The 144,179-nt window shown below is 36.4% G+C and overlaps 1 protein-coding gene across 2 annotated transcripts; it reads right to left on the bottom strand.

Annotated features, from left to right (window-relative positions):
- Nucleotides 1-25,619: 25,619 nt before the first annotated feature.
- Nucleotides 25,620-116,951, bottom strand: RAB28 (RAB28, member RAS oncogene family). 2 transcript variants are annotated; one of them, XM_036853807.1, is made up of 8 exons: nt 116,633-116,951; nt 111,706-111,802; nt 106,493-106,581; nt 95,204-95,333; nt 42,472-42,575; nt 37,656-37,733; nt 27,830-27,924; nt 26,483-26,568 (listed from the first exon to the last, which is right to left on the bottom strand). In XM_036853807.1, the coding sequence occupies exons 1-7, from the start codon at nt 116,705-116,707 to the stop codon at nt 27,835-27,837; spliced, it is 663 nt and encodes a 220-aa protein (XP_036709702.1). In that variant the 5' UTR covers nt 116,708-116,951; the 3' UTR covers nt 26,483-26,568; nt 27,830-27,834. The 2 variants fall into 2 exon arrangements, with proteins under 2 accessions (XP_036709701.1, XP_036709702.1); XM_036853806.1 differs by lacking the exon at nt 27,830-27,924 and having other exon boundaries at nt 25,620-26,568.
- Nucleotides 116,952-144,179: the final 27,228 nt, after the last annotated feature.

Genomic DNA, 144,179 nt, shown 5'->3' with positions numbered 1-144,179 from the left:
TGGGTTGTTTGGGGTTTTTTTTAAGCACTCCAAATATAAAATTAGGTTCTAATATTAAATATGTTCTTTTAAATGAAACAGCCATTGCCCAGAAATTCTGATGGACGCTCTGTCCCCAGATAACTGCCTTATGGAAAGCAATACTTACAGCAGGTGGCGTTCTTCCAAAACCCACTTTGGGCTTTCGTCTTTCTGAAAAATCTGATTTTTCACATTTTCTCTTACTCGGAGACATTTGTGCATATTATACCTTATTAGTAGCAGTTAAGAATTAGTCAGAAAAATACACTGTAGGTATTTCAAACAGGAAGGGAAATAGGTTCTAACAAAATCATTGGAAGAGCTGAAGAATAAAGAGTTAGGGAAAGCTTCCACCAGATCTCAGATTCACCACTAGTTTTTAGAGGATTAGCAAGTTGCAGTCACAGAACAACCACTGATGACAACCACAGGCAGCAAAGAGACAGGTAATCCGAGGATAACATCTGGAGGCCATTGCAAAGCCTCCCATTTGCCAAAACTCATGCATCTGCCCACCACTGCCGGAGAAGGAATAATATTGATTTGGCCTCTGTTCACCTGGTGAATCACATCTTAGTGCCTGTGGTCATTGATGAAATCTAATCTGGAAACTTGCTGCAAGGAATTCTGGGAAATGTTATTCCCAGGCTCCAGCCTCTGTGATTTAGGGGACAGCATGATATCTTCACCCTAGATGGGTGAGAATGGTGCCTACGTTGACAGCGATTTTCAACTGATAAATGTAACTTGTGCAACAGTGGTATCCCTCCCCCACTATCCCAGCTAAGCACTCCGAGAGGCTCACTTTAGCATCTCAAGTAGAGTGACAGAGCTTTTATCTCCTAGGTCTCCTGAGTCTTTCAGTTGTCCTGAGGGAAGACAACAGATAGAATTCTCCCAGTGGCAGAACTTAGCTCCCTGCGGGAGTGGTCAGCTGGTGGGCTATTGACCCAACACTGTTCCCACTCAGACAGGAGAGTTGACCAGCACCAGAAACAGGACACCCTACATTCAGGTTCTCTCCCTCTTTTTCCCCTCCTCCTTGTAGTTCTATCACCCCATCCCATCCCACTTGACATCCCACACAGAAAGCCCTGGAGTTTAAGATCCCTCTCCATGGACCCTGATGGGCCATCAAAAAGAGGTTCAATGGAGCATTAAAACAGATCCTCTAATTAGTAGAAATTAAAGCTCATTCCCTTCTCCTCAAGGGCCCCATCTACACAAAACATGGTCTATTTCCATTCTCCTGGGGAGGTGTTTTCTATCAATCCCGGGAGAGATTACCCACCTCTGTAGAATGACCTAAAATATCACTTCTTTCAGTTCCAAAAAGGAAGACAAAACAAGTTGAGTGTCCATGTAATTTTGTAAAGGTGTTGAGCCCCTGGTATGTGCACTACAATAGGGTTCCCAGGCACTGAGAGTGAGGGATGCAACAATTGTGCATTTGAGAACTCCCCAGGTTAGGACTCTCCTGGGTTCTGACTGTTGGAAATTATGGCGAATTTTCAGAGATGCACAGTCAAAGACAGTCAGACCGTGATAAAATCATATGGTGTGAAATTTACATTTTACAGAGCACAGAATTGTTTTTATTTGTTCCAAGTAACTTGGAATGATTCTATCAGTAGACTGTGCAGATAAAGTAAATCCAAACGCAATATGTCTCCTAAAAAGAAACTGAAATCGCAAACACACTTAGTTTGCAGAACAAGTACTCAAAGTACACTTGTGTGGCTGAAGCAAAAATGTATTCCTGTATAAAAACCAAATGTTCCATCTTCTTAAGTTAGGCCAGGAGAGTGTTTAATGTGACCTAGTACGAAGTCCATGATACGGCCTTTGGCCCTAAGAATACCTAAGTTTCTTAATCTTTTCGATCACAGACCCTTTTAAAGTCTGGCGAATGGTGGCCTATGTTTGCTATAGTTTTACCTGCTCCGTGTGCTTTCTCATCTCCCTTCTTCTGGGGCCTGTGCAGGACTCCTCCCCCACTCCACGTGGTTCTGTAAGACTGTCAGTGTCACTGTGAGGCCACAGGGCACAGATGTGACCTAGGTGGATCAACAAGAGTGGCTCAGTGCTCTAAACTCAGTGAATGGTGAAGGCATGTCTGAGTGGCCCAGGCAGGGGACTGAGAGTCATTCTCTTTCTACTCGATAGTACTAATCTGGGAGGTGTGAGTGCAGGGTTGCTGGCAGCCTTTTTGTTCACCAAGTGCAAAGAACCTTGAATCAGAATGAAGTGAGAGGCAAGCTGAGTTGAGGGGTGGAGTAAGTGAGAAACAGAACAACCATATTCAGCCATTCTGGAAGCTATTATTGCCCTGGGTATGAGCCCATGGAAAATAAGCCAATAAATTACCTTGACGCTCAAAATTTCTCTCTTATCCAGCTAAGAGTTCAGGATAAACAGATCCTCTGCCTAAAGAAAACACACATACCTACAACCTGTGTGCATAAAATAATTCATATAATATCAGAGGCTGAAGTCCTTCCAAGGATCCTAGGTAAAGAGGCCTTGCCCATCCAGTTTTCTGGATGGTCTTAGAGTAGAGCTGATTTTACAGTCAAAACCATCTTCTTCCTACGCATCAATGTTCTGTTACACATTAAAATGTTAGCCCCTGGAAAGGTAAATACCACGAGCCATTACCAGTTGTAACAACCATTAGCAAACAGTCCAAGGGTCATAACTATAATTCAGAACTACCTGCATAGACTTATTTGGCCACAGATGACAGACAAGTGACATTTTACTCTTAGGATTTGAGTTCAAGCAACTCATTTTCCCCATTTGTACAGTTTTCCTATTTGTTTAATGAAAAATTTGGACATGTTTCCAAAGGTCCTTTCACTACCGGATCTGTTAAATTAACCACAAGTGCTTCTTCCATTTTCGATTATAATGTCATCTAAAGCCAAGTCAAAAAAGGAAATATTTCTTCAGTGAGCACAGCACTTTGCTTTCCCCCATCTGTGAGTCCTGATGTTATACAGACTAGCTTTGGTTTCCTCTCTACCAGAGTTGTTTATCAGAATAATATGCAGAGGAGGCTACAGATTAATAAAGACATCCCATTACCCTTTTATGTCTGTTCTTTTAGTTATTCCAGAAAGACTCCAAACTCAATTAAATTCTCTATGTTCACAATCCCCTTGGGAAGGCTGGGAAATGAATGTGTTAATAGTTATATTTATTCATAATATTTTAAAACAGATATATATGTATAATTAATATATATTGTAATTATATACATATTATATATAAATATATATTTAAAAATAAGTTCATATATATATATATATATATATACATACATATATGAACAGAGCAAAACATTTTAAGATACAATGCCCAAATACATGGGACTATTCTCATTGGAGGAATAAAATTTAGATCTTGCAAGTTGAAACATGGAAACACCTTTGTGCTAGAATCATCTCCAGAGGAGAATGTGTGAACGAATAACTATAGCCGAAATATAGTGTTTTTCTCTTTGAAATAATGTAATGGGGGTCCCAGTCTGAGCCTCATCTGTTCCCACCCTGAGGTTTATTCACAGCCTGCAATAATGGATGCACAGTGAGGCCCCAATGAGATTTATTTCAATAAGGGAGAGAGAGAAGAGTACCCTGGTAAGGAAAAGCTTATGAGTGCCTTTATACAGGTTTGACCAGAGAGCAATGTGTCTGCACCTGTGGGGTGAGTCTGGGTACAGCTCACACTGTCAGTTAGAGATCCCTGAGGTCCTCTACACAGGATCCGAGCCTGATTTGTGATAAGGGGACTGCCATACAAAAGCAAATACAGGTTAGAAGAATGGGACAAGTTACGTGTAAGGTACCCGCAACCTTGAAGCCAGCAGCTGAGGCACCAGTTGGACAAGGTGTGTTTGAGGCCAGTTTCAGTGGCCTTGAGCAGGCACTGGTAGACACCAGCAATCCTGCTGAAAGCTTTGACAATCATTGTCCAGAAAACATATTGCGCTAGAAATCAAGACTGGGAGAGGAACGAAGCTAAAGCCACACAACTCGAAAAGGACAGGTTCCTAGAGGAGAGAAGATGGACCCACTTCTTGGGATTCTCAGAACCATATGGAAGGCTTTGGAGGATACTTGGAGGCTGGAGTTTCTCCTCATTCCACTCCCACCCTCCCCCCTGACCCCTGCAGTAAGGCAGAGTTGCTTTATTTTTTATGTTCTGCATTCTGTGCAGAAAACCACCCTATCTCCCCTCAAGATGATATGGCCTGGGCAGCAGAAGTACCAATGAGGTAGGCCAAATGGAGCTTTGCCCTACAGTGGTCAGAAGATAATTAGAACATGGAAATTCTGGGCTGGGTTCTACCATTTCAGGCCCTCTGCCCAAGTCGACATTATAGATTCAAACTGAGACCAGCTGCCAGATTTCCAGTTCTCCTTTCTCTGGATTCCCTATTTGTAAAACAATGCTACACCATTTGGATACCTTTGAACGGAAATATCCAGTGATTGTCAAGGTGATGAAATGAGATTGGAATATTCCAGAAACAAATCTGTATAAATGACACTTGGAAATCTAGGGCCTGAAATGAGGAAAGAGTGGGCAGGCCTGTTTAATGGTGACTGACTCTAAAAGTCACAGTTCACTGTTCCCTGGTCTTTATCCAAGAATCTATACTGTATACAACTCAACAACAAAATCCAAACAACATGGTTTAAAAAGGGGCAAAGATATGAATTGATATTTCTCCAAAGAAGACACACAAATGGCCAAAAAGCACATGAAAAGATGTTTAACATCATTAATCATTATGGAAATGCAAATCAAAACTGCAATGAGATACCACTTTATAACAGATGGATGGATAAACAAAATAGGGTATATCAAGGGAATATCATTTGGCCAGAAAAAGGAATGAAATTCTGACACGTAACAGGATGAACCTTGAAGACATTATGCTTAGTGAAATAAATCAGATACAGAAGGACAAATATTGCATGATTCCACTTCTATGAGGTCCCTAGAGTAGTCAAATTCATAAAGAGCAAAGTAGAGAGGTGGTTGCCAGAGGCTAGGAGGGCAGGAAAATGGAGAACTATTGTTTAATGGGAACAGAGTTTGCATTTGGGAAGCTGGGAAAGCTCTGAAGATGGATGGTGGTGATGGCTGAACAACAATATGAATATACTCAATGCCAATGAACTGTACACTTAAAAAATGATTAAAATGGCCAATTTTATGTTATGTATGTTTTACCACAATTTTTAAAAAAGAATCTGTACTTGCCACCCTTTCCACGTGCCTTTGAGCAATGATCACGTGTTCAGGTTGAGTGTCTCTGGCTCTCGCTGGCACCACACCATTTGCTAAGTTGGATGCCCTGTCACCAAGAGGCGGCTTCAAGTACTCTGATGAACAAAGTTACACTCCGAACACTCCCATTTGCTGATGGGACTAAGTGATTTCACAAGATCCTGTGCAACCCAGGCTACCACCGTGTGGCAGAGAACAGGAAGGGACAAAGAAAAATTGGACATCAGTGTCAGAATGTCAAGCTCCTGCTGTCTCAAGTGTCTGGAGGAGCCCTTAGAGGCACCAAGCCCACTGCAGGGGGGCCGTGTGTCCTCAGTCCGCTCAGCCCCATCTCAGAGAGGCTGGCTTCATTTATGCAGCGCATGTGGTTTACAGAAAAGAGAAGCAGCAGCACCAAAACCACACCACTCCATATGCATATGAAGCCCTTGTTTAGAGAGGCTCAAAAGGGAAGTTCTTAGTCTATAATATCTCTTCCCTGAAAATTCCTTCCGGGCCTCCTCCGACCTCAGCACTATATAGAGATGTCAAGTGTTTATCCAAGTTGCCTCCTGCTTTCTGTGGCTCAGCCTATTCAGAAAGAATGTGGCTTCTCTGTTCCCTGCCCCTCTGAATATTCTGGCTCCCCTTGGATTCCCGTAGCTGATTTTCTAGCTTTCCTCTTGCTCACCCATTCTTCTGGTTTTCAAATTGATTTTTACTTCACTTGCTTGTGCAAAGGACTGGTGAAGCACATATATACATAAAGATTAGCAAAATGACACAATCAGGATTGAAGAAGAAAAGGAGAAAGAAAATACTTAAGCTGTAAAATTTAGCGTAGCTACTGTAGCTTCAGAGAGATGCATTGTTACACCAGCTCTCCATGCCAAAACGAAGACGCCTAGAAGTTTCTAAGGGAAACAGTGCTTTTGAGGATAGTAAATTCTGAAACTTCTTACTTTATAAAAGGGACATTGACAGGGAGACATTGTCAACACTTTCATGGGATATGAAAAATTTCATATGGCTTTGTCGTGTTCCCATTTTTACTGCTTCCGGATTGGTTAGACCGTTTTCTCTTGGGTTCTATTCTCTTTTCAGTGGCCAACTTGGAGATCAAGAGTTCTTCAAGTTACAAACTTTTCTATGCCATATTTCCTATTATGTGGGAAAACTCAGGTCCTATGGCAAAGCCAATGAGGAGTTATGGTGTCAGCCTGCACCAGGAAGTCCTTTCTCCCCTATAGATTACTCTCTAAGTCAGCATATCTGACCATCAGATGCCTTTGACTACCTAACCCCTTACCCACTGCCCCGTCCCATTACTGTGTCTAAACAGTTGAAAAGTGGACAGAAAAGCTTTGTGGTGTAAATTTTCCAACATGATTAATGGTGGATCAGTGACAGCAACTGGTCACAATGCTGCATCTTATCCCCTCCTCCTTGATGTGAAGGGAATAGAGGTCAACCCCTCATCCACCCTGTGTAAGACAAAAAAGCAAGCATCCAAACTCATCTCCTTTACTTACTACAGGCCAGAAAACAGGCCAGGACACCTGAGATTAGCCCACAGAGGAAAAGAGAGAGGATAGGAGAGGGCAAGCAAGAAGCATGGTTGAACAATGACCTTTAATATGATAAACGCACCAATTACTAATTTAGGACAGTAGTCTATTTTAAAAAAAGTAATTCCATTGAGTCAAGTGAGACTGTAAGGTGTATTACCCACTGGATAGACCTGCTTGGCTATTTGTTAATTATTTCCCAGTGTGGCAGACACTGTTGGTTAGCTGTCATGTCTCAGTGGCCATTTCCAGACCCTACTACATTATCCATATTTTTTATATTGTTCTAAAAGCTAAAACTTGATCTCCTGGCCTGCCCTGAACTAGGGATGGCCTTGTGAGAGTCCACTGGTGGCCAGTGAGAGACAGGAAATAGCCCCTTGGGGAAGGTGTCTGTGGTAGGCAAAATAATGGTCCCCAAAGTTGTTCGTGTCCTAAACACTGGAATGTTTCCTTCTCTGGCAAAAAAAAAAAAAAGACTTTGCAGATGGGATTAAGACAAGGATCTTGAGATGGGGAGATTATTCTGGATTATTCAGGTGGGCCTAATGTTACCCCAAGCGTCCTTATAAGTGAAAGAGGGAGACAGGAGAGTCAAAGGAGATGTGACACAGAGCAGAGTGAGAGTGATATGATGAGAGAGTCAACTGGCCACCGCTGGCTTTGAAGTTAGGAGGGGTTCACAAGCCAAGGAATGCGGGTAGCCTCTAGAAGCTGGAAAAATCCAGGAAACGGATTCTCTCCTGAGAGTTTCCAGAAACAAACAAACAAGCAAACAACAACAACAAAAAACCGCAGCCCTGCCCACACTTTAACCTCAGCCCACTTCGAATCCTTTTGGACTTTTGACCTCTAAACTTGTGTTGTTTTTAGCCACTGCTGCTTTGGTGTGAAGTTGGTGGCAGTTTGTTACAGCAGTAATTAGGAACTATACAGTGTCCCTTCCCAAATAAACGTGCTTCACTCTTTTTCTCCTTCCCACTTCTTGCTGAGTGGGATGTAGATACAGGGTCTGGAGGGATAGCTGTTTTCTTGCAATCTTGCAGCAATACCCATGAGGATGAAGGACTCATGCTCAGGATAGCAGAGCAGAGTCTGGGTCTCCAAAGCCTTCACCAAGCCACCAGCCCTGGGCTGCCCATCCCTGAACTTCATGTCACATGAGACAAATAAAATGTGATATGTTTAAGTCACTATTGTAGGACTTTGTACAGTGGTGTGCTGGAGCTGACTCAACAAGCCTCTGAGAGGGAATTATTAAATTTTCAGGAATTTTGTGAGCCAGTTATTAAGTACAAACATTATTAAAACTTGTTATATAGTCTTACAATCAAATAAATTATGATGTCAAAAATAAAGGTAATAGATACTCATACTCTTTGATTTCTAAAATATTTTACAGATTTTACTATTACCTATTCTCTTGAGACTATGTACCTCTATTGTATCTGAATGATGTTTTTTATTTCCCAATTCTATATTATGTACATAGTATATACTATACTAGATACTATATATCTTCACAATTCCATATCCAGTTCCATCACACTCATAGCTTAAAACCAGCCATGGTGGGAGTATTTCCACTATGGAAATCAGCAAACACTACAAGTCAGGGTTTTATTTTTTCCCAGCGTCAACTGTTAATCATTTACTTATCCGACATTGGTTTTGTATTTATTTCTGCAGCCAAATACATTTCTAATTGATGCATCCCTAATGGTTTTTAATGCTACTTATAGTAAGAGAAGAGCCACAACTTGTCAGTTCAAATTATATTTGTAGGGAACTGGATTCTCCTTGTTTCTCTTAAATAAAGATTTAGGTACCAGGCACTGTGCTAGGCAGGCTCTTTCATATTCTACCTTATATAATCCTTCCCTTATCCCCAAAAGGTAGATATTATAACCCCATTTCACACACGAGGAGACCAAACCTCAAGGGAAGAAGGGATTTGCCAATGATCTGTGGCCCGTTAGAGGCCAAGAGAGGATTTGAACACCCTTTCGACTGAATCTGTGCTCATTCTTCCACAGCACAATGGGCTTTGAACATAGCAGGCACTGAAGAGATATTTGTTGAGTTATTGAAACAAATATTAACTCTTCCTTCCAGATAGTTGGGGACCCAAGATGCTGGACTCATGTGCAAGGCGGCTTTCACACCATATGTGCAAAAGACATTGGCACCAAGCAACTTTTCCTGAACATCAAAGAGAGCCCTGAAACACTTATGGTTAGAAGATTGAGTTTCATGAAAGTATTAAATTTATGTTTTTTTGAAAAGCATCACTGGGGGAGGCACCGTGGTTACAACTCTCTCATCTTGAAATAGACACAGAGTAATTTCCTCCTTTGCTGGTTGTCAGCCTGGCTCCCAATCATTCCCCCCAGAGCTGGCAGAATTTCAATGACTCTAAAATTAATCTGTGGGGCAGAGAGTTTGTCCAGTGCCTTGAAACTCTGGGAGCTTTGCTGTGGTCTCAAAGTCAGTGCCTGGGATGGAAAGTCAGGAGGTCAAAGGTGAAATCCCAATTCTTGGCCCAACTGGGGACTTTGGACAGTCCTGTGGACACACTTCTCCCCTGGTTTTATGACAGAAAACCCCACAAATTATTCTGAACTAGAGTGATCTAGCAACTAATAGAATTGCTAGACACATACATGGAATTTTTAACTTAATTTTTTCAACATTTGTTTGCATTCCTAAGGAAGACAGGCGTGTGAACAGTTAACGTGATGTGTGTAGTGAAAAAGACATGGACAGGCTGCTATGATTGCACAGAACTTCAGGGTGACTAAGTCCAGTGAGGTGGGGAGGGAGAGATCAGTAAAGGCTTTTTGAGATGATGATGCCTGAGGTTAGGTTTAAGGAAAAAATGGAACTAGATAAGTGAGAAATTGGGGTGGGGATTACAAGCAAAGGGAGTCATGAACCTACGAAGCAATTAAGACGGCTAAAGTACAAGCAGCTCAGTGTTATAAAGTAACACACAGAATGGCAGAGAAATAGTTACAGGAGTAAGCAAAGGTACGGACACATAGGGAACATGGATGTCACAGTAGAGTACCTGTGGTTTATCTGTTATGCAATGAGAAGCCATCAGAAGTTTTAACCAGGGGTTGACACAGCCCTGTTTCTGTTTAGAAACTATCCTGAAGGCCCCGAGATCCATGAAAAAGTTCTTGCAAAAGAATAGGTAGGAGATGAGCATCAAGGATGGAACTGTGGTTAGAGGGTAGAAGGTCAACATACACATTCAGAAATATTCATTGGAAGAATCATAAGACGTACAGATTGAGGTTAGAGCTAACCTAGGGTAATGCTGAGTTTCTGACTGGAGCAACTAGCCGGATGGTAATACCATGAACTAAGCATGGGCACTGGAACAGGTCTGGGTGAGAGAGAGCTATAGAATGAGTTCAGTATGAGTGGTGCATGTGTCATCCAAGTGGGGATGTCCAACAGCAAATGGACATATGAGTCTTCAGAGAACAGCGTGCTTTATTCATGTCTGAATCCAATCTAGAGCAAATCCTGGCACACACAAAGCTCTTGACATGTATTTGTAAATTGGAAGGATGGAAGCCTGAATAAAACTTAGGAGAAGGGTTCAAGGTAGGAACAGAGGTTTGATGGAGTGAGGTTAGCAACTTACTGAGTGTAGTTTAAACTGAGAAAGAATGAAACTCCAGAGAAAGAGAGAGTCTCTAAAGTGAGAAGAGGGCCAAGAATGAGATCCTTGGGAGCACCAATAAGCAAGGGATGGGCAAGACAGACCATGCAAGGAGATGGAGACTGGGGGCACAGAGAGATTGGAGGGGGACAGAGACAGATATCCCAGAAGCCAAAGGAGTCATGTGGAGAAGCAAGATACACCCTGAGAAAGATCCATGGGAGTTCTGTGGGAGCCTTTGCAAGAGCAATTCCAGTGGAATGGAGGAGGTGGAAGCCAGAATACCCTGAGGTGTAACACAGGGGTGAGGAAAGGAATATTAGATAGGGTAATAGCAGGACTCAAGTTGAAGGGGGTGATGTTTTAGGACAGGAGAGCCTTACACATGCTGGAAGTGTTAAAGGGTTGAAAATATAAAAAAGAGATGGGATTTTCTACACTATAAGATCCTATAGGAAGTGCCCAGGTAGGAGACTGGCAATAAAAGTGGAGAGAAAGGGAGATGTGGATTTGTCTGAGACTGAGAAGATACAGGCTAGGCATGGAGATTCCTTTGAAAGTGCATCATTTACTTACATCATTTACAGAGGATGCAAAGTGCATCATTTACTGTAGCTAAAACGTTGGGGAAACCCTCTGTGTCCAAAAAAAGGGAAACGATTGTATAATTATGATATACCTACCCAATGAAATATTTTACATTTATAAAAAGCAATAGTTATGAAACCATGTGGTCATATGAAAAAAGGAGTCATAAATGATGCTAAATGAAAAGGATGGAAGATTGCCAATTCAAGAGTTACAATTATTTTTAAAAGAAACTTCAGAAAAACTTCTGGAATATTAACACCAACTATGATCATGTTATAAAGATTTTGAGGGTGCTTCTTAGTACTTTGTGTTTGATTTTCTACAAATTTATTTAATTTATTTTGAAAATTTAAAAAATAGAGTTAAAGTAGGACTTACTTGATAATAGCCAAGTTTTTCCATTAGCAATAAGTCTCATTCTTCTGCATTAATCCAAGAATCAGAGCTCCAGATAGCATTTCCCTCTGCTAGAAACCTTTCCTCCATCTCAGCTGCCTCATAATTTATTCTTCATCTTTTCCTTCACAGCCCTTCCCCTGGAGAATCTGAAGAATACCACTGTCATGGACATAGGTTTTCAGTTGGAATGTCCAAAGAACTATGTCCAATCCCCAGGACAGCATCTGTCCTCACCGTAGGGCAGGTGGCCAGGGTGCCAGCCAGCCCTGAAGTTAGCATATGTTTCATTTGACACTTTGCTTAAGGTCTCACCTAATTCTGAAAATGTAATTGAGACAGGGAATTTAGGGGGAGAACTCAGGGGTTGGAATGAGACAGAACTGGGTTAGAATCTCCATGCCTTCTTCCTATTAGGGCAAAACAATTATGGAAATGGAGTTTCAGTCTCTGCATTTGTAAAATGGGGGTAATGAAACCTACTTCACAGACTTTTGAGAATCATAAAAAAGGCATCACATATGTGTGTGTATGTATATTTCTTATTATATCTATGTAAGACAATATCTATATCTATGTATCTATATTTAAATCTATATTAACTTTAGAATTTCTTAGCCTGGGTTTGTATTTCAGTGTGGTCACTTACAAACTATGTGAGCAGGTTACTTAACTACCAGTGATTGAGAATAAGACAGGATAATGGAGGAGGAGGATGGTAGTAAAGGTCAAATGGATCAGCCACTAAAAAGCTTACAGAATTTGCTCATGACCCTGGGGAACGATGGGACAGACCACTCAAGAGTAAATGGGACTTGAGACAAAAATTAAGTTCATTGTAGAAAAACAAAGGTATATTTCTTGCAGCCCTAAGTTTGTGCAGTGAACATTACCTGGTAATTTGGGTGAAAAGGTAATAGTGGAGATAGCTGGCAAATGTGGAAGGAGATAACAAGACAAACCTTCTGTTCCATTCCTGGTCTAATAATCTCATTTTACAAACCAGTCAACGGAGGCCCAGAGAGATGAAACAAATTGTTCATAGCAAACTAGAACTCAGGTCTTCTGGCTCTCAGACACATGCTGCCTCCCAAAATAGTTTTCTTATGGTTTTACCAAAAAAAAAAAAAAAAACCAACACAGAATAGGAAGGCCATGCGACCATGCTCTGGGTTAGAATGAACCAAAGCATTGAAGCTGAGCCATTTTCCCAAAGTGCAATTGCTCGAGGGAAGAGTCTTCATGGGAAAGGCAAAACCAAGTCTCTACATTTCATCTGATTCCTGAGTTATGTCTGATGACATATAACCAGTGCATCCTAACTGGTTGGCTTGAGAGATTTTCATCTATAGAGTACACTTATATTAGGTTTGGCTCAAGCCGTGATGGCCCAGGCTGATGACTATCAACTAATTGCTTCAGCTCTGTGGCCACTCCAAAATCTTTCAACAGGATACATTCTTAAGTTCAGATTGCCTGTGAGAATCTCTGTCAATGAGCCTATCTTGAACTGATCCAAGTGACATGGGGTCATTTTCTGATCTAAATTATTGTGTTGCATAAGACTCCTTTGGCTGCAGGTGACTGAAACCTGCTTTGAACTAACTTAGATAAGTGTGTAAGTTTCTTATAAGGATGCTGGGTCTCACTCAAGGACAGTATTTGGACTCCAGGACATATTGGAACCAGGGGTTTGAATGCCATCAAAAAATCTGTCTCCATCTTTCATTCCTGAGCCACTGTGTCCTTCCTAAATTGAGGAATCCTAAAGAAGGAACTCACTGGCCTGTTTGGGTCAGGAACTCACCGCTGATCAGATCAACTTGGCTAGAGAAGGTGAGTCACAATAGTGTCTCTGTCTCAGCTTCCATGTAAGAATGAGGTAGGAATAGATAGGCACCAAGTGTTAATTTTAGTATTTACTAAGTGTAGGGCTCTATACTAGGTTCTAGGAAACAGGAAGCAAGGGCGACCAAAAGTTGGAGAAGAATCAGATTCCCCCTCAAGGACCCTCCCACCCTGGAAGAGAAAATGATGTAATACAGCCTAGGCACTGCCCCCACCATGTTGGGTAGACAGAATGGAATTCCATCTTATACAGGGCTTGGATTCTGAAATTAACAAGCAAAACAAAAGAGGTCTATAGTCAAACGCATTTGCCCTAAATACTTGAATCACACCCCACACAAGATGTTCGTGGTACGAGAGACAAGCAGAACCAACACTGACTTAGACAACTCAGGTCCACATCTCCCACCTCTCACTCCAGGGTACGTGCTCACTGAATAGATGGGCAGGCAAAATCACCCACACTGTCAATAATCATCTCTCTTCTTATCGTGCTCTTTTACCAAGCTTGCGGAGTTAAATCTATGGAAGTTAAACACACATAGGATGTGACTCATTAACTTACCAAAGCCACACAGCACCAAGTTTGAGAACAGGATCCAAGTCCAGGGTTGCCTGACTTTTCAGTCCATGATCACACCCTTACACTGGGAAGGCTGCTAGAATTACTTCATGCCCCATTCTCCGAGCCTTTTAAAGATGGAGGTCCCCACCTTCTCCTCCTTGGAAATCCCTGGCCCCGAGGATGGGGCAGCACAGAGCTCTGCTTAGGTGGGTCCACATGTGCAGGATTGAGTTGGGCTAGGCTGGGCTGGGCTGGGCCAAGCTGAATTGGGAGGTCATCTGGACAAGCACAGGGGCACAGTGATTCTAGGGAGGCTGGTGGGAAGCCATTCATTTTCCTACATTGTATATGCTATAAAGAGCTTATCAAGGAGATGTTTACAAATGGGGAGCCTCACTGTTTTTAACAGATTAACTGTAACATATTGATTCAGTGACCTGACAACCCATTTCCATGAACTGCTGGTTTACATTTGACTTTTTTCCTGGGCGGTAGGCGGATAAAGAGGCCACCAGGTTGACAGGGAAGAGGTTGGCCATGCCCAGAGCTTCCATTAAGCAATTAAGCATGGGCTCTGCAGGCTCTGATACACCCTAGGATCCAGCCAGAACTCACACCTCACTCTTTCCTACATGGTCACTGATACCTTCCACCCAGCCCTGCCTAGGGCAACGTTCTGACCAACTCTGTGCCAAGCCTCTGCTCCGAACAACACAGAGGAATGTTGCTGTTGTTGGTTTAGTCAATTAATCAGGTTGCAACCACGTTGGACAGGACAAAAGGCCTCCAGGACAGGTCCAATTATATTTTCTGGTCTGGAACAGAAAAATCTGACCTCTAGGGACATTAACTTGCATGTACTGAGCCCTAATCCGTGTCAGCTGTTGTCACTGCCTTGATCTCATTTAACCTCAAAACTACTCCAAGAGGTAGGTAGTATTCTCTTCATTGTTGGGGTAAGAAAACTAAGACTCAGAGAGATTAGGTTAACCAAACTGATGCAATTTACAGGTGGTAGAACTGGAGTTCCCACTCAGGTCTGTCAGATTTTAACGTATTTTTTTTCATAATACCATGTGGCCTAATCCAGATAACCTTCCTGTACCTGTATTGGCAGATGCATTTGGATAACTACTACACTGCCCTTTCTAGAAGTTCAATTGACTCAGATGTCCTATGGCCATGTTTCTCACTGAAGACTAGGTTGCTCCCCACCCCAAGGAGGGAAACTTGGAGAGTCTAAGCCAATGATTCTCAACCCTAGAGGCTCATCAGAGCTCTTTGGAGTGTACACACACACACACACACACACACGTGTGTGTGTGTGCGCACAACAGGGCCCCAACTGAGCCCAGTTAAGTCAATCTCTAAGGGTAGAACCTAGACATCTGTATGTATTTTAAAGACTCCCCAGTTCAATCTCAGCCAGAGTTGAGAATCACTGGGCCTAATCATTTCCCTTACCACTGGTCTGGGATGAGCATCTGATAAAAATTCGGGCCAACAAAAGGAGTGAGAAGTCTTCTGGAACTCTGGGCTTTGAGGAAATTATTCTTCTTTATTTAAAAGAGGCATGAGGATGGAATGGGCCCCCTTTTCTCTTTCTGACCTTTGGATTTCGTGCTGTAAAGATGTGACGCCTGGTGTTATTGCAGCCATCTTGAAACCACGAGAGAGCCAACCTAACAGCCAATAGGCTGAGGATGGCAAAGAAGAAAGGTAAGAATCTGGGAACTTGGTGGCATTTTTGAGCAGCTTAACCCCAGAATCACCTTACCCTGAGAATACCTGTTGTGAGAGGTGACCAATATTAATTTTTAAGACATTTTAAGTTGGATAGTCTGTTGCTTGCAGCCAAAGAGATCTCAACAGATAACACCCACTAATGAGCTTCACCTGCCTACTGCCTGGGCTATTTCTAACAGGGGCAGAAGTACACCAGCAGCTAGGGCCCACCAGACAGTAAGTCCTAAACTCAGTCTTGCTGCCCAAAGGACTAATAACTAAAGTGAGCCCTGGGCGTGTCATTAAACAACTAGTTACCATGAGAACCATTCCAATAATAACCATGACATTTATTATGAACTTACTTCATGCCAGGAACTGTGTGAAGCAAAGTGCTATAAGTATGTCATCTCATTCCATCCTTATAATTACCCAGTGAGATAAGTATTGTTATCTATGTTTTACACATTAGGAAACAAGAGACCCAGAGAAGCTAAGGAATTTGACCAAGTTTGCATAGCTAGAGAGTGGCAGAGACAGGATACTAACCCCAATCTGTCAAACTCTCAAGATTTTTCTTAGTTCCAGGAGACCATGTTGTTTCACTTCCCTGTGACTTATGATGTTCTGTGTGCTCACACATTCACTGAAGTGCTTAACGATGCGAATAAAAGGCATTCATCATTGTAATCCCTAATGGAGATAACAGAAATATTAGCAAAGGCTGAAGTGAAAACAGTTCAAGTGAGGCCTAATTTTTCCAAGGCCAAGTAATAATTTACTTTATCACAGCAAAGAATTTTATTTGACAAATGTACACTTTATCATCTCTGGTCTGCTGAAAACGTAAGTTTACATTTTTCCTAGCCATAAAATTAAAATAATTTTGGCTCCAAAAACGTAGAAGAAATCCCATTCTAGGTTCAAGCATTTGCCTGGAAATTTAAATGCTAAATATGGAGCGTGAATAAACACCATTCCCGTCAGGCAGGGCAGACTCCTGAGTCAATCAGAGGAGGGTTCAAATCCCAGTCCTGCCTCCTGCTGACCAGGTGACATTGCACAAGACGTTTCACTTCTCCGTCTCAGCGTCCTGATCTGGAAGATGAGAATCACAACTGCCACTGCAGGCAGGCCTGGGATGAGGGTTAAACTAGGTGCCCTACGTAAACTGCGTGGCAAAGGAGATGTGCTATAAAGCTTGGCTATTATGAAAAATATGTACAAAGTGCCTAGATTGGGACCTGGTGCAGAGTAGCTCCTCAAGAAATCTTTGATGCCTTCCGTCTCTCTTCCCTCTCTTGTTCCTCATCATCAACAGTCTTCAGGGGTGGGCCTTCAAAGAGAGCACCGAAAACAAACTAGACCAGGTCCCCTCTGTTCCTGGTTGTGGGAGGAGTCATGAGACAGCACCCACATCTTGGTTCACTCAGCTTCTTGTCAGCTTTTCCAGCATCATCCCTACACCTCACCCAAACACAGGGCAGCCAGCCAGTCTGTGCGTGGGCCACCTGCCAACTTGGAAGACAAATTTGAGAAAGTGTCAGAGGATTGGGATAAGGGACAGAACAGGGGGTAGAGGTGGGGTGAGAGGGAATGGTTAAGTTGGCTCAAGAGCCAAGGGTTTTGGGGAAGCTGGAAAGAGACAGTCCCCCACTCTCAAGTTAGAAACAAATGAGGGGATTTCAAGAGAATCTGGACTGCTAGTGGGACAAGCAAAACATGCGGCCTCAGCAGGGCATTACCTAACATGGGGGGCTCTATTGCTGCTCTATAAGAGTTGGTTAGCCAAAACTGGACTCCAAATCACACTGAGAAAAGCAGACAGAAAAGGCCAATAGTTCATGTACGTGCTTAGAATTGTTATAAGTTTTTAAGGTCCTCCCCAACCATAATTAGAGTCTCAGTTCAGCCCCATGGAGTTCTCAGGGCAGTCACCATAGTTATCACCCCATTTTACAGATTTGTAAACTGAAGCTTCAAAGTTGGCAATATGTTCTTTGTCATATAAGGGAGAAGTAGCAACACAGAGAAATGAGCTTGTCCGGCGGTTCCCAAACAGAATCCAGGACCCTACCTCTGGGGTGGAGCCCCAGAATCAGTATTTTTTTAAGCTTCCCAGGTGATTCTGATCATAACCAGGTTTGGGAACCACTGATAGCATCTAACAAACTCACTGCAGATAAAGAAATGGAGCCTGACAGAAGTGGAGGGATTTGCCCACATTCACATAGCTGATTAGTGGCTAAGACAGGGTCAGTCTCTAAGCTGAGAGTCTCCAGGTCAGAGCTCCTCCCAGCTCACCCATTGGGCTGTTTAGTTGCTCATGACAACCTACAATACAGATAGGTTTCATTCATTCAATAAACCTTTACTGAGTGCTTCTTCAGTTCCAGGCGCCAGGGAGATACAAACAATAGGGTTGTTGGCCTTAGAACCCTGGGTGGCCTGGTGGTGCCATAAGCTCAGGGCTAGTGCTTCTAGCTCAGGGCCTCTGGTGAGGCTGTGGTGAGACGAAAAGCTGGAGGATTCACTTCCTTGTACAAGCAAAGGGCACAAGAAAGCTTGGTAACTTCTGTTTGGGGGGGTGGAGGGTGGGCATGGGGACTTATAGGGAGGACTGAGGCTTCAGAGGAAGGAAGAGAAAAATAAGGAAAACAAAGGCTCCTTATATGGAAGGTGGGTAACTTTTGTCTTAATAAGCCACTTGTGTGCTGTGACTTTCTACAATTCAAGTTAGAATAAACAATTTTGAACTAAAGCTTTCTAAGGATATTTACTGGGTGTAAGAAACAATTTGACATTACTGAAATATGTTAAGACCAAAATAGAGGCACCAGGAAAACATCCCTGTAGGCACGAGTCTTCACTACCACAGAGAGATCGTATCTGCCTTTGCTCACGGTTGCTGGTGAAAGTCAGTCCACACCAGTGCCATGTAGAGGACTATACAGGTCAGGGAACCCACTATATTTGCATGAGGAATTTATCGTCTCTAATGCTGCCAAGGTCATGGGGAGGTGGACACTTTCATTTGCCATGAGCAGGATAAGCTGTACAACATTTCTGAAGTGCAGTTTGGCAAATTTTATAAAAATATAAAACATTTTCAAAATACCCTTTGAACCCAGCAATTCTACTTTTAGGAATTTATCTCAAGGATAAATATATAAAGGAAAACATAGAAAGAGATACATAGGATGTTCAACAAAGCATACTTTATAATAATAGTGAAAACTTGAGGGGAAAACAAATGTCCATAGATTGCAGAATGACTAAATTATCCTGTTACACACTTGAAAACCATGAAACCATTAAAAATGATGATGTGTATTTATGTTTATGGATTTGGAAAATGTCTATAACATCACTTTTATTGACAAAAGCAAATTTCAAAATGAGTTATTTAATATAATGCAATTTATTATAAGTATAGTTTCTGGAAATATGCATTTATGCATATTTGGAAGATGGTTTTTCACCAAAATGTCAACAATAATGAGCAGGGGAGGGGTGATTTTAATGTCTTTATTTTTCTCTGTATTAAGTATTTTACAGTACTTCTACAGTTAGAACAAATGATAGAGTTATTTTCATTTGGAGATTAAAATGTTTAAAGAAACTAGGCTAATTCCAACCTGATTTAATAGAGATTGCAAATATTCATTCATTCTTTATTTTTACAGGCTCCCCTTGTAAATATATATTCAAGTAATTCATTTATATATTCAGTCATGAAAACAGTTGTTCATTCATTTGAAATTGTTTAATAAGCACCTACTGTGAATGAGTCACAGGAATGGTAATAAGTAAGTATAACATGATAGCTAAGAGGTAAGGCTTCTGAGCCAGGCAGACCTGGGTTTGGATCCCTGTTCCATCACTCTCCAATTATACAACCTCAGACAGGTTATCAAACTGCCCTGAGCCTCAGTTTCCCTATCAGAGATAATACAAGTACCCACTGTATTAGTCACCTATTGCTATGAAGCTAATTACCCCAAGATTTAGTGGCTTAAAACAATAATAATGATTTATTATCTCTCATCGTTTCTATGGATCAGGAATTTGGGGGCACCTCGCCTGGGTTCTTCTACCTGGAGGTCTCTGGTGAAGTTGCAGTCAGATGAAAAGCCAAAGGGTTCGCTTCCAAGCTGGCTGCATCAGAGGGCTGGCAAATTGATGGCAAGGATCATAGGGGCCATCTTAAAGGCTAACACATATATCAAATGAGAAGAGGTTTATAAAGGGCTCAGTATATCTGCACTGCATCCATTGTAAGCCATGGTGATGATAAAGAGCACGTATAACCTTACTCACAAATGAGCCTCAGGAAACAGCCCAGAGATGTTAAGTAGTTTGACCAGTCATACAGTCAATTGACTTTTGAGCCAGGAGAAGAAGCACATTTTCTAACTTGTCTCTACAGGGTCCCTCTTTCCCTACGGGAAATCCCAGTGGAGACACAGAGGTGAGGGACCACTTGCTAGAACAAAGTAGTCACCAGAGTTGAAGATAAACAGATGTTTCAGAAGGAAGGATGGGGAAGCTGTCAGAGGATTCTGAATGTCAGGCTGAGGAAGTCATTTTCCTTTGAAGGAAAAGGGCATGAGGAGCCATGGGGGGTTTGGAACAAGAGTGACTTAATTCAAACCTGTGCGTCAAATTCAGCAGGCTGTTGGAGCAACCCAGGCATCAGGGGATGAGGGCAGCAGCAGTGGAAAAGGAGGAGGGGCCCGTGAGACACGGTGGCTAGGAGTCCTATCCGTGTGCCACCTGCGGATCTAGGTTAACTAAGGATTAAGGAGGCCGGGTCACAAGGCTTACATGAGAATGGCTAGCTGAGCTGGTACGTGTACAGCGCTGACGATACTTGCCTCCCTCAGCCCAAACACCAGCTCTGAGTCTCTTTCAGTCTACAGTGTAAGAGACCTAAGAACATTCAATACGACTTGGAAGCAGGGCTTTAAAACAAATAGCCTGCCTTTCCTCTCACTTCCAGCTCTCCAGTGTGGAAAACTGATGAAATGAAGGGCGAGACAGAATGGAATGTATGTGGTCTGAGCTCAGCCCAAAGGCCCTGCTCTACTGAAAGGCTCACTTCCTGGGGATGAAGGTGCTGGGAGGGTTGTCTCACTCAAGGCTGTCAGGCCAAGCCTCACTTCCCCTGTCAAATCGGTTCTGACCACTCCTTCACCCCTGTCTGGAGGCACTGAGCTGCTCTCAGCACCCTGCCCGCCATTTTACCAGGATGGATTCTCTCCTGATACCTAGGATGCCAGGATGTCCTGCTAACTTGAGGGCAGAGACTGTGTCCCTAGGCACATCATGTCCCGAGGGCTTAGCCTGAACACTATGATTCCGCTCTCCAGAAGAGTCTGACAAATAATTTTCTCTCCTAATTTCATCAGCTTTACATCCAGACACTGAGGTTGTGATCCAAAGGGCTGAATTCATCCCATCAATAGGGTTGCCATTCATATCACAGGCCTTGTAGATTTAATCACCCATTTTCCAGATAATTAAGTGACCGGCTCTAACAAAACAGTGTGACAATTTTCTAGAAGAGGGAAATAAAGCAATGTGAGAAAGGAACTTTTTTCTTCTAATTGGCACTATGATTCTAATATATGGCTTAGCAGTAGCCTTATCCATACGGATTTTATTTGGCCAATATAACTTTAAAGATTGGATTGGAATGACTTTAGACAGGCACATGCTCTCCAAACCACTGCCCACTCCCTACTGTCTTATGCTCTTTAACTGCTTTGTATTCATTCATTTACCTACCTAGCCCCTGATGCCACAGGAGTTTGCAACCCTGCAACATGACCCAACACTTCATAAAGCATAAAGCAGGGGTTTGCAAGGTTCTTTCTTGGGCTGGATCAAAATCTTCTTTCTATAGCTTCTATCCACTCCTCCTATTTCTGGAGTCCTAGAGGTTCTATATTGGAAGTTTAACCTTTTTCTAAAGCGTGGTCTTTCACCTACTTGGAGATGACCATCAGAGTATCTCTCAGGCCTTCCCTTTTCCATATTAAGCATACTGTCTTCCTTCAACTATTTCTTATGACGCTGGATCCCCTCACCATAATCAGAACGTGCCCTCTTAAAGAGGGGCACCCGTAAGAGGAAAAATAATGCAGGCATGGTCTAATCTCTTCTAATTCAAAGTGTAATCCAAAAGCCAGCAGCATTAGTATCACTTGGTAGCTTGTTATAAATGCAGAGCCTCAAACCCCATCCTAGATCTACTAAATCAAGATTCTGCAGGTGATTCGTATACACAAACCAACTCAGAGAACAGAGACTCTTTTGGTATTAACATAGCCTAAGATTACATGAGTCAGTCTTTTAAGAGGCAATTATATTGTTGACCCTGATTCCTGTTATCTGAAATCCCTGTTTTTTCACTCACTGCTAAGCCACATCTTCCTATACGATATTAGGGTTTTATTGAAGCATTTAACAGTCTGATTACAGAGTCTGGTAACTCTGTTTGATGAGTTATACATGTACCTAGACTAAGATTTTAAGGATAAAACACAGATCATGTTCATCTCTTTGATGCCAAGCAAAGGCCCTGATACATGACAGTTGCTTATGTAAGAAGTAACAAAAAAATAAACTAACAAACACTTGCCAAAATGATAAAGGAAACTGAGTCACGCAGTTAAACGATTCGTGGCATGGCGTGATCTGGGGCTCAGTGTCGGAGACTGGGATTCTCCCCACTTCTCACCTCTGCTCCCTCGGGGTCAGCTCTGTACTTGGGCAGGGCCGCCCGTTGTGTCCTCAAGACGGCTGCCGGTGCTGCTCAGAGCTACAGCCTTCTCATCCTAGTTCAGCGGGCAAAGAATCATTTGGAAACTTGAGGGGGTGGGAGCTTTCTTCTTTCCTTTCTTTTTCAGAAACCTCAGCAAATGTACCCTCCAGCTTCATTAGCTCGGATGGAATTAACCACTCATTTCTGAGCCAATCACTGAGGCCAAGAGGAATTAATATCCTAATAGGTTTAAGCCAATGAGAATCTACCCCTAGAGCCGTGAGTGGCTGAAAATGGAGGAGGGCTCCATCAGGAAATCAGGAAACTGTTGTTGGGAGAAGTGGTGACATGATGTTGGAGAGGAGGCCGACAGATGTCTGCCACAATGCTCAATAGGTCTGCATTTCCATTTCCTCTGAATCTTGCGACTGTTTTTCAGGATGTCCAACATTATAGCAATCACCAGAATGGGTTATGGCCAGAAAACTTTTCTATTTTTAAACGGCACACAAATTATTATGCCCCATCTCATTGTTTCAGTGATCGACTTTAAAGCGCCCTGGCTTACCTCCTCCTGGAATAATAAAGCAGTCACAGGAGGAGTTCTTTGGGCCACTCCAAAAACCACTCCAGAGTGGTTTGCCACACATAATAGAGGGTGCATTTGAAAGGCAGCATCCAATGACCAGTTCTGGCTGAAAACTTTTGTGTTTTCAAAAGTTCAATAAGCAGAAGTGACCACAATGTGTTTGAAACTTTATAGCATGCGTCTTCAGGAGACAAAGTGCCTAAAACTAGATGGAAAGACTTGTAATTTTTTAAATTAAAAACTGTAGACAGGAGAGGTAACAGTCAAAGTAAAATAAGCATGAATCCTACGTTTTTGTTTCAAAAATAAAACCCGAGGTATGGGGAAAATTGTAATATGGAATTCAGAAATCTGCTTTGGCCATATGCTCTATTGCATGTTCACTGTGCTTGCTTTCCTTGAGCCAAAAGGCTCTCCATGACTGGTCAAGCTTAGAGGGGAGAGACATAAAACCAATGAGACCAAAGGCAGGGGAGGCATTTTTCTGTCCTTACCTCAGTGATCAGAGGGCAAATTTACAACCACTAGCCTCTCTGGACACACAGCTTGCTGGTCTAGGTGGTCGGTGTGAGAAAGTGGTGATGCCCAGCGCTGGCCATCACCACTTCGCAAAAGAACAACGTAACACCCAGGCCTGGTCAACCCCCAGGAAGGTCAATGGTGATCTTCACAAATGGAAGGCAACCTACTTCGGTACCCAGCCTAGTCCATCCCATCTCAGAAATGGTTTGTGTGGATCCTGGCTTTACCACTTACTTGAAGAGGGACTTGGTGTCATCACTCACTTCCCACTTCAATGTCCTCATGTGCATGACAGGAACAGTGATAACCGTCTCATAGATCGGTGTGAAAATATAATAGCTCATGTGATAAGTGCCTGGAAATGTCCCGGACAGAGCAAGCCCACAAAGGCCATTCTCTTGCCTGCCCCGTTCAGGCCCATTCGGTGCTCTGACTTTATAAACACGTAACTAAAGTATTTTGGCCTGATCATAGATCTTATATAATTTCTCTCAGCCTTCTCCAGATGCCTGTGCAATCATATATATGTGTTAAGTTATACCTTTTAGTACTGCAATAATTGGGACTGAAAAAAAAGAACTTTTGAAAACTCTTCAAATTTTCACATACATATATAAATGACATGAAATGATCAAAAGGGCATGGCCTCACCCCTTACTGAATGTAAAGCCTTGGGTAAGTTTAGTTCAGTAGTAGACCTCAATCAGTCACAGCTTTAAAACAGCAGCAACAATAACAAACATCTCTCCCACTAGACTGTAGGGCCCTTGAGGGTTGAAATCTTTTACTCAACTTTATATTCTGCTAAAGGCCCTAGCAGACTGACCAGCATATATTAGAAAGATGTTGAAAGGAAGGATAAACTGAACTATCTTGAAGGGCATGCCACCTTGAAAGGCTTAAAAAGGCTGCTTAGTTGCTATAAAATGAAAAATACAGAAATCAAAGTAATGAAAGACTGGACTCAATGTCTAACAAGTACAGCAGTCACAATTTTTAAATTTCTTAAATTTCAAACCACTCTTGAAAAAGTGTCACCCTGGCCGAGAGACAGAAGATCTCCTATGGGGTCTACCTCTGTGATTCCATGACCTCTTGCAAGTTCCTTTTTTTTCTTTTCTTTTTTAATATGATTATACCAGAGCAGCTCACGGCCCCGCCTGCCCCTGCCCAGGTCCTGGGACAGCAGGGAGCGCCAGAACCACCAGGGGCTTCCCCACCTCTGGCAAGTTCCTTTTTCTCTCCAGACTTCGGTTTCCTTAGCCGCACAAGATATGAAATAACAAGTTTTCTAAAATCCCTTACAGCTGTAAAATTAAATGTCCAAAATTTCTACACACACCTCTGGCAAGTCTCCTATGAGGAACGCACCCTGACAGGCACTCCTGAAGGACGTGAGAAAAAAGAGACCCAGGACTGTCCTTCAATAAGCTCATGGTCTATGAACAATATAACACAAGGACACAAATAACCGTGATCCAAGGCTGGAAGGTGTAATGGCCATCCAAGAGGTGCTCACGTGGCATCTGCAGCTGTGGAGACAGGAGGGGTTTTGCAGAGGAGCAGCATTCATCCCGTCTCGATGTGGCCAATACACAACACCCATATGCCAGCCAGGCACTGTGCCTGCGCACAAACAACGCAACACAACTGTTACCGAGACAGAGAGAGCCCTGCCCTCATGGTGTCTAAAGGCTGACTGACAGAAGGCAGACATTTGGAGAGGGGGAAGGAATTCCAGGCAGAGGGACCTGTGCAGCAAAGACAGGAAGGCAGAGCATCAGAAAGCATCAGTCACACAGGAGTGAGCCGTGGCTCCACTGGCACAGAGGCAGGCAGTACACAGAAGAGCAGCATGAGAAAAGGTAGGGGGGTAGGATGCAGCTGATATGGAGCTCCTGAAATGCCAGGCTATGGGGTCTGGATTTTAACCAGTCCAACAAATACCCTAACAACTCTAAGTGACTGAATGTTTATTAAACTTCACACGATCGCTGATTTGTATCCAAAAACACCTTGTGTTTCTGTAACTAAAGGGAAGATGGCTGAAAGAAAATTCTCCCCCCAAAGTAATTTAAATAAATTTATTTGCAGGAGAAAAACATCTGAACATCAGGTACAGTCTGATCCACAATGATCCAACAATCGTCATAATTCATTCTGGAAGTACTCTTACACAGCTGGCAGGAGAAAGTCCACATGGAGCATCAGCTGAACGTTCATCAGAATTCACAAAGCCATCTAACCTGAGTATTACACAACACGTAATGATCATGATACAATAATAAAAATACAATATCCAATACTCACTACTTTGTGAGCTACAGCTAAAATATAAAGAATTTAGGCTCTTTTTTAAAAAATGAAAAAAATATTTCTATTATAGCTTTATTTAAAGCATTTTCAGTTAGATACAGCTTTATATATTTTCACTCACAATAGACAGCAGAAGAATGCCTTCTTAAGTATCTGTAGATAAAATATATTACTCGTTTAAATGTTTGCACTCTGAAGCATACTTTGCCAGGTATGAGTTCAGATAAGAGTATGAAACTGTGCTGTGGCAAAATCCTGGCTGATGATCAAGACTTAGATGGTTTTCATATTTGTTTAAAACAACTTACATCAGGGAAAAAAGAAGTGAGGACATAAAGAGAACCAACATTATTCTTTTTCAATGAGGCAGTCTCATTCCAGAGAACGGGCTTTCCATTTTGAATTCAAAGTGTGTGGTCCCAAAGTTGAATTCTTTCCAGTCCAAGGAGCTGCCTGCGGCTGAGGCAACACGCAATGATGAAGCGAGTTGAGAGGAAAGCGTTAACTGAACTACAGAGATGGTCACTGATAAAACAAGTTCCTAGAGGTCCTCGAGCCCACACAGAGGCGAAGGGCAGCCAGAACTATCAATACAGAAGAAAAATGCGCTCACTGAACTGCACACATAGAGCTTCTAGGAGGGTTAACAGTTCTTGACATAGGTTCCTGGTTGTAGTTTACAATATCTGCCTTCACCACCCTCTGTCATAAAAGAAAACAAAGTTATTATCAGGACATCAGAACATTTAGAAAGAGCTCCTTAAAGTATATTTTTATTTTCTGAACTTTGGTGAACTCCTGATGATAGACATCATAAATGAAGCAGGAGCTGATATTAAAAGAACCAGCCAGGACCAACTAAGGTCAAGATGGGATATACTTTGCTGGAGGGTGAGGGAGTAGCAGGGCAGGGGTAATTCTGTTAAGGATGTAATAGCATTTCTTTTACTGAGTCTTCTCTGGTTTTATGACAATAATAACTTGAGGTTACCACAGGTCTAATAAAAAATTGGCAAATCAATATGAAAAATTAAGCCCTGGTTATAATTTAAAGCAAAGGAATTAAAATTAATCATTTATATATCTTAATTCATAGATAAGACCTCACCATTTCAAAGAATATCATTATTTATTAATATTTCCATAAATCATTATATCCAGTCATAACTTTTTAAAGAATGTTTATCAATTTGTGAGTTAGTAAAAAGAGATATAAATGTCAAAGAGAAGTTACATATAAAGAAGAAATGTTTTAAGCAACCCAATTTTTAAAACTGTTCTCCCAAATCCCTAACTTACTTCCAAATAGCTCACTATTGGTTATGAATAATGACTCTAACAAAATATAGAATAATGAGAAAGTTAGAAAATTACCTCATATTCATGTTTTTAAAATAATTTAAACCAAAAGACACTTTTAACTCTTCCTTCCTTCCCTCTAACACACACTTCAAGGAACATCTTAAACAATGAATTTAGCAATATGCCCTAACATTCATCTCTAAGTAATTATTTAAAGTAAAACAAATCCTTTACTGTTTTCAACTCTTTTACTAACTGCACACACAAGCAGACAAAGAAGGGTAACTCAAGGCAAATTTTAAAAATACTCTTTCAATTACCAGGCTAGTTCAGGAAAAAATGGTAAGGAATGAATAATAAAATAACTGCCTCAATTCTCCACTTCACTGCACATGTAATAAACACAACCATAAAGACAAATACGTTTGAAAGTAACTGAAATATTACTTTAATTTTTTCCCAATTCCTTGTGTAAGTCATAAGTCTCCCAGCAAAGGATCAATTTTTCAAAGTTCTAAACCAGGACTTATGCAATATTAATTCCCAATAATGTACAATAATCATTTGAACTTCTCTATTCATAAAGAATAAAGAACAAGACAGCATTCACTAGTTCTCCCCACCCTCCTCCCCCAAATTGCAACAGTTTATCAATTAATACCTGCACTACTGTACTGAACAGATTCTACTCTGAGCAGAGTTGGTATGTTGATTATCTTCTTCCGGGTACTTCACTATTTCTGCCCTGACAATATGCTGTCAATTCCGTACAACATAAACAAGATGCAGAAGAAAGAGGAAAAAAAAGAAAGAAAAAATAGAAAGTTTGTTCAATGACTGAAAATAGAAGGGAACAAACACCAAAGCAGAAAAAGAAATACACACATAAATTTAAACATGTCACAAAAGAAATAGCAAAATATATACATATAAAAGTAAAGAAAATGAACAAAGATCCAAGAAACATTATTCTCTACAATTCTATTTAATTACTGAAACAGACATGTCTACTGAACCTCTCAGAGAAGCTGTGGGTTCTATTTTTGATATCACAATTACACATAATATATATAATGCCCAATATTTCAGAGGGCAACAAAGCATTTGGGGGCTTTTCTATGCTAAAGTGCAGCCAAGGTCCCAATTCAATTCCTTTTTACAAACATTACTGAGGATCTACTATGTGCCAGTTGCTCTATACTAGGAACAAATGATGAATTACACAGGATTTGTTCATAAGTTGCTATGGACCTAATGGAAAGAGAACATGTACACAGCTAATTGTCATACCAGGTAAGTGCTTTACTAGTGGACTTAAAAATATGTTGTGGGAACAAAGAAGAAGGAGTGATTCATTTTCTTTGAAGGTGGGGAGAGGATGCATAAATCAGAGGAAGCTATATGTTATTTACAATTTTTACATTTAATAATATTTATTACTTTTCAAAGACTTTCTTTTGAAGCTCATTCCCCCACCCCTCACACAACCCTAACCTACATGTTTCCAAATTCCATACAGAAATAAATAAGTTCAAAACACACTTTTCTATCATTAAAAAAAAAATTCTGACATACAATATTTAAGCACAACAGCTGTTGTTTTCAAATATCTAAGAGTTTTGCTAAATAAAGAATCAAAACTAGTTAGGTTTTTTGATTGCTATAACCCTTAAGATGAAAAGACCACATATGACAAATATGATAGAGATAACACCCTCCCCCAATTTTTTGGACTTGAAACTATCCTCACTTTTAATGAGTTCAAATATTTTATTTCAGAAATATCTTCCTTCATAATAGCACCTATTAATTAGCACATACAGAAAAAAACATGTTAATCAGGTTGCTGCTTGTGATAATGTTTATAAAGATAGGATAAACAACTGAGAGTGAATGAACAGGACACTACGGTATATTAGCCTTGGATGGGCTCTGCTTCAGTTCTCTAGCAGGCAGTATTAACTTCTGGATAAGACTCATGATTTACTAGGCACTCAGCCTGATGCTATCAACAGAAGCATTACCAACTGCCACATGACGTATGAGGGGGGTACATCAGTGAAACGTTGAACACCATCATCTGGCCTCCCCAAAACTAATTGTTTCACACCAAACTATGGGTTACAATAAAGAGAAGGGATTTTCATAATCAGTAAGCAACTCATTAATCCTCCAAAATGATGGTTTAAACCCTATCCTATAAACACAACCAAGTTACTGACCTGTGGTCAAGACATTCTGGTCAAAGTTATTGACTAACATAAATGACTTGGATTTTCACCATTAATTCTCATCAAATTAATACAGAACTAACAAGGCAACATCTTTCTTGGGGGCCTTGGCTGTTTGACATAAAGCTTTGCACAAAGTTCCTGAACTGGAAGCCAGAACCAAAGCTCTGCATATTCAGAGCTTTGCTTTCTATGAGTAAAAAAAGCATAATTTCCATGTCATAAACTTCATGATAGGTGATTTCACAGTAGTCGGCTTGTTTACAAGTCATTCATTCATTGACATTTTCAAAGAAAATGTTTCCTACAAAACACCCACCTTTATTTTTGGAGCCACAAAGTACACTCAATTACTCTCTGCTATTAGTCAGTTGAGTGAAAATAATGCAGTGGCCCTAAGAGGAAGGGAGCTGTGTGGTTGAACACCAGCTTAACCCTTGTTTTGTCAAAGAGTTGTGAGCAGATACTGGAAATGGTAGCTCTCCATAAGGGTAAGAAAGAAAGCAACGTAGGAGTCGAGGTAAGGTATAAGCAGTAGAGACTGACTCTTTGGAAGACACTAAAGATAAATTTGGTCAATTCTACAACTGTGTTTTAGTCCAGATAGTAGTAACAAATTTACCTTTGCAAAAGTCATAGTTTATCATGCTCAGGATATGGAGTAAACATACTTTGACAGCTGAAACACCTGTCACTATCACTCATTCAAAGCAAACCACTATTCTAGGTATTGGAAACATTCATATAAATAATACACGATCTCTGTTTTTTGAGACGCATAAGAGTCTAGCATGGACTATACTACAAAGCTACAGTAATCAAGACAGTATGGTACTGGCACAAAAACAGATATATAGATCAATGGAACAGGATAGAAAGCCCGGAGATAAACCAACGCACACATGGTCACCTTATCTTTGATAAAGGAGGCAAAAATATACAATGGAGAAAAGACAGCCTCTTCAATAAGTGGTGCTGGGAAAATTGGACAGGTACATGTAAAAGTATGAAATTAGAACACTCCCTAACACCATACACAAAAATAAACTCAAAATGGATTAAAGACCTAAATGTAAGGCCAGACACTATCAAACTCTTAGAGGAAAACATAGGCAGAACACTCTATGACATAAATCACAGTAAGATCCTTTTTGACCCAGCTCCTAGAGAAATGGAAATAAAAACAAAAATAAACAAATGGGACCTAATGAAACTTAAAAGCTTTTGCACAGCAAAGGAAACCATAAACAAGACCAAAAGACAACCCTCAGAATGGGAGAAAATATTTGCAAATGAAGCAACTGACAAAGGATTAATCTCCAAAATTTACAAGCGGCTCATGCAGCTCAATAACAAAAAAACAAACAACCTAATCCAAAAATGGGCAGAAGACCTAAATAGACATTTCTCCAAAGGAGATATACAAATTGCCAACAGACACATGAAAGAATGCTCAACATCATTAATCATTAGAGAAATGCAAATCAAAACTACACTGAGATATCATTTCATACCAGTCAGAATGGCCATCATCAAAAAATCTAGAAACAATAAATGCTGGAGAGGGTGTGGAGAAAAGGGAACACTCTTGCACTGTTGGTGGGAATGTAAATTGATACAGCCACTATGGAGAACAGTATGGAGGTTCCTTAAAAAACTACAAATAGAACTACCATACGACCCAGCAATCCCACTACTGGGCATATACCCTGAGAAAACCATAATTCAAAAAGAGTCATGTACCAAAATGTCCATTGCAGCTCTATTTACAATAGCCAGGACATGGAAGCAACCTAAGTGTCCATCATCGGATGAATGCAAAAAGAAGATGTGGCACATATATACAATGGAATATTACTCAGCCATAAAAAGAAACGAAATTGGGTTATTTGTAGTGAAGTGGATGGAGTTAGAGTCTGTCATACAGAGTGAAGTAAGGCAGAAAGAGAAAAACAAATACAGTATGCTAACACATATATATGGAATCTAAGGGAAAAAAAAATGTCATGAAGAACCTAGTGGCAAGACGGGAATAAAGACACAGACCTACTAGAGAATGGACTTGAGGATATGGGGAGGGGGAAGGGTAAGCTGGGACAAAGTGAGAGAGTGGCATGGACATATATACACTACCAAACGTAAAATAGATAGCTAGTGGGAAGCAGCTGCATAGCACAGGGAGATCAGCTCGGTGCTTTGTGACCACCTAGAGGGGTGGTATAGGGAGGGTGGGAGGGAGGAAGATGCAAGAGGGAAGAGATATGGGAACATATGTATATGTATAACTGATTCACTTTGTTATAAAGCAGAAACTAACACACCATTGTAAAGCAATTATACTCCAATAAAGATGTTAAAAAAAAGAAAAAAAAAGAGTCTAGCATGGAAAACAGATGTGTAAACTATTAAAGAATATTAAATAAATTAAAGAATACTACGCCTGATACAAATTCAAAGTGCAAAGATTATAGGTTACCATTTAAAGCACGGATATAACATTTTGAAAAGCATGACACTTTACACACAGTGGGAGCCTTTTCTTCTGTATAATGTGCCATTATAGGCTGCCAGTAACATTCACAACTTTGGGCAAGTTACTTCACCTCTTTGGTCTTCACCATCTCCTAATCTATAAAACGCAAGGTTTATCTACATGGTTTTATCCCATCTGGTTTTGAAACTATATGAAAGAAATAAATTTTAAAAGTGAATAGAAAAAGAAAAAAATGGAATATGATCTGTAGGTCTTAGCAATATTTTTTTGGAACTGTCTCCTCAGGCAAGGGAAGTAAAAGCAAAATAAATAAATGGAACCTAATCAAACTTAAAAGCTTATGCAGAGAAGCACAGGGAGATCAGCTCGGTGCTTTGTGACCACCTAGACGGGTGGGATAGGGAGGGTGGGAGGGAGACGCAAGAGGGAGGGGATATGCGGATATATGTATACGTATAGCTGATTCACTTTGTTGTACAGCAGAAACTAACACTACATTGTAAAGCAATTATACTCCAATAAAGATGTTAAAAAAAGAAAAAAAAAGCTTATGCAGAGAGAAGGAAAGCATCAACAAAAGGCCACATTAAATAAGCATTAAATAATGAAAAGGCCGCCTAATGAATGGGAGAAAATATTTGCAAATGATATATCTGATAAAGAGTTGATATCCAAAATACAGAAAAAAACTCATACAACTCAATATAAAAAAACAAAAAAACAAAAACAAAACAAAACAAAAAACAGATTTAAAAATGTTAAGAGGACCTGATAGGCATTCTTCTACACAAAACATACAGGTGGCCAAGACACATGAAAATATGCTCAACAATGCTAATCATCAAGAAAATGCAAATCAGAACCTCAATGAGATTATCATCTCACACCTGTCAGAATGACTACTGTCAAAAGGACAAGAAATAACAAGTTGGCAAGAATGTGTAAAAAAGAGAACCCTAGTATACTGTTGGTGGGAATGTAAATTGGTGCAGCCACGATGGAAAACACTACGGAGGTTCTCCAAAAAACTAAAAATAGAAATACCATATGATCCAGTAATTCCATTCTTGGGTATATATCTGTAGAAAATAAAGACACTATTTGAAAAGATATATGCACCCCAATGTTCATAGCAGCATTATTTACAATAAGCAAGATATGGAAGTCATGTAAGTGTCCATCAACACGTGAATGGATAAAGAAGATGTGCCATACACAAACACACACACATACAGACACACAATGGAATATTACTCAGCCATAAAAAGAATGAAATTTTGCCATCTGCAACAACATGGATGGACTTGGAGGTTATTATGTTTGGTGAAATAAGTCAGATAGAGAAAAACAAATATTATGTGCTTTCACTTATTTGTGGAATCTAAAAAATAAAACAAACAAACTAATATAACAAAATGGAAATAGACTCACAGATATGGAGAACAAACTAGTGGTTACCAGTGGGGAGAGAGAAGAGGGAAGGGGCAGGAAAGGAGAAGGGGACTAAGAGGTACAAACTCCTAGGTATAAAATAAATAAAATACAAGGATGTAATGTACAGCACAGGGAATATAGCCAATATTTTTAAATAACTTTATATGGAGTGTAATCTGTAAAAATATCAAATCACTATGTTGTACACCTGAAATCAATATAATACTTTAAGTCAACTATAATTCAATAAAAAAGAAAAGAAACTAATGCATACCTAGTTCAAACCAAACAAAGTCATAGTTTATTAACTGGCCAGTGAAAATGTCACTAATTGGGAATCGTAAAAAATGTATCTAGAGCATACTTAACATATTTGTCTGCCTTCATGTATTCTGGGAGTCCTTGAGGACAAGGACTTTAACTTATTCATCTTTGTATCCCAGATTCTAGTGTTCTGGCACAAAGTAGACTCTCAAAAAATGTTTGCTGTATTAATAAGCTGCATTCCCTTTCTTTTCTCCCTCTTCCCTTCCTTGAAAAGCTTGTAAAGTGTGTTGATAAATCATTTTATATGACTCCCGAACAGGAATAATCTCGGTTAGAATTAAAATAGCAGAATCTCTTTAAATAATCAGTGAATGGAACTAAGACTAAAACCTTATTATAAATATTTGTCACAAATGAAATTACTATAGCGTCAACTTGCGTGTAACTGGTGAGTCTATAGCTCCTTCTGTATAAAATAATACAAAACACTTTATCACTTTGTGACACCGAATTCCCTCAGGAATCTTTCAAATGACATAAAAACTACAGAAAACAGGTGCATAAGCTCTCTCTCTCTCCCCCTCCCTTTCCTCCCTACTCCCCCACTCTCTATAGATATAAAATCTGAACTTCTTTGGTTTTAAATGAACTTTCAGAAGACATCAAATGGCCAACAGGTACATGAAAAGATGCTCAATATCACTAATCATCAAATTAAAACTACAATGAGATAGCACCTCACACCTGTTAGAATGGCTGTCATCAAGAATATAAGAGAGAAGTGCTAGTGAGGATGTGAAGAAAAGGAAACCCTTATGCACTGTGGGTGGGAATGTAAATTGGTGCAGCCACTGGAAAACAATATGGAGCTTCCTCAAAAAGTTAAGAATAGAACTACCATACCATCCAGCAGTTCCACCTCTGGGTATTTATCTGAAGAAAATGAAACAATAACTCAAAAAGCACCCCCATGTTCATTATAGTGTTATTTATAATAAGCAAAATATGGAAACAACCTAAGTGTCCATTGATAGGTGAATAAAGAAAATGTGGTATATATATATATATATATATATATATACAATGTAATATTATTCAGCCAGGAGAAAGGAGGACATCCTCTCATTTGTGAAAACATGAAGAGACTCTGAGCACACTGTGCAAAATGAGGTAAGTCAGACAGAGAAAGACAAGTACTGTATGATATTACTCATATGTGGAATTTTAAAAAGCCAAACTTGTAAAAACAAAGAATAAAATGGTGGTTTCCAGGAGACGGGGGGGACAAGAAAGATGTTGTCCTGTCAAATGTTGTGTCAAATACATTTCAATAAAAAAAAAACACTGTGCTTAACACAGCTTGCAAGTATGCTCTTAGAAATATCTTTTAAAAATAATGAACTTTCAAAAATGTTTCCACTGTGAAATAAATAATTTAACTGGCAAAGGCACCAAATTCATTGATCTCAGGAATGGAGAATGAGGTTTCCCTATACAAAGGATTCTGACAAACACAATAATGGAGGGCTCTAGCAGCTTGAATGCATCTTCAAATGAATGAATTCAAAGTCAACACCAACAAACTGAAGATAGAATTAAACTTCATAGCATAATAAAGATGGGGTACACTAACAAACAAGGTGGGGTGTATAGGGAGGCTGGGGAACTATGTAGTTAACACATCTGATGCTGCTTTAGTTAAAATATGCCTAGATGTTAAGTCCATCTTTAAAGTCCAAACAGTAACTCTTTGGCTCTTGTGACTAAGAGTGAGCTACAAATATTAATAAAGCTTCCCTAGAACTCTGTCTTTCAAAAGTATCCCAGTTACTCCATCTCTCTGGAGTTGTCACTGAACCTGAGCACTGCTCTGGGGCTCAAGCGATGTACACTCCCTTCTCAGTGCAGCCTCCTGTGCCACACCAGTACACCTTCTCCTCTTGGGGGGGGGCTCATCACTGGGTCTCCCCTCTTCTCCATTCCTCAGGTGAGAAACCTCAACGTGATCTTGGACTTCTTCTCCCTTTTATCCAGTCATTCCACAAGTCCTATTGATTCTTCTGTAAAATGTCTCTTACATCCATTCTTTCCCTTCCACCCCGATTCTGGTCCTTATCACATGAGGATAGTAACCCAGTCTCCTTGCTTTCAATCTCTTTCACATCCATACACACACACACAAATCCCATTAGATTAATCCTATCTAAAAACTGCTTTCATTTATTTCCCTGCTTAAAATTATTTTCCACTGTCAATACATGAGATAAAATTTATCAACTTGGCATTCATAAATCTCCATAATCTTTTTCTCAAATTCCCTTCACACTCCAACACAAATGGTCATTTATTTTAACCAAACTAATCTTCTGTTTCCAAAATACAACCTAAGCTTTTCAACTTGTTCATGCCAGCTTCTTTTTTCAACTCCCTACTCCAAACTACCCAGTAAATCTTCCCCCAATATGGCAGAATGGAAACATTAGGGGCACTGCTATCAGACAGGCCTGAGTTCAAATCCTGGCTCCACCACTGCCTAGCTGTAGATTAGTAGATCAAGTTACTTAACCTCTCCACAGTCTCAGTTTTCTACCCATAAAATGATGAAGTGCCACCTGCCCCACAGAGTTATTATAAGGGTAAAATGAGATAACACAGTGCCTAGCACATAATATATTAATTTTCTTCACTGAAAGCAAGGACTGCATCTTAAACTCCTTTAAATCTCCTCTGAATCCACCACTAAACCACACTTATAATATATGACCAATAAATCATTTATGATTGGTTGATAATCATTCATAGACTATCTAACCAGGGAGAAACATCATTTAGGAAGTGAAGCTAAAAAACAGAGGAATCACTTGACCTCTGGGGTCTGCCAAGGTCAGTACTATCAAGCAAATCATGGTAATTTCTCTTTCTTGTATCCATCCTCCTAGGCCAAAACGAAGTAGCTATTTTTGTGTCTGGGAGCAATTTATATGGCACAAATATCGGAACACTGTGCCTGGCCACAGTAAGTGCTGAAATGTCTTTTGAATAATGAGAAATAAAAGTAGCAGATTTCCAGAGTTCCAAATATTTTAATGAAATTCTAGAAACAGCCATATCAGCATAACAATTTTCAACTGATATCTGCTCAAATTGTTTAAACACACACACACATGCACACACAAAGAGTGACCATGACAGAACTAACTCTAAAAGAATTAAAGAAAAATTTAACGATGGGGAAAGACTGTTATACCTTTTTAGCTTCACAGAGCAGGGACAGAGTGGAGCAGATTGAGGGAAAGTGCAATTTATATGTTGCTTCTAAGCAAATCACTTCCGAAGCCTGACTTTAAACTACAGACTCTTGCTCTGATTTTTCATTCAATCAAACATGTGAATTGGTATGCTATAGTAGTGGTATTTTTAAATGCTTGACTATTGGTATTCATGTTTATTTCTTAGTCTAAGAGAACAGTCTACGAACAGTGAAAGAATTCAGAAATCCTCAATAATTAATACCATTATTAAATTAACAATAAAATAACATGAAGAATTAATATCATTACAAGGCAGGACCTTTTAGAGAAGAACAGAGAGCAAGACTTTAGAAAAAATAATGTTTTACCAGAGCAAACATAGAAGATGCCAAATGGGGTAAACTCTTACTAGTTAAGACTAAACTTTGATAAATATTATAGTTGGGATTTTGTATAAAATATAAAAAGGATATTGTACAGTAATCATGGAAGAAGGACTTGAATAAAGAAGTACAAAATAATACAGTCAGTTCCTTAACCCATTATTTAACCACTGATGAAATTTTTATTGTATTAATCTCATTTTTCCAACAAAAAGGACAAAATGAGGTTTCAATGAGGTTCCATCATTTGGCAAAAAGTTAACATCCTCCACCTTCTGCAATAAACACTGATTCATACACACAATCTATTTTTAAGGCTTTTAGGGATATGTACATAGAATGCATGAATGTAAAAGGATTCAGGGTGAAAATTAATGTCTTTTAAGAAATAAATTATTTTTTAAAATATACAGTTCAATATAATCACCTGTGACTGTTCTATTTCTGCTTTGTTTAACTTGATTCCAAGGATTTCAGCAGCAACTTTCTGAAAACACAGGAAGACCTACATAACAAAAACAGGTTTAAATGATTTAAAACAGGCGTGCTTAAGTTACCTTCAAATAAATTGAACTTTCTAAAAAGTGATAAACAGCAAAAACTGCAAAAACTATGATGAACCAGGTTATCCCAAAAATAGCTTTATTTGTCAAATACACAACATTTTAAGTATAATAATTTTTTAAATGATTAAACCATAATTTGAAAAGCCATACACTTCACTGAACTGGTCTAAATATGCGTTTATCCTTAAAAACTTATGCTTTTAAAGATTTAACATAAGACAATTAATTACAGCTACCAAATTAAAAAAAAAAAAAACTACTAGCATAATAACAAACTCCTGTAAGTCCTGAAGAAAATGAAAATAAATTAGTCTACACTTTACTACCTGGGTAAAGTTTCTCGCTGCCAGTTCTACAATGGTCTTTTGATCTGGCGTTAGCCTATCTTCAAAGGTCTTACTTTACAACTCTTTAATAATCTTTGTGGTTCTCATCAATTTTAATAAATTCTCCATATCTCTTGAGCAAAAAACTTATAATCTTTACTGTATTTTATCAAACAGAAAATGAGCTGTATACTCCATTATCATTAAACAAAAATCTACAGACACGAATCCAGTCACCGACTTTAATGCATAACTTGTCTTTGTTCTGAAAGTGTCCTATCATATTCTTATCCCTACTTATCTCATGATTACTTACTGAATATTTATCACAACTTTACTAATTTAACTTCGATCCCTAATCAAAAAGAGATACATATCCCCAAAAGGTTTATGTCATTTGTACCCCAAAGATCATTATATATTATAGTTCACTGATGGTCAATGTTCAAGGAGAAATAAGAAAGCTAGTGTGGTGGAATGGAGAGAAAAAGGGGATTGTAAAAGAAAACTAGCAGAGAGATTAAGAGTGTACAAATCATGTAAAATCTGGTAAACTATGGGAAGAACTTTGGCTTTCACTCTGAGTGAAATGGAGGTGGACTGATGTGACTTCTATTTAACAAGGTCAACCTGGTTGTTGTATTGAGTATTCATTATAGAAGAAGATCAAGGGTAAAAAAGAGAAATCATCAAGGACACTAACGTAAGAGATGATGGAGGCTTGAAACTAAGTGGTAGCAGTGGAGATGGTAAGAAGCAGCCACAAGATTATGGATATATTTTGAAAGTAGAACCAACAGGACTTGGTGATAGATGTGGTATGTCAAAGAAAGACAGGAGTCAAAGATGACTCCAAAATTTTCTTGGTCTTAGCAACTGGTAGAAGATCTGCCATTTATTTAAGTGGGGTAGACTGTGAGAGATCTGAAGAGTGAATATCAAGAGCTCAGTTCTGGACCTGAATTAAATTGGGACTGGCTGTTAGACACCTAAGCAGGAGTGCTGGGGTATATGAGTCTGGAGTTCAGGGAAGAGGTCTGGCCAAAGCCATGAGACTAGATGAGGTCACTAAGAGAATAAGTTTAAAAAAGAGAGATATCCAAGGATTGAGCCTAGGGCACTTCAATATTTAGAAGTTGGAGAGATAAGAAATTAGCAAAGGCGACTAAGAGAGTAGTTAGCAAGGTAGGAGGGAAACCAGGAGGTGTAGTACTCTAGAAGCTAAGTGAAGAAGGTATTTCAAAGAGCAGAGAGTGATCAACTATTTTATATGCTGCAACTAAATCAAGTAAGATAAGGACTAAGAACTGACCACTGAATTTAGCAAAAAGGAGGTCACTGGTAGACCTTAATAAGAGCATTTTGGGGTGAAATATTGGGGGCAAAAGTCTGACTGGAACTGCTCAAGACAAACTGGGAGGAGAGAACTGGAGAAAACTCTTTCAAAACATTCCACTGGTAACTGGGGGGAAGTAAGCAATAGCTAAAGATGTGGGATCAAGAGTTTTCTTGTATTTAACATAAGTCATAATATTTTGTGTGCTGATAGAATAATCCAGTAGATAGAAAAAAAAAAATGATGCAGGAGTGAGAATTGCTAAGCAATGTTTGTTACTAGGCAAAGAGAAATGGGAATAATGCACAGTGGAGGAGTTGACCCTAGCTAGGAGCATAGATCATTCATCCATAGTAACCTTGGAGGAGACAGAAGATATGGGAAGGGATACGGGGTGGGAAGGAGAGTTGGGGTAGATGTGGTGGCAGGAGTTATGTGAAAGTTGTCTTCTGTTTGTTTCAAATATTTTATAAAATAAGGAACAAGGGCATCAGCTGAGAGAATGGACAAGGAAGTTTTGAAGATTTGAGGAGAGAAGAGAAGCTATGAAACAGTGGTATAGGTGAGGGGGAGAGATAATGGCCTAAGGACATGCATAATTACTGAGCAGCATTAAGGGCCCACTTGAGGTTAGCTATTGTGAAATGTAAGTGAAACCTCCAGCATGCCTCTGGGTTTTTTTCTCTGACCACGTTCAAATACAAGAGTGTAACCAAATAAAGACAGGGGCTTGGTTAAGGTTTATCCAAATGAGTCAGATAAAGTGAATGAGCAGGAAGGGACTTGACAGTATTTGCATGGTAATGATTTGATTGGCCATGAGATTAAGTTACAAAGAAAGGAAAATGAGGACATGAAAGGAGGACATTGAAAAAGTGTTAGGATCAATGTCTTGTAGGTCCTGCTGGGGTTGCAGACTGATTGGGTTAGGGCATTCAAGGGTATGAGCCAGAAAGACAAGATGGTCAGTGATTAGGATGCCTGATATTGCAATAGGAGATAACAGAAGGGCTGCAGTAATTTGTAATGACAATGCATGGGACTTTGTGGCTGAGGTGGGGTGGAAAACAAAGATACTGAAATCACTAAGAATTATGACAAAGGTACTATTAGAGAAAGTACAGTAAGCCAGGAGCTCAGCTCCCTAAGCAATGAAGGGAAGTAACCTGGGATTGGAGATGACTGCAAGTCTTAAAGTGACTTCACAAGAACAAACTATTTCAAAGTTGCATTTAAAAAGAAAACAATGAGGATTTTTACAGGTGGTTCAACATAAGTACACAAAAGATACTAAGTGGTTAAACACAAGCTAAAATACTGGAAGTTAAAATAATTCTAAAATGACAAAAGACCCCCAGGAAGATACATGAGGGTAAAAGCCTAATCCATGGATGGATTTATCAAGGAATATTGATATTATATATTTTTTAAATGATACATGTGGGTATGTGCCCATGTTTGCATTATCCTGGGGAAAGGGTTCCAAAAGGTCACATTTTTAGATGAGTCTGACCCTCCCAAAAGATTAAATACCCTTTATAATATTTAATATTTACCCTAAGCCTAAAAACCATCAGTGAAATCATACAGGAAGAACATCAAAAAGATTAAACCACAGAAAAAAATTCAAACTTCCTTTGGTTGAAAATGTCAAGAAAATTAACGGTCAAACAAAAATCTGGGCAGTGGAAAATATTTGCAAAAATTATGACAAATGGCTGTTATCCCTAACATAAAAATGGTCATAGGAAATTTTAAAAAGCAATAGAAAATTATAAACAGTTAATAAGCAGAAAGTTAATAAGTAATGAAATTTTTAAAATTTCAACCTCAACAGCAAAGAAATTCAAATTTAAATAGCAAAATACCTTTTTTTCCTTGTCTACCAAATTGACAAAGATTTAAAAATAAATAAATAAATTCTGAACGTTAAAAAAGAGTACAGTGATATGGCACTCATACAATGCTGGTGGTAGTATAAATTAACGTAGTCTTCCTGGTGGTAATTTGGCAATAGGTCTCAATTCCCTTCCAAGGAAATAATCAAAACATCACAGCTTATGGACAAAATTTTACATTAGAAATTTTGCAAAATTTTACAATGTACTGAACTTAGAAATAATCTATATGCCCAACAATAGGGATGTGGTTGGATAAATTTTTGAACATTTATTTAATGGATTATTAACTCTAATGGATTATTAAATCTATTTAGTAATATTAAGTAACATAAAATTTTCTACAGATAAATATATTAAATTAAAAAAAACAAAATTATTTCTATATTATGATCTCAATTTTCTTTTTAATAAACATTTAGCATGATTAATATGGTGAACCCTGGAATGTCAATCCTTAGGTTTACAAATCCTATCTCCACCACTTATTCTGTGTACCCTGGACCCCCACTACATAACCTCTCTAAGACTATTCTATAAAATAGAGATAATCACTTAGGATTGCTGGAAAATAAATCTGAATTATATGTGAAGATATTTTGGACTATTTCAAAAATATTTTAACATCATTCTAAGTTTCTTGTTTAAATGGTTATGGTGATTTACACAATAAACATCCAGTCAAATATGAAAAAATAAATTAATTTAATTAAATAGAGATAATCAGAGTAGTACAGTGCCCATCACAAAGTAGGCACTCAGTAAATGCAATCCACTAGCACTAGTGGCAGAAGCACTAATATTTGTGAGCATCAGAAAAATAAGACTAGAAGGAATCATATGAGGTTATGAATGGTCATCTCTGGATGCTGAGATTATGAGTGATTTATATTCTTTTTAACTTTTGTATTCTTTAATTCCCTAAAATAACCATGAAATTATGTTAACTGAATTATAAGAGGAACATAAATAGAATAAACATGTTATATCTAACCTGATATTTTATGTCTTCAACAGGAATTAATTTGTTCCAAAAGTTAAGTAATGGAAGTATACTTCCTATGAAAATAAAAGTAAAACATCACTTGTAATATTCAGTATTCATTATTTTACTTACAGAGTCTCCTGTCTTTGCTGAGACAAAGTGGCTACTAAAACCATTTTCCTGGCAAAACCTTAAGTGTTTTTCAGGTTTTACTGTTCGCATATGCTCCAAATCAACTAGAAAAGTGAACAAAAACAGAGAACAAAATTCAATATTAGTTAATCAATACATTTTTAACATGTTTAAATTTGACTTACTTTCCAGTACTGTACCCCAGCTTAGATATGAGCTGTGTAATTTGGGGCAACTTATTCAACCTCTTTATGCCTCAGTCTCTAAATCTAAAAGCTGGGAATAACAAATGTATCTATCATATATAGAGTTCTCTGAGAGTTAATCCATGTTTACTGCATAAGGACCAGCACATGATAAGCGCTCAAAAAACTGAAGGCTATCATTCCTATTATCTATATAGCTTCAGGCACATTGATGATACTCAAAAAAGATCTACTTAGTATAATGTGTTTAAACATAGTGATTAATTGCAACATGCACTTACTCAAACATATCTGGTTTGATGGTTTAATTACTTTAATAATTACAATAGTTCTGTAATCTCTACAAACGTTAATGTTAACACAAATGCATTACTAATTTTCTGCTAAAAGATACCAATATTTCATTGTATATTTACTTTATTTACAGCCATGGTTTAATTTCACAAAGATACAGCTCATTTGCTTTCCAAAACTAAAAGTATCCATTTTGAAAGTAGTAATGGGCCAGGATATATTTTCTTGAATAGTTGTAGGTGCTTTAAAGCAAAGCACAGTACTCATATCCAATACTGGTTTTATCCAGCACAGTCTAATTTTTTCAAATGTGATCTTTTATTGAACAGTTTCTCTTTTTACAACACTACAGCCCCTATAAGGGTGTTCACTCAATGCTGTCAAATTATAAGGCAAATATATTCACAGGATTTAAGGACAACTAGGCTCTTTGAGTCAATATAGGAAAAAAAAACTTAAACTGATTTCCTGAGGAAGGGACCCAACCAACTTGTAAAAACTTGTAAATTTGCAAATCTAGTAAGCCTACATAATAGTGGCAATTGATTATCAACTAAAAAATGCTCTCATACTACGTAAAAGGCTTTATTTAAAATTATATTGAAGGTCTTTAGTTTGTAAGCTCAAGAGATCTTTCTCTAGGAAATTTTTGATCTAGTGGGGGATTCCTTAGCCCCATTTATATTGCTTAGCTTGGATAATATGCAGCTTTTTTCTTTTCTGGCCACAAGTTGCTATTCCTTAAACATCACTGAGACTTTATTTACAAGAAGAGGCCAAAAAATGTCCAGATACCACAGGCATCAATTTGTAGAAGACTAAAATACTAAGCTATTAGCTCTGACATTTATACATCTAGTTTATCATAATATTGAAGTTAAAATACTTTCCTAATTCAACAAGAGTAAGAACAAATCATGTCACTAGGAAAATTCCCCAATGAAATTACTGTCCAGTTAAAAAAAATAAAGTCTGTCATTCAACATGTATGTGCATTTGTCTTTTCTAATGGAAGAGTCTATCACTGTGTCTTTTCTTCCTTTTTTCTTCTCTCCCCCCCCCAGCCCCGCCCCACAACTCCTCAACTACTTATATAGATAAACTACCATAAGCATTGGGGGATTTACTAGCCAAGCAAAAGTTTTTCTCCTAACAAAGATAACCATGAGAGACTAATAAGATCACCGATCAATTGATAAAAAATTATTCAATAAACATAAACAAGCACTGTGGTAGGCAGTGAGAACCCAAAGATGAAAAAGATACAATCCAGGTCCTAAAAAAATCACCACCGGTATTATGAACATAAAAGACCATTAAGGATCATAAAAGTTATTTTAAATAACCAAGACTCTGAGAATTAAACAGCAGATATAGAAAAAGCCCTCACAGAGCTTGAGTATAAAGCTTTCCTCTATTGTGTTAGCATTTAGTGAGCAACATTTAAGAGGACTTAGTTACTAGAGTACTTCACTCTAAATAATCCAGAAATGTAAATTCTGAAGATGAAATTACAGTGAGATACTGGTAAATTCTTTCATTTCTTCTATTTTTAAAAGCATCCTTAAAATTATTATCCAGTATTCATCTAACATACATGTGATAACGATCTTACTGCTATGATTTAATTTCCCTTATGTCCTTCAGTGAACAACATCATTTTGCTAGTTCTTGTATTTTATTTTTGAAAATGGAATTAAAATCTCCTAATAGCATTAATATGTGAACATTTCCCAAATATTCTGAAAGACAATTATGAAAACGATATAAAAAATGCCACTAACTAGAGACAACTACTGTTAACATTTTGGTGTATATACTTCCAATATCTAAGCAACTGAAGGACAAAGGCATTAACATTGTAACATGCAACTTCTTTTAGCTCAACCATACTACACCCTGCTTAAAGTATGCTTAACAATTTCAATGGATAACCACTTTATTGATCATTCATTCATTCATTCAACAAATATTTGAGGGCCTACTATGGCCAGGCACTGTCCTAGGGGCTGCAGATACAATGAACTGACATTTTAATGCAGAGAAAAGAGACGAACAAGTAAATTACTGTGTATGGTGAATGCTGATATAGCTTATGAAAAAAATAAATAAAGGGTACATGAGAGGAATTACTATTTCAAACAGGTAGGTCAAAGACCTTAAGAAAGCTAAGAACAAGGAAATCCGGGGAAAAGCCTTCCAAGCAGAGGGAACTGCAGTGAAAAAGGCCCTAAAGGAAGGTTACATTTAGTAGATTCAAAGAAAAGTCAGGAGGCCAGAGTGGCTGAAAAGAGTTAGCAAGAGAGGGAAACAGCAGGAAATGAAGTTTAAAAAGCCAGGAACCATACAGGTCACTGTGAGAGAGATGGGAAGCTATTGGGGGGTTGTAAGGAAAAAGAAAAAAAAAGACGTAATCTGACTTACATTTTAAAAGGTTCGGGTTGCTGTGCTGAGAATAAACTGTAGTAAAATGTAAAGCAGAGAAGCCATCGAGAAGGCTATAATAAAAATCTAGGAAAGAGAAGATGGTAGTTTGGACAAGAGCAGGAGCAAGAGAGATGGTAAAAAGTGGGGCAAATTCTCAATATATTTTTGGAATAAAAAGTGAATAAGAAATGCTAATGGATTTGACATGGGATGAACAAGATAAAGAGAAATCACTTGAAGACAGTTAACTTGAATTTTAAATGAGACAGTATATTGTAGGTTTTGTTCCAGGTACACTCAGCTGCAATGGATGGAGATACTGAGCAGATGAAGATTTGCATTTAAGTAGAGCTGGGGTTTTCTCAATCATGTACAATTACTGAAAAGAAGGGCAAATAATTGAAGATAATAAATGTAAGGGAGTGATTATATTGATAGACCATGGAATTTAAGTTGGTAGGAGGGGAGTTCAGGAAAACGAAAAATTGGTAAGATCAACTGATGTTAGGGTCGTATGTGGGTTTAAAAATTACTGGAATTGGGTTACCAAAGGATGTGAGGTGGAAAGACAGGAAATAATAGACTGGGATACATGAAACTGATAATTGATATTACGGAGAGGGTATGGAAACTAATATTGACTAGGTCTTCAGAACAACTATGTTAGTGTAGGTGGGTGACAAGATTATGGCAGACGAAGAATTCAAGGAACTGAGAGACCAAAGTATTATAAGGATAATCTGTATGTGTACTAAAATTACCAAGAATCATGATAGCAATAGTAGTGGAGTGACTGTGACCCAAAGCCAAAATCTTCAAGAAATTCAAGGCAGTGATTCAGGGGTTGGCTGATAACTCCAACAAATATAAGTAGCAGGAGGTATAATCATATGGCTTGATATTAAAATCTAAGGGTTTTTAGGGAAGATGAAGGAGAATGTTCTGGAAAGAGCAATATGTAACAAGAAGGTAACTACCAGTTACCACTACTCCAGTACTAGTGATAAAGTAGATATAGAAGGGGACGTCAACATTTGAAAGAGCTTCAGGGGACAGCAGCACTGTCGTTATGGGAGAGCTAAGTGACAGAAGTAGTTTTAAAACTTTTGTCAAGAAAGATGTTGAGAATACGTACAAGAATTTTATTGATACCTTATTTGTAAGTTCCTGAAGGCCCAATGGAAGGATCTCAGAAGTTAAGAAAGAACAGAAACTGGGGTCTGAAAAGTGAAGGACAGAACTGTATAGGATAAGAATGCAGGAGGTAAATCAACTACATCAATGTCAAAGGCTTTCTTGTGTAGCTGACATAAATGGGGATAAAAAACCATGAAGATGAAAAAATTCTAAGACTGTGTTAGACAGACAAGAAAATCCAAATATTTCACTGTCAAAACCAACTGTGCAAACAAAAAAAAAAATCACTTAGCTCACTTACCCTGACCTGGAAATTAAAATGGAAAGAAAGAAAATAAGTTATCAAGATACTAAGTCTATCTGCCATGTTCTTAAAATCACATGGTACGTGAAATAGAAGTCTTAAGAGAATCCAGTTAACTTTGGCTAACAAGAATAATTTTGAGAACAACTTGGAAAGCTGTTTGAAAGAGTAATATGTACAATTTTTAGTTTAATAAATTTAAAAAATACAAATTACAGTATTTCATATTTTATAATTTAGGTTTACAGCAAGAAAGAGATACTAACAAAAGCGCATTTCAGGGACTCATGGAATATTAACAATCCACTAAGAAGTAACATTTTCTCAGAAATGTAACTAATAATGATATTTTACAGAATGTTAGACCACCTTAAAAGGCCTTTTATAATGTTTCACATAAACCTGTGAAAACATTATTCAATCTCAGTATGTAAAGAAATGCAACTGAAAAAAAATAAAGTACTGAGTTCATCTTTCAAAATGAAAAAAGAGAGAGAGAGAAAGAGAAAGAGAGAGAGAGAGAAGACACCCGGTGCTGATGAGAGCTGGTACTACTGGCTTTCTGAAAAGCGACTCAAAAATGTGTGTTGAGCCTTACAAACATTTCTACTCTATGACCAAGTAATACAATTTGGAAGAGTTTATCTTGAGGAACACATTAGGGATGTATAATAAGAATGATAAATTAAGATCTTCACCACAGTCATTTGTAATATAAAAAATATTGGAAGCAATGTAAATGTCCCAGAATAGAAATACAGTTAAATTATGATATAACCCCACAATACAATACTCTTTGGCAATTAAAAATTATGAACTTAAAGGGAATTCCCTGGCGGTCCAGTGGTTAGGACTCAGCACTTTCACTGCCATGGCCCGGGTTCAATCCCTGGTTGTAGAACTAAGATCCTGCAAGCCACGCGGTCTGGCCAAAAAACAAACAAACAAACAAACAAATCATTACTAGTAAGTGAGGTCTTGGGGATGATTTTTTTGTATTTGATACCAAAGACAAAGGCAAATAATCAAAAATAAACAGTGGGACCACACCAAATTAAAAAGCTTTCAACGAAGAAAACCATCAACAAAATGAAAAGGCAACCTATGGAATGGGAGAAAATATTTGCAAATCATATACCTGATAAGAGATTAATATCCAAAATATATAAAGAATTCATACAACTCAACAGTTGTATGAAACAAACAACCCGATTAAAAATGGGCAGAGGAACTGAATAGATATTTTTCAAAAGAAGACATACAAATGGCCTACAGGTACATGAAGAGATGCTCAACATCACTAATCATCAGGGAAATGCAAATCAAAACCACAGTGAACTACCACCTCACACCTGTTAGAATGACTATCGTGAAAAATACAAGAGATACCAAATGTTGGTAAGGATGTGGAGAAAAGGGAACTCTTTTGCACTGTGGGTGGGAATGTAAATTGGTATAGCCACTATGGAAATCAGTATGAAGGTTCCTCAAAAAATTAAAAACAGAACTACCATATAATCTAGCACTCTTACTTCTAGGTATATAACCAAAGGAAATAAAAACAGAATCTCAATGAGATATCTGCACTCCCATGTTTATTGCATCATTATTCACAATAGCCAAGACCTGGAAGCAACCTAAGTGTCCGTCAACAGATGAATGAATAAAGAAGATGTGATACGTACACATATGTAACAATGGAATATTATTCAGCCATGAGAAAGAAGGAAATCCTTCCATTTGTGACAACATGCATGAAACCTAAGGGCATTATGTTAAGTCAGACAGAGAAAGACAAGTACTGTATGATATCACTTACATGTGGAATCTAAAAAAGCCAAACTCACAGAAACAGAGAGTAGAATAGTGGTTACCAGGGGCTGAGGGTTAGGGGAAATGAGATGTGAGTCAAAGGGTACAAACTTCCAATTATAGGATGAATAAGTTCTACGATTCTAATGTACACATAGTGATTATAGTTAACAATACTGTATTATATACTTGAAAGTTGCTAAGAGAGTAAATCTTAAATGTTCTCACCACAAAAATGTTAATTATATGAGGTGATGATGGTAGTAATCATTATGCAATATATGTGTATCAAATCAATGCACTGTATACCTTAAACTTACATCATGTTATATGCAAGTTATATCTCAGTAAAGCTCGGAAAAAGGCTATCAAGTGAAATACACAATAGTACAGGATGTTAAATTAGAGAGTATAAAATTGCATATAATAAAACTCCTACTCTGTAAACATACTATATATGTATATATGTGCATTAATAGATGGCAAGAAAAATACACTCAAATTTTTAATAAATTTGTAAAAATTAAAGTTGAGAAAAATAAAATTTTTGAATGACAGCTTTTGTTTTGGACTATTCTTTCAAGGATGTTTGTATGGCAACTTACAAAGAGAGAGTGTCTCCCTCAGGAATAAAGTGTAAGTTTGTTCGTCATCTGGTATAATAAAGATAATCTCTCTCTCCAGAGCAAAGTTCAGAGATTTACTTGGAGACCATTATAAAAGAGATAGGTTTCCTAAGTTCAGGATTCCTCAGCTGTGAGACAAACCACTAGATATAGATCATCTGTGTGGGTCCCCTCACACTATCCTAGCGGAACCGACACAAACATGGGGCTCATCCTACTTGCTATGCTGGGAGTAATAAATTCCCTTATCTCTGATCCAGGAGCCTCATGCCTTCTGCCAGTAACCATGGCAGTAGCAGGCTAACTTGTTAGCTTCTAAGTAGGGTAAAATCTAAGATCCTTCACTGTTTTTGACAAAAAGAAGAGTAGAACAGACACATAATTATAAGATGAGCAGACTGGATAGCTGTTCATAATCTATACTACATTTTCCAGCATGACTTGCAGTTAGCTGTGGCCATAAGACTAACTTCTGACCAAAGTAATGAATAAATGATATGCAACACTACTAGGCTTGACCCATAAAAACCTTCCATGTGTGGTAGTCCTTACTCTCCTTTTTCATGGTAACCCATGAAGCCAACTGTTGAAAATGGCAGTTCCAGAAAATGGAAGGAGTTTGGGTTCCTGAAAGGGAGATGAGCCACTGATAAGCAGTACCTGGTTTTGGCCTTTCTGTAAATAAGAAATAAATTTCTATTGTGCTAAGATATTGAAACTTTAGGGACTGTCTGTTTATAGCATCTAGCATTACCTTAACTAATATAGATTGCCTTAACTAATATAAAATAATATAGATTTTCATTTTTCTTGTTAACAATAAACCTCTCCCTGAGTATATACTGGGTCTTGAGTTACTAAAAATGACAACATGAAGTTGTAACTAGCAAGATAATAAAATCTAAGCATTACAATTTTCTCTGAGATTTTGGTTATGTCATATTCAATTAAGCAGTTAAAAATTACATTAAACAATTATAAATTGAGAGGCTTTTGCACTTTTAGTTACCAGGGAGACAAAAACAAACAAAACACAAACCACTGGAGAAATTTTCTTTCTTCTGCCATTAAATGGCTCAAGTAATACATGGAAAACAGTATGAAAACAAAAATGCATTCTCCTTTGTTAATACATTTTGCTGGAAAATATAAAATGCCTGAACAATAATCAAGTCATGACTTGAAAATGACTGAGTGCAATTGAGGAAAACAAAGAAACATAATAAGCAAGAGTGGGGATGTGCAGAATAACATGAGGATATCACTGATACACAGCAATGCAAAGCCACTGGAGGCTTGTAAGCAAGGGCACAATGTGATCTTTGCATTTTGAAAAAATTACTCTGGCTACTACGAGGAGAAAGAATCCAGAAGGGTAAAACAGATGCAAAGAAACCACTTTAGGAGACTTCTGAAGCAACTTAAAGTCTGTTTCAAAATTTACATAACACTTTGGGTCCTCATAACAATCTTGACAAATAGGTAAGGCATTAATCTAACTTCACACACAAAAAACCTGAGGCTCAGAGTGACTTAACCAAAGTCCCATTGCTAGTCACCTGTAGCACTGGAATTAGAACCAAGCCATCTGGTTCCAAATCCAGTTAGTGTCTCACAAAGAAGGAACATCAGCTTTGGGGATGACCACTTAACAGTCTTTTATTTAGAGTTTTAATTAAAAGAATAAAGACATACAAACTTTAAATGCTCATTATTATAAAAGAGTGAACTATTATATACCTGGTTATTGCTTACTGGTACTTTAAAAGTATTTATTAATAACAGTAAATCATAAAACTGAGCCCATCAGCATTATAAAATATGATACTCTGCCTTAGCACTTGATTACATAGTCCTTTACAAAGCATTTGCAGCTGTACATACAAATTGTGAAATTACATAATGTTTAAAAATGATCCATCATGATTAGCCGACACATGACAAGTAAAATACCCTTAATAATTTATTAAATTTGATTTACATGTGCTTAAAATTATATATATATTTTGACTTCTAAAATACACACACTAATGCTAATAAGCCAAGTACATGACAACATCTCTTTTTAAGTACTATTTTTTTATAAGTCCTATTTGTTTACTGGCATCCAGGCATCCATATTCAGGATCTCCACTCTATCTACTTATAGGATTACTGGTATAATGAACAGAATAGTCTTCCAATATACAGTATCAAATGTAATAAATAGCTTAAAAACTATATATCAAATGTATAATAATCAGAGCTACTGATCAAACTAAATAGAAAATTTTAAGTTAAGTAAAATTTTTAAATTCTGAAAAACATTATGATAGTTTCTATATTATTTTTATATTGGCCTAAGAGTTTACAATATTCCTGTTTTCCTAAATATTCACTTTTCAACATGCTATAAGAACATATTCTATAATGAATATGACTTTTTCATTCAAACTAGAATGTATTACTTCATGTTTTTTAAAAAAAGGAAAGTATTCTATGATGCTAACTTATTATATTATTGTCTATGCCCTGTCAATGGAAAGCATTAAAAGTATAAACTATTTAGGCTTCTTAGTCCATATATATGGCAAAAACAGAATATTCTCTGTGAAATTACTGTAAAATACGTTGCTGCCTAACTTAAAGAAGCAAAATACAAATATAGCACTTGTACAGATTTTCACAGTAATTTTTAGGTTATCAAGGAAACATCTAGAGTGTTGATCTGGTTATACTCAATTCAAACAAACTACTTGTCACATTAACTACCTCCAGGAAGTTACTCCAAACACAAAATAAACTGTTTATGCCCCTACTCAGATAGATAACATGACAGATTGTTATTAGTTGAAGACAGATGAAATACATTAATTTGATTGTGAGCATATGTTTAATTTTACCCTGCCATGTACACTCTCTAATGCTGTCTTTCTATGATGACATAGTAAATCATACTGTATTAGAAGAATTGCTAATGCAAGAAAATAAAAAATTACCAGAACTTGACTTCGACTTTGTAGATTCTTAAACCAAACTTCTTAAAAAAATACAACTGCCTGAAAATCACTGGGTTCCACAAACACATAAAGAAAAAAGGTGTCATCAAAGAAACTAATTTCTATTATAAATCTAAAAACCTCAATGCAGTTTAACATTTTTCCTATATACTACTTTTTATATTTCTTTGTGAAATGCTTCTTCCCTCCTTTTCCCATTTTCTGTTTTTAGTGTTTATCTTGTTAATGTGTTTAAGTGTTTTCTATAAGAAGGACATTTGCCATATTTGTTCCAACATTTGTTTCCCTCAGGTTAGGATTTTCCTTTTCATGATGCTTTAGATAGAAATTAAGATTTTATGAAATCAAACACACTGAGAAAATAAGCTAATTATTATTTAAACTGCACTTACTTGGTTCTTCTGTTATAAGCAGCTAAAAACAAAAACAAATGAACGAAAAAGCACATAACACAATAGCCGCTCGAAAGTACTTGTTGAATAAAGAAAAACAGTTTTAGGCTCTTAAAAGAAATACAAAATATCAAAGGTGTCTAAAATAATATACATCCTTCATTTTACAGGAACACTATACAGGACTGAAAATTAATGAGTTAGAGTCTCACACCACAATAAGAATGAATATCACAAATGTTTTGAGCAAACAAAGAAAGACATTAAGGAATACACATAAATGATAGCATTAATAGGAAACTTTGTTTGTTTATGTATTTTTAATTTTTGGCTGCATTGGGTCTTCGTTGCTGCACACAGGGTTTCTCTAGTTGTGGCACGTGGGCTTCTCATTGTGGTGGCTTCTCTTGTTGCAGAGCACGGGCTCTATGTGTACAGGCTTCAGTAGTTGCAGCATGTGGGCTCAGTAGTTGCAGTGCGTGGGCTCAGCAGCTGTGGCTCACGGGCTCTAGGGCATGCAGGCTTCAGTAGCTGTGGTACACAGGCTCAGTAGTTGTGGCTCGTGGGCTCTAGAGCACAGGCTCAGTAGTTGTGGTGCACGGGCTTAGTTGTTCTGTGGCATGTGGGATCTTCCCGGACTAGGGATCGAACCCATGTCCCCTGCACTGGCAGGCAGATTCTCAACCACTGTGCCACCAGGGAAGTCCCCATAGGAAATTTAAAAATGACAAAATTTACTATTACTCAGTAAAGCATACACAGATGATAAACTAAAAAGAACAGCAAGGAAAAGATCAGGACAAAGGATAGTAGTTAACTCTAAAGGTAGAGAGAGGGTTGATAAAGGTGCCTGGTTGGCCTCTGGCATGCTTGCCAATGCTCTATTTCCTGACCTAGAAATAGCTATTCTTTATACATAAACTTGACATACTTTTCCGTGTGTATATCTCACTATATTAAAAATTACTAATAAAATAATAATAATAATATGACAATCTTCTCTTTAAACCAAATTTTTCATATAATCATAAAGAAGGGTCACTGTTACAAAAATATTCATGGTTTTCATAATCTTTCCCAAGGACCTCTAATAACCCCTTATTATCAAATCATACTCCTTCAACCTACCTATATATGTCATGAATCTTGTGGATTGTCTCTTTAATTATTTATCACCTGACTCTAACAGATCCTCATTTGTTAATTACTTTTGCTTCTAGTAATTCTCCAACACTTTTATATTCTCTATATTGCTATAAGATTTACCTAATCACTTTTCATTGTATTTCTATTGTATAGTTATATACATATCTACAAACAGACCTATAAGGATTCTTGGGGGATAATGATGAGTACCATTAACTCTGTAGAGTCACCAGAACAACACCAACAGCAGCCAGTGTCAAAAGGGCAAGAAGAAGAGTATGTAAAAATTCATATTATTTCAACTTATTTAGTACCATTAATTACCTAAATTCCCTCTGGTGGTAGAAAATGACTGACTACCTCTCCTCGAACTTCAGGATAAAATGTAATAATAGATCGAAATGAGGACATAACACCGTGGGGTAGGTAAACCTTTCTATATTTGTGACTATCTGTAACTTTTATTGCTTACTGACGTTTCTTATTTTGATTCATGTTTTGGGCAGTCTCCACAGGAATTCTTACTAGAGAATTTCATACTGGCTCAGTACAACATAGGTTTATTTGCAAAGTCTGCACGATAGATGAGTAAATAGTATAATAAGGTCCCAGTTCACTTATGCCTTTCATACAAAGATTTGTATGAAAAAAAGAAGTGTATTTGTCTTCCCTAGACACCAGTATACCCTGGGATTGTAGAAGGAACAGAAGCTATAGTAAGAACGGCTTCAATTGGCAATTATATTATGGTTATTTATTATTTTTTATATTTTCCTCTCTTTTCTAATTGCCCTCAATGACCATACACTAGATCCATTGGGAGAGGCGGAATGATAAAACATGATTTTAAATAACAACAAAAAGTAAATAATATTAAAGACAAAACTGCCCAATAACAATAGAATTCAGAGTAACAAGAATAGCTAACATTTATACGGCACCACACTGTTTTATAGGCACTTTACACATATTAAATCGTTTAATCCCCACAACAACCATCATTTAACAGATGAAAAAACTAAAGCGTAGAGAGGATAAATGACTTTTGTAAGGATACACATCTAGCAAGGGGTGGAGCCAGAACTCAAACCCCAGGCAGTCCAGCTCCAGAGTCTGCATTCTCAACTCTGACACACATGACATTGTTTCATTCATATCATCCCAAATGGAAAATATCATTCACTTTCACTGCCATATAAAATATCTTTGTATGAACACACCACAATTCATACAACTTTTCTCCAACTGACAGATGCTCAAATTGTTTCCAATTGTTATTATCAACAATGAAGCACCATGACTACTCTTAGTATATGCCACCTGATACATATGTATAGCAATCTGTTTAAGATATAAAACTGTTGAATTGTAGGGTCTATGAATGTTCAACCTTACAGAATGCCAAATTATTTTCAAAGTAGTTTATCAATTTATAATCCATCCAGCAGTGAATATAAATTCCTGTAGATTCACATTATGTCTCTGTAACTTCTTAGCTTTTTTGATTTATACCTTATTACTTATCTGTGGTCTATTTTTTTTTAAACGTCTTTATTGGAGTATAATTGCTTTACAATGGTGTGTTAGTTTCTGCTGTATAAAAAAGTGAATCAGCTATATGTATACATATATCCACATATCCCCTCCCTCTTATGCCTCCCTCCCATCCTCCCTACTCCACCCCTCTAGGTGGTCACAAAGCACAGAGCTGATCCCCCTGTGCTACGCGGCTGCTTCCCACTAGCTATGCATTTTACATTTGGTAGTGTATATATATGTCAATGCTACTCTCTCACTTCGTCCCAGCTTCCTGTTCTCCCTCCCCGCTTCCTGTACTCCCTGCCCATGTCCTCAAGTCCATTCTCTACGTCTGCATCTTTATTCCTGTCCTGCCCCTAGGTTCATCAGAACCATTTTTTTTTCTAGATTCCATATATATGTGTTAGCAAACAGTATTTGGTTTTTTTTTTAATTTATTTCTTTTATTTATTTATTTTTGGCTGCGTTGGGTCTCCGTTACTGTGCACAGGCTTTTCTAGTTGCAGCAAGCGGGGGCTACTCTTCGTTGCGGTGTGCGGGCTTCTCATTGCGGTGGCTTCTCTTGTTACAGAGCATGGGCTCTAGGCGCGCAGGCTTCAGTAGTTGTGGCATGCGGGCTCAGTAGTTGTGGCTTGCAGGCGCAGGCTCAGTAGCTGTGGCGCGCGGGCTTAGTTGCTCTGCAGCATGTGGGATCTTCCCGGGCCAGGGCTCAAACCCATGTCCTGTGTTGGCAGGCGGATTCTCAACCACTGTACCACCAGGGAAGCGCATGTTTTTCTCTTTCTGACTTAACTTCACGCTGTATGATAGACTCTAGGTCCATCCACCTCACTATAAATAACGATTTCGTTTCTTTTTATGGCTGAGTAATATTCCATTGTATATATGTGTCACATCTTCCTTATCCATTCATCTGTTGATGGACACTTAGGTTGCTTCCATGTACTGGCTAATTGTAAACAGTGCTGCAATGAACACTGTGGTACATGTCTCTTTTTGAAGTATAGTTTTCTCAGGGTATATGCCCAGTAGTGGGATTGCTGGTCGTATGGTAGTTCTATTTTTAGTTTTTTAAGGAACCTCCATACTGTTCTCCATAGTGGTTGTATTAATTTACATTCCCACCAAAAGTACAAGAGGGTTCCCTTTTCTCCACACTCTCTCCAGCAATTATTGTTTGTAGATTTTTTGATGATGGCCACTCTGACCTGTGTGAGGTGATACCTCACTGTGGTTTTGATTTTCATTTCTCTAATGATTAGTGATGTTGAGCATCCTTTCATATGTCTGTTGGTGACTGTATATCTTCTTTGAAGAAATGTGTAATTAGTTCTTCTGCCCATTTCTGCATTGGGGTTTTTTTTGTTTGTTTTTTTTTTTTTTTCTGATATTGAGCTGCATGAGCTGCTTGTGTATTCTGCAGATTAATCCTTTGTCAGTTGCTTCCTTTGCAAATCTTTTCTCCCATTCTGAGGGTTGTCTTTTCGTCTTGGTTATGGTTTCCTTTGCAGTGCAAAAGCTTTTAAGTTTCATTGGGTCCCATTTGTTTATTTTTGTTTTTATTTCCATTTCTCTAAGAGATGGGTCAGAAAGGATCTTGCTGTGATTTATGCCACAGAGTGTTCTGCCCATGTTTTCCTCTAAGAGTTCTATAGTGTCTGGCCTTACAATTTAGGCCTTTAATCCATTTTGAGTTTATTTTTGTGTATGGTGTTAGGGAGTGGTCTAATTTCATTCTTTTACATGTAGCTGTCCAGTTTTCCCAGCACCACTTATTGAAGAGGCTGTCTTTTCTCCATTGTATATTCTCCCCTCCTTTATCAAAGATAAGGTGACCTTAGGTGCGTGGGTTTATCTCTGGGCTTTCTATCCTGTTCCACTGATCTATATTTCTGTTTTTGTGCCAGTACCATATTGTCTTGATTACTGTAGCTTTGTAGTATAGCAGGAAGTCCGGGAGCCTGATTCCTCCAGCTCCGTTTTTCTTTCTCAAGATTGCTTTGGCTATTTGGGGTCCTTTGTGTTTCCATACAAATTGTAAAATTTTTTGTTCTAGTTCTGTGAAAAATGCCATTGGTAATTTGATAGGGATTGCACTGAATCTGCAGATTGCTTTGGGTAGAATAGTCATTTTCACAATATTGATTCTTCCAATCCAAGAACATGGTGTATCTCTCCATCTGTTTTTGTCATCTTTGTTTTCTTTCATCAGTGTCTTATAGTTTTCTGCATACAGGTCTTTTCTCTCCTTGGATAGGTTTATTCCTAGGTATTTTATTCTTTCTGTTGCAATGGTAAATGGGAGTGTTTCCTTAATTTCTCTTTCAGATTTTTTGTCGTTAGTGTATAGGAATGCAAGATATTTCTGTGCATTAATTTTGTATCCTGCTACTTACCTGTGGTCTTATTTTGCATTTCCTTGATTAGTGATGAGACTGCACTTACTTTCATACGTCTTTGGGAAGTCTGTCCTTCTTCTGTGAAATTTCTGTTCATGTTTTATGTCCCTTTTTCTACTAAGTTGTCTTTCTTGTAGATTTGTAAAAGTATACTAATCTTTTGTCAGTTATTTGGGTTACACACACCTTCTCCCAGTTTGTGGTTTATCTTTTTGAATTATTTAATGTGTCACTTGATAGAAACAAATGTGTTTATCTTATGTGGTTGATATATTCAACATTTAAATTTAGCAATTACATCTTGTTTAAAAAATCCTTCCATATCCCAAGGTAGGAAAGATATTCTTTCATTCTTTTTCTTCTAAAAAAGTTGTGCCATTTACATTTCAGTCTTTAATCCGTTTGGAACTGATTTCTGTGTATGGGAGTATTATCGGCACCATTTTCTTTTTCTCCATAAAAATAAACAACTATTCCAGGACTACTTATTAAACATTCTCTTCTTTCTTGAAGATCTTCAATACCACTGCCATTATAACAACAGAGCTCCCTTTATGTGAGGGTTTGTTTCTAGCATCTCTATTCTATTTCCTTGAGTGAATTCCTCATTGTCTTTATTACAAGCTATTTATAAAAACTTTTGATCCCTGGCATAGCAAATGCTCCTGACCTTGTAATTCAGGAACATATTAACTATCCTTGGCCCTTTTATCTATCCATATACATATTAGACTCAGTTTGCTTAAATACCACACACAGATAGCACTGCGTTTTGAAATTATGCTGAAACAATAAATCAATTTGAGATGAACTGCTCTTTATAATATTGACTCTGCATCCTTGAACATGGGAGTTGTCTTCTTTTATTTGGGTCTTGTATTTACAGCTTATATTAGAATTGTATACTTTTCTCAACATGGGGATTTTTGATATAGCTATTCATATCATCTGAGAATTTGGTAGTTTTATCTCTTCCTTTTTAATCTGTATGTCTTATATATCTTTTTTCTTACTGTTTTACAACAGCTAGGACTTCAAGAATGATGTTGAATAGGAGTGGTTAGAGTGGACATCCTTGCCTTGTACCTGATCTCAGGAGGAAAGCATTCACTCATTTGCTATCAAGTATGATGTTAACTGTAGGTTTTTCATAGATGCCATTTATCAGGTTGAAGAAGTTACTTCTCATTCCTAGTTTGTACGGAGTTTGTTTTTTTAATACCATGAATGGATGTTAAATTTTATCAAATGCTTTTTATGCATTTATTGAGATCATCATATGGCTTTTCTTCTTTAGCCTATTTATATACTAAATTATATTAACTGATTTTGAACACTTGAACCAGCCTTGCATTTCTAGGATAAACCTCACTCGGTCATGACATAGTATCCTTTTTATATATTGCTAAATTCAATTTGTTAATATTTTGTTAAGGATCTTTTTGTGTCTATGTTCATGAGGGATATTAGTCTGTAGTTTTCTTACATTGTCTTTTCCTGGGTTTAGTATCAGATTAATGCTGCTGTTATAAAATGAATTAAGAAGTGTTCCATCCTCTTTGGTATTCTGAAAGAGTTTACATACAATTGGTATTATTTCTTCCATATGTGTTTGGTAGAATTCACCAATAAAACCATCTGGGCCTGTAGTTTTCTTTGTGGGAACATTTTAAATTATGGATTTAGGGGGTCTTTTTCATAAATACAGCAATATTTAGGTTATCTATTTCTTCTTGAGTAAACTCTGGTAGTTTGTATTTTTAAAGGAATTTGTTCATTTAATCTAAATTGTCAAACTTATGGAAGTAAAACTTTTCATTGTATTCCCCATTCTCCTTTTAACTACCCACAGGATTTGTGGTAAATTCCCCTCTTTTATTCCTGATATTGTAATTTGTATCTTCTCTCTTTTTTCATGGTCAGTTTGGCTAGAAGTTTATCAATTTGATTGATCTTTTCAAAGAACCAGCTTCTGATTTCATTGATTTCTCTATTACCTTTTATTTCTACTTTTAGCTTTACTCTTTCCTTTCTTCTGCTTGCATTAGGTTTAATTTGCTCTTCATCTTCTATTTTCTTGAGGTGAAGACTTAGGTCACTGAGTTTGGGAATTTTTTTCTTTTCAAATATAAGCATTTAGTAACGCTAAACATTTCTCTCTAAACAACTATTTTAGCTGCATCCCATAAACTTTGATATGCAGTGCTTTCATTTTTATTCAATTCAAAATATTTAATTTTTTGTGACTTCCTCATTGATTTGTAGGTTATTTAAAAGTGGGTTGTTTAATTTCCAAATAATAGGGATATTACAAATATCTTTATGCTATTGATTTCTAGTTTAATTCCACTACTGTCAGAGAACATACTCAATTCTTTTAAATTTGTTTTTATAGGCCAGAATATGGTCTCTCTTGTTCCATGTGCACCTGAAAGCAATGTGTATTCTGCCCTTGTCAGATTAAATGTACTGTAAATGTCAGTTAGGTCCAGCTGGTTGATGCTGTTCATGTCTCTATATCCTTACTAATTATTTTCTACCTGTCCTATCAGTATTGAGAGGAGTGTTGAAATCTCAGCTGCAATGGTGGATTTGTCTATTTCTCTCCTCTGTTCTGTCAGTTTCTGCTTTAAGTATTTTGAAGTTCTGTTGGCAGATTTATATACATTTAGGATTGTGATGTCTTTTTTGTAAATTGACCCTTTGATCATTATGTAATGTCCTTCTTTATCCCTGCTAAATTCCTTGTTCCTGGTATTAATGTAGCTACTTCAACTTTCTTTTGATTAGAGTTTACAGAATTTATCTTTTCCCATCCTTTTACTTTTAACCTAACTGTATCTTCATATTTAAAGTGGATTTCTTATAGACAGTATATAGCTGGGTCTTGCTTTTCTATCCATTCTATCTCTGTATTTTAATTGGTGTATTTAGACCAGGTGTTAGCAAACATTCTCTGTAAAGGGCCAGACAGTAAATATTTCAGGCTTTACAGGTCCTATGTTCTTCATAGCAGCTACTCAACTCTGCTGTTGTAGTGAAAAAGCAGGCATAGACAAGATGTAAACAGATGAGTGTGGCTCTGTTCCAATAAAACTATTTATAGACACTAAAATTTGAGTTTCATGTAATTTTCAGGTGTCAGAAAATGTTATCCTTCTTTTGATTTTCTTCCAACCATTTAAAAATGTAAAAACCATTCTCAGGTAGTTGGACATACAAAAAAGCAGCATGGGCTGTAGTTTGCTGACCCTTGCTCTACACCACTGCTCAAATCATTCTTCAGCTTACAATCCCTTAGTGACTTTCTATAGCTCTTAGGAGAAAATTCAAACTCCTTAAAATATTGTCTCTGCTTCTCAACTCTTCCTGCCTTGCACCCTATGCTCTAGCATGACAAAATGCTGTAAATTTCCCTTACACTTCAGACTATTTCCTAGCTCCTGAGGCTTTATTCATTCTTCTACTTCTTCCCGAACTGTTATTTCTTGTCCTTCTCTGTATGGCACATTCCTGCATATCCCTTAAGATTCCTGTTAAGTATGTACTTCTGCTGTAAAGTCCTCCAGTACACCAAGTACTTTACTCTAGGACAACACTATCATACCATCTCCCCTACCATTGTGCTTAGTACATCAAAGGCACTCATGAAGGAATGACTGAATGAATGAATACTTTAAAATATAAGAGGAAACTGAATGTGTGCAAATGTTTGCAATAGTAAGAACAAAGTCAAATTCTAAGAGGTAGCTATGTTTTTATGGTCATCAAAACATTTTAAGTAAATTGATTATAGAAAAATTTTTTTAAATTCTCATAAAAACTGAAAGCATTTTCTTAATTATAAAATATCTATTAGATTTTAATATTAAATGTAATGTAACAAACTCTCAGAAGATGGTGCTAGCCCAATATGTCAATAAGCCAAGAAATAAATAAATAAGACAACTGACCAAAAAAAAAGCTTCATCTAAAAAAAATAATGGAACTACTTAAGGAAAAGGCACGAGTACAGATAATTCCTAACAAAAACTTTTTTCTGAAAGAGGAAAACTTCATTCCTGAACCTAAGACTAAACATAAAATTTAATCAATTTTCACCAATTCTTATTAAAGTATAGAATACCAATCAGTAATCTTTAATGGTTCAAAAAGAGATCCTAAGGAAAGAGTGAGCTTAATTGTGAGCTTAACTGCAAACCTGAAAACATTCATCTCCACTGATAAAGAATTCAATTCATAGTTTCAATATATTAGCAAATCAAATTAAAACTCTATATATAAATGGCAGGGGTAGGGAAGAAGATGGAATAAAGAAGGAAACAAAATTATACACCCATCTTTGGTCTTCAGTTTTAAACCAATGTCTTACACTGCATTACACAAGTGATATATTTTAAATAACTCACTGCTAATACTTCAATATGTGATATAAATACATGGAAATAAAAGTGGTTTTTAAAAACCGTATCAATGGTAATTTTACTTTAAAAAGTTATAAAATTATTTTACCAATATTTAATAATATATTTTATTAAAATGTAATAATACTTTTGGACCTCTCCATTTGGCATAACTCATTCAACAATTATTTATTTCATTGTCTTTTATATATAAGTGTCTTGGAAGAAAATAAAGCATTATAATAAAACCTCATTTGGGGCCAAAAGTGGGTCAATTAACCTGAATGGTTGAATAATTCTGTCTATTGCCAACAAAAAAAGTCAACCTCAAAAATCAAAAATATACTATCTCTGATATTAAATAAACATGTTGAAAACAAAAGATCCACAATCCAATTCCAATGAAGAATCACATGTCACTGAAACAGGTGATCAAACTTTAAAGCTGACAAAAAGAAATGTTTAAGACCTTACTTCTTAATTGATCACATCATATTACATTACACATCTAGAGCATAATATAAAAATGAAAGAGGAGGGAAGGGGGTCGGGCACAACCTTTAAAAGAATGATATAGCCATAAGACATGACAAAGACTGGTTAGAACCAACTGGGTCCACGATGGCAGAATATCCAACTTCCAGTGGACCTTGAGCCTCATTATATGCTCATTGTAATACATTAGCTTGCTAAATGACACACACACCAGCACCATGACAGCTCTGAGGCTAACTATAAAAGGCCAAAAAGTGGGCGGTGGCCCAATTCATGGAAATTCCCGCCCTTTGCCCCTGAAATAGTTGGAATAATCCTCCCGCTCATTAGCCTATGAAATTACCCAGCCCATAAAAACTAACCACACCATATTTCAAAGCTCTCTTGCCTTCTGAGACGGCCCACACTCTGTCTGTGGAGTGTGTTTCTCTCTAAATAAATCCACTTCTTACCTATCACTTTGTCTCTCACTGCATTTTTTTTGCGATGAGACATCAAGAGTATCAAATTCACCGAGAACAAAAATATGTCTCAACGTTGGTTGTCAAACACCTCTCACTATGCCTTTGCCATAGTGCTGATTTAAAACGACACTTCTGTCTCAATCTAGGCCATTTAAATGTAAAAACTAAGTGGGTCTTTAGGGTGAAAAGACTTCAACTGTTGTTTTCTTTTTAATCTATTTATTTTTATTTTTATTTATTTTTGGCTGCATTGGGTCTTTGTTGCTGCGCGCAGGCTTTCTCTAGTTGCGGTGAGCGGGGGCTACTCTTCATTGCAGTGCGCAGGCTTCTCATTGCGGTGGCTTCTCTTGTTGTGGAGCACGGGCTCTAGGCACGCGGGCTTCAGCAGTTGTGGCACGCAGGCTCAGTAGTTGTGGCTCACGGGCCCTAGAGCACAGGCTCAGTAGTTGTGGCACACGGGCTTAGTTGCTTCGCGGCATGTGGGATCTTCCCAGACCAGGGCTCAAACCCGTGTCTCCTGCATTGGCAGGCAGATCCTTAACCACTGCGCCACCAGGGATGCCCGACTTCAACTGTTTTTAAGAGATTGTAACATTTGTTTAAATGTTTTTAAAACTAATATTTAAGCACAATAAGGATTTTTTAATCCAAACTATTAAAGGTTTAAAATACCATTGATATGCTGAAGAAATATTAAAAATGAGAATACACAGCAGCACTAGGAAAAAAAAAACTAAGGAAAAGGTGCCAAGAGTAGAAAAGAAAGAAAAATTTCTGGAAGATAAAATGAGCTGGTAGAAATAACTCTCTAAATACGAGATCTAATATTAAAATTTCTACTATGAACCCTGGAATAGGTAGGGTGTCTCAATTAGGGTTCAATCAATGAGGCAGAACCAGTATGGGTGATAAAGAAGAAAGATTTATTACAATGGTTAGACTTTACATAACTGTGGGAGTTACTGAAGCAGTAGATGTAGGCTACCTACATTAGATGCCACTGCATCTAATCTTGAGCCTGAAGTCACTATAGGTCAGCCAGACCAACAGTCAGGAAGGGAACTGGATAAGAAGAGCAAGGACAAATTGGAACCTGTAAGGATAAGCTGGAACTGATAAAGACAAATGAAATCTGCAAGAACAAACTGGAAACTGAGGGGATGACAGGAACCGGCAATGACAAACTGAAACTCGCATCTGTCTCTCACCAACCCAACCCTGACGCCAAGGGTGACTATAGGAGAAGCATGCACCCTTCACTAGAGAGCTGTGCATGCAGGGCAAGGTATTCAGAGATGCTGGAGGGGGAAATCTGACAGGAGCTGAAGGAACTGCAGGTCCACATGCTATCCCACACATACAAGGTGAGCCAGCAAATCAGTGATACAGTGTGAGAGCTGCCGCAGTGCCTAGTACTTGGCACTGACCCTCAGAAAGTCAAAAAGCATGCCTGCCGCTTCGCTTCCCTCTTACAAATCTTCCACAAAATGTCTTTTGTAACCAATGCTAACTGACCAATACAGGGAGGGAAATTTTGGGAAACGTATTTCCAGTTTAGCCAAGCTAACCTAGTACACTGTCACCACACAGAGAAACAGCAGTGCACCCACATAACCTCAAGCTGTCACAAAGGTATAAAGAGAGAAAGGAACGACAGCTGTACAGAGTGGTAAACTCTGAATCAGTCCAAAGTAATTCCTTTCTAACTTCTACAATGGACAGGGTCTCAGTTATTGCCTGTCTATATACCCATGTTAGAAGCCTGACTGTCAATATATATACTCTATAGTAAGGGTGAAATATATTGCAAACCCTGAAGGTTGTCCTCACATTCCAGGTAAGAACTACTAAGAAAATCCAATAATGACCTGCATCATAAATTTTAAAACCCAGATCAGCTACTAATACTACTCAATTATATCTTCATATTTAAATAGGAATAAGCAAGAGTCTACAGAGCTTAAGAAATCAAAAACATGAATGAGAGGACACAGAGCTATTAACCCTCAAGAAAACAGTCAATAAAGAAAATGAAGGACAATGAAAAAAACAAAGCAAACATCCCATTCTTGTCATCTCCAATCTCTTCCCACTCTGGCAGTGGAGGCTACAGCAGTGGCAACAGATGCTGCTGATTCTGTTTCTTTCATTTCAGCTTTGTGGTTGTAGCAATGGCTTCAGCAGGAATTGGAGGGCAATGAGGAAGGCTGGGGCACATCTGGGATGGTAATGTTCAATATTTTGATGAGGATAAAGGTTACATAGGTGCATAATTTGTCAAAATCAACAAATGGTACACTTAAAATTTTTTCATTTCACTGTAAGTAAATTTTACCACACCGAAAAAAAAAAAAAGATCTCTAAGTAATGTACAATGAAGTGTTTAGGTGTAAAGTGTACTGCCTACAACTAATTTTGAAATATATCAAAATATAGATGAACTGCTTAGACTGATAGAGGGATGGATAGATATGCGATAAAGCAAACAGAACAGAATGTTCATTGTAAATTCTAGATCAGGGGTCAGCAAATTATATAGCATGTAGGCCAACCTGGTCTGCCACCTGTTCTTATGGCTCATGAGCTAAGAACAGTTTTTACATTGTTACAAAGTTGAAAATAAATGAAAAGAATAATTCATGACATAAGAAATATGAAATTCAAATTTTAGTGTCTATAAATAACATTTTATTGGAACACAGCCACACCCATTCATTTACATATTGTCCATGCCTGGATTGGTACTACAACGGGATAGTTGAATAGTTACAACAGATGCTGTATGTCTTGCCAAGCCTAAAATATTTACTGTCTGGCTCTTTTCAGAAAAAGTTTGCCAAACTTCTGCTCTAGACAGTGAGTATACAGGTATTTACTGTAAAATTCTTTCAACTTTCCTGAATGTTAAAAAAAAAAAAAAAAAACAGAACAATAATCATAAACTGACTCTACAGTGGCTCATGAGGAGGGGAAGAGAGGGTCCATCAATCCTGAGTGCTGCAACCAGCTTTTCTAAATCCTACCTGCAAGAAGCCATGTGCTTGGAATTGCAAAAAGATGAGAAAACTACACAACCAAGTTTGTAGTCTTGAAGAGATGCTCTGTCCCTTAAAAATCGGCCTAGTAACATTCTACCCACCAGCCAATGAAAGTGTCAAGGAAGCTTGATGTTATATGAAGTCTTAGGTCAAAGAAAGAAAAATTTTAAAAACATCCATGAGAAATCAAAACATCAAGCCTTCCCCTATTCTCACTCTCAGTTGAAGACTGGTATCAGTTTCCAAGGGTTCTGAAACAAAGTACCATAAAATAGGTGGCTTAAAACAGTAGTAATGTATTCTCTCAGAGTTCTGGAAGCTAGAAGTCAGAAATCAAATTGTTGGCAGAGCCATGCTCCCTCTGAAGGCTTTTGAGAAGAATCCTTTCTTGCCTCTCCTTAGCTTCTTGTGGTTACTAGCAAACCTTGGCATTCCTTGGCTTGTAGCTCCATCACTCCAATCTCTGCCTCCATCTTTACATGGCTTTCCTCCTTAAGTGTCTGTATCTCTGTCCAAATTTCTCTGCCCTTAAAAGGAAACCAGTCATTGGATTTACAGATAACCCTAATCAAGTACGACTCATCTTAACTTGCTTACATCCACGAAGACCATATTTCCAAATAAGGTCACATTCACAGGTACTGGAGGTCAGGATTTCAACATATCTTTTAGGGCAGGGGTCCCCAATCTGCCGGGCCGTGGACCACTACTGGTCCATGGCCTGTTAGGAACTGGGCCACACAGCAGCTGGTGAGCGGCGGGCAGGCGAGCGAGCGAAGCTTCATCTGCCGCTCCCCAGCACTCACATTACCGCCTGAACCATCCCCCCCCCATTGCTCGCATTACTGCCTGAACCATCTCCCCCCACAGCCCCCGTCCATGGAAAAATTGTCTTCCAGGAAACCGGTCCCTGGTGCGAAAAAGGTTGGGGACCGCTGTTTTAGGGGAAAATAATTTAACCCACAGCAAGGACTGTGCTTCCCATTTCACTGAGAAACTAGAAACAGTCAAGAGTCCTCCTACATGTCACCAGATCTACACATCAAATATAGTATAGGCAGTCGTCTATACTCCTGTTAGCATGAATCAATAAATGATCCATGCTCCTACCCAAAGTCAAACCATTTATTTGTACACTAAATCCTACCCCCCTCAACTACATAATGACATCACTCCAGCAATTCTAACATCCCTCTCCTATATCATCAATTTTACTCACTCCATTTCATTTCTATCAGCATACAAACATATTTTTCCCATCCTAAAAAACGAAAGCAAAAACAATTCTAAAACTCCTGACCCCACTCCCCCCTTCCATTTCTCTGCTTTCTTTACAGCATACTCCTCAGAAGAATCATCTATACTTATTAATTCTAATCTCACTTTTGTCCTCACCACTTCACCAAAATTGATCTTATAAAAATAAACAATGAATGGTTGCTAAAGCCAATAGTCAATTATTGATCCTCTTCTTACTTACCTATCAGCAGCATCTGACATAGTTGATTCCTCCTTCCTTGGAACATTCTCTTCAACTAGCTTCCAGAATATCATACTCAATACTAAACACAGACAAGTAACATTCCATGAAATGTCCTATAGGTACATTGAGATATAGGACTTTTAACGCATTCTTTGAAATTATATCAATTTCATCAAGAATATCAGCAAGACCGCAGGATACAAGATTAATATATAAAAGGCAACCACATTCCTATATACCAGCAATGAACAAGTAAAATGTGAAATTAAAAACATTATGCCATTTACGTTAATACCCCCCCAAAATAAAATACCTTGGTGTAAATCTAACAAAATATGTACAAGATCTACTATATCTTGTAAAGGAAATGTACATATAGAGAAAAACTACAAAACTCTGATAAACAAAAGCAAAGAAGAACTAAATAAATGGAGAGAACTAAAGAAATGGTGATATATTCCATGTTCATGGGTAGGAAGACTCAATATTGTTAGGATTTCAGTTCTATCCAACCTGATCTATAGATTCAATGCAATCCCAATCAAAATCCCAACAAGTTATTTTATGGATACTGACAAACTCATTCTAAACTTTATATGGAGAGGCAAGAGACCGGAGTAGCCAAAACAGTATTGAAAGAGAAAAACAGAGTACTGACACTACCCAACCTCAAGACTTACTAAAAAGCTTCAATAATCAAGACCATGTGGTACTGCAAAAGAACAGACAAATAGATCAATGGAACAAAACAGAGAGACCAGAAATAGACCCAAATACATATAGTCAACTGATCTTTGACAAAGAAGTAAAGATAATACAATGGAGCAAAGATAAGTTTTTCAATTGGTGCTAGAAAAACTGGACACACATGTGCAAAAAAAAAAGAAAAAAAAATTAATCTAAACACAGACCTTACACCTTTCACAAAAATTAACCCAAAACGGATCACGGAACTATTTGTAAAATGTAAAACTATAAAACTCCTAGAAGATAACATAGCAGAAAACCTAGATGACTTTGGATATGGCAATACCTTTTTAGATATAACAGCAAAGGCACAATCCATGAGAGAAAAAATTGATAAGCTGGACTTTGTTATTAAAATTAAGAACTACTCTGGGAAAGACAACGTCAAGAAGAATGAGAAGACAAGCCAGACTCACCAAAGAAGACACACAAATGGCAAAATAACATATGAAAAGATGTTTCACATCATACTGTCAATCAGGGAAATGGAATGAAACATGCCAATAACATAGCACTATAACCTACTGGAATGGCCAAAATCCAGAACACTGACAACACCAAATGCTGGTGAGGATGAAGAGTACAAGGAACTCTCATACAATGCTGGTGAGAGTGCAATCTGGTACAGCCCTTTTAGAAGACAGTTTGGCAGTCTCTTACAAAACTAAATATACGCTTACCATTCGATCCAGCAATCGCACTCCTTGGTAATTACCTAAATGATTTGAAAACATGACCACACAAAAACCTGCACACCGATGTTTACAGCACCTTTATTTATAACTGCCAAAACTCAGAAGCAACCAAGATGTCCTTCAGTAGGTGAATGGACAAATAAACTGCACTAAAAAGAAATGAGCTATCAAACCATGAAAAGCCATGGAGGAGCTTTAAGTGCACATACTAAGTGGAAGAAGACAATCTGAAAAGGCTACGTACTACATGATTCAAACTATATGACACTATGGAAAAGGCAAACTATGGAGACAGTAAAAAGACCAGTGGTTGCCAGGAGTCAGGAGGAGGGGATAGGTGGGGAGCACACAGGGTTTCTAGGGCAGTAAAAATACTCTGTATGATATCATAATGATGGATACATTCCATCACATATTTGCTCAAACCTTCAGAATGTATAACAACAAGAATGAATCATAATGTAAACTATAGACTCTGGGTGATTACGATGTACCACTCTAAGTTCATCAATTGTAACAAAAGTACCACTCCCGGGGGTTATTAATAATGGGGGTAGGGCTATGCATATGTGGGGGCAGGCGGAATATGGGAAATCTCTGTACCCTCCCCTCAATTTTGTTGTGAACCTTCAACTGCTCTAAAAAATAAAAGTCCTAATAAAAAAAATCTTTTTAAAGAATACCAGTAAGCAGGCTGATTGGTTCTGGAATTAAGCTCCCTTGGCTATTACTAAAATTAAGGACTGAATCCCGTATAAAACTATGTCAAGAAATGTTGTTTTCCTCAAATCCTTCAATCCTTCACAGTAATTTAGCAAAGAGTTTTCTACTTCAGAAACTCTAACATTAGCAAATCTCTAGCATCATGAAAAGCACTCAAGATCCTACTTTAGAGCGCTCTGTGTGTGTGTGTGTGTGTGTGTGTGTGTGTGTGTGTGTGTGTATACAAATGAGCAGGAGGAATTCTTAGAGAAAGCCAAATTTGGTCCATATACATTTTTTTTAAGATCTTGATGAATTTGGCATCATAGGAGAATTAATAGAAACTTTTTTTTTTTTTTTAGAAACTTTTAACATCTGACAAAGTTCTTGGCTTTTATAGGTTGTGGCAGTTTGGGGGATTTTGTTTAATTTTTTTTTTTAATTTAATACATGTGCACAAAGTTCTGTGGTAAGAAAAATTTGACAGTATAGTAGTCATACTTTGGAGCAGCATCAATTCTAAACAACACAAAAGTGATTATCCTAGTAGGATTATCACTTTGAGGTACTACTCTCCCTTTCCATTCCCTCTCAACACCTGCTTGTATTATAGCAGTGAAATATAAAAAAAAAAAAAAAAGCTTAGGTTAAAGGCAAGATGTGATTTAAAATGTCACATTGACAACTTTAAGTTTTATGACTATCATATTATCAAATTTATTATCTCTGGTGTTTTAAACTTGAGATAATGTTCAAACTGAAGAGTACAAAAAGTGTACCTGATTGCTTAGTTCAACCTAAAGAATCCCTTTTGACATTCTCATCTTTTGGGAAAAAAAATTCCAGTGAGACTTTCATAAAGATTCAATGAAAAAAGCCTTATTGGGAAAGAGAGTGCAGAAAAGAAAGAAATCATCCTCTTCTAACCTCAGGTTATCACCTAGCTTCATCCAACCTGATAAGATTGTGCACAAAGAGGATGCAACTTTGAAAAAGAATCTCTGAGGAGAAGAACAAGAATTGAGACCTTGATACAATGAGAACCATGAGGAAGAAAATGAAATGCTTTTATAAGATCCTAAATGATGCTTCATCCACATCTATGACTTTGACTTTTATTCCACAATCTGCACATGGTACTGATCCTTTACCTTGATCTCCATTTAATATCCCACCTTCCCATGACTGTGCATAAACTGGTCACTATCCATTTTTAATCTTATAGTCCAACCTTCCTCATAATTTTACGGCTATATCTTGAAAACTATCAGGTCTTTAAGGGTAGGGACCATATCTTATTCTTTTTGTATTCCCAGTATTTAGCATGATTCCTGGGCAAAACAGGCCCTTAACAGATGTTCACTAAATACACATATTACCTTACTTGTATTGATGAGATTATTCTCCTGCTACTCAACAGCATTAATCAAAATATTTGGCTGACTTTTAAAATATTTTAGTATTAGTTTTAGTCTTGCTAACCTTTACTCTCAAGATTATGACTAAGGAGAATATTTTCACCCTATGGGCACAACACGTACTTTAGACATTTGGATTTTCAAGACCAATCCCTAAAAAGAAAATTTCAGTTTATGTGTTTTTTAATCATCAACATTGTCCTTTTCCTCCTTGCTTTGCATGAATCAAGATATGTACGGTGTAAGAAAATGGTTCAGTCTCATGATCCAAACAATCAGAATTCCCCATAGAGCTGATATTCTGAAATGAACTGATCCACTACTGAGTTTTTCGGATTATTTCTAAATTTTAAAACTCTCTTCATAAAAACAGCTAACCTAAAACACTGGTAAGTATAATCTTTATCCTATTTAGTATACAAATATGAAGATACAAAACACTTTGGAGATATAAAATATCTGAAGACTAAAAACCTTCTTAAACTACTACTGCTTCAAGCTCTGTCAGAACAGCTGGAACAGGATTTTCCTCCTGCCATAAATAACTAGAAAACCAAACAAAATATATAAAGCAGACACTGAATATCAGGGAGGATGATCCCTGAGAGATGAGAAACAAATAAAATGAGCTTTATAATCACTGTGACTTTCTACCTGGAAGAACTTTCTAAACTATATAAAGGAGAAGAAGAACACAAGGAAAGTATTGAAAACAATCAGCCTGTAGACTAGAGGAAACTGAGATTGCAGTTCAAATAAACTGAAGCATTTGGGATTTTGTGAAGCGGAGTATCACAAAGAAGACAGCTACAAAGAGGAAAAGGTCCAGAAATCTTTATGAGTATTCTTGAGTCTGTTCTTGACTACTAAACTACACATGTACAGGCAAAACTCCATGAGACTGGGCAAAGAAAAATGAGAAAGCTGCAACTAGAAAAATTCCCAGAATGCAAACAGAACTGGGAGATACTCAACTTCCAACCACTAAAGAGGAAAGAACTCATTAAATACCAGGGCATTCAGTGGAAGAACACAAAAGGGTAACACCTTAGGAATAGGGCTAAACTAGCCCTAGAGTATGGTCACTCTAACAAAGCTTATAAACTATCAAGTTACAAATAATTTAAGTGCCTATCAAAGTACAAAATAAGATAACAAAATCCAGGACTCAAGAATGTAAAATATCCAAAGCCCAATAAAAGAGTGTTAGATATATGAAGAAACTAAAATACAAGTAATAACCAGGATAAAAAATCAATCAGAGAAACAGATCTAGAAATAACAAAAATCATGGAATTTATCAAGCACTTTTTAAATGAAAAATTCACTAGAGGGGCTCAGTAGCAGATCCAAGCAGACAAAAGAAATAATCAGTGAACCTGAAGGTAGGTCAATTGAGATTATTCCCAATCAAACTGGAGTAGAGGGAAAAAAGCAAATGATTATCTCAATAGGTAATGAAAAAGCATTTGACAAAATCCAACACTCTTCACGATAAAAACATGACAAAGATATCTGTTCTCATCACTTCTGTTCAATGTAAGTTCAAGCTGGGGCAATTAGGCAAGAACATGAATTAAAAAGTATCCATACTGAAAAGGAAAAAATCATCTCTACTTGCAGATGGCATAATCTTGTATGTTGAAAGTCTTAAGGAATCTACACACGCAAAAAAAAAAGAAACTATTAGAGCTAATAAACTTTTTCAGCAAGGTTGTAGAATATATATACAGAAACACATGCATTTCTATACACTAGCAATGAACAATATGAAAATGAAATCAGAAAAACATTTCTATTTATAATAGTACAACAGCATGAAAAGTACAAAATACTTTATAGATGGGTGAATTTTATACCCTGAAAGCTACAACGTTGTTAAATTAAAGAAAAAGTAAATAAATGAACAGACTTCCCATGTTCCTGGATTGGAAGACTTAATATTGTTAAGATGGCAATACTCCCCAAATTGATCTAGAGATTCAATACAAATTCCCAGCTGATGTCTTTGCAGAAATGACAAGCTAATCTTAAAATTCATACGTAAATGCAAGGGACACAGAATAGTCAAAACAATCTGGAAAAAGAAGAATAAAGCTGGAGTATTAGACACTTCCTGATTTCAAAACTTACCACAAAGCTACAGTAATAAGACAGTGTGGTAATGGCATAAGGATAGAAATACATATCAATGAAATACAAGCGAGAATCCAGAAATAAATCCATATATCTATAGTCAATTGATTTTTGACAAGAGTGCCAAAACCATTCAATGGGAAAAGAACAGTTTTTTCAACAAATTATGCTGAGACAACAGGATATCCACATGCAAAATGAATTTGGACTCCTACTCACACCATTTAAAAATTTACTCAAGGGACTTCCCTAGTGGTCCAGTGGCTAAGATGCTGCACTCCCAATACAGGGGGCCCAGGTTCCAGCCCTGGTCAGGGAACTAGATCCTACATGCCGCAACTAAGAGTTCACATGCCACAGCAAAGATCCCACATGCGGCAACAAAGATTCTGTGTGTCACAACTGAGACCCGGCGCAGCCAAATGAATAAATAAATATATTTTAAAAAATTTATTCAAAATGAATTGAAGACCTAAACTTAAGAGCTAAAACCATAAAACTCTTAAAAAAATACATTAGTATAAATCTTCATGACCTTGGGACTTCCCTGGTGGTGCAGTGGTTAAGAATCCGCCTGCCAATGCAGGGGACATGGGTTCAATCCCTGGTCTGGGAATATCCCACATGCCACAGAGCAACTAAGCCCGTGCACCACAACTACTGAGCCCACGTGCCACAACTACTGAAGCCCGCACGCCTAGAGCCCGTGCTCTGCAACGAGAAGCCACCGCAATGAGAAGCACGCACACCGCAACGAAGAGAAGGGTAAGCTGGGACAAAGTGAGAGAGCGGCATGGACATATATACACTACCAAATGTAAAATAGATAGCTAGTGGGAAGCAGCCGCACAGCACAGGGAGATCAGTTCCGTGCTTTGTGACCACCTAGAGGGGTGGGATAGGGAGAGTGCGAGGGAGGGAGACGCAAGAGGGAAGAGATATGGGGATATATGTATATGTATAACTGATTCACTTTGTTATAAAGCAGAAACTAACACACCGTTGTAAAGCAATTATACTCCAATAAAGATGGTAAAAAAAAAAAAAGGGTAGCCCCTGCTCTCCACAACTAGAGAAAGCCCGCATGTAACAATGAAGACCCAACGCAGCCAAAAATAAAATAAAATTAAATTAAATTAAATTAAATTACATTAAATTAAATTAAAACGTCATGATCTTGGATAAGGCAATAGTTTCTTAGATATAACACCTAAAGCATAAGCAACCAAAGAAAAAAAATAAATTGGATTTCATCAAAGTCAAAAACTTTTGTGTATCAAATGACCTAACTAAGAAAATGAAAAGCCAACCTGCAGAATCAACTAAAATATTTATAAGTTGTATATCTGATAAGGGTATAATATCCTCTAAAGAACACAACACAACAATTAAAGACAACAAAACTTAAAAACGGACAAATGATCTGAATATGTATTTCTCCAAAGAAGATATACAAATAGACATTAAGAACATGAAAAGATACTCAACATGATTGTTAGGGAAATGAAGATCAAAATCACAATGAGATATCACTTCATACACACTAGGATGGCTATAATTTTTTTTTAAAAAAGTAAAATAACAAGTGCTGGTGAGGATCTAGAGAAACTGCAGCCCTCATACATCACTGGTAGGAATGTGAAACGGTGCAACTGCTGTGGAAAACAGCTTGGTAGTTCCTCAAAAAGTAAGTTACCATATGACACAGCAATTCCATTCCTAGGTATCTTCCCAAGAGAAATAAAAACCTATGTCCATGCAAAAACGTATACATAAATGTTCGTAAAAGCATTATTCATAATAGCCAAAAACTGGAAAACAACCCAAATGGCCATCAACTGATGAATGGATAAACAAAATGTGGTAAGTTATATCCATACAATGGAATATTATTTAGCCATAAAAAGAAATGAAGTACTGATACATGTTATAACATAAATGAACCTTGAAGACATTATTATAAGTGAAAGAATCCAAACACAAAAGGTCACATATTTCATGATTCCATTTATATGAAATGTCTAGAATAAGCAAACCCATAGGAACAGAAAGTAGTTTAGTACCTCGCCAGAAGTTAGAGAGGGGAAATGGAGGGAAGAAGGAGAAAGGGCAACAGTGACTGCTAATGGGTACAAGGTTTCTTTTTGGGGTAAAGAAAACGTTCTAGAATTAGATAGTGGTTATGGCTGCACAACCCAGTGAATATACTAAAAACGGTATACTTCAAAATGGTGAATTTTATGGTAGGTGAATTATATCTAAATTTTCTTTAAAAATCCCATAACTATAGCATCCCGTAACTATGACAAAATTTTCTTAGTATGGTCAATAGTCTCTTTAGGTGATAAAAGTGTTTTGTTCCTATTTCACCACTCCGAATTAATAAAGCCAATAAAACTTTAGATCATGCATACAAAACTCCTAAACTCTCTCTTAATCCCTAAATTTTGCTCCAATATGATACACAATGAATAATGCCCTCAAACACAATTACATATATACAATTCCCAAAGCACTAACTATATCTCCACCCATTCCTCGCTCTTTAGAAAGCATATCAGAATATAAGCTGTAATCATATATATTTATCACATTATTATATATATTTATAGTATGTATAATAGAGCCCAACTGATCACATCAAGTGTGTCATGACTGCCTTGTTGCACCTGAAAATTTTCTGCAATGATCCACCTGAAAAACTATCAATAACAAATCTTTGATTATATGGAGACTATATGATAGATTATAACAATACTAGGTAGAGCTTCTTATTAAAACTCAGTTACTTTTTATATGTGTCCAACAGATTCTGTTTTTTTTAATCTTTTTATTTATTATATTTTAAATATTTATTTATTTATTTATTTGGCTGCATCAGGTCTTAGGTCTTTGTCGCGGCATGCAGGATCCTTTTTTTGTTGTGGCGCGCGGGCTCTAGAGCTCGCGGGCTCAGTAGTTGTGGCGCGCGGGCTTAGTTGCCACGTGGCATGTGGGATCTTAGTTCCCCTACCAGGGATCGAACCCACGTCCCTGCATTGGAAGGTGGATTCTTAACCACTGGACCACCAGGGAAGTCCCATGTCCAACAGATTCTTGGATGGTTCATTTGCTCAACATCTTCCAAAAATTTTTAAATTTATATTTCCATATGCATATTTTTTAAATTTGAAAAAAGTCAACAGAAAACCATCAGTTCAAAAAGAGATAAAAAAGACCATCTTCTGGAATTAAGCCTAGCATATTCAGTAAAAAAAGAGAGTTCATTTGAATGTTAGATACAGGCATACCTCATTTCATTGCATTTCACTTTATTGTGCTTTGCAGGTATTGCATTTTCTAAAAATTTAAGGTTTGTGGCGACACTGCATTGAGCAAGTCTATTGGTACCATTTTTCCAACAGCATTTGCTCACTCTGTGTTTTTGTGTCACATTTTGGCAATTTTCATGATGTTTCAAACTTTTCCATTATTATTATATTTGTTAAGATGATTTATCATCAGCGACCTTTGATGTTACTGTTGTAATTGTTTGGGGGCGTCACAAACTGAACCCATATAAGACTGCAAACTTAATCGATAAATATTGTGTGTGTTCTAACTGCTCCATCGACGGGCCATTCCACCCTCTCTTTCTCTCTTCATGCCTCCCTATTCCCTGAGACACAACAATATTCAAATTAGGCCAATTAGTAACCCTACAATGACCTCTAAGTGTTCAAGTGAAAGAGTCACACATCTCTCACTTTAAATGCAAATCTAGAATTATTAAGCTTAGTGAGGAAGGCATGTCAATAGCTGAGACAGGCCAAAAGCTAGGCCTCTTGTGCCAAACAGTTAGCCAAGTTGTGAACGCAAAGGAAAAGTTCTTAAAGGAAATTAAAAGTGCTACTCCAGTGAACCCACAAATGATAAGAAAGCAAAACAGCCTTACTGCTGATATGGAGAAAAGTTTTTATTATAGTTGATTTACAATGTTGTGTTTCATTTCTGCTGTACAGCAAAGTGACTCAGTTATATATATATATATATATATATATATATATATATATATATATATATATATATATATATATATATATATATATATATATATATATATAAATATATTCTCTTTCATATTCTTTTCCATTATGGTTTAGCATAGGATATTGAATATAGTTCCCTGTGCTATACAGTAGGAGCTTGTTGTTTATCTACCCTATATATAATAGTTCGCATCTGTTAATCCAAAACTCCACGTCCTTCCCTCCCCCACCCCCTCTCCCCCTTGGCAACCACAAGTCTGTTCTCCATATCTGTAAGTCTGTTTTTGTTTCACAGATATGTTCATCTGTGCCATATTTTAGATTCCACATATAAGTGATATCATATGGTATTTGTCTTTCTCTTTCTGATTTACTTCAGTTAGTATGATGATCTCTAGGTCCATCCATGTTGCTGCAAACAGCGTTATTTCATTCTTTTTAATGGCTGAGTAATATTCCATTGTATATATGTACCACATCTTCTTTATCCATTCATCTGTCAATGGACATTTAGACTGTTTCCATGTCTTGGCTACTGTAAACAGTGCTGCTATGAACATAGTGGTGCATGTATCTTTTCAAACTATAGTTTTGTCTAGGTATATGCCCAGTAGTGGGATTGCTGGGTCATATGGTAGTTCTATATTTAGTTTTTTAAGGAAGCTCCATACTGTTCTCCATAGTGGCTGTATCAATTTACATTCCCACCAACAGTGTAAGAGGGTTCCCTTTTCTCCACATCCTCTCCAGCATTTATTATTTGTAGAATTTTCAATGATGGTCATTCTAACTGGTGAGAGGTGGTAACTCATTGTAGTTTTTTTTTAATAACTTTTCTAGTACTTTCTAAAATTTTTATTTTATATTGGAGTACAGTTGACTTACAATGTTGTGTTAGCCTCCGGTGTACAGCAAAGTGATTCAGTTATACATATACATGTATCTATTCTTTTTCAGATTCTTTTCCCATTTAGGTTATTACAGAATACTGAGCAGAGTTCCCTGTGCTATATAGTATGTCCTTGTTGTTTACCTATTTTATATATAGTAGTATGTATATGTTAACCCCAAACTCCTAATTTATCACGCCCCCCCCACCTTTCTTCTTTGGTAATCATAAGTTTGTTTCCTAAGTCTGTGAGTCTATTTCTGTTTTCTAAATAAGTTCATTTGTATCATTTTTTTAGATTCCATATATAAGTGATATCATATGATATTTGTCTTTCTCTGTCTTACTTCACTTAGTATAATCTCTAGGTCCATCCATGTTGCTGCAAATGGCATTATTTCATTCTTTTTTTATGGCTGAGTAATATTCCATTGTACATATGTACCTCATTGTAGTTTTGATTTGCATTTCTCTAGTAATTAGCAATGATGAGCATCTTCTCATGTGCCTATTGGCCATCTGTATGCCTTCTTTGGAAAAATGTCTATTTAGGTCTTCTGCCCATTTTTTGATTGGGTTGTTTGTTTTATTGTTATTGAATTGTAGGAGCTGTTTGTGTATTTTGGAAATTAAGCCCTTGTTGGTTGCATCATTTGCAAACTTTTTCTTGATATGGAGAAAGTTTTAGTGGTCTGGATAGAAGATGATCCAGCCAAAATATTCCCATAAGTCAAAGCCTAATCCAAAGCAAAGCACTGTCTTTAACTAACGAAGGCTTAGAGAGGTAAGGAAGCTGCAGAAGAAAACTTTGCAGCTAACAGAAGCTGATTAATGAGGTCTAGGGAAAGAAGCCATCTCCATAACATAAATGTGCAAGGTGAAGCAGCAAGTGCTCATAGAGAAGCTGCAGCAAGTTATCCAGAAGATCTAGCTAAGTTAACTGATGAAGGTGGCTACACTAAACAACAGATTTTCAATGTAGATAAAACAGCCTTATATTGGAAGAAGATGCCATCTAGGACTTTCACAACTGGAGAGGAGAAGTCAATGCCTGCCTTCAAAGGACAGGTTGACTCTCTTGTTAGGGGCTAATGCAGCTCATGACTTTAAGTTGAAGCCAATGGTCATTTACCATTCTGAAAATCCTAGCGCCCTTAAGAATTATGCTATATCTTCTGTGCCTGTGCTCCTAGATGGAACAACAAAGTCTAGATGACAGTACATCTATTTATAACATGGTTTACTGAATATTTTAAGCCCACAGTTGAGAGCTAGTGGTCAGAAAAAAAGGATTCCTTTAAAAATATTATTGCTCACTGACAATGCACCTGGTCACCGAAGAGCTCTGATGGAGATGCACAATGAGATTAATGTTTTCATGCCTACTAATACAACATCCTTTCCATAGCCCATAGATCAAGGAGTAATTTTAAGTTTCAAGTCTTATTATCTAAGAAATAAATTTTGTAAGGCTATAATTGCCAAAGATAGTGATTCCTCTGATGGATCAGGGCAAAGTAATTGAAAACATTCTGGAAAGATTCACCATTCTAGACACCATTAAATAACATTAGTGATTCTTGGGAAGAAGTCAAAATATCAACATTAACAGAAGTATGGAAGTTAATTCCAACCCTCTTGGATGACTTTGAAGGGTTTAAAACTTCATTAGAGGAAGTAACTGCAGATGTAGCAGAAACAGCAACAGAACTAGAATTAGAAGTGGAGCCTGAAGATGTGACTGAATTGCTGCAATCTTATGATAAAACTTTAATGAATGAGGAGTTGCTTTTTACAGATAACTAAAAAAAGTGGTTGCTTGAGAGGTAATCAACTTCTGGTAAAGATGATGTGAAGACTGTTGAAATGACAACAAAGGATTTAGAATATTACATAAACTGAGTTGATAAAGCAGCGGCAGGGTTTAAGGGGATTGACTCCAATTTTTTTTTCTTTGTCAGGTGACTTTTTTGTTGTTGATTTTTTATTGAAGTATAGTTGATTTATAATATTGTGTTAGTTTTAGGTTTACAGCATAGTAATTCAGTATTTTTGCAGATTATATCCCATTATAGGTTATTACAAGATAACTGGTATAATTCCCTGTGCTATACAGTAAATCCTTATTGTTTATCTATTTTATATATAGTATTTTGTATCTGTTGATTCCATACTTCTAATTTGTCCCTCCTCCCTTCCCTCTCCTCTTTGGTAACCACAAGTTTTCTGTATCTGTGATTCTGTTTCATGTATACATATACATTCCTTTGTGTTATTTTTTACATTCCATATATAAGTGATATCATATAGTATTTATCTTTCTCTGTCAGGCTTATTTCACTAAACATAATATTATCTAGGTCCATCCACGTTGCTGCAAATAACAGTATTTCATTCTTCTTTATGTCTGAGGAAAGTTCTACTGTGGGTAAAATGCTATCAAACAGCATTGCATGCAGAAGAGAAAGCGTTTGTGAAAGGAAGAATCAATCAATGAGGCAAACTTCATTGTCTTATTTTAAGAAATTGCCACAGCCAGCCCAACCTTTGGCAACTACCACCCTGATCATTTAGCAGCCATCATCAATGAGGCAAGACCCTACACCAGCAAAAAGACGACAACTTGCTAAAGGCTCAGATGATGATTAGTATTTTTTTAGCAATAAAGTATTTTTAATTAAGGTATGTACATTTTTTTTTAGACATAATGCTACTTAACAGACTACAGTATAGTGTAAATATAACATTTATATGCCCTGGGAAACCAAAAAATTTGTGTGACTCACTTTGTTGTGATATTCGCTTTACTACGGTAGTCTGGACCTGAACCCACAGTATCTTCAACGTATGCCTACGTGGTTCTAAAAGTCATATGTGATATTCTATTTCTGTAAATCAACTCACTTTCCCTTCCTTTGGCTTCCATTATAATTTTAGAAGTACCGGAACAGAACAAAAAGGAGGAGGGCACCATTTGCTTTTAGAAGCATTCTTCCAATAATTTGCATAGTATGTGCATTTGATTCTGATAACAAACAAAAAGTTATTCAAATAATCTGACTAATCCACAGTTTCATATATTAAATATTCAAAGGTGGTCTACAAATTTAACGTCCATTGATTTCCATAACGTTTTCAAAAGAGCTCTTATTTTGGTTTCCTCATTAGTAAATAAAATAATAACATCAGAAGACTTCTGTATTATTCTAGCTTCAACTTCTATGATTCTTTGAGATTTACTTCTAACATATTAAACCATAATGGCTCTGCTTTGGGCTGAACTATGTCAACCCTGCCCTCCCTCAAATTCATATGTTGAAGTTCTAACCCCCAGACCCTTAGAATGTGACTTTATTTCAATATAGGGCCTTTAAAGAAGTAATTAAGGTAAAATTGAGGTCATATGGATGGGCCCTAATCCAGCATGACTGCGGTCCTTAAAAGAGGACATTCGTACATAGACACGCATGAAGGAAAGACCATGTGAAGATAAAGGGAGAAGACAGCCATCTACAAACCAACCCTGCAGACACCTTGATCTCAGACTTCTAGCCACTAGAATTGTTAGAAAATAAATTTCTGTTGTTTAAACCACCCAGTTTGAGGTACTTTGTTATGGCAGCCCTGGCAAACTAATACAGGCTCTAATATTTTTTGTTATTTAGATCCTCCTAGCATGGAAACAAACAACAAAATATGGAAGTGGAACTGATATTTTAAGAAACTCTAAAATGAGTTCTTAGGATTTTTTTTTTTTTTTTGTAAAAAAGCCAACATTTAGATCTTCTGCCCATTTTCTTTTTTTCTTTTTTTTCTTTTTTACATCTTTATTGGAGTATAATTGCATTACAATGTTGTGTTAGTTTCCACTGTACAACAAAGTGAATCAGCTACATGTATACATACATCCCCATATCCCCTCCCTCTTGAGCCTCCCTCCCACCCTCTGTATCCCACCCCTCTAGGTTGTCACAAAGCATCGAGCTGATCTCCCCGTGCTATGCAGCAGCTTCCCACTAGCCATCCATTTTACGTTTGGTAGTGTATATATGTCAATGCTCCTCTCTCATTTCGTCCCAGCTTCCCCTTTCCCCCATGTCCTCAAATCTGTTCTCTATGTCTGTGTCTCTATTCCTACCCTGCCACCAGGTTCATCAGTACCATTTTTTTAGATTCCATATACATATGCATTAACATACGGTATTTGTTTTTCTCTTTCTGACTTACTTCACTCTGTATGACAGACTCTAGGTCCCTCCACCTCATTACAAATAACTCAATTTCGTTCCTTTTTATGTTTGAGTAATATTCCATTGTATATATGTGCCACATTTTCTCTATCCATTCATCTGTCGATGGACATTTAGGTTGCTTCCATGTTCTGGCTATTGTAAACAGAGCTGCAATGAACATTGTGGTACATGTATCTTTTTGAGTTATGGTTTTCTCAGGTTATATGCTCAGTAGTGGGATTGCTCCTTCCGCCCATTTTCTGATTGGGTTGTTTGTTTTTTGATACTGAACTGCGTGAGCTCTTTTTGGAGATTAATCCCTTGTTGGTCAGTTCGTTTGCAAATATTTCCTCCCATTCTGTGGGTTGTCTTTTTGTTTTGTTTATGATTTCCTTTGCTGTGCAAACACTTTTAAGTTTAATTAGGTCCCGTTTATTTTTGTTTTTATTTTCATTACTCTAGGAGGTCTCCAAAAAAGACACACAGTTGGCCTAAAAGCACATGAAAAGATGCTCAACATCACTAATTATTAGAGCAATGCATCATCAAAAAATCTAAACAACAAATGCTGGAGATGGTGTGGAGAAAAGGGAACCCTCCTATACTGTTGGTGGGAATGTAAATTGGTACAGCCACTACGAAGAAGAGTATGGAAGTTCCTTAAAAACTAAAAATAGAACTACCATATGATCTAGCAATCCCACTCCTGGGCATATATCTGATGAAAACCATAATTTGAAAAGATACATGCACCCCAGTTTTCATTGCAGCACTATTTACAATAGCCGAGACATGGAAGCAACCTACATGTCCATCGACAGAGGAATGGATAAATATGTGGTACATATATACTATGGAATATTACTCAGCCATAAAAAAAGAGCAAAATAATGCCATTTGCAGCAACACAGATGGACCTAGAGATTGTCATACTGAGTGAAGTCAGACAGAGAAAGACAGATATCATATGATATCACTTATATGTGGAATCCAAAAAAAATGGGACAAATGAACTTATTTACAAAACAGAAATAGAGTCACAGATGTAAAAAACAAACCTATGGTTACCAGGGGGGAAAGGAGGGTAGGGATAAATTGGGAGATTGGGATTGACATATACACACTACTATATATAAAATAGATAACTAATAAGGACCTACTGCGTAGCACAGGGAACTCTACTCAATCCCTGTAATGACCTATATGGGAAAAGAATCTTAAAAAAAGTGGATATATATAAAACTGATTCACTTTGCTATACACCTGAAACTAACACAACAATGTACATCAACTATATTCCAATAAAAAATAAATTAAAAAAAAATTTTTAAAGCCAACATTAAATTCCAAATGCAGAGATACCCTTGAACTGGCTCAAGACTTACTTATGATGTATCCAAACCCTACCAGTTTTGCAAAAACTCAGTTTGAGGTCTACATTCCTCTTAATCCTTTCCCTCTCATTGATACAGTAGTGCTAAACTATACGTTGTTTTTCTTTTGTACTTTTTGTCCATTATGTTAATCTTACTTCCACAAAAAGACAAGTTTCCTGAAGGCTGGATTCATGATATATGTGCCTAGGAAGCAGCCACATGCTCACAGAAAGAACTTATTACTTTATGGATTGACTGTCTTAAATATAATAGTTATATTAAGTTTGCTATTATCTTTCTATGCTGCTTAATTTTAAGGTATTTCAAATGAGAAAGAACTGAGAACATGCCTTTAACACATGTATAGAATCACACATAGATTTGAAAACATCCTACAAGAATTACCTAATTTAGCCTAATTAATCATCTAATTAATTCTTTAATTATTAGAAAAATACAGACCATAATATTTATTCTTATTTTTTCCACTGTTAGCAATATATATCTTTTACAGTATACAGTGGTTAATCTTTACCATTCCCTGAATGATAATGAGAATATATTTTCACAGTAGCAATTGGTGACATTTCAATAAATCAATGTGCTGCAGTGATACCTAAATAAAAGCTTATTTCACTATAATGATGCTTCCAGGCTTCCCTCAAGTCAGGTGGTTACTTGCAGTTAATGACCTGTGACATGCCACACAAGTAGTCCTAAAAAGACTTATTATCCACCGCATGTGCAACAATATTTGCTTTATGGATGGCTAAATGAATGAAGACATTCAATGTAACTGTAAAAGTAAAATCAAAAGAAAACTTACAAGTAACATGTTTTCTTTAAGTAAAAGGGCTGTGACCATTTTCCATTAATACTTAACCTTTTGCTGGAGCAGTGCAACCACATATAATGCTCAAATCCATAAAGCCCAAGAGCTGTTCTGGGTTAATGCTAATTAACTGCCTCCAATCAAAAGAGCAGTAACTTTCCAAAAATGTGATATCATCAGCCTTTATTATTGACGTCAAAGTCACATCACAAAGCTTAATGAACAATAAAAAAAAAGACAAATATGCTTTATACATAAGTTGAGAGTATGTATCTTTCAGTATCTTTCAGTCGAATTTACATATAAATATACAACAAAAACACACCAAGAAAAGAATTATTACTATCATGCTTCAGAGAAAATTTGCTAATCTCAAACAATACACTATTTTTTATAGCTGCCAGACTTTGTAAGCATTCACATCTTTACCATTTATAATTTTATTTCACTTACTAGACTCGGCTTTTGTCCACCATATGTCCACTGTGGATTAACTATTCCCTTAGGTACAATTAAGGCCTTTCCATTTGTTGTAAGAAGAGCTAAGTATGAAGGACACAGCCAGAAATAACATTTATACCTCAACCAAAAACAGAAGTACATTCAAACTCCAACGATGGTTTATGCAGCATCTTTTTTTTTATTAGACACATGTCTACAAAGCAAAATAAACTTGAGATAAAAATTCATGGCAACTGTACACCAGCTTTCACCATTCAGATTGAATATCAAAATTATATCACCACCATTAACTGAATTTAAATATTTTTTCAGAAAAATATACTTCTAAACTACAAGTTAAGTGAAGGGTGGCTTCCAAACAATAATTATAACCAAAATTTAAATCATTTTTTATGTATTTCAAAGACATTTCACAAAATTTTTAATGTTTTTGATTTTTAAATCCTTAAATTCAAAAAATACGAGACTTAGCAATACCTCCTCCCATTACCCATAACTAGAAGAGAGGATTTGGAGAAAGAGTGGGAAATACAGTAATAACAACTAACATATATAGCACCTATATATACCAGGCATGGTTTTAGGAGCTTTATATATATTTAATTTTTATTACGACCTCCTTATAAGGTAGGTGCTATTGTTATTTCCATTTTACAGATGACAAAACTAAGGTACAAAGAGGGTGAGTACCTTACCATGGTCACACATTTAAATAAGTGAGCCCATATCTGAACCTAAGTGGTCTTACTTAGAAGTCTGTGTCCTTGACCACTACTCTATACTGTCTCTACATTAAGGATATTAAGGTGCTAGAACACACTATAAAATAAATATCCATAAGGGAAAATACCACTTCTCATCTTTTTAAAATTAAAATTTTGAATGAAAATTAAGCGATGAGAGCTAAGAGTTTAGTTTTCAAATGAACTATGTGTGTAATGTAAGAGGCATTTTGCATGATCTTATGTAGTAGTAACTCATAAGCACCAAGTGAGGCTGTTATTATATGCCTCTTCCAGATGAAAAACCTAGCCTCAGAGTTTTACAAAAGCTAGGAAAAAAACCAGTATTATTTTCTCTTTATCATCTCAAAATTTCCATAGTTCCATCTTTTACTAAGGTAGAGAATTAATAATTTTCTAGTCATTCATAATAAGTATTTATTGAGCATTTTCTGTGTGCCAGGGACTGAGCTTGATACTAGAGACACAGCAGTGAACAAGGTAGACAGTCTCTGCCTTCATGGAGCTTTAGTTACAGAACACCTACATAATTCCAAATGGTAAAAAAATAAAATAAAAAACTCTGCTCTAAAAAAGGTGACTTTTTCAGAACATTATAGAGATCAAACTAGTCATTACCAGTAGAGAGAAGGAAGGGAAGAGGGGCAAGATAGGGTAGGGGCTTAAGAGGTACAAACTACTATGTATAAAAGAAATAAGCTACATGGATATATTGTACAGCACAGGGAATATAGCCAATCCTTTATAACTTTAAATGGAGTATAATCTATAAAAATATTGAATCATGATGTTGTTTACCCTAAACTAACATAATATTGTAAATCAACTATACTTCAAAGAAAAAAAAGAAATGCTATTTTTAGAGCCCCAAAAAGCACTTGAAAGTTGGTCACATTTCCAGGGTGTGCCTGGCAAATACTAAGAATTCAATAAATCTTGGTTATATTTATTGTTATTAGGTATATGCACCTATTCATGTATATAGAAAATGGATACTTAATAATCTAATAACTGAATGATAAAATGAGCCTAAGAAATCATCTCTGCAAAGATAAGAAGACAGGATTTCAATCACATGAAAAGTTAAACTCTCTTACAATTGTATGGCAACAAATATGTTCAATTAATCAGACTTACAACTGAACAGAGTTTGGGTCATCACATTTTAGGAATAGAAGGTGCTCATGATTGCCTAGTACAATCCCCTCATTTTATACATGAGGATCATCTTAAGTGATTAAATAAATTGCCAAGGTAATGTAGCTAGATAAAATGACAGTAGCAGGACAAAGTTTTTTGATCCCTACTCTAGTGTTCTTTTAATCTATATTGGATTTATTAAACAATCACAGCAAATATAAAGTAAAATAAATCATTAAAGGGGCTTAAATTACATTAATAAAAATCTCAAATCTTTTCACAAGAAGTTTTTATAGCTGTATTCTTTAATTTTATTTAGTATTAATTTAATATTTAATAATTTCTTCTAAAATTTAAAATCAGAGAGTCATCATAAAAGAAACAACAGGTGGATTATGCTTTCTTTAGCATTTAATAAACTTTCTCTATCATGACAATGAAAGACAGACAGAAATCATATGAACAGATTGCTATGACCGAAATGCTTACACAATTCCCCCAAAACAAACAAAACAAAACCACAAAATCCTTAAACTTCTCAAGCTAAATAAACTGTAATACTGTCAAAATGGTTTAAAGTAGGCCAACTAAAAAAAAGTTAACTATGAAATGACATAATAACATCACTGCAACAACTGTCAGGTGAAAAATGGTTTCTGATTAGTATTATGAAAAAGCACTTATTTGACATTTTCTTACCCAATATATCAGTCACAACACCAGTGTGAATGCAAGCTTATGCATTTAATTTGATAAAACTACTCAACCAATTAAACTTGAAATACTATCAAAGTGTTCTTAAAGTACAGTAGGAGTGTGAAATACCATATAAGAGAACAGCTGTAAGTGTATGTATTAAAATACTCTCTCACTCAGTATACAGAACACTGATGTTATCAGTATCAGAATAAGATGCTACCAGCATCCTCCAGTATGTAAATAATCATAGCTCTATTTGACAAATTTACATGTAAAGAGAGGAAAAAGAAAAAAGAAAAAAAAATGAAGCAACAGAAACATTAGGTCCATCTGAAAAAGACACTTGGATCTGATACTTTTGGGATTACTATCACCAGAACAAAAAGAACCATATTAAAGTAAATGGGTAAGGGGCAGAATGTTATAATTTAGACTGTATAAACAGAATGAACTTTTCAAATCCTCAAAAGAGTTTTTGTTTATGCCTTATAAATTGTAAACTCTTTTAAACAAACTGGTAATAATGACTCACTTGTTCACTTTGCTAAAATATTGTAGATGATAAATTTTATAGAAGTTGATATGAATCCTTCAAAACAAGAATCAAAGTAAATGTTACTTACTTCATAGTTTCACATTTCCACTCTCCAGATACAATAAGAATTTTTGAAAACTCAAGTCGCAGTATAGGCAAGTACTTTCATGTAAATTCCCATGAAGTTCTTAAAGCTGGACATAAAGCCATCTCTTATACTCATCTATTACTAAGAATAAAGAATAGTCTTTAAAAGCCTTGTGATAACTTTACTGAGAGCATCAGTAAAATTTTCAACTTAAAATTTACTTGTTTTACTAATACATTTCCATGGAGTTCAGGGAACACAACTTACAGGGTACATTAAAATGTAACCTTTGAACCTCACAGTGTAAAACATCACTTCCTGGGCAGAGATAGTACTCCAAGAACAATCAATCACTGTTAAGAAGAATATACACTCAACATTGTTAATTAGTGTTGATGCACTCTTCTCTATGCCCTCATCTGTCATGAAGATTGTTTAAAAATCTGAGTTATTAGTCTTTATTTGGGAAAGGATCTGTTTAATATCTTTAAGAGTAGAAATCATTCATCCATCCACTCTATACTGGAGCATGATAATTCCTACTCCCAATACAAGTTACTGATAACCACCACCCCTCCACTAACTAAGAAGCTATAAATCAGGAAGGGGGCAGCTCCTATGCAACCCTGTTAATTTCTGTTTACAATCTATCCAACTGAGAATGTTAGCTAGTCAGGGGAGAAACTAGGTGATGGATCAGATAGTAGGAAAACATAACAGCTTAAAGATAGAAAATAACAAAATGACAAATTAAAATGCCATGTGGTTATAAAACATGGATTGAATATAAAATTAATCTTTAAAAAATTAATATTCCTGAGTGTTCATTTCATTTTAATTTGAACTTTCCCTGAAACACTAAAAGAAAAACTAAAAGTGTATTTGAGTGAAGACTCTGATTTTTAAATTAAACACAAAAATTTAAAATTTGTAAATAAAAAGTTAAAAGTGTAAGTTTCTACCAGTATGTAAAAGTCACAAGAAAATGAAGCAAAATTCTTAATTTTTTTTAGATTTATTTAACCTAAAATCATGATATAAAATCTATGACATTTTATCTCTAACATGATCCAGCATAATATAACTTCAATGTGTTTCTTAAGAAACTCTGACATTATTCACCAGAGTGGAATTCACTAGGCCAGTTGGGCCTGAAGGCCATCTAATAAGTTCCCTGTTACCTACTATGTATTTTTCCTTATTAAGAAAACAATTTTCCCTGAATAACGTATCCCAGGCCATATACACTCTTAATTTCAACAGAGTCTTCCTGAAAAGGCTTTTATTCATTCATTTGGTATTCATTCATTCAGACATTGTTCTAAGTGATGAGGTCCCTAGCTTTCACAGAGCTTAGACAGACAAGAAACAAACAAGAAATGATATCAGATGACAATGAGACTATGCAAATAACTGAAACAGAACGTCCTGACAAAAAGGGACTTGATGACTCACTTAGATTTGAGTGGTCAAAGAAGGCAGCTCTGAGGAGATGACATTTAAGATGAGATCCAAATGACAAAATGGAGCCAGCCAAGACAAATGTGCCTTACACATATAGTGGACAAGGGAGCATTTAGTAGAAAATTAGGTCTGAGATGTAGGTAGGAGCCAGATAACCCTGTGCTTGATGAAATTGGATAAGGAGTTTGGATTTCATTCTATTGTGATGAGAAAGCACTAGAGGGTTTTAAGGAGAGAAGTCATACAGTATGATTTGCCATTTGGGAACTGGATTTAGGAGATCAAAGCTAAGAGCAGGAGGAAGAGTTAGGAAGCTAGTGCCATAGTTCACATGAGAGTTGATGATTGTGTGTTGGGGCATGGTCAGATCCACCTGTAATAAGCCTGTAATAAGTGGTCATATATCGAAAATCCCTAGGTTCTGCAGTGCAGGCTCTGATCAAGTGAGAGTGCCCCGATGCTTGGAGAGCAAGACCTTCAAGGCCAGGAAATCAGGTATTAAGCCTGGTGCAGAAGTTGCCTTAGATGGTAATATAATTGTTTCCAGGTGCTTATGTGGCTATATTCATAGCCGATCAGACAACGCACTGTACTTGGAGCCACAGACATCATCAAACTCCAATGGAACTTCCACAAAACACACAGAATAAGTAGATGACTTATCCCTTTCCCATTTTTTTTTTAAATAAATTTATTTATTTATTTATTTTTAATTTTTTGGCTGCATTGGGTCTTTGTTGCTGCGCACAGGCTTTCTCTAGTTCCGGTGAGCGGGGGCTACTCTTCGTTGTGGTGCGCAGGCTTCTCATTGCGGTGGCTTCTCTTTGTTGTGGAGCATGGGCTCTAGGTGCACGGGCTTCAGTAGCTGTGGCACGCGGGCTCAGCAGCTGTGGCTCACAGGCTCTAGAGCGCAGGCTCAGTAGTTGTGGCACATGGGCTTAGTTGCTCCGCGGCATGTGGGATTTTCCCGGACCAGGGCTCGAACCCGTGTCCCCTGCATTGGCAGGCGAATTCTTAACCACTGCACCACCAGGGAAGTCCTCCCTCTTTCCCATTTTGAAAGTTACTACCAGGAATATTTTTTTACCTCACTAGGGAAAAGTAGGGCCTTCCATGGAAATTTGAACATAATTTTATTTATTAATCCCAACAACCAGACAAAGCAAAAGAAAGTCAAGTTCCTAGAAAACTTGAAGATGGTAGAGAAAAAGAATAAAATTAAGACCCAGATTAGCAGGTCCCAATCACTCCTTAAGCACTCTCTGTGGTTCAACCTTTGCACAAATTAACAATGGCTAGCTGAATACGCATAGCTGGCACTCGAGAATGTTTGCTGAATTAATTGCCCTACCCAACACACAGCATGAGAACTATCATGGTAAAAAACAAGGAATAAGATGGTGACAGAGGAATTCTCTAGGAACCATTTTCTTCAGGCTACTTTTGTAAAATATCTATGTCAGCTGTACTAATTTGTAACTTGTGATCTTTCTAACTGAAGCTATAGTCCATGCTTTTAAAAGGCTATTATGATTAATAATAATAACTAATAGTTATTGGGCACTTACAGTGTACAGGAAATGTGTTCTAAGTGTTTTTATGTAATAGCTCATTTAATCCTTAAACCGACTTTATCAGACAGAAACCATTATCCTTATTTCCAGATGAAGAAATTGAGACTTAAAGACATAAAGTAACTTGTCTGATGTTACACTGTTGATAAGTGAAGAAACTGGGCTTGTAAGCAAAGTCTGTCTAAACTTAAAACCCTCTGATCTTAACCACGACTCAATACTTCACTTAAAATCTTAAACAGTACAAAGAAATAACACTACTGTTTTATATCCTTTTAGAATTGAATATAAAATAAAATTAATTAATTTGTTTTAAGTACAGTTGACCCTTGAACAACGCTGGTTTGAACTGTGCAGGTCCACTTACATGCAGATTTTTTTTTCAATAGTAAATACTACAGTACTACATGATCCAAAGTTGGTTCAATCCATGGATGCAGAACCGTGAATAAGGAGGAACAGAGTTTACAGAGGGCTGACTATAAGTTAAACGTGGATTTTTGACTGCAGGGAGGAACTATGCCCCTAACCCCTGTGTTGTTCAAGGGTCAAATATATTATATACTTTTAAGTATTATATACTGAAATAATTAACTTACTAATTATCAATTCTACTTCATTAAAGCAAGTCCCTTCCTCTGCTGGCTATATCATTAACCTATACTAGTTAAACCATAATAAAATGCAATTTTTACAAAACTAAACCTGTAATTCATCTTTACCTAAAACTATTCTCAATCCTCAGCCCAAATTTCTGAGAGTTTACCATATTTTAATAAAAAGCACATGATTTTATAACTTACTAATTATAAGCTCTTACTATGGAACAAATTCACACACACACACTCCTTGTATGGAAATTTTCTCTGTATCCCATCTTTTTGCTAAACTTTGGCTAAAAGTTGGCTACTGCTGCCAATATTTTCATAGCCTACACATACTTCTTTTCAACATATGCTTTCTATTCAAGCAAATAATAGGACAGAATAGCGAATTTTTAAAAGCACATTTAGGCAGATGATGACTGTGTAGATAATGATCCTAATAATTCAAACGTCTTCCCATCATGCTTCTTTTGCTTTGCCTTTAACTAGTATCTAAAGTCTTTGCTTTTAATTGAGGAAATTCATTGTCAATAGATCTACTCTAAAAGAAATGTTAAAGGAAGTTCTTCAAACAGAATCTGCTATCAAACAGACTCTTGGATCTAAACAGATAAATAAAGAGTGCTGGCAATGTAATAAGTAAATGTAAAATAAAATGTACCTTTTTTCTTATTTTTAATTGCTCTTAAAAGCTAAATGACTGTTTAAAGCAAAAATTATTTATAGAATATGTAAAAATATATCTGACAATAATAACACAAAGGATTGGGGTGGGAGGGAATTAAACACTAATGTTTAAGCTCCTTATACTACACATGAAGAGACATACTATCATTTGAAGGTAGACTAATTAAGGATGTATAGTGAACATCTTAAGGAAACAACTAAAAATATAACATATAAACATATAATATGTGTAAGTTAATAGGTGAAATAAAATGTAATAATAAATGATCAATTAACTCAAGAGAAAGCAGAAAAAGAGGAAAAAAAAGAAAACAACAGATTGAACAAATATAACACTCATCTGATGAATGAAAAAAGTCAGATGAAACAACTGTGAAAGCCTTGCCATCTGGAACATTCTCTGAATCTGGGAGCTGCTTCCTTGACTTGGAAAACGTTCCAATGTTTCATGAGGCCCTGGATATAGAAACTCTTAATAAAATCTCTTTAATTAGTTTGGTGTTGCTCAAAAAAAAAAAAGTCTTTGCTTTTTAATATAATTATATCCCCAAAAAAGAAAATGAGTGCATACTACTATAATGTAACATCAACTTGTAAACACAAATTGTAAGATCATTCACTACATGATAATATTGATCATATGAAACTGGGCCGGTGACAGATAGCAGTAAATAATATCCAGGAAAATGTTTGTCTCTAATCACTTAATTTTACACATGTAACATTCTGTGTGACTGCATACTCTATTATATGATCGCATTCTGAAAGAGAGTATTATAAATACAAGAAAGGGGTTAGAGCTAAACCAAAAGTGAAAAAATTCTTTTGACTTTCATGCAATTAAATCTCAAACATAACACTGCAACAGTTTTTTGCATAAATTCATATAATTACATAAATGTTTGTTTTTGAAACCCAGGAATGGCATCACCAGCACAGTCCAATAGCCCATCTAGTCTGACATCCTGTCTTAGACAGTGACCAATGGCGGAGGCCTCACAGGATAGCATAAACACATAACATAATGTATATAATTGTGCACCACTACACCATTACTCCAGATGTAGTTAGATTATATCCTGAAAGAAATGAAAACAAATCCCAACCCCCATCACTCCCTTACTCTATAATTTCCCAAAAGGTGACGGGAAACCTCCAATAAAGCACAAATTTAACTATAACATAAACCAATGCTTTGGTGACATGACGAATGACTAACAAATGATCTCCTAAAATGAAAAGCTGCACTCAGAAACAGAACCTAAGCTCATCAAAACTTATGATTTATAAAGGGGGATTTCAATGAATTGAAAAGCATCTGATTCACTCAATTAGATCTAAAAAATAGATGAGCAAAATTTAACTAAAGCTTTAAAAAAAAAAATGTTTCTTTTACCCAAGCCATCCATTTTGTGATATGTGATACTGTTTTCTAGAAAGTATTATAAAATTTATATTTTTAACTCTTCAGAGAAATGATATTCACACCTGTTTTGTAATGGTTTTAAAGTAAGGCTTGGATTTATTAAATGTTCATCTAAGTGTGCAAAACCACATAATGAAGAAATTGTGGTTTGGTCCTTCAGGAAGTACTATTTCCTAAACAATTATAGACAAAAAAAATGCACTGTATTTTTAAAGACTTTTGGAGAAGATAATTCTCTTGGTAGTATACTTGGGTATTGATTTAACAAAGCTTATAGTCAGGAAACAGTTCCTGACCTGAATCCTCCACGGTATAATTTAAATTCATTTTCTCTTTTTCTGACCTCAAATAAGTTGTAGAAGATTAGGTAATATCATATCTTATATATTTGAAAACTCTTATTAAGGTCCCCTTTACCAGGATAAATGCATTGCAGGACTATGAACGAAATAATAATCCTGTACTGAATTCAGTCTTATAATTTTTATATGCTGTATATCATAGCCCAAGAGACAGATCTCAAAAATTACTTATCCATCATTTTTACCAAGCACCACTCCTCTCCCAATATACTCTTTCTCAAAAAAAAAAATCTATATTTAAGAACAAACCTCAAAAATTTAGAAAAGGAACTTTATGAGCGATGAGAGCAAGGAACAATGCACACAAAATTCCATGCAGACACTGCTTCCTTCCCTAGAACAGGGTATCATTTAATGAAATGTATCTCTCAAAACCTCTGGGGCAGAGCTGAAGCTGCAGTGTAATATCATAAAATCTGCAGCTGTGTTGCTGTTCTTAATAGTCCACGCTGCTTCCTTAGACAACAGGAAGCCAAAACACACACACACTGCAGAACAGAACTTACCTTAACAAGGAATTGGCCAAAGCGGCAGAGCAGTTACGATAGATCAAGCATCAAACTGTTATTGTAAAGACTGTACACATCTTTAGGAATTTTCTCCTCAACTTGCTCACTCCAGGAAAACAGTATCTATTTATGTTTCCAAACATCAATTTTTTTTAGGAATAAAAACTACAGGATAGACAAATAAAGTTTACTATATATAAATAAACATTAATAACTTACTTTTATTGCCCACCAAGGCAACCAGTGGCTGAGTTTCAGACTCCTCACTCACTTTCTTCACCACAGAATACCAATCTTCTAAATTCTCAAAGCTTTGATAATTTGTAATATCATATACCAAGAGGATTCCCTGTCGCAAAAGAGTTACAGAATATTTATAATATGCTACTTTAAAAAATATTAATACTGAACACTGTTAAGTAATAGATATGTTGAATAGAGTATAAAAAGTACAAACGTGGACTGTATCTGACTTCAATTTAGGTATTAGCAGACAGATAATACTGAATGTCTTCATTCAAGATAAATCCAGCAATTAAGATACAATGCAAGCTAAAGAATAATTTTATCAAACTGTAAGTGGTTTTCCAATGAGATATCTGGGATATGCTTGGTAAGTTTCAATAAAATATTAGAAAATCATATCATAGAGGTGAAAAAAGCTTCAAGGTCTACAATTCTGCCTGTCACTTTCATGAGGTCAAACATTTAAACCTTTCAGTAAATAACCATCTGCTGCTGCTCTTTTTAAATATTTTCAAAAATTGAGATTCCATGACATCCCCTGACAGTCAATTTCAGCGTTTAACACAATTTTCTTTAAATGAAATAAGTCGATTTCCTCTTTCGGTCCTGTGTGCATTTGAAGAACAACATGAGAGTGTCCTCCTTATAATAACCCTTCATGTACTTGAAGATAGTTAAGTAACTCCTTCACCATCTCCTTTCCAGAATAAACAAACTCAATTCCTTAAACTTGCCTCAAAGGACCTATTTTCTATCCCTTTAATCATAGTTGTTGGTTCTTCCCAGGACATGCTACATATAGTTTTTTGACATCCTCTTTAAAATGAGCAATGTAAAACTGGACATGATACTGTAATAAGAGCCTGAACAAAGCCAAATACAACAGAGCGATTGCTTCCTGCCTCTTATATATCATATTCCTTTTAATATATCCCATTATTTTGTGTGGGAAGGAGAAGTATGTACACTCACAAAAATAACACTGCCACATTCTTGATTCTCATCCAATTTGTGGTCAAATACTTAATACAAAGCTCTCTGCATATTTAAGTCTGGACCCTAATGGCATTTATGTCTCCTTCTTCTTAAGTTATAATCATAAATGTTGACTACTTTTTTACACCTACTATGTACCAGACAGATATCTGGATCTTTTCATTAATCCTCACAAAAATCATGCAAGACTGGTATTATTATCCTCATTTTACTAATAAACACAAAGTCACATGGAGCCAGGATTTGAATCGAGGACTGAAAGAATATAAAGTCCACCCATTCAGTCTACAAAAATTTGTCTGCCAACTATATATGCTAAGCATTGTGCTGGGTACCAGGGATATAAATTCCAACCTCAAGGAACTCACAGTCTTGCAGCAAAGCCAGGCACATAAGCAGACAAGTATATAACACACAAGTCATGGCCAATGATATGCTGGTAAATATTAATTAACCAGCTTGAGGCATGGCAGCCGTGGGGAAGGGATGAGAGAGTGTTATTTATAGCATCTGCCAATTTCTGTAGTGTAAATACTCCCCTGTGGTCATTTTAAAGCTATCAATGTCACTTCACTGAACAGAGTTGGGTAGGACACCACTACACAGCACTTCCATCATACAGATACACTAGATATAAATAACCTCAAGAGCGTAGACAACAGAAATATATAGTAAAATAATCAGTAAGTGATGCATTTTGATCATATAAATCTTTGTTTTTAATATAATTTATGAGTTTTTATATATTTTTAATCATGAATATACTCAATAACCGGCTCACAAAAATTCCTGAAAATTTAACAACTAACTCTCCCAATGTGGCTCTAGCTTACTACTATTATGAACTTCCAGTACGATGCTCTTTTTTTCCAGTTTTATTAAGAAATAGTTGACATGCAACACTGTACAAGTTTAAGGCATACAGCATGATGGCTTAATTTACATATATTGCATGCTCTTTTATTAAACTACACTGGCCCCCAAGTCGCTTAGCTTCTCTGGGTCTCAAGTTATTTGCCTCTAAAGTTAGAGCATTGAATTAGACACTCTATATCCCTTTCAACTTAATTATTCCATAATTTTTATGCAAAATTGTTTGTCTGTTATTTTAGTAACTTATAAATCTATTTCTGCCCTCCCAAATGCTTTGAAATAATGCCCAGCACAGAATTATTTGAAATAATGAACATCCTACTTTTCTTATTAAGAATAATGCCCAAGAATTAGCCTCTGAACAAAGCTAATATTCAATCTATTGACTCCACCTCCAGTTGACATGAGTGATACAATATATTATGTTGAAAGAGCTCTGCCCTAGAAGTCAGATTGCCTTTGGATTGTAGTCCTGGCCCTACCATCTATTGATCTTGGGCAATGCTTCTGTCATCCACCTTCATAATACCTGTCATGCCTAACTGATTATGTAAAGTAATAAAAATAGACAATTTAAAAACAACAAACTACACACTTACTGGGAATTTTTTTATTATTACTCTGAATGAATATGAATCACATTTTCAGGGCAAATGTGAGATTGTTTTCACTCTCATAAACTGAGCCTTGACCTATGGTGCCTCTTAAACCTTAAAATTTTTAGAACCCTTCTAACTAATATATTAAAATATTCATCGCAACATGGCTCAATATCTGAACATAATAGAATATATGCAAATAAAACATGGCCAGCATCTCTTGATAATCAGTACTAGACCAGAGCTATAGAATAAAAATTAACTATCACTGATCTAGACCAGGAGTTGGTAAACTATGGCCCCCAGGTCAAATCCAGCTCATAGCCTATATTTGTAAATAAACTTTTATTGAAACATAGTCACACTCACTTAAGTATTATCAATGGCTGCTTTTGCACTATAATGGCAGAGTTGAGTAGCTGCAGCAGAGACAGTCTGACCTGCAAAACCTAAAATATTTTCTATCTGGCTTTTCAAGGAAGTTTGCCAATTTCTCATCTAAACCAATATATCCCAATATTCTTCAGTCAGCAATACCTATGAATTGTCCAGGACCCATAAGAAAGACAGAAGGATAAACACCTTTTCATTAATCTAGCTATCTACCAACCCAAACATCTATCGGCTCATATATCCATTTCTCAATACCATTTAATGCAAAAATTATGATTTTTATCTTTGCTCCTAATATGACAATTTTGTACCAGTTTTGACCAACACCCATGTGGTTAAAAACTGAGAAGGAGAAATGAGAAAACCAAAGACATTAACATAGAAAAGAAGTTCTAGGACTTTCAGTTTCAGCTCAGACATGTAAAGAGCTTGGAAGTCATCACTGTTCTTACAATAAGAAAAAAGCTGGACAAACTGAAAATCCATGACTTTTCTTGGACACAACAGAGAGCTGAGTTTGCAGGGCAAATTGCCACCCTGAAATCGGAGTGATGGGTGAATCCAGAGAGTCACAGCCAAAATCTGCTTACCTGGAACAAAAGCCACTAGAGCCAGTAAATAGTAGAAACATTTAAATGGTAATTTTGATGAATTGTTGGAGGCTGAGTGTGGGCTAGCTTGAGGATGAGAAACTCCTGGGGGACACAGTCTTTGGGATACCCCCATACTTTCATGTGTTTTACCTCTAGGAACCCCACAAGATAATCATGGTGAAGAGTCAAGAAAAATCCCCTCATGGTTCTGGCATGAGAGGAGAGAAAGTAACCATTGTAAAATATGCCCAGAGCATTATCTGTAAAATGGCATCCTCCCAGGAAAAAAGCTCAGAGTCTTCTACCACATGAGAGAATGGCATTTTCCAACTCCCGCCCCTTCTAGTCATCCTGTCTCACCTAAATGAGAAAAGCTAAGAAATATCTATGAAGGTCACAGCCCAGGGACACAGATGCTTAAGTCACACAAGGCTGTGACTTAATCATAAGAGTATAGAATGTTTCCCCTCTTCCATACTTTAACACACACCAATAGGGCTCCAGTATAATAGTAGATTACATTTGAAAGAGCTGCAAGACACAAACTCCAACAAAGGAAGAGTTCTTTGAGATGCCCAAAAAGACAGGGGAGGAAAAACACAAGGACATTAGAGGAATTTGATGGCTCTGCCATCTAAAGATTCAGCAAACATTAAACACAGACCAACTCCTGGCCAAATTAACATAAAACCTCACACTAAAAGCCTATTTATTTGAGTTCTTATTACTCGATACATCATGTCTAGTTTTCAACACAAAATTAAAAGGCACACTAGAAGGAAGTTTGAAGAGAAAAAGCAAACATTAGAATCAGATTCAAAATTGAGACAGATTTTGGAATGATCAGAACAGGAATTTAAAATAAATGTAATTAACATTTTAAAGATTCTAATGGAAAAGGTAGAAGACATGAAAGAACGGTGGGAAATATACACAAAGAGATGGAAACATTAATGAATAATAAAAAGGAAATGCTAGATATCAAAAATACTATAACAGAAATAAGGCCATTGATGAGCTCATCAGTAGACTGGACACAACCTAAGAAAGAAACAGCCAGCTTTAGGATAAGATAATAGAAACTTTCAAAACTGAAATGTAAAGAGAAAAAAGAATGAATAAAATAAAATATCAAAGAACTATGGGACAATTCTGAATGTATATGACACATGGAACTGTAATACCAGAAGGAGAAGAGAAAATGGAACTTAAGAAATATTTGAAGTAATAATGGCCAAGAAATTGACAAAATTAATTAAAGACACCATCCACAGATCCAGGAATCTCAGAGAACATCAAGTAGGATAAATACCAAAACATCTACACCTAGGCATCATATACTTAAACTCCATAAAACAAAACACAAAGAGAAAATCTTGAGAAAAGGTAGGGGGTGGAAGCCAAGGGGAGGGAGGGAATACTCTATCTATAGACCAACAAGGAGAAGAATTATAGAGAATTTCTCTTCAGAAACCAAGCAATTAAGAAAAGAATGGAGTGAATTTTTTAAGGTGTTGAAGAAAAGGACCAATCTAAAATTCTAGACATAAAAAATCCTTTTCTAAGTAAGGAGGAATAAAGACTTTCTCAGATAAACAAAAACTGAGGGAATTCATAGCCAGAAGACCTTCTCTGGAAGAAACGTTAAAAGAAGTTCTTCAAGAAGAAGGAAATGATACAGGTCAGAAACTCAGTTCTACATAAAGAAAGGAAGCATATCAGAGAAGGAACAAGAAAAGGTAAAAGAAAATCATTAATTTTTCTTATTCTTAATTAATCTAAAATATAAATATTTAATAACAGTAACAAGGTATTGAGTGATTATAGCATATGGAAAAGAGAAATGAATGACAGTGATGCCATCAGGGACAGAAGGGATGAAGTGAGAATATTCTTTTATGCAATATTTTATGAACTACACAGGAAGCAATGTAGTATCATATGAAGGTGGACTTTGATTAGTATAAGATGCAAACTCTAGGGCAATTGCTTAAAAAACAAAGTTTTAGTATAACTGACAGACTAAGAGATAAAATGCTCAAATAAAACCAGAAAAGAAAGAAAGAGAAAAGGAGGGGGAGGGAGGGAAGCAAGCACAAGGATCAGAAAACAAACATGAAAGATATGAATCCAACTATATCAATAATCACTTTAAATGTGAATGGTCCAAATACATCAATTAAAAAACATTGTCAGAGTAGATGAAAAACCAAGACTCAACTATATGTTGCCTACAGGAAACACGCTTTAAATATAAAGACACAGGTTAAAAGTTAAGGGATAAAGAAATACCATGCTAAAAGAAGTGAAAAGAAAGCTGGAGCAGCTATATTAATTTCAGACAAAGCAGACTTCAGAATAAGGGAAACCATGAGGTATAAAGATTGGCATAATGGTAAAGGGGTTAATTCTCCAAGAAAACATAACAATCCTTTGTGTATATACACTTAATAACAGAGTATCAAAATATGGAGCCCAAAAGTGATAGAACTGTAAGGAATTCAAAATCCACAGATCCACTAATATAGTTGGAGATTTCAACACCCGTTTTCCATTAATTGATATATCAAGCAAGCAGAAAATCAGTAAGTTGACCTGAACAGCAGTAACAATCAGCTTCATCTAATTGACATTTATAAAACAGTCCATCCAACAACATTAAAATGTACCCTCTTCTCAATCTCATATGAAACATTCACCAGATAGACTACATTCTGGACCATAAAACACACCTTGACAAATTTATAAGAATAGAAATCATACCAAGCATGTTCTTAGATTACAAGGGAATCATTAGAATAATAGAAAGAGCTGGAAAAACTCAAAATATGTTGAAATTAAACAACATACTTCTAAATAACACCTGGGTCAAAAAAGAAGCCTCAAGAGAAGTTTAAAATATCTTAAATAAAATACAACCTATCAAAACTTGGAGATACAGCAAAAACAGTATTTCGAGGAAAATGTAGAGCACTGAATGTATATATCAGAAGAGAAGAAACATCAAAAATCTAAGCTTCCACTTTAGAAAACTGAAGAAGAGCAATTTAAACTTAGTGCAAGCAGAAAAAATAGTAATAATAAAAATTAGAGCAGAGATCAATGAAACTGGAAAGAGGAAAACAACAGAGAAAATTAATAAAAACCAAAAGTTGGTAACCTCTAGCCAGATTAACCAAAAAGAAAGACAGAGACAGAGTCAGAGAGACAGAAAGATAAAGAAAGAGAAGGCACAAATTAACGAGGGGTCATGACTACTGGTTCCCACAGACATTAAAAAAATAATGAAGGAATAATATGAACAACTCCATAGCCCAAAATTTGAAAACATAGGTGAAATGAACCACTTCCTTGAAACACACAAACTACCAAAACTCATACAAGCTGCCACAGACTCCCAGGGCCTCTACCCACCAGCTTCAGCACACCAAAGCCAGACCTCTAAGTACTCATCTCTTTGGGAGCCTATAATATAAGTACCCTCAAAGCCCTGAGTCTCTCACCCCATCAATCAATCTAGTTCTCTTCTGATTCCTTTCAAAAAACTATCAGAAAGTACAACTCCCTTGGAAATGCAACACATCTTGGCAACAACTCAAGTCTAAGAAGAATCTACGGGGAACTGCTGGAAATAACTGTTTCTTGGCAATCTTGTGGCCATCTAAACCCACCACCATATCTCATGTCCCTGATACCCTCTTTTATCACCTATCCACCATTTATCCTTCTGCTATGTCTTCATCCCCATACTTTCCTGTGCTTCCTCTTCCTAATTTACCCTCCACCTGCTCCTCTTTCTAAATTTTTCTGCCATGACTTTTGGAAATGAGACTTCAAGTTTAATAAATCCTTCTACATCTTCAAATTCTTCACAAAAATTTCCTCCATCTTCTATGCCTTAACTTCACTTTCCTCACCACCCCCCCGCAATTGCCAAAAGATATTACCACCCCTTCTCTTTATAAACCTTAAGACTTTTAGTAAATATTGCGTAATATTATATAGTACTTTGTTTTCATCTATTTCACTTATCACCATATCTAGTAAGCATGATGAGTCAGTAAACCAAATGGATACCATTTTCAAAGGAATAACTGACAGCAGTCTTGAAGGAACAAACACTGTGGCAACACTTAACAGTATTATAAGGAATTTCAAAATTTAGTTCTAAAATTTAACAGATACAGTACATACAATTTAGTGAAAGTTACCCATTTCCAAAATACAGGTATTTTTTTCTCCCTGATTTGTACAACAAATAATCTACTTTAGTTTTTAATTAAATATAGAAATGAATTAAATCATATAGATTATACAATAGTCATAACCACATATACTGTACTTTGCTGTATAAGTACTACCTGTAAGAAGGAACACTAATGCAAGAGACGTCTGTAAATACAATAAGTTATAAGTTGACAAATATCCAACTAAAAAATTCATGGTAAAAGACAGCAGAGGGTCTCAGGGAGTCCAACTTTGAGATATGCTCTCTCCCCAGTTGTCATACTGGCACCATATCCTTTTGTTGGTGGTTAACAGGGTGGCTCATCTGTGTGGGGCACTGGTACACAATAGTAGTTATGTTCTACCTCACAAATGAGTACACTTCATTGAGTTTATACTCAGTAGGGCAGTGTTTGCAAACCACTTAGATTCCAGGACGGAAAGAGCTACAAAAATGAAACATCCAGTCCTTCTCTGAGGTTTGTTATTAGCCTCTGTTAGCCACAGGTTACAGGGCACTAAACACTATGTACTGTGTGTTTGCTTGTAACCACTATGAAAAATAGCCTATAACATCTTTCTGAAGACTCCTAGAAAATTTTAAGTTAATTTAAAATCTGGGAATTTAACTGGGACATACTTCAATTCTTAGAACTAGTTTTTGACAAAATACCTCACTAATTCTTTCTTCGGTGTCTATTCAATTCTGTTTCAACCAACACTATTCAATACACTATCACTAAAATTTAATGTTACTGGTGGGGAAAAAGTGAAGAGGGTAAAATCATCAGTTTTATCTGAATCTAAGTTAATTCCAGCCTACAAATAAGCTTCTTCCTGGATAAGAAATGCTTTAGAAAAATGGATTCACAGAGCTTAACAGCCCAGATACATGTAAGATAATTCTTTCCATACACATTACATAAGTTAGAGAACCTAAAACAAAATCCTAAATAAGACATTATACTGATGTCCTCAAAACAGCTTGTCAAAGCATTTCTGAAAGACTTCTATCATGTAGCACGTGCACAAAAGTCCAAAGTATTCGTGAGATGGGCAACGTACAGCATCTACAACAACTCTAGAAGCAGTATAGATCTACTTTGAAGAAAAGTTATGTAATTATATAAAACTATTAAATGCTATTAAAATGTTTATGAAAGCACTGTTTTTTTAAAAGTAACGTTTCTCCCAATTTATGGTAGTGAACTGTAGTCTGAGCTTCTCTGGCCTGGGTAAAAAATTTACATGTATTTTAACAAAAGAAACTACTGGCAAATTTACTTAATTATATTTTACGTAGCATTTAATTTAGAATCTCTGGAAAGCAGAGAAAATTTATGACAACTCATTTTATCATCTCATAATTCCTACTTTCCTGGGACGATTTCATGAAAATGTTCGTGAAATTCCTACAAACACTTTATTACATTGCTTTTTAATAAAACAGGGTATATGATTTACAGAGATTGTAAAGTATAAACAATGTAAGACACTGTCAAAAGAGAAAAAAATCAACATGTACCTTCGAAATAGAAATCTCATGTGACATTCTCTTTCTCCCAAGATGTGAAGTACATTAGAAAAGAACACAGACATTTCACTAAACTCAAGTATCCTCAAAAATGATGGAAATTTTTTAAATTTGCCCATTAATGTCTGCTGACTTTAAGCAGCTATGTAATAGCATAAAACATATAAAGAACTGATTTGAGGGATGGTCACACAACATTGTGAATGTACTATATACAACTGGTTATATACTTTAAAAATTGTTAATTTTATATTATGTGAATGTCATATCAACATTAATTTTTATATAATAATTTTATAATATTAATAAATTTAAATTTTCTATAAATCAAATAATAAAATTTTTTAATGATTTGAAGTAAGGTAAAATTAAGAGTCTAACCCATAAACATTACATTCCCCTAATTTTTAAGTGAAAAAAATGTATTAATTGAATGTTATATTATTATTTACTCTGAAATACATAAAAACTTCCCATTCTCCACTAACTTTAGGTATATCTATAAACCATAAAAAGCTATTCTATTTGACATTCAGAGTCAAATATCATTAGAAGCTTGACTAATCTAGTTTTCATTTTTTTTAAATCCAATATGTGTCCATGAAGATAGATTTCAATGGAGCAAAGAGGAAAGAGATTGTTAATTTCAAATCCCATTTTACCAACTAGGTGAATGAAACAAGGACTATGGCTTCCCACAAATCTCTGTCCAGCAATTTCTCTTTAGCTTAATATCTACTTTAAACATAATCAGTTTAAAACAGAAACACACAACAATGAAAAAGCCAGACACAAAAATCTGAGACATATTTTTTAAGAGAAAAATGAACAGTCATAAAATATTAAGTCATATGGTCACAAGTGAAAATGTTAAGTGAGCAGAAATATTTTCCAGGAGACAAAGAACAACGTAGAAGAAGAGGCAAAGAAGGGTCTCAGAGTCAAATCTATATATCGATAACGCAAAAAACAAAACCCTAGGGCCTTTATACGTGATTAAGAACCATATGAGCCTCATCCTTCTCTGAATATTTTATAATTCAGAATCTATTTTCCATTCAAAATTAAGGCAATGGTGTTTGTTAAGTATCAAACTTCATACAGCAGAGTGCTTAATATTCTGTCGTCATCTTCTAGATTCATTTCTTATGAGCAACCCAGCTCCACATAACCAAGTTATGATTCTCGACTTAAAATATCGAACTCCAATAAAAAACTAAATGAGGATTATGAATATTATCCCCAATACCTCATGATCATATGAAAGATACACACTAACTCAAAGTAGAAGAAAAAGCAAAAATAAACAGCATGTCAATAATTAATTTGTTAAGTATATTAATTACTACTATGCATATTTTCTATTTGTATAATTTAATTTTAAAACTTATAAATTATGTCTATATAAGCTAATGTACCAAAGAATTTTTGTTATATAATCATTCAAGTGGTTTTTCTTACTCTACACAGATTTTCTTCTGAAAGGACACCACACATGACTATCATGTTAAAATGCTGTATGTGCTTCATATATATAATTAGTCATATTTAGTTTTCTGATACAATATATTGATATATTTGTTAAATCTGAAGAACTATAAATATTTACTAGACTAATTCACGGCACAAAAATATATAGGCATATATGTATGCTTTTTGTCCTTGCAACTTAAAATGAAATTAAATTTTCCTCTCTAATATTTATCATTCAATTTATGTATTCTGTAAGTAGTCCACAGAACCAAATCAGTTACTAAATATCAAAATATCATTTATCACTGCATGTATTCAACTGCTGACAATAGTATTAGTAATATAAGTAGCATATGAAAGCTATTAGAGTCATCCAGTTCCCTGACCCAAATCATTCCAAACATGATTTTGGGGGAGGATGAAATCAAAGGATTAGCACAAATGTAAAATCAGTCTCCCTACATACCAGATAAAAATCAAGGTAGAAAGAGCATGTATGTGTGTGTGTACCTGCTTGTGTGTTTGTAAGGAGAGTATCTTCAGTACTGGAATAATCATACAATTCGTTTCATACCTGTGCTCCATAGATATATTTATCCAACATCTTGCCTCCTATTGTCTGCCCTCCTATGTCCCAAACTTGAAGAGTAACATTCAAGTTTCCTAGAATATAAAACAATGAATATAAAAATAAGAATACAAAAAAAGTTAAGGAACAATATAACAACTGAATACAGTTTCACAGAACATTAAGTCACAGTGATAAACTCTGAACCTAATTTGTCTTTTATTCTGTTCACATGGTCACATATTTGGAATTGTGAAATAATGTTGTCAAAAGAGATAACAGTGGGAAATTTAGATTTACACTTTACCCCATTTCCATGAAACCACATTTATAATCACCTTCAAAACAAACGAAAATAAAGAAAGCTTTAATTCACAAACTTCTTTAACCTTAAAGAATTTTTTTTCTTAAACAGAGCATAAAACAATAAAGCACTTATATGTGGAGTAAGATATATAATTTAAAAATTAAAAGTGAACTTTATATACTAATGTACCTTATTGCACATAATGAATTTTCCTGTAAGTTCTAAACTCCATAGGTTCTAAAACTCACAGATTACTAATAGACTACAAAAATGGTCCCACAGTTTCAACTTCAATGAATTTTTAAATTTGAATGTCAGCTACTATATACAATAGTGAACATAATTTTAAAATTATATGTTTTGAAATTTAACCCATAAAATATAAACATTTTGACAGCCCTCTTCAGAACTGATGTAGGTTACATACCCAGTATATCACTAAATATTATGATGCATTTATATCTGTTCAAAGCGTTCCACTGAAACAAATTATAATACGTGCTTCAAAGCCCTCATAAAATAGTCTAACAAATCTCTTCCCCATACAAACATTATAAAAGCATTCTAAAATACTAAAGGGCAATCTTTAAAATTCTTTTGTCCATTTTGCCAAATATTTACTTGTTAAAAAAATTATAAGTTATTCTCTATTATCAATGCAATTACAAAATTTAAAGATCAAGTTCAATATGCTTTGCAGTTTAACATTTCAAACTATTTCTCCTAATAAAATTATGCAGCTTTCTCCAAAGGTAGACAAAATCTCAACTAGTACCTTCAAAATGAGTTCCCACACCAAAAATGTGTCTTTCTGAATGATTTGCAAATCAGGAAAACTCAAAAACTTAGACACTAAGAAACTAGTCTCACTTCAAATACAAACCAGAAAAGGATTATATAGATATGAATTTTTATGCCAATGCAAAACACTAAAACTGGAGAATGTTAGTCACACCATTCAATGTTGCAACTGAAAAGAAAGTACGACACTGGATTAACCAGCCAAGTTTTACCCTTAACTCTAAGTCTTGTTGGGTCTGTATTACAATCTTTCCATTATTTGGATGTAGGTCTGTTCCATCTGCCAACCTGCAGAGGATTTACATGAGCAACTTTCATTAGCATTAATGAGAGCTACTAAAGTTCATCACCCGTCATCATTCCCAAGTATACACACTTTCAACGCTCACAGAGTAATGACAGAAATGTTCTTAAAGGTCTATGAATAAAAAAACCAAAATGTCACACACTAAGACTTACCCAACAACTTGTGTAAACCCAATATCTTAAAAATCTAAATTTTTCGATACTCAAAATTCATTCTCCTACAATGCTGTCTCAAATTAAGCAGGTGAGAAAGGGCTAGTCGACACTGTAAGTATATCAAAAAGTTTCAGAAGCCCCTAGATAAACAGGCAGTACTCTGTTCATTTTACTCTCAAAATTCTTTAGTTATTTGTTTACTTCAAAAAACAGTATTCAACAATATTAACTTTTTTAAGTAAGATTTTAGGCAACTCTTAATAAAGGGCATTTAATCCCATTTTCTTCAAGTTCAATAAATCCTATCACTTAACTTCATATCAAGAAATATGAAGCTTTTTTCCTTTAAGTTCTGATACTTAGTTATGATATTTAGATCTTATCCTATCTGTAACTTTAGAAACATGATCTTCATTACATGTTTTCAAATTCTGACTACATCATTTCAAGACTGACTCTAAATCGTTTATAACTATCTCCCACCTGAGAGGTTTATATTTGTGTGTTGAGGATATTTTTTAAATCCATACTTTTCCAAATAAACACTGTTTGTTGTTCTTGGCTTGTTTTTCTTTAATACACATATTCTAGTGCCTCAGATAAAAATAGCTATGCAATACTAATAACCCACTAATACACAATGCTAGCCAAAAAATGAACAAACTTTTGCTATCGTTATAGCTTCAACAAATGATATTAACTTCATAGTTATTTCATGTATCTAGAAAAGTATTTTTAACTTCCACATTTGAATTTTAGGCTTATTAACACATAAAAATAAAAATAAATGGGAGTTCCCTATTTGGGAAACAAAATAATATAGAATTCAAATTAATATTCCTTTTAGTTTTTGCAAGCAAAAACATATGAAGGCTTCCAGTATATTTTCAAAATGACATGCCTATAAAGCTACATAAGAATTTTCAAATAATCAACATTGAAAATTTTTTTAAAACCAAGAATCCATCTAATATAAATTTCTAACTAATAAAGAATGTTAAGGAGGAAACTGTCAGCAATCTAATCCCAAATGCAAAATACTAGAAAATTCCTGCTCTTCTGTAAGCAATGACATTTAACTAGGGAAAAAAATAAATAAATGAGGTGACAAAATACAGGTAAGTTGCTTTTGGTATGAATCAAAGCCACCAAGAGGATTCAACAGTGACCTTGTAAAAGTACACTTGGTGCCTTGGTTAACCTTACTTAAAGTGCTGCATAGTCAAGATGGAACTAAAAACACAAGTCTGCCCACTTCTTGTACTAAAGACTTAGAAATCCTTTTCACAGTAGAACGCTGTTTACTGACTGTACCCACAAGCTTCCTGAAAGTATTTTGACTAAGGCTCTTAAGAAGCTCTATCAGCAGAATCTCTGACTAACAGATACACTATTTTAAGCAGTAAAATCTGCACAGTGGTTGCATCCAGACTATACAGCATACCAGATCATGAAATATACTAACATGGATGAGTATTTGCAGAGTAATGACCTTGAAAACTTGCATGAAGAGAATGTCAATAGATGAACAGGAGGTATTACACCTCTAACAATCTGAATGGACAGAAGACTTACTAGAATACTAACAAATATTAGATTTGCCTCCTATGCTGCTGTACCATAAATTCAATTAATGCTGCCTGTAATGTTTTAGCAAATGATACAAATATTAATCCTTGGACACAGTGAATTAAAATTAAAGTTAAAGTATATAAAGGGTATACTATAAACCTTTTAATTTATTAACCTCATTTCTTAATGTACCTATTAATATAAAATCAAGTTACATTAAAACAATTTTTTCTTACTGAAACTTCTACCACAATTTTGAGTCCATTAAATAGAATAAAACCAACTGCCGTTTTATAAAAAAAGATTTTTTTCTGGAACTCTGCCCATCAAAATAAAACCTTAATCAGGAAAATTAAAATATATATTCATTAAGAGTATATATTTCCTAATGTCATTTTTAACCTAAGTACTTTCTAACTCTAAAATATCATATTATAAATTTGGATTTCAAAAATACCAAATATTTTTTACAAAGTCATCAAAATTTAAAAATCGGTAGTATTGTGCAAAAAATCAGAAATCATCATATATTTTACATATATAAAATGTCTAAAACCAGTCTTAAAATGTTTTTAATGTTTGAGTAGGTGCTTGCTCCTTTATTTAAGTCTTTGAACTGAAAAATCAGAAAAATTAAACAATATTAATAATATAGAAAGTTAGTGCTTTTGCTAATTAGCATCGAAAACAAAACAGTCAGTAATTAAATACACTTTGAGGCTCTCTGTGTACAACTGGTATCTCTGAAAAAACTGTTGCAAAATAAGTTTTCAGTATGTATATTATGTGATTTGTACATGTATTCTACTAGTGACTGTTGTAAATATTCTGAAAGCAGTATTAACCTATCCATAAGAGTGAGAATAATAAAAATGAGATTTTCAGTTTTGAATACATTAAAAGAAAATACAAATGAAACAGAATACACGTTTATTAAATCTCTTTCTGAATAATAACTTAGTAATGGCAAAATGGAATTCTTCTCTTAAGCTATATCTTCTAATTTATTTTTCATTGGTAGCCGAATACCAACCATCACAAAATATAAGAGAGTATATTACTAGTGAAGTATACAGAATACCTTCAATTACCAAGAGTTTTTATTAGCTGTTCTAAAACATTCATAGAGAGTTGTCTGATAGATGTAGTATTTGAGAGGTTAATGTATTTCAAAAATATTATAATTTATTAAACCGCTTCCCACTGTATCACTCACGTTACAGTATATGAATCTGACACTACACTTGCAACTGTTTTTATTCAAATGTGTTTCCTCAGAGAGGAGAAAGATGGACTAGTTTATGAAGTCAATCAAGATAAACTGCTTTTAATAAAATACTTTAAACATATAATTTAAGCACAAGTGAATAGACAGAGCATTTTAAAGCCCCAATTGTTCAGAAACTAACTTAAAACAGAAACCACTCTTTTTTTGTTATTATTTCCCTGTATTTCCCACAAAATGTGCTGCAACTGGCATCTAAATAGTTTCTTTGCATGGTGAACTGAAACATCTTGAATGCTCAAACTGTATTTTTATGAGTGCCTAGGGACCCTAAATTTTAGTGGTCTATTAAATGCCAGCAATTTCATGCTGCCTTGCATAAAACAGCATTCACATATTAGAGCACAGAAGTTCCATAGCTACATTATACTTCTGTTCCAACTTTCTCTCAAACAAAAAACTGAAGCAGAGGTTAATCAAAATAATATTTAAAAAAATAATCCTTTCCAGTCTTCTCACATTTAGTTCATACAATACCTGTTGATAATTATATGGCATTTGATTTTGTTTTTAACTTTAGAATTTTATACGCAACTATTGTTTATCCTCAAAAAATGTGCAGTGGTCAAAAACAGTGGGAGAGTGGGGAGGATATAAACTTTTTCCTTACACACATGGACAGTATGTCTTCATGGTAGATGCTGATGAAAGTTAACCTCCCTAAGATAGATTTACTGATTACATATATTTTCACATACAAACAGCCCCAAAATTTATTTTACACATTTCTGCTTATGTCTCTTATTGTCAGATATGGACAATTTTCTATGTTAAGACGTTTTAGTCTCTTACCTGGCAACATTATTCTTCTCAAAAAGAAATCCAGTCCTATAGTTTGTTTGTACTGTTTCCCAAAAGTTTCTTGAGCAAAACACGTAGCTAAGGAGGTCTAAAAAATTGATGCACAGAATATCAAAATTAATGTCTTTGTTTTAGAAATGTAAACATAAAATCACTACTAAATCTTATTAAGTAATCTTAATATTTATACTCCCATTAATCCATCAAGCAACTTTAAGCAGTACTAATCAGTTACAAGGGGAAGAGGAACTTAACATTCCACCAGGTAAATTTCACTTGCCAACCAGCTATCAGTGGCAACAACAGACTAATCGGCTAAATCTCTTTAAATCCCCTGATTGTCAAGCTCCCTACTCCTTGCTGGAAATTAGAATTTGAGAATTATCAACAGAGAAAACTAAAACAACATGATCAAAGATCTGAATCTTATATGTCCCTATATATCAGTTCAATACAACTTTCAGAGATGTTTCATTTCTGAGGTTAAACATCTGAGTAGTTTGTGCCCTCAGCCAATAAGAAGTAGAACTAATTAAGGAGAGGAAAGCCTGTTTATAGAATTTCCTTTCTTTTTCCCCCCCAAGAAACATGTCTAATTTTTCTCTACATTAAAAATGTTGTACTTCCCTGGTGGCGCAGTGGTTGGGAATCCGCCTGCCAGTGCAGGGGACACAGGTTCGAGCCCTGGTCCGGGAAGATCCCACATGCCATGGAGCAACTAAGCCCGTACGCCACAACTACTGAGCCTGCGCTCTAGAGCCTGCGTGCCACAACTACTGACCCCACGCACCTAGAGTCCGTGCTCCGCAACAAGAGAAGCCACCGCACCACAACAAAGACCCAACACAGCCAAAAATAAAATATAAATAAATAAATAAATTTTTTTTAAATGTTAAATGAAAATGATTCTATAAAATGACTGATAATATTTATCTTTTAAATTAAGAAGTTGGTATTTTTAAGATTAATATTAAGCAGACAAAAATAAATATATTCCATCCAAGAACCATAAAGCTTAAAAGTCAAAAGAATACTATAACCAGAACAAATATATATCTACATTTTTTAAATAACAACTCTAAGTTACATTCAAAACTCTAGAGTTTCTTTAGGGTACCATTTCTTACCAAAGCAAAAGAATAATCTAGTAACAACTGAAATAACTCAATAACTCAAAAGCTTCTTAAACATTTTAAATGCATTATTTATTTATTTGTAAACTTCCCCAAAAAGAAGAGAAAGGGAGTTTCATGAAGCTTTTATGCTCTTCAAGACAGATTCCTAAAGTTAAGGAAAAATAGCTCTTTCTTAAAAGTTAAAATTAGATGTCAACTCCTAAATAATGAAAACTAAGATAAAATTTCCAAGATAGCTTACTATAATTAATTACAACATAAGTACAGTAGTGCAAAAGAAAACTTGGCCAAACTTCAATTCCTTTAAACAAAAAGACCTAAAATTCCTTTGACATAAGAACCATATTTTTCATATAAATGGCAATTTGCACACACTAACTCCAATTCTTTTAATATTTAAATACTCAGCATTTGTAAGAAACCACTAAAATATTTGGTCAAATATTTATTGAGCACCATAAGAAAGATGTTCTGCTAGACTCCGAGAAATAAACTCACTACACCAAAATGAAAATTCATTTGGCTTCCTTGATAATATAAAAACTAAGACATTAGAAAAAAAAAAAGTAAGCATTCCTTTTAAAATCTTTTTTCATTTAGCCTTGTTTATGCCATTGAGCTTATTTAACTTAGAGCACAAAATCATCTGTGAAGAGGCTCAGAGTTCTAGAGAAAAATAATTAACACTACTTATACTATTACAGATATTTCAAAATGTTTAATATATGGATGGCTGAAACACTTTTGTAAGTCTAAGAGAAACTCAAGGCACATGTAACTTCAGCTTAGTGTTTCTTTTCCTAAAAATCGGACTTCTAGAATTTGAAAGCCTCACACTTTTGAGGCAAACATAAAGCTAGAATTTTCAATTGGAATAGAGTACAGTCTGTCAAAAGTATAGGTCATTGCGAACAAAGAATATTAAAATGGGTTCTTATACCATCTCCAGACATCTCACTATAAAAATTAAACAGAGAATCAACTGAATCAGTGGGAAGAAGGCACATCCTCTTCAATTATCTAAATATTATGCTATCTTTCTCATTCAATAATTTCTCAGAAGTCATTGTATAAATACCCTTTTTAAACAATTATGAAGAGAACAACCATCTTTCATATCTGTAACTTTTTTTTCTGATTCTTTATAGTTTTTTTGTTTGGTGAACTTTTGCTAACAATTTTTAACCATACTACATTTACTAATACTGAAAAGACACCATAAAAGAATATTTTGCCTCAAAAAAAATCTTAAGTATATAATAAAATCCTAAGTATGACTCAAAACAGGAAAGAAATAGAAACACGTGTTAATAGCAGGAGGAGCTAAATTTCTCTTGAATAAACTGTTAGTGGTCATCTCAATATTCTCTTGCTTTTGTAAGGGTGTATAAACATGCCCTGAGTTAGAACTAGCAAGAAAAACTGATACTAGAAAAAATGGCCAGGTGTTAAATCAGGCTACAAGCAAGAATGAAAGAGAGGCTGAATTCATAATAGAAAAGGACAATAAAAGAAATAGAATGGGAATGTTGGTAGCTGCCAATAATATGGCAATAATCTGAAAACTGAATAGGGTATGGAAAAAAACAAAAGCTGATATATGAATAATGAAAAAAGGTTAGATTTCTGATGCTGGTATCCAGAAATTTCTGGCAGAAAAAAATCTTTACAATTTTAAAATAGATTAGTCAAGATGACAAAGACTAAATCAGAACGCCATAAACAGTATCACTGTTATCCTCTGAAGCAGAATGATAATCCTAATTCAATAATATAGAAGGAAAAACATATGCTTTGTTGTACACTAGATAAAATTTTTGACAGAGATGAAAAATCATAATTATTCACACTAAATTAGTAACAAAAGGAAAATGTATGACAGGCTAGATGAAAAACCTAGATAGGAATTATGAACAAATTTCAACAGAGAAATACATGTATGATAATGGATGAATACTGGGAAAAAAATTAACAAAAATTTAAAGAATTATGATAGAATGTAGGATAATGGACAATTTTTGTGTCTTTTTATAAGTGTATTAGTGTTATAGACAGTCATTATAGTTTTAAACAGGAAATAAATTCAGTTATGAGTTGACCATAAAAAGATTTAGGAAATGAAAAATTAGAAGACATTCAAAAGAAAATACGAATGATGAAAAAACTATAAAAATGAACTTAAAATTTTTACTGAATAAGGGTGTTAGAAACAATGCTGATTCATTTAAAACAACTCATCCATTCAAAAAGTTGTTACAAGTGTACAAAAAGTCATAATTAATACTTTATAAAGAAAAGTGATCCCAAGTTCTTTTCTTCCTCAAAATGTTTAAAAGTAATCAGAGCATATTAAGTTGTTTTTCCTCAATAATAAAAATCAATAACAAAATATCAGGGATGGCAAGAAAGAAATTAACAAGAATCCTCCAAATCCTGCATATGAATGACACCTTTCCCTAGGGCCCTAGGAACTCAAATCTCAGAACGAAAGACAGGAGCAGCTGTGCAGTGCCAACTGCCAGGGAAGATGTATCGAGCAGTCGTCACCATAGGAACCAGGGTCCAAACTACACCAGGAACACGAAAACGTGAAGCCGAAAACGGGAAACTGGTAACAATAATAACCAGCGTTTCTGAAGCCTCTAGTTGGGAAAGCGGATGGAAGAAAGGAGACAAACTCTAACAATATTCCCAGAAACAGTGTTGGCGCCATTGATAGGAGCGACAGGTGTGAAGGTTGGCCGGGCAGAGGCTCTTCACCTTATTTGGGGCGTGGATCAAGAACCCTTTAAGATCTTACAGACCATCTCCAAAGAGCAAGCACCGGGCAATGTTTATTCCATCTCAGGAGCTCCACAACCCTGGGTTAAAGACCTCTGCCTACGAGGTAAGGGGACTGGCTGCCAGATATTCTCACGCACTCACTCTCATTCATTCAACCAACTGTCACTGAAAGACAGACTTTAAGGCAATGATCCCCTCTGTCATGCTAGCAGCTCTGCCCTCAGCATCCAGCCCAGAATAGGAGTTCAATAGATATTTGTTGAATGAATGTTTGTGTTGACAGGTGCTGTGCTGGGAACAGAGATGAACAGATATGATGCTCTAAAACAGCAACTAACGTTTACTGAGTGCACACCATGTTATGAAAGCTTTATGTAGATTTTCATATTTAATGTGGATTTGCACACTTCACCCTTCGAGGAGATCCCTATCAATATACCCATCTTACAGATGAAGTACAAACAGGATAGCAATTTGCCCTCCAATGATCCGACCAGTAAGTGATGGAGCCCCAATTCTCTCACCCAGGGAATCTGATTCCAGCGTCAAGTTCTTGGGAGCTCCCAGTACAGTGGAGCCATCAGAAACGGTAAACGGGCGGAAAGGAGCAAAGTGCGACCTGGACTAAAGTAAAAAGAGGTAAGATGCCTTGGCAGATCCTTGCCAGTCCTCAGAGGCGAGAAGCTGGAAAGCTTCCCAGGGAGGCGATACTGGCTCGTGTCTTGAAGAAGTAGGAGTTCGCGATCCAGGCAGGGGTTAGGCAATGACTTTTTTTTTTTTTTTTTTTTAATTTAAGAGGAGCTGGACAGCTCTCGACGGACTTCACCAAGCGCCTATTAGTGTCGAACCCCAGGCCACGACCTCGCGGGCCCAAGCCCAGACGCCCCGGGGCTCGGGGACATAAGGCGACGCCGAGGGGCGGGGAGGAGGCTGGGGGGCGCCAGGGCCGCGCCGGGGTTCCTGCAGGCCTGGCACGGTGGGCCCGCTAGAGGACTGACCTTCCCGGAGGTGCCGTCCCCCAGCACGACGATTTTCAGTTGCCGGTCTTGGCTCTCCTCCTCAGAGTCCGACATGCTGTCCCGGGAACCAGGCCCACCTCCCCTCCCTCCCCACCGAGGTAGAAGGAGGAAGGGAAGGAGGGGGTCTCTGGGGGCGGGGGAGAAGAAGAAGGGCGGCAGTGGGGGCAGCACCCCCCGTCCCGGTGTCTCAGCGGCCGCCGGAGGTATCCGGGCAGAATCACTCGGCGGTAGCCATCTTGCCCACCTCCCCTCCCCCTGCGCGCGGCCCCACCCCCTGAGCGCGACGTCGGGCGCGCTTCCCCGCATCTGTGCCAACCCGCGCCGACCGCTAGCCTTCCTGGCGGGCCGACCCATCCGCAGGCCTGGGAAGAGGAGGCGTTCGAACCGAGCAGGCGAGACACGGCGCCACACTCGCAGGGACAGTTGGCAAGAGAAAAAAAGTATGTGTATAACTTAAGCTAGGTAGAAAAACGGGGACAGAGTAGGGCGCAGACGTTCTATTAAATTCCCTTGTTTCCATCTCCCCCTGTGAAGGTTCCTGAAGCGAATGGTTTAGCCCGACGAGGGGGGGGGGGGGGGGGTGACGCCATGGCCGCGCGCCGCGGTTGCCATGGAAGCGAGGACACAGAGGAGAGGCGGCGGGGCAGGGCCTGCCTCAGGGCGCCGGGGACGCCGGTTGCCAGGCGGAGCGCGCAGGGGAGGGGCCTGTGGAGCAGTGTGAGCGCCGGGGTTCGCGCCCCGGGAAGAGCGGTAGCGTGGTGGAGGAGGGGGCGGTTGCTAAGGACGTAGCTGCTGTGCAGCGAGGCTGCCGGGCGGCGCGAGGCGTGGAACGTAGCTCTGGTGCTGCCTTGTTTCCTCCTCAGACCTTGGGTTTCCTCGTCCAAACAGCGGAATCTGATCATTCACGAAGCAGTTAAGCTAGAGCAGCAGTTCTCAAAGTGTGATCCAGGGAACCCTGAGGGTCCCGATAAAGTCAAAAGTATTTTCCTAATAATTCATTTATTTTTTCCTTTCTCACGTTCATGCGCTCACAAGTATACGTAGAAGTTTTCCAGAGGATGCATGATGTGTATATCACTCTGACAGCTAAGGGAGCAAACATTTCTCAGTATTCATTTCAATGCAGTGATGAGAGCTACAACTTACATAAACAAAAACTATTTGGGGTACACAATAATTCTTAAGAGTGTAGAGGGGGCCTTGAGCCCCAAAAGTTTGGGAAATACTGTCCTGGATGGATGATCTCAGTCTAGTAGCATAGGTAAAAGACATAATTGGAAATTTCAATATAATGAGATAAATTCCACAATATTAATGCCGGCCTACTATATTTGTCTCCTTGTTAATTACTTTTCGTGGATTCACGTTCACTCCTCATGGGAACCCTATAAAGTAGGCAGAACTATCTCATTTTACAGATGAGGAAGCTTAAGTCACAAAAAGCTTAGCTCAGAGGCAGTAGTCCTGGAAAGAATATGGGAATTCAAATGGGAAAGCAGAATATGGGAATTCAAATGGGAAAGCAGTACAGTTTAAAGAAGTACCCATCCCTGGCAGCAGCACTGAAGTTCTAATCACAGACCTGCGCTTATTAGATGTGCGACCTTGAGCCACAATTTCCTTATCTATCAAATAGAGGCACTACCTCCTTCATAGCGTTGAGAATTAAATGAAGTAATCACTGTAAAGTAACATAGCACAATGCCTGGCATATAATAAGCACCCTCATCGTCACCATTAGACATGGTCCATATTGGAGCATCACTGCTTTCTACCCAGGTAATCTTAAACAGGGTTCCTATGCAGAGCTTCAGTCCCTTCATCTGTAGACAAGGTTATCCACAATAGTTGACACCCAGTTGTTTCCAGTTCTTCCAGTTCCCAGTTCTTTCCCTACTCCCCACCACCACCACCACCACCACCAACTTTCTACATCACTGGATGTGTTAATGAGAATTAGAAGAAAAAGTTAAGTGAAAGAGCTTTGCAAAGTCCATTGTAAATGTTAGGTTGAGGAATCTGTTTCTGATGAGGACAGATTTAACCCCTTCTTGTCCACGAGGTCAGTTAATGTGGCAGCAATTGGCTTTTCCACTCTTAATGGAAATGGTTATGTGACCCAGTTTGACCAATGAGACAGAAGAGGATGTCCTTTGGGAGACATCTGGGAAAGATTTTCCTCTCTGATTTAAAAAAAGAAGAAAAGAAAGAAAAAAAGAGACTCAGAAGGAAGGCTCTCCCCCTTCCTTCCTTTGCTGTGATTATTTGGGTGAGGACATAATTCTTGGAGCAGCTACAGCCTTCAATACCCTACCTCCAGGCTTCTTGTTATGGGGAATAAATCTAAGGTACTTTAGTGATGTATTCCATTACTTGCAGACAAAAACATCCCAACTGGCACAAATATTTGGCGAAAAACTAGGTTTAGTTAAGGTCATTTAAGTGACTTTCATGTGTGGTTTCAAACTTTGCATTTTGTAATCACCAATTTCCTGGACAACGGCTTTGATGGATGATGGAGAGACATCTTTTATTTGGATATGGATTCATCCCTGAGACAGTATTGCTACATGAAACAAAAAGCCAATTGCATTCTTTTGCACAAGATTCCAGGTTGAAAATTAGATTTGAAGACTAGGAGCCATATATATATGTATGTATATATATATATATATAAATTAAAGAGAAATGGGAAACTTTTTCAGTGGTCTTAAAACTAATACCTTAACAAAGTGCTTAGAAGGAATTCTCTGGCAGTCCAGTGGTTAGGACTTCGCATTCTCACTGCCGAGAGTCCGGGTTCAATCCCTGGTCGGGGAATTAAGATCCCACAAGCTGCGAGATGCGGGGGAAAAAAAAAAACCTTAGATAAGAATTCTGGAGATTTCCCAAAAAATTGGGGTTCTTTAGATAGAAAGAAGTAAGATTAGTTACACCTGTCTGATAAACCTGTCTGCTATCTGTAAAACCGCCTTCCCACCTAACTTTAAAATATCTTTTCTAGTATCCCTAACAGGTGACAAAACAAACTTTGTTGGAATATATCCTGATTCAAGGAGTTTATTCCCTCATGAAGTAACTTGGACTATGGACAGATAGGCCTCATTATTAGAATATTCTTTCTGAAATGAGCTGAAGTCTTTCACTAAAAATTCCAACTAATGGTATTGGATGTGACTTCTGGAATAAAACAGAAATTCCCAACTCTAAAGGAAGGTCTTCAAATTGATTCCCTATAATTAATGATTGATTTGACAAATACTAAGTGAATGCCTACTGTGTGCCAGGCATTCTTGCTCCCAACTCTTCTGAGCAATGAGCACACACATACAAGGGCTCTGCTCCCATGGAACTTGCAATTTGGTGGGGAGGTATAGTAGACTAAAGATATCAGGTCCCAGTCCCTGTTTTCTGTTTGACCCAGACAGGAAAAGAGAAGGCAGTGTGACCACAGAAGCAGAGACTTGAGTGATGGAGCCACATGCCAAGGAATGCTGGCAACCACCAGCAGCTGGAAGAGGCTGGGAATTAATTCTCTCCCTGGAGCTTCCAGAGAGAGTGCAGGCCTGACAACACCTTGACTTCAGTCCAGTGAACACTGATTTAGGGCTTCCAGCCTCCAAAACTGTGAGAGAATAAATTTATGTTGTCTTAAGCACCAAGGTTATGGTCATTTATTACAATGACCACAGGAAAGTAACACAAGGAGGAACATAAAAATTTAATAAATCAACAGGAAAATGTCAGATTGAGGTAAAAAAGGTACTAAAACAGCCAATGGTTGGGATAAAGAGTAAAAATATCCAAACATTTTTATTCATCACTAATGAATATGAGAAAATACTAAGTGGATCAGCAAGTAAACTGATTTAAAAAACCATGGATCTCTGCTATCATCTCAACAAATCCAATAGTCATCCATCAGTTTTCTTTCACTTTTTTCCAATATTTCATAATTTTGAAGATTCAGAGCTTAGGACTAAAATTCTAAGTAAATATGGATTTGGAAATAAAGATAAAATATGATTAAGATCACTAATTATTAGGGAAATGCAAATCAAAACCACAATGAGATATCACCTCACACCTGTTAGAATGGCTATTATCAAAAAAGGCAAGAAATAACAAGTGTTGTTAAGGATGTGGAGAAAAGAAAACCCTCATACTTTTTTTGGTAACAGTTTTGTTGTTAACTTTTTGGTTTTTTTGGCTGCATTGGGTCTTCGTTGTTGGGTGTTCGTTGCTGTGCATGGGCTTTCTCTAGTTGCAGTGAGTGGGGGCTACTCTTCGTTGCAGTGCGTGGGCCTCTCACTGTGGTGGCTTCTCCTGCTGCAGAGCCGGGGCTCTAGGCGCACGGGCTTCAGCAGTTGTGGCACGTGGGCTCTAGAGCGCAGGCTCAGTAGTTGTGGCTCACAGGCCTAGTTGCTCCGCGGCACACGGGATCCTCCCAGACCAGGGCTCGAACCCGTGTCCCCTGCATTTGCAGGCAGACTCTCAACCACTGCGCCACCAGGGAAGTCCCCCTCATACATTTTTGATGGAAATGTAAATTGGTGCGGCCACTATGAAAAACAGTTTGGAGATTCCTCAAAAAATTAAGACTAGAAGTACCCAGTTCTGGGTATTTTTTTTTTAATCTTTTTTTTTTAATTTAATTTAATTTTTTTATACAGCAGGTTCTTATTAGTTATCTATTTTATACATATAAGTGTATATATGCCAATCCCAATCTCCCAATTCATCCCACCACCACCACCACCCCCCATGCAGCAATTCTGGCTATTATCCAAAAAAAACAAAAACACTAAGAAAAGATATATGCACTCCTGTGTTCATCACATCAATGGATGAACCGATAAAGAAGATGTGAGATAAATGTCACAAGTGGAATATTACTCAGTCATTAAAAAAAGATGAAATCTCTCCATTTCTGACAACATGAATGGACCTTAAGGGTATTACACTAAGTGAAATAAGTCAGATGGAAAAAGACAAATACCATATGATTTCACTCATATGTGGAATATGAGAAACAAGCAAAACAAAATAAATGAACAAACCAAACAAAAGCAAACACATAAATACAGAGAACAGAGTGGTGATTACCAGATGGGAAGGGGCAGGGCGAGGTGGGTGGTGGGGAGGGGGAGGGTGAAATGGTTAAAGGGGATCAAGTGTATGGTAAGGGATGGAAACTAAATTTTTAGTGGTGAACATGCTGTAGTATACATAGAAGTCAAAATATAATGTACACATGTAACTTGTATAATGTTATAAACCAATGTCACCTCAATGAAAAAGAAAAAAACAAAAAAGAAAAAAAATACTGAGTAAGGGAAAATAATGGTCATGTTCCCAGCTTGTACACTTGATATTGCTGTATTTCTGCTGAAAACCTAAGAAGAATATAGAAATGAGCCCCAAAATTTATTGATTTATTAAACTCCTGGAGGACAAAAATAAGCCTCGCTTCCTGAAATTCTCTTCTCCCTCGATTATATGTATATGTATATATATATATATATATATACACACACATATATACGTGTGTGTGTGCGTGTAACCATGACCTAGATCAAGATATAGAACAATTCAGAATCCAGCAAGCTCCCTTGTGCCACCTCTCAAGTCATTATCTCCTCAAAGGTAACTACAATTGTGACCTCTAGCACTATAAATTAGTTTTACCTGTTTTTGAACTTTATAGAAATAGACTCCATACAATATGTACTCTTTGGTATGTGGCTCTTTTCACTAAATATTATGTCTGTGAGAGTCATCCATGTTATTATATATAGCAGTAGTTTGTACTTTTTCATTGCTGTACACTATTCCATCATATGAATTAACCAAAACTTAGTTATCTACTCTGCTGCTGATGGACATTGATATTGTTTCAGGTTTGGGGATGTTATGAATAATGCCCTTTAGCACCCCTCCTCCAAAGGAAATCACAGTTCACAAATAGCACTCTCCTCACACACACAAATTCTTCTGTCTACATTTTATAGTCTTGAGATGATTGGAGCATTTAATAATCATGAAGCTGACTATTGGATATACCTTTTTAACATCTACATTTGTTGATTTGCTCATGGAGTGTTTCACCTATTGTATCTAGTGGTCTCTACTGAAACTTCAGTTTTCACATAGTGTTCTGTTCAGCATTATAAAGATGTCAGTTCCACACAAACAGATTAAACTCACTTTCAATCAAAACCTCCCTAACTTTTTTTCATTGACAGACAATGTTAAATTTTATCTGAAAGAATAAACACGTGAGGAAAATTAAGGGAAGGGGCAAAAAATGAAAAGCTCATCAACAAACAATATAATTTTTCTAAAAGATACTAATTACAATTGCAACTGTATCATGCAGTACCTAGGAATTCATCTTAAAATATTGTATGGAAAGAAATTACAAAACATTGAAAGAAATTAAATAAATACTAAATACATGAAGAGCTATCGCATGTCTATGCATAGAAATACAATATTGTAATTATATCAGTTCTACCAAATGATCTACAGAGACAATGCAATTCCAATAAAATTTTTCATGGAATTTGAAATGATGCATCTGGAAGGCAAAGATCCAAGATTGCAAAGATATTCTAGAAAAAGAACAAAAAAACTTGCTTTACCAGATATTAAGACATCACATAAAGTTATAATAATTAAGATATAGTGTATTTATTCTTTCAGGAATAGACAAACTGACCATTATAACAAAATGGAGAGCCATGAAATAGGCTCTCACATACTTGGAACTTTGATCTATGACAGATTATATATGACAGTAGATAAAAAGGGGAGATAGTTGGAAAGCATATATGAAAAGAATTGAAATTGGAATTCCTACATTTCATCACACACACACACACACAATTCCAGTGGAATTAAGAATCTAAATGTGAAAAACAGAAGTTAAATAATTTGAGGTGACTATCTTTCTTATCTTGGGATAGAGGATTTCTTGAACAAGACCCAAATAATTAACAATAAAGAATAATATAAAGGAATTCACATTAAAATAAAAAACTCCCCCATCAAAAGATACCATAAAGAAAGTGAAAGTGTAAGTCACAAACTAGGAGATTTTTTCAATACATAAAATGTACAACCAATTGATATTCTGAATATACAGAGAAGTACAAATCAATAAGAAAAAATCCAATAGAAAAATGAACAAACAACATGAAAGGCATTTCACAGAAAAAGAAACATGTATGTTCAATAAACTTGTCCAAAAAAAGTTCAACCTTCTTAATATAACTGGAGAAACACACACAGAAAAAGAGCTTAATGAGATATCATTTTATATCCAGTACATCAGCAAAAATTAAGAAGTCCAACAATATCTTTATCAGCCAAGAAAATAGAAACCACATAGTTATGTCATCAGAGAGAATTTAACATAGGGAATTGGTTCTGTGGTATTAAAAGACTGAAAAAAAATAAAAATGAAAATAAAAAACAGAAAGGGAACACTGCAGTAACACAAAGTTAGTTACTATAGGAAGCAGTTACTACCCCTAACACTGAAGAACCAAGGGAAGAAGTTAGGGGCTACCCTAACATTAAAACTTGAAGGAGAAGGCCTGAGGAGGTGGGATTCAGACTTTTGCCTCACTGCTGTTGTCCTTCAGGAATGTAGAGGAAGGACTCAAGGAACTAAGAGTCAAAATTCTGAGGAAGGAGCTCCACTAGCTGCTACTGGCTGTGCTTCTGAAGATCAGTAGAGGGGCTACACAGAGCTGGGACTCACTTCTGAGGAGAGAAAACTGTCCCACTGCTTTTGGTGCCTCTAAGTGAGTACAATGAGGCTGATTCTAGGAGTGTAGAAAAAAGCTGGAAACTGGAAATTACCACCCTTATAACCAGCTTCTGCTACTGAGGTGAAATGCCATTGTTGGAAGAACATCGATTGGAAAATATCACACAAACAGAAAAGAAAGCCCCTTCTGTCTCTTCCTACTTTCCAAACTCCCTCTAGTGCCCCTTGCCATTAGCAAAAACTAAAAGGAAGCAAGCTAGAAAAAAAGCAATGTCGTTTTCAGAGTACTAGTTAAGTCAGTACAGAAGGTGGGTTTGGAGCTTAAAGACAAAACCTTTACAACCAACACAACACCAATTGTTGAGGAGGATGTGGACCAACAGGAACTCATACATTTCTTGTGGAGAGTGCATGGAACCACTTTAGAAAACAATTTGTCATTATTTTGTAAAGTTAAAGATCTCCCTAACCTGGGGTCTAGCAATTCTACTCCTAGATATATTCCCTGAAAAATCCCATACATAAATGCACCAGAAGAAATGTACAAGAATTTTCATAAGCTCATTTCATTTGAGAAATCATCCAAAGGTCCTTCAGCAGCAAAATGAATAGATTTTGGAATATTCACATATGGAGATATTATGCAGCAGGGAAAAATGAATTACAGCTACCTGGATTAACCTTAGAAATATAATATGGAGTAAAAAAGGCTAATCGTAAAAGATTACATAGAGCATGATACCATATTTATAAAGCTCTAAAACAAGAGCTCAAAACTAAATGTATATACATCCATGTATGAACATATATGGCAAAAATTATCCAAAAAGATAATAGTAAACCTAAAATTCTAGTTAATGGTAACCTCAAGATGGGAATAAGAATGTGGATGGAATAGGAGAAGAACGTCACATTGGGGATTAAGTCTTCAACATATGAATTGTATCTCCTTCCCCCAAATTCATATGTTGAAGCCTTTACCCCCAATGTGACTGTATCTGGAGACAGGGCTTTCAGGAGATAATTAAGGTTAAATGAGATCATAAGGGTGAGTCCTAATCCTACAGAACTGGTGGCCTTACAAGAAGAGAGAGAGAGAAAGCAATCTCTCTTTACACCCACACATACTGTGAAAAGGCCATGTGAGAACATAGCAAGAAGGCAGTCATCTGCAAGGCAGAAAAAGAGCCCTCACCAGAAACTGACCCTGCTAAATCTTGATCTAGGACTTCTAGCCTCCAAAATGGTGAGAAAATAAATTTCTGTTGTTTAAGCTGCCCAGTCCACAGTATTTTGTTATGGCAGTGCAAGCTGACTAAAACAGATTTTGTACACAATTCAGTCCAAAGCTAAATCTAGAAGAAAAATAAGTGGTAACTGCCTAATTTTTAAGTATTGGAAAGAGGTTAGAACTTCCAGATTTTTAAAATATTATTAAACTATCATAATTAAGTAGAATAGGTACTGGAATAAATAGCTGGGTTCCTTCAACAGAAAAGTTTAGAAACACTCCAATATATCAAGAAATTAAGCGGATAGTAAGGGGGGAAGTTTATTTCTAATCAGTGGGGAAAACACGGTGATGCTCATGGTGTTAATTTTTAAAACTAAAGTCTACCTCATCCCTTACTCCAAAGTGAATTCCACATGAAATTAAAACATTTTTGAAGCCATAACAAACTAGAAAAAAAATAGGTAAATATTTATAGCCTGGAGTGGAAATGACTCATGTAAGCATGGCATGAAGCTCAGTCGAAAAATTAAATACTTATAATATGTGTACATAAAATTTTAAACATTCATGTGGCAAAAAGCACCATTAGGATCATATAAGCTTCCACAAAAGATAGATTAGATGAGGAAAACTAGAAAAGCTACACATAGTATTTTTTAATCTATTTGAAATTATCAGAGAATTACCACATTATGACATGAGTAATTATAGGGCTAAGAGGAAGGAAGCCCAAAGATCAGAAGCCAGCATTGAGGACCACTCTCCCCAGGAGGTATCTGCTGGTTCAAGAGCAGAGTTGAGAGACAGGATAAGTAGCACTTTTCACAGTCTCATACAGCTGGGAGAAGAAAGGGCAAACAATGAAGGTCAAGGCACATTACAAAGGAGGAACCTTTATAAACCAACCCCCATTCTTTGGGTTAAGAAGTTCCTGAAAAGCTACATCTTAGGACTTAGGGCGGGTGAACTGGAAATACATCACCTCCACAGAAATTGAAGCCAATTTTTGTGCTACCTCAATTCCTCATTGAACTAAGATGATCTGGGTTGCTAGTGCTCCTGGGTGAACTACTGGAAACAAATCTCTATTCTCTCTGCAGGAGTATCAAATTATCTCTACAGTTTTTCATCATCAATATCTAGCACTCAATCAGAAACTTGGTATATGAGCAGCAAGACTTGGTGACTGAAAATCAAGAGAAATTGTGAACAATAGAAGTAACCCACAGAGATCCAGATAATGGAGATATAAAACATGGTCGTTAAATAGCTGGTATATGTAAGGGTTTATACGACAAGACTGAGAATTTGGTCAAGAAGTTGAAAATGTAAAAGAGAACCAAGTGGAAATTAGCAACATAATAACGGAAATTATCCCAATGAGTAAGTTTAATAGCAGGTTAGACACAGTTGAAGAGAGAAATAATAAGGCAGAAAATGAATCAGAAGATAATATCTGGACGGAAGGGCACAAAGACAGTGGGAAAGAAATAATAATCAGGTAAATGCCAAGGAAAACCACGAGCTACCACTACACCCTCACCAGAATGGCTATAAAATTACAAAGACTGACATTGCCCAGGTGTTGAAGATGTGGAGTCATTAACATTCCATGCACTGCTGGTCGGAGTATAAATTTCTGTAACCCCTTCAGCAACCTGTTTGTTATCATCTACTAAATTTGGATATATATATGTCCTATAGTCCAATAATTTCATTTCTTAGTGTCTATCCAAGCAAGAGGCATACAAAGACATGCACAAGAATGTTCATAGCATCATTATTTATAATACTCTAAAACTGGAACATATCCAAATATTCATCAACCATTGAACTGTGGTATATTCCCACAATGGGGTATCATGCAACAATGAAAATGAATAAATTGCTACATGTTACAATATGGAAGAAGTCTAATCAATACAATGTAGAATGAAAGAATCCAGACATGAATGAGTACATCCTCCATGATTCCATTTATATAAAGTTGAAAAAAAAAAAAAAAAACCTATGGTATTAGAAGTCAAAACAAGGTTTACCTCTGGGGAGGAAGAAGTGGGTAATGATGAAGACCAGGGCACAAGGGAAGCTTTCAGAGTACTGGAATCACTCTATTTTTTTTTTACTTGGCTGGTGGAAATATGACTTTGTCCACTTTCTTATCTGGTGGAGATATGAGTTTGTCCACTTTCTTATACTTCACTAAGATATAACCTTAAAATTAGTGCAATTTTCTATATGTTATTCTTAAATTAAAATTATAAATATACACATATGTGGTTGATAGTAAATGCATAGTAAAATTATATCTAGAAGAATATAAGCCAAGTTATTTATAGCCATTAATAGTAGCAAGATTATAGAGAACTATCACTTTGCATGTTATATATTTCTGTATTTTATGAATTTTTAAAATGAATTTATTTATTCATTCATTCATTTTTGGCTGCATTGGGTCTTCATTGCTGCGTGCAGTCTTTCTCTAGTTGCGGTGAGCTGGGGCTACTCTTTGTTGCGGTGCACGGGCTCTAGGCACGTGGGCTTCAGTAGTTGTGACAGGCAGGCTCAGTAGTTATGGCTTGCAGGCTCTAAAGCGCAAGCTCAGTAGTTGTGGCACACGGGCTTAGTTGCTCTGTGGCATGTGGGATCTTCCCGGACCAGCGCTTGAACCCGTGCCCTGCATTGGCAGGCAGATTCTTAACCACTGCACCACCCGGGAAGTCCCTGTATTTTCTTTTTTTTTTTAACAATAAGTTTAGGCATTGCATAGGTAGTATTTTTATTTATTTATTTATTTATGGCTGTGTTGGTCTTCGTTTCCGTGCAAGGGCTTTCTCTAGTTGCGGCGAGCGGGGGCCACTCCTCATCGCGGTGCACGGGCCTCTCACTGTCGCGGCCTCTCTTGTTGCGGAGCACAAGCTCCAGACGCGCAGGCTCAGTAGTTGTGGCTCACAGGCCTAGTTGCTCCGCAGCATGTGGGATCTTCCCAGACCAGGGCTCGAACCCGTGTCCCCTGCATCAGCAGGCAGATTCTCAACCACTGCGCCACCAGGGAAGCCCAGTCCCTGTATTTTAAGAATTTTTTACAGTGCACATGAATGTGTGTTGTAATCAGAGAAAAAAAAACCATGAAAAAATACATGAATAACAGCAAAAGACTAGATAGTTACCTACAGTCCTTTTCACAGTGAGCAGATGAGAACTTTATTGTGTAATAGGAAGATTCCACTAATTTAGAAAACCTGTTAGTTTCATAATCATCTAAGAGCCTTTGTTTGAAAAGAAAAAAAAAATTCTTGTTTGTAAAAGAACCCCAGGCTGGTGTGTGAGCTTCAATTTCCCAGCTGTCCACAGTTCTGCCTCATTGCTTGGGGATGTGCTTCATTGATTCCTAAAGCATAGCTCCAGACAAAATCCAAAATTTGTAAAGCAGGAGAGTTCTCAAATCACCTCCACAGCTGTGAAAACCAGACCTATCACAACTTACCAGTGAGTCTGGCATGGTTAAATAAGGTAATACATGTGGAAATGTTTTGAAAAATTAGAAGTTATGGTATAAATGCAAAATATTATTTGAAACTTGATTGTGGAAGCTTTGGGGATGTGAATTTCCCTGACCATCAAGAACTAGCATAGAGAACTCAGTGAGTTTTAAGGAAACTCTGCATTTCCAGATTCCATGGACTGGCGGTGGTACAAATGTTCTCCAAGACATACTATCCTTTACTTTGACCCCTTCAGAAACTTTGTTTTACACAGCTCTCCTCTATAGCATAACTGCTTTACCTGTGATGGCCCCTTAGCTGTATCATCTGGGTTTCCGGTTTATCTATGTTTTGAAAATTAGGTTTCAGACATTCAGACAAGTAAGATGATATTATAAAATATTATCTTAACTTTGGGATAGCATTTCCCAAAAGCAAGTTCTTTGGGACACTAGTCCCATGAATTGCTGTTCAAATAAAGTTTGGAAACAGCTATAGCTACCCCAGTTTTGGAAAGTGACAATGCACTTGAGCATAACATACTCTGAGAAATATTGCAATAAGCACTCTCTTTGGACTTTTTTAACTCAAAATTTCCCAAACTTATTTGACCAAAGTAATATTTTACTGATATCATATAGAACTAATGTTGTATAAAACATTATTTCAGAAACTGTACTTTAAAAAATTCCAGGAGAGAACGAAATCTGAAAAGCAGTTAAGAAGCTGATTTTCAACACTTAAATCTTCATTATACAAAGTTCATATGAAAAAGACTTAAATTTCTCCTTACGTATATGGAGAATCCAATCTATTGGTACACAAATATTTTGATTCAGAATGTATTTAAAGTTTTCTCAGTGCTTTTGTCATTATAACTAAAATAAATTAGTATCATAAGAACATTAAGAGCTATGCAAGCAGAGTGGTTAAAGCACTGGCCTAGATTCAAAGAGATCTGATTTTTATTTGTAGTCATGTTTATGACCTTGAAAAAGTAATTTAAATTCTGAGCTTCAGTTTCCTCATCTATAAAATAGAGATTATAGTAATATACTTTCTTCATAAGGTTGTTATAAAGCTTATCAATAATATATGTATGCATACAATGCTTAGTACAGCAACAAATCTGTTAGAGCCTATTATTAAAGTGTCTCATTTTGATATCAAATAAGCACATTAGAATATAAATATTCAAATGAGTTTTGCCTATAAAACAAAGTCACCATGGCAAGCTATACAGTTAAACCAGTGATGCTAATATTTTAAAAATATCTTTTTTGGAAGGTGAGTAAACAGAGAGTAAGCTTTCTGACTAAATATGGATAAATTAAACTTTGGTGTGATATGTGAGAAATATTTTTCTAAAAATATAACTGAATTCAATAAAAACATTTGATATAGTCCCTGAATGTGAAAAGCCATGGATTAATACTACACGCTGTATGATGGTTAATTTTGAAACACTGAGGTTTCCTGGTGCAGAGACTCTACCTCAAGACTGCAACAGAGAAATCCTGCCTGAGTTTCCAGCCTGCTGGCCTACCTTAAAAATTTCAGACATGCCAGTCTTCCACAATCACGTGGACCAATTCTATAAAGTCAATCTCTCTCTGTCTCTCTCTCCACACACACGTGCACGTGCACACGTGCACACACACACACACACACACACACACATACACACACACACGCTAATGGTTCTGTTTCTCTGCAGAACCCTGACTGATACAGGTTGTGAGGGATACAAAGTGGAATTATGACTTCATTGGATTAGTATTTATGCTATCTTTGCATTTAAAAGAATTCCTCTTTTTTTGAGTGCCCATTGGGAACCAGACACTTTATGAGGAACGTGAATATACATGATCTAATTCCATCGTCATAGTGATCCAACAAACTAAAAAGTAGTAGATCTTAAATTATTATAAACTGCAATTTATTAATTCCTTTACAGAACATAAGACCCTAAAAACGGGGGTAGAAATATAGAAAGAAAAAGTAAGGAAACATGGAAATGAAAAAAATAAGGCAGGAAAAAAGTTATTCTGAAAATCCATTGTCTCCTACTCAGGAAACATTTTGAGTTATCTTGGGCTGAACCTAAGTAGCTTATTTCAAAGAAAGTTTAATTATGATATAATGGAACAAAGTACACCTTTCCCTAATTACCCAACACTCTATTACTCCATGGCATAAACATAAAAATTGTTTAAGAATATATACTGGAAAAGTATGGAATAAAATGAGTCATAAAACATGAGTTCAATTTCAGCGCTACTTATTACTAGCTTGGAGGCCTCGGTTAAGTCTCTTAGCTTCAGCAATGTAAGTAAGAGTAAGCACCTCACAAGAGTACTATGAAGATCAAATTAAATGCCAGTATTTTAAAGAACTCTGTAGACTATACAAGGAGGTACAAGTACTTGTTTTTGTTCATTTGAACTTCCTAGCTATTATATCTTCATTTATCCTACAGTTCACTTAATACAACAGAGACAGACTGGAAAAGAGGCTAAATTTCTGCTTCTAGCAGTTTTGCAAACTATTTAAAGTCCTCCCAACATAAAACTAAAGACTTTCAAGAAATTACACTTTTTTTTTTTAATGGAACTTTAAGAAGTGAAAGTTACAATCACGGAAATGAAAATCTTAGTGAATGGATTAAGTAGTACATTTGAAACAGCTCAGTAACTGGAAGATAGAAATAATGACATTACCCAGAATGTAACAAAAAATATATCAGGAGATTTTTTTTTAAATGAAAGAGGGTTTAAGAAACATGGAAAATAAGATAAGAAGGTGTAACACAACTAGAGTTGGAGAAAGAGGAGCAAGTAATGTGGAAGAAACAATATTCTACAAGGTTAAGCCTGAGGATTTTCCAAAACTAATGAAAGACATTAAAATGCAGATAGAGAAAACACAATCTACTAAATGGAATAATAGAAAGTGATACCCAGACTCATTGTGGTAACACTTCATAACCTGACAAAGACCAAAAACATTTTTTTCATGTTACATTTTATATACTAATCACAGACTCACATTGGTTTATTTTCTTGTAATCAGGAAAGTACAAAATAATAATGTGTTACAATGATACATTTAATTGTTACTTTTAAAGTTTTTGGAGTTTCTCTTGTGTTTTGTTTCCTCTTTCTCTCCCTGTCTGTAACAGGCCAATTCATGACGTGCTGGAACTCATACCACAGAGCATTTTTGCCAACTATTTATGTTCTTTCCTTACTTAGGTAAAGTAAATTCCATACTTTCTCAGTGGGGTTAAGGTCAAGACTCGGAGGGGAGCCACTCCTTCCTAATTAGTTCCCCAGACTCCTCTTTTCCTTTCCTTTTTAAATGGCCACAACAGTTTAGAAAAATGTTTGGAGTCATAATCCTCCTGATAAATGAATCCCTGATCAAGCAGCTGGTTTCCAGAAGGGACTCCTTGCTGTGCTGTAATTATGTTGAAGCTGAACTCCAGTAGTTCAGGTCAAGCTGAAGTACTTGAGGGGACCATACCTGTCTCTGATACGCTAAGCTAAGAGACTCCAGCTTCTCCTCTCCAAAGCTCCCACCCAAAATATCAATTTTTTTTAGTCAATGAGAAAAATACTTATTGATGGAAATCCACATGAAGGTCTTCTACTGGTGAACCAAGGTGGGGGAAGATCCATGCTTTCAGAGAGTAATGACAATGTAGGACCATCCTAGAAATCTTGAAAATAATTTTCTATTTATATATAATGCACTTAATTTCTGAGCTACTGAATAGTCATGTATTAATAGTGGCACCATATTATCTGTCTGATATATTTAAGTCATTCTAAAGGGAAATATTTATTGAAAAAAAGTTATATCTCAGACTAAGAAAAATAAACAGGAAATTACAAAAGGCTACCTCTTGAATACTGTAAATAATGGCACTTTACAACACACACACATGAATGCACACAGAATTTTTCACCTGAGCACATGCCAAATTTGTAGACTTCAGCTACTTTTAACTCTTACAGATTTATTTTCCCTCTCTGATTCTTCTAGGATAATAAAAACGTTGTCCATGGGCTTCCTTGGTGGCATGGTGGTTAAGAATCCACCTGCCAGTGTAGGGAACACGGGTTCAAGCCCTGGTCTGGGAAGATCCCACATGCCGCAGAGCAACTAAGCCCGTGCTTAGTTGCCACAACTACTGAGCCCAAGTGCCACAACTACTGAAGCCCGCACGCCTAGAGCCCGTGCTCTGCAACAAGAGAAGCCACCGCTATGAGAAGCCTGTGCACCGCAACGAAGAATAACCCCCGCTCGCCACAACTAGAGAAAGCCCATGCACAGCAACGAAGACCCAACACAGCCAAAAAGAAATAAAATAAATTTATTAAAAAAAAAAAGTTGTCCACGTGTGCCATGTGAAAGTACAGTCTTTCATCACTTTCATCACTTTTAACACTTGTCAATAATGTTATATCACTCAGCTACGAAGCTGATTTGTGTTTTTGCCAAGAGACAATGTTAATTTCCCTGCTGTCAGTGCCTTTAATAAGAAACATACCTTTCCACACCACTACTATGACTCCACCTTTACCTTAATTTCAGAAAAAACTCTTCAAATCTTTCTGGAAAAAACTCAGAGACATTTTGGAAGACAATGAGACTCAATGTGTGAAAAAAGATGATGATCACCCATATTCCACTAAAAGACAAGAGACAGGCTCGTAGAAGACGTTTGCAACATATAAAATAGAAAAAGAGTTAATAACCAGAACGGTATTCGTTTTCTAGGGGTATCATAAAAAATTGCCCCAACAGAAATTTATTGTCTCACCGTTCTGGAGGTCAGAAGTCCAAAATCAAGTTGTCCATAGAGCCACACTCTTTCTGAAGACGCTAGTGAAGAATTCTTCCCTGCTTCTTCTAGCTTCTGGTAGCTCTATGCATTTCTTGGAGGAGAAGAAGGAGAAGACCTCTGTATGTCTCTTAGAAGGACTATTGTCATTGTATTGAGAGCTCACCTAGATAATCTAGGATGATCTTGTCTTGAGATCCTTAACGTAATTACATCTGTAAAGACACCTTTTCAAATAAGGTTACATTCGCAGGTTTCAGAGGTTAGGACGTGGACATATCTTTTTAGAGGCCACCATTCAACTCACTACACCTAGCAATCAGACTCCTAGTTAAAATACTTCTAAAAGCTTTTGGGGACTTCCCTGGTGGTGCAGTGGTTGAGAATCTGCCTGCCAGTGCAGGGGACGCAGTTTCGAGCCCTGGTCCGGGAAGATCCCACATGCCACGGAGCAAATAAGCTTGTGCGCCACAACTACTGAGCCCGTGTGCTGCAACTACTGAAGCCCACACACCCGTGTGCTGCAACTACTGAAGCCCACACGCCTAGAGCCCATGCTCCCCAACAAGAGAAGCCACTGCAATGAGAAGCCCGCGCACCGCAATGCAGAGTAGCCCCCGCTCGCCCAACTAGAGAAAGCCCGCACACAGCAACGAAGACCCAATGCAGCCAAAAAATTAAAAATAAATTAATTAAAACTTTTGATTTGAGGTAATTTCCTCTACTATGTACATATAAGATTGAATAAAGTATAAAATAGAATTCAAGATACAAATCATGGCGAATCAGAAAGTTAAAGCAGTAGATAGAAATGAAACTATGGGCATAAATGACTTCAGGTCTTGAAAAGACAAAATAATTTAACTTTTTCAAAATTACAGAGAACAAAAGCACATTCAACGAGTCCATATTCATTTATGATTTAGAAAAAAGAAAACAATCCCTCTTAGAAAATGAGGAGTAGAAGGGAACTTCCTTAATCTGATACAAAATTACTCTCAAACCTTTCAATAAACATTACACTAAACATTAAAGCATTTTTATTGAAGTATAGTTGATTTATAATATTATATTAGTTTCAGGTATACAGCATTGTGATTCAGTATTTTAACAGATTGTACTCCATTAAAAGTTATTACAAGATAATGGCTATAATTCCCTGTGCTGTACAATATATTCTTCCTGCTAATCTATTTTATACATAGTAGTTTGTATCTCTTAATCCCATAACCCCTATTTGTTCCTGCCCCTTTCTCTCTCCCCTTTGGTAACCACTAGTTTGTTTCCTATATCTATGAGTCTGTTTCTGTTTTGCATATATTTCATTTGTATTATTTTTCAAATTCCATATATAATGATATCATATAGTATTTGTCTTTCTCTGTCTGACTTATTTCACTAAGCATTCTCTAGGTCCATCCATGCTACCACCAATGGCAGGACTTTATTCTTTGTAGGGCTGAGTAATATTACATTGTATACATATACCACAACTTCTTTATCCATTTGTCTGTTGATGGGCACTTGGGTTGCTTCCATATCTTGTGTATTATAGACTTTTTTCAAATTAGTGTTTTCATTTTTTTCTGGATATATACTCGAGAGTGGTATTGCTGGATCATATGGTAGTTCTATTTTTAGTTTTTTGAGGAAGCTCCATACTGTTTTCCATGGTGGCTGCACCAATTTACATTCTCACCAACAGTGCACAAGGGTTCCCTTTTCTCCACATCCTCTCCAACATTTATTTGTAGACTTTTTGATGATAGCCATTCTGACAGATGTGCGGTGATATTTTACTGTTGTTTTGATTTGTATTTCTCTGATAATTGCATTGTTGAGCATCTTTTCATGTGCTTGTTAGCCATCCATATGTCTTCTTTGGAAAAATGTCTATACAGGTCTTCTACCCATTTTTGATTGGTTGGGTTTTTTTTGGATATTGAGTTGTATGAGCTCTTTATATATTTTGGAATATTAACCCCAATAGGTTATATCCTTTGCAAATACTTTCTCCCATTCTAAAGGCTGTCTTTTCACTTTGTCATTGGTTTCCTTTGCTGTGCAAGAGCTTTTAATTAGGTCTCATCTGTTATTTTTGCTTTTATTTCTTTTGCCTTAGGAGACAGATCCAGAAAAATATTGCTATGATTTATGTCAAAGAATGTTTTGCCTATGTTCCCTTATAGGAGTTTTGTGGTTTCAGGTCTTACATTTAAGTCTTTAATCCACTGTGAGTTTATTTTGTGTATGGTGTGAGGAAATGTTCTAATCTCATTGTTTTACATGTAGCAGTCCGGTTTTCCCAGTACCATTTGTTGAAGAGACTGTCTTTTCTCCACTGTATATTCTTGCCACATTTGTCTTAGATTAAATGACTATAGGTGTGTGGGTTTATTTCTGGGCTCTCTGTTCTGTTCCACTGGTCTATATGTCTGTTTTTATGCCAGTACAATGCTGTTTTGATAACTGTAACTTTGTAGTATAGTCTGAAGTTTGGGAGCATGATACTTCCAGCTTTGTTCTTTTTTCTCAAGATTGTTTTGGCAGTTCGAGGTATTTTGTGGTTCCATATGAACTTTAGGATTATTTGTTCTAGTTCTGTGAAAAATGTTATGAGTACTTTGATAGGGGTTGCATTAAATCTATAGATTGCTTTGGGCAGTATGGCCATTTTAACAATATTAATTCTTCCAATCCAAGAGCACAAGGTATCTTTCCATTTCTTTGTATCATCTTCAATTTCCTTCATCAATGTTTTATAGTTTTCAGAGTATAGGTCTTTCACATTCTTGGTTAAGTTTATTCCTAGGTATTTCATTCTTTTAGATGTAATTTTTTTTTTTTATGGAACCTTACAGATTTTTTTAAATTAATTAATTAATTTATTTATTTTTGGCTGTGTTGAGTCTTCGTTTCTGTGTGAGGGCTTTCTCTAGTTGTGGCAAGTGGGGGCCACTCTTCATCGCAGTGCACGGGCCTCTCACTATCGCAGCCTCTCTTGTTGCAGAGCACAGGTTCCAGACGCGCAGGCTCAGTAGTTGTGGCTCACGGGCCTAGTTGCTCTGTGGCATGTGGGATCTTCCCAGACCAGGGCTCGAACCCGTGTCCCCTGCATTAGCAGGCAGAGTCTCAACCACTGTGCCACCAGGGAAGACCTAGATGTAATTTTAAATGGATTTTTTTTTTTTTTACTTTCTCTTTCTGATATGTATAGAAAAGCACCAGATTTCTGTATATTAATCCTGTATCCTGCAACTTTGCTGAATTCATTTATTAGTTCTAATAGTTTTTGGGTAGAGACTTTAGGGTTTTTGATTTAAAGTATCATGTCATCTGCAGATAGTGACAGTTTTACTTCTTCTCTTCCAATTTGGATGCCTTTTATTTCTTTTTCTTTTCTGATTGCTGTGGCTAGGACTTCCAATATGATGTTAAATAGAAGTGGTGAGAGTGGGCATCCTCATATTTTTCCTGAATTTAGAGAAAAGGCTTTCAGCTTTTCACCATTGAGTATGATGTTAGTTATGGGTTTGTCACAAAGCCTTTATTATATTGAGATATGTTCCCTCGGTACCCACTTTGATGAGAGTTTTTATCACTTTCTATCTTAATAAATATCAAAAAGTAAATACAAAACTATCTTTGTAGATGACATGATCTACTGCATAGAAAAGCCAAGTCAATCTTCTAATAAACTCATAGTACTAAAAAGAGTTCATTAAGATTGCTGGTTACAAAATTAACACAAAAAAAATAATGATATTTCTAAACCAGCTAAATCAACTAGAAATTATAAAGAAAAAAAAAAGACCTCATTCACAATCACAAAAAATGATAAGGTAATGAGACATAGAAGATGTTCAAAAATTTTGTTGAGAAAATTATAACACATCTCAAAGAAATAAATGAAGATATATATGCTATGTTCATAGATGAAAGACAATATTTTTTAAAGTTATTACTGTAAAATAGCTCCAAGTCTACATAAATACTACCCAATTTCAATTAATTTTCAAACAGGTTTTAATGTGGTACTTGACAAGATAATACTAAATTTCCAAGTAATTTTGAAAAAGAAGAATGAGGCATGCAGACATTGTAGAGGTAAAGGCACTACTGCAATAGAATGGAGAGCCCAGAAACAGACTCATACATACATGGAAACATAGTATTTCAAATCAGAGAGGAGAGGATGAACTATTTAGTAAATCGTGCTTGGACTACTGGATATTCATTTTAAAAAAATAAATTTTCTATATTATACTATAAATAAAAATAATTTACAGTTATGAAAATCAAAACTTTTTAATATTTTAGATGAAAATATAGAACATATGACTTGGAGTAGGAAAGAGGCTCTTAAGGAATAAAAACAAAATTACCAAAAAAATGTAATGCTCCCCTTAAGATTAAAAAAAAAACCCAAACTATAGTTCAATAAAAAAAACTGTAAACAAAGTTAAAGGGCAAACTATGAGGGAAAACATACACAACTTATATAATTGATAAAATTCAAACTATGAATTTAGCTTAAAATGAGTTTGCAATCTTAGTGCTCCTAGACACATGGAAGAAACAAAAACAAATCATCCCTGGAGGAAGACACCCTTATCCTATGCTACAAAGCATCCCCACAACTAATTTTCCATGAAAAAATGAGCAGTTCACAAAGGTAACTCAGAACACAAGGAAATAAGGTACTGTAAATGACAATCAGCTGAAATAACAGCATAAACAGACCTAAAATAATTAATATAATGAAATTATTAACACAAATTATGAAAAATTATGCTTACTATGTTTAAAGAAATAAAAGGCAAGTCTGAAAACTTGAATATTTTTGCAGGGAAGAGGAATTTATTAAAAATAACACAGCAGACACTAAGAAATCAAGTAATATTGCTTAACATGAAAATTAAAATAATTGACATTAAAAACACAACAAACATATTTCACACAATTGAAAAAAGAATTTGTGAATAAGATAGTCCAGATGACAGCATCCAGAATGCAGCACAGAAAGAAAAAAGATGAAAAATATAAAATAAACATTGAAAAACATAGGATAAAGTGAAATGGTTTATCAAATATCTAATCTGAGCTCCAGAACACAATGAAAGAGAAAACAGGGCAGGTGCAATGTTTTTACTGATAAGGGGTGAGAGTTTTCCAAAAAACTTTTGAAAGACACTCATCCACTGCTTCAAGAATTGCAACGAATCTCAAACAAGTTAAATAAAAATAAATCCACATCCAGATACACCCTGTGGAAATGCAGAAGTTTGAAGGCAAAGAGAGTGTCTTAAAATTAGGTTATCATTAAAAGAGTGGTATATTGACCCTTGACTTCTCAACAGCCATAGTGGAAGTCAAAAGACTAGCAATTGGGTTCTTCAATGTCCTACAAGAAAATAACTGTCAGGCTAGATTTCTATACACAGAAATAATATTGTACAAAGGAGGAGATAAATTAAGCTAACAAAAATGATTTACCACCATTAGAGCCACTCTAAAGAAAATTTTAAAGGATTCACTTTAGGCAGGAAAATGATTCCATATGGACTAATATGTAAGAAGAACAAAGAAAGTGATCAATATGTGGGTAAACAAAGGAACACTGAGTTTATAAACTAATAACAATAATAATAATATCCTATAGTGTTTAAAAGGGTAGAACTAAAAAAACACGACAATAATAGCAAATAGGTCTGGAAGAGGAAGGCATAAATGGAGTAAAATGGTCTAAAGTCATGATGAAGTAGGGCTTATTCGAGGAATTCAAGGCTGGTTTGACACTATAAAATTAAATAATGTAACACACTCATTTAAGGATTAAAGGATAAAAATTATGACCATCTCAGTAGATAAAGGAAGAGATTATAATTCAATAGAATCCAACATTCTTTCCTGATTTAAAAAAATCATTTTAACAAACTGGAAACAGAAAAGAACTCCCTTATTTTGATAAAGAAATTTACAGAAAGCCTATAGCAAATACTACACTTTGTGTTAAATAATTCAAAGTTTCCATATGAGCTTGGGAAGAAGATTCCTACTATCATTGATATTATTTATTGATGTACTGGCAAACCTAGCTAGCACCATAACTCAAGAAAAAGAAGTAATTATAACGGTCAGAAATGAAGAAACAACACTGTCATTATCTGGCATTGATATAATCACAGATAAGTTGTTAGTTCCCAGAGCCCATCTGCATTCCTTCTTGTTTGGTTCCCTCCACTCCAAAGCCAGCAACCAAGAACCTTCCCTGCATCAAATCCGTCTTGCTTCAAATTTCTTGCTTTAGGAAGAGCCCTTTTCAGGGTTCACCTGATTAGGTCAGACCTACCCACGATAATCTCCTATTCTTTAAGTCATCTGTGCCACATAACCTAACCTAGTCATGGGCGTGACTTTCCCATCATAGTCACATACAGGCTGTATCCATCAGGGGTAGGGTTCTTGAGGACCATTTAGAATTCTGCCCACCATACCAACTAACTTTCCTCAGTTATTTAGAACCAAGCTAATGTATTGAGTTTTCTACTTCTTATTTATCTACTTGAGCTCATTATATGGACTAGACCCTCTGCTAGGCAATGCACAGTAACTTATGTAATTTCTTAACAACTCTGTGAAGTAGGTACTATCATAATTGCCATTTTACAGACGAAAATACTGAATTTTAGATTCATGATATAATTTTTCTAGGGTTACCCAGATGTAAATAGTGGAGGAGAGATTAAAACAAAGCCCAGTCTACTGTCAGAGTCCTTTTTAACACCTGTGCTAAACTGTCGCTTTTTGCCAGTATTCATATTTGTAGTCTATCAAGAAAGCATTCCTCTTACTCACAGACACAGAAAACAAATTTATGGTTACCAAAGGGGAAAGGGGGTGGGGGAAGGGATAAATTAGGACGCTGGGATTATGTATACACACTACTATGTAAAAAATAGATAACCAACAAGGACCTACTGTATAGCACAGGGAACTATACTCAGTATCATGTAATAACCTATAAAGGAAAAGAATCTGAAATGTGTATGTGTGTGTGTGTGTGTGTGTGTGTGTGTGTATAACTGAATCACCTAAACTTATACAATACTGTAAATCAACTATACTTCAATAAAAATTTTGACAAGAAAAAAGAAATCATTCCTCTTATCCTCTAGCTGGCCATGCAAACTGGAGTTATGGGTTTGTTCCCATAACAAACACTTACTTTCTTTCCCTTTTTTCCACTGTCAAAAGTTCTCTTTCACACATTTATCCTTGAGTTTGTGGATTTCTCTGCACATCTTTCTGCTGGCTATTGCATTTGAATAACTATATCTTTCGAACAGAGCCTTCCAAATCACAGCGACAAAATGATCACTTTTAATAGCAAATTTATGTTGTTTATATTTTTAAATAAAAATGTCAAGATATAGAATACAAAAATTTTAATTTTTAGTTTAATTTTAGTGCCCCACTAAATTCATCTTACAAACCATTAATGAGTTATGACCCACTATTCCAATTATTGTCACAGCATAACAAGTCACCACAAACTAGGGGTGTAAAACAACCACTGTTTTATTATGTTCAGGGATTCTGTTTATCAGGAATTTGGGCAGAGCACAGCAGGGGTGGCTTGTCTGTGTTTTGCATTGTCTGGGGCTACAGCTGGGAAGACTCAAGATGACTGGGAATGGCACAAATGCCTTGGGTCTGGAGTAATCTGGAGCACTCTTTGCTCAATGTCTGGATCCTGTGCTAGGATGGCTTGAAGACTTGGCTCAGCTCAGGCTGTCAACGGGAGTATCTACATGTGGCTTCTCAATGTGTCTTGGGCTTCCCACAGGATAGTGGCTGTGTTCCCAGAGGGAGCATCCTAAGAAGGTGTGACAGAAAGCATGCATTCTCAAGACCTACGTAGAAGTTGCAAATTTTTTTCTGACGGAGCCTCACAAGATGTATGATGACACTTCTGCTGCATTCTCCTGGTTACAGCAAGTCACCAAGGCCAGCTGGAATCCAGGGGAGGGGAATTACCAATGGGAGAGAGGTAAAGAACACTACAGAAGGGTACCTAGGATGGGAGACATTGTTGCAACCCTCTTTTTGAAGATATGATCTACAATAACCCCAGATTGAAAAACATTTGTCTACTGAATAAGTAAATATATATATATACACAGTCTGTTTTGTGTTGAATTATCCCCCTCCAGAAAGATATGTTGAGGTCCTAACCCCCAGCACCTGTTGATGTGATCTTACTTGGAAATAGGGTCTTTGCAGATGTAATAGAGTTAAGGTGAGGTCATTGTCATGAGCCTTTAATCCAGTAAAACTGATATCCTTAGAAGAAGAGGAAAGAAACATGGAGAGAGCAATACCACGTGAAGACACAGAGACACATAGAGAGAAGAAGGCCATGTGAAGATGGAGGCAGAGATTGGAGTGATGCTGCCACAAGCCAAGGAATGCCTACAGCCACCCAAAGCTAGAAGAGACAAGGATAGATTCTCCTTTAGAGCCTGTAGAGGGAGCATGGCCCTGGGGACACCCTGATTTTGCACTTCTCGCCTTCAGAACCATAAGAGAATAAATTTCTGTTATCTTAAGCCACTCAGTCTGTGGTACTTTGTTATGCAGCCCTGGGAAACGAATACACCATCCCTCCTTTTTTTTTTTTTTTTTTTACACAAATACTATATACACCATGCTACATTTTACTTTTTCATTTATAAGTGCTCGTATTTAATCATATTTTTCATTTATAAGTGCTCGTATTTAATCATATTTAAATGGAAAATTTGCTTTACTTCTTCCTAATATTTTCTTTATCTTAAGACATAAATGTTGTTGTCAATTCATTTCCTGAATGCTTTTACCTGATAAACACTGGATTTTTCTATCTATGTCCAGTTCTTTTCTCTATTGATCTCTATGGGATTTTGTTAAATGGTTTTCCCATGGCATTTTAATTCTCCCCACTCTAATCACGATTAGTCATATTTGTAGGGCTGTAAATAACAAAATCAAGCTACATTCCTGTCCCACTCTGGAGAAATCTTCATTATTCACCCCCTTTTATATCACTTCAACTGAGCCAATTATACAATTCTCTTCTCCAAAGGGCTATTGTTCACAGTCCAACTTCTGATACAAATATTCTTAGTTAAAACTCTTTTACTTGAGATATAATTGACATAAAACATCATATTAGTTTCAGGTGTACAACATAGTGATTCTGTATTGCATACATTATGAAATGATCACCAAGGTAAGTCTAGTTACTTCCATCACTATAGTTACAATTTTTTTCTTGTGATGAGAACTTTTAAGATCTACTCTCTTAGCAACTTTCAAATATACAACACAGCATTATTAACTATAGTCACCATGCTGTGTATTACATCTCTAGGATTATTTATTTTATAACTGGAAGTATGTACCTTTGGACACCCTTCACCCATCCACCTGCCAACTTTGGCAACCACCAATCTGTATCTATGAGCTCTGTTCTTTAATATTTATTTATTTTTAAAGACTCCACATATAAGTGAGATCATACAGTACTATTTGTCTCACTCTGTCTGACTTATTTCACTTAGTATAACGCCTTCCAGGTCCATCCATGTTGTCACAAGTGGCAAGCTTTCCTTCTTTTTTATGGCTGAATAATATTCCATTATATATATATATATATATCTCATACATATACATGTCACAACTTTTTTATCCATTCATCCTTTGATAGACTCTTATGTTGTTTCCATGTCTTGCTATAATAAATAATGCTGCAATGAACATGGGGGTGCATATATCTTTTCAAGTTAGTGTTTTTGTTTTCTTTGGATAAATCCCCAGAAATGGAAAACTCTTTTGATTAAAGTAGTAGACAGAAACTTGAATTAGACTTAGTAATTTGTTAGTGGGATACAGGAGTGTTCTATAGAACCAAAGGACGAGAATGGAACTAAGTTTCAAAGGAGGACTTTAAGCAAGACCTAGAAATCCTTAAGGAAGAGAGAAACTCTATCTCTCGTATTTATTTAATTCTCTCTTTGCATATTATCTATCCCACTCTATTTAGCCTGGTATTCTTTGCTTTCTTGCCCCATCTTGGAAGACTGCCATGCCTCAGCCCTCAGGCTTACATGACTGTAATTCTAATCGCATACAAAAGT

This window comes from Balaenoptera musculus, chromosome 5 (genome assembly GCF_009873245.2).
Source record: "Balaenoptera musculus isolate JJ_BM4_2016_0621 chromosome 5, mBalMus1.pri.v3, whole genome shotgun sequence".
Taxonomy (NCBI): domain Eukaryota; kingdom Metazoa; phylum Chordata; class Mammalia; order Artiodactyla; family Balaenopteridae; genus Balaenoptera; species Balaenoptera musculus.
This window is presented reverse-complemented; position numbering and strand designations above follow the sequence as displayed.

What these genes read in the sequence shown, in the direction of transcription:
- RAB28 (XM_036853806.1), bottom strand. Translation starts at nt 116,707, where the DNA reads ATGTCGGACTCTGAGGAGGAGAGCCAAGACCGGCAACTGAAAATCGTC. An exon ending in AATATATCTATGGAGCACAG is followed by an intron (nt 95,334 to 106,492) that starts GTATGAAACGAA and finishes CTTTTGCGACAG; the next exon opens with GGAATCCTCTTGGTATATGA. An exon ending in TGCCTTGGTGGGCAATAAAA is followed by an intron (nt 42,576 to 95,203) that starts GTAAGTTATTAA and finishes TCACTTTTCTAG; the next exon opens with TTGATTTGGAGCATATGCGA.